The sequence below is a fragment of the Phyllostomus discolor genome, chromosome 4 (genome assembly GCF_004126475.2).
Source record: "Phyllostomus discolor isolate MPI-MPIP mPhyDis1 chromosome 4, mPhyDis1.pri.v3, whole genome shotgun sequence".
Lineage (NCBI taxonomy): Eukaryota > Metazoa > Chordata > Mammalia > Chiroptera > Phyllostomidae > Phyllostomus > Phyllostomus discolor.
Genome location: NC_040906.2, coordinates 124239926 through 124356875, shown reverse-complemented (window position 1 = coordinate 124356875; position 116950 = coordinate 124239926). Strand labels below are relative to the sequence as shown.

General features: G+C 42.9%; 4 protein-coding genes across 15 annotated transcripts in view; 3 read left to right on the top strand and 1 right to left on the bottom strand.

The window, feature by feature from the left end:
* LOC114494580 (glutathione S-transferase A4) overlaps positions 1 to 6372 on the top strand; it is a 15700-nt gene extending 9328 nt beyond the window's left edge. Inside the window, exons 6-8 of one of the 5 annotated variants that reach the window (XM_036024236.1) lie at positions 1502 to 1633; positions 4333 to 4471; positions 6249 to 6372. In XM_036024236.1, coding sequence (XP_035880129.1) covers positions 1502 to 1633; positions 4333 to 4455 — 255 coding nt within the window. In that variant the 3' untranslated portion in view covers positions 4456 to 4471; positions 6249 to 6372. Of the gene's footprint in view, positions 1 to 1501; positions 1634 to 4332 lie in introns of all 5 variants that reach the window. The other 4 variants (XM_028509811.2, XM_028509812.2, XM_028509810.2 and 1 more) reach the window with 4 other exon arrangements.
* A 3264-nt stretch (positions 6373 to 9636) lies between these two features.
* Positions 9637 to 26422, top strand: LOC114494581 (glutathione S-transferase alpha-4-like). 2 transcript variants are annotated; one of them, XM_028509813.2, is made up of 7 exons: positions 9637 to 9755; positions 15709 to 15815; positions 17017 to 17068; positions 19664 to 19796; positions 21901 to 22042; positions 24188 to 24319; positions 25807 to 26422. In XM_028509813.2, exons 2-7 carry the CDS (start codon positions 15729 to 15731, stop codon positions 25927 to 25929), a joined length of 669 nt encoding a protein of 222 aa, XP_028365614.1. In that variant the 5' UTR covers positions 9637 to 9755; positions 15709 to 15728; the 3' UTR covers positions 25930 to 26422. The 2 variants fall into 2 exon arrangements, with proteins under 2 accessions (XP_028365614.1, XP_035880131.1); XM_036024238.1 differs by lacking the exon at positions 9637 to 9755 and adding an exon at positions 9992 to 10290 and having other exon boundaries at positions 15706 to 15815.
* LOC114494628 (glutathione S-transferase A2-like) lies at positions 26160 to 68938 on the top strand. 4 transcript variants are annotated; one of them, XM_036024234.1, is made up of 8 exons: positions 26160 to 26169; positions 43850 to 43852; positions 44462 to 44549; positions 46980 to 47031; positions 47845 to 47977; positions 50520 to 50661; positions 52769 to 52900; positions 53739 to 54077. In XM_036024234.1, exons 3-8 carry the CDS (start codon positions 44463 to 44465, stop codon positions 53859 to 53861), a joined length of 669 nt encoding a protein of 222 aa, XP_035880127.1. In that variant the 5' UTR covers positions 26160 to 26169; positions 43850 to 43852; position 44462; the 3' UTR covers positions 53862 to 54077. The 4 variants fall into 4 exon arrangements, with proteins under 4 accessions (XP_035880127.1, XP_035880126.1, XP_028365696.2 ...); XM_036024233.1 differs by lacking the exons at positions 26160 to 26169; positions 43850 to 43852; positions 46980 to 47031; ... (2 more) ...; positions 52769 to 52900; positions 53739 to 54077 and adding exons at positions 39704 to 39852; positions 63066 to 63117; positions 63331 to 63463; ... (1 more) ...; positions 67726 to 67857; positions 68561 to 68938 and having other exon boundaries at positions 44456 to 44549; XM_028509895.2 differs by lacking the exons at positions 26160 to 26169; positions 43850 to 43852 and adding an exon at positions 39704 to 39852 and having other exon boundaries at positions 44456 to 44549.
* A 15923-nt stretch (positions 68939 to 84861) lies between these two features.
* On the bottom strand, positions 84862 to 95266 carry TMEM14A (transmembrane protein 14A). 4 transcript variants are annotated; one of them, XM_028509987.2, is made up of 5 exons: positions 95127 to 95265; positions 91139 to 91216; positions 88228 to 88329; positions 87540 to 87627; positions 84862 to 85432 (listed from the first exon to the last, which is right to left on the bottom strand). In XM_028509987.2, the coding sequence occupies exons 2-5, from the start codon at positions 91206 to 91208 to the stop codon at positions 85393 to 85395; spliced, it is 300 nt and encodes a 99-aa protein (XP_028365788.1). In that variant the 5' UTR covers positions 91209 to 91216; positions 95127 to 95265; the 3' UTR covers positions 84862 to 85392. The 4 variants fall into 4 exon arrangements, with proteins under 4 accessions (XP_028365788.1, XP_035880123.1, XP_035880124.1 ...); XM_036024230.1 differs by having other exon boundaries at positions 95032 to 95258; XM_036024231.1 differs by lacking the exon at positions 95127 to 95265 and adding an exon at positions 93027 to 93129.
* Positions 95267 to 116950: the final 21684 nt, after the last annotated feature.

The window sequence follows — 116950 nt, the reverse complement described above, 5'->3', positions numbered from 1 at the left end:
TGTTGGGCTAACCCGTGGGACTCCTGAGAGCTGACAGAAGCCATCAGCACAAGGCCAAGGTGTCTTGGAGCCTCTCAGACTCCACTAGGACCACATTATTCAGAAGTCTGGAAAAATATGGCTCGCCAGATGTGTGCATTATCATTGCTTACGTTCACCAGGTGCCCACCTTGTGCAAGGTACAGAAAAGCAGAAACTTCCCAGTTCATTCATTCTTTCGTCCCACAAACATTTGTGGAACAGTGTTGTGTATCAGACATTCTACTTAACAGTTTGATATGAAGAGAAGAAGCATTGCTCTTTATTTCTCTACCCTTTGCGCTTTTTTCTCTGTGGTGTTATTTATCTTGCCTTATTACTCTGCTTTTCTAGACTTTTAACTCCTCTTTTACTCAACTGAGAGGAATTGTTTTAAATGTTTCAATTAAAAAAAAAAGAAGACAGTGGTAAAATATAGAATTGGCAGACTTCCTCTGGCCATCTTCATGCAATTAGATTTCAGAAGGGGTGGTATTTCTTGGGTTTTTCTGCCACTCGGTTTCATGTTCTCTTGCCCACAGGCACTTTGTGAATGTAAAATATGATAATGCAGACATGTGGTGTGACAAGGGAGAAACAGGTGCCTTGGGGGAAAGGCCACCACTGGTTCTTATATCTCAATGGCCCAGATGATATCAGGGCTCTTCCCAACACATGATCTAAAAATAGTTACTCCTCTGTTATACATAATGAAACAGAATCACAGAGAGGTTGAGTGATGTGCCCACGGAGGAGAGCTGGGAATGGAACTCAGCCCTCAGACCACAAATTCTGGATTCATTGTACTCCCCCACTCTGGCTCCAGTGGCTGGGACAGGGTCCCTGTTCATCATACACGCCACGTGCACGTGTGTACACATGCCTTCACACTCATGAGCATCTGAGAGTTCACTGCCAAGGCGATCTCCCTCCTTCTACCACGGTTCATATGACTCTGCACCTACATGGTGCTCTCAAAATGGGGATCATGCTTTTAATTCTCTCTGGCTTAGAAGATGTGAAAGGAAGCCTACTTTTTTATAGTCAGGTCGAGTTTGTGACTATGAGTGTTGATGTTTGCAGAAACAACTGGCAAACAAGATTTGGCTCCTTGGCAAGGACCTATCACTTACTCCTTACATCACTTCCTGAATTCATCAGGGCTAGTTCATTTCTGTAAATGTATCCTCAATATTTACAGAACAGATACATCCTTTGAAAGTACTGGATGCTAAATCCAGAATTGATGTCTCTCCTATTCACAGTGTTCTATTCTGATGTAAGCAGGTACTTAAGGGTGCTTACATATCTATACATTTTGTACACACACAGTCTGATATAGGGAGCTTCATCTTAATTGATGTTAATAAAGAGATGAAAAGATAAGGCCATAGGGCCACCTTCTTCGGGCACTGCTCTGATTCAATAGCTTCATCAGTGTCTCCAGAGTTCTATAACTGATGCAAATCACTCACCCCTGCAGGTCCTAAGGGAGCATGGACAGAGGTTCCTCGTTGGTAATCAGCTGAGCCTTGCGGACGTGGTTCTCCTCCAGACCATTCTGGCCCTGGAGGAGAAAATTCCCAATATCCTGTCTTCATTTCCTCACCTGCAGGTAAATAAAACCACATGTTAGAAGACTGGTCCAGAACTTCTCGGCCTTCCTTCAGTGCCTGTTGATGGGTTGGGATGCATGTTTATGTGCATGACTTTTTAAGATTCTAGTTGGTAAAATGAAATGAAAGTACAGACTTGACATTGTTTTCCTGCTCCCCAGATCCTTAGAGCTGAAAGATCATTTACATGTGAGAGAAGTTTCATGTTGCCTTTATTCCATAACTCCACTCGTTGAACAAACTTCATACACAGCTTAGCTGACAGGCGCTTGCCATAGATGGAATCACGTGGGTGTGATGCATCTGTTCCTGTTGAATGTGCTGACTGGGAGGACATGAGCATCAGCGTCAGAAATGGTCTCATCCTTGGGGCATGGCTCCCGTTCTCAGAAATAATGTGGTCTCAAATTGGAAATGCCCAAGCCTGAGCTCCAAGAGCTAGTAGGAGGCACTGTAAACGTCATCCCAAGGAATTCCCACCATTCCCCTTCCCAGAAATTCCGAGGAAAGACTTGGGCGTGGCTCAGCTTATTCCTCACTATTATTCTGGCAGGATTGATGACACAGTTTGGAAGCAGGAAAGGGCTTTCAACAACTAATCTCATCCAGTGCCTTCAACATACATACGAGGAAATAGAGGCTCAAGGCAAAGAAGCCAGCAGTCAGCTGGCCCAGCTAGCAGGTCCCTGAGTTTTGCCTAGAACCTTCGCCTTTTACTTGCAGGTCCAATGGGCTTCCCTCTGTACTGGGGGTTGGCCAACTATACCTCCCCCATCCCGGCCAGGCCGCGTCAGGCCTGCCACCCAGTTTTGTACAGCTCTTAAGCTAAGAATGGCTTTCACATTTTTAAACAGTTGGGGGGAAATGTCAAAACAAAATAATATTTTATGACACATGAGATTACATGAAGTTCCAATTCCAGTGTCCATAGATAAGTTTTATTGGCACGAAGCCGCACCTATTCATTTGTGCCTTGTCTATGGCCACTTCTGTGCGACCGAGGCACAGGCGAGGAGTTCCGATAGGGATGACGCATGGCCTGCAGAGCCTAAAATATTTACTAATCGGTCCTTTGTGGATAGGCCATCAACCCCCGATGTAGACCACATTGATCAACTTTTGACAAACTTATCAAAGACCCAGCGAGACTCACACTTAATCTCCAAAGAGTAACACATATACTTTTTTAAAACAATAATTTTTCCAAGTCCAGTAAACATCATTTTGATATACTAATGGGTGCAACACTGCTGCTTAAATGCATACACCCAGAAAATGAGAATAAAAATCTTCAACAAGGCAAATAGCCATTATAAAGAAGACAGACATGAACATGGTTTTACTTGACTTTAATGCCAGTAGGCTCTTGAAATGGCCCAAGGACCGACTGGTATTTTTTATCCATGGTGTTATCAACTTGTTTTTAAACTGCAGGCACATTTGTGTAAATATAGTTTTAATCTCTGACCAGATCAAACATCCATATTAAAGAACTTCAGAATCTAACACCAGTTCTGAGTTTATTTAGAGGGTCATTCCTACATTAATTAAAGGGTTAAAGATTGTAAAGAGTCACAGAAGTTTATTATACATGATAAGTATAAGCCCCATGTAAATTTTGAAATGATAAATCCTATGGAAAAACTTCTAAATATTGGTATAATATTCAAAACTAGATAATACAAATAGTTCACATAATAAAAAGAAAGTTGTCATATTTATATAGCATTAATTGACATGACTAGTAGAGTTTTTGTTAGTTTTAGTGACAAATGTGATATTTATGTGTTTGTGTACATGCTTAAGTCTGCTTTGTTTATAATCAACATTTAATAAATAGTAGCTTTTAAATAAATGATCTCTTTGAAAGGTTTTTATTAGAGTAATTACATATAATGCATATATACTTCATATAACTCAAAATTTTTACTGGATCAAATAGACTTTTTTCTCAGTTACTGAGAATTGGGAAGATTTAACTCTATGGAAAACAATATGATTTTTTTCTTCCATGGTATTTTACATAAATACTTGATATCTGAGCCCTAGGCTACAAAAAAAATGCAACTGACCATCTCCCACTCATAGCCAGAAAGAAGATTCATTTACTACTAGAAGTGAAAAAGACCAATAAAGCGGAATCTTAAAACCTAAATTGTACCATCTGATGATTTTTTAAAGCACTTATTTAAATGACTTGTGCATTTTCTGTGAACAGATCAGTATATTAAAGGTACTTCCTAAGTCTTTTTTCCCCTTTTTCCCTCTTTAAGCAAGAATCATAATCCTAAGTACCTTTTTTTTAAAGATTTATTTATTTATTTTTAGAGAGGGAAGGGAGGGAGATAGAGAGAGAAAAACATCAATGTGCAGTTGCTGGGGGTTATGGCCTGCAACCCAGGCATGTGCCCTGGCTGGGAATCTAAGTACCTTTTTAATTTTGCCATTTCTGAAAAAAGAAATTTACATCTTTCTGTGAACTATGAGGTTTGCACAAAGCCTGGTCTAGATTCCAGCCATCGTTGGCAGAGATTGTAAATAACCATACCCAGAGGTCAGATCCTAGACAGATGCTGGATTATGGTTCTGGTTGGATCCCTATACCAAATATTTATTGAACAAATTTTGATGGCTGGACCATTTGGAACACATGTACCTATGTGGTTAACCTTGAACTTGCGTGTTTTTCCTTTTCCAGGAGTACACAGTGAAAATGAGTAATATCCCTACTATTAGAAAATTCCTTGAACCTGGCAGCAAGAAGAAGCCTCCTCCCGATGAGATCTACGTGAGAACCGTCTACAACATCTTTATGCCGTAAAACAACGCAGGCGTCTGTGAGTGAGAACTCGCCCCTAGAGATTGCCGTGTCCACAGTAGTATCTTAATCGATGCCAGGCTGCCGTGATCCCAGCTCTGTCTTGGTGCTCTGTATAGTTGTTCCTAAGTTGGGTCTTTCGTGTCAAGGAGGTCTCTTCTAGAAATATTGGCATTTTTTTTTTGTCCAGTGAATAATGTTATGTACCTGTTTCTGAAAAGCTTTTTGGAGAGGCTGGCATTTAAGTTAGATGTGATCTGAGCCCACTTCCTCATGACCGGGGTGGGCAGGACCTCTCGTTCTCTCCTGAGCTGCTTTTCTCCTCTCCTTATCCCATTCTAAACCCCGTCTGTTCTCTTCCTCCTTTTTAGTGTCTAGTAACAACAGAATATTTAGTGAATATCTCCCTCTGAGCTATTATAAATCCATGATAGTAATGAATGCAGTCGATATAAGCCAAAATAAAGATTTACAAATCACTGCCCTGTTGCTAGAATTTTTAAATTAAATTGTTTGAAATCTATAATACAGTTACATGGTTCAAAAATCAAAAAAGTATGAAAGGCTGTACAGTCAGAAGTAGTCTTTTCAGCCCTGCCCCCCAGCTCCCTGCTTCTTCCCACAGGCAAACATAGTTATCATGTGTATATCCTTCCAGTTAATTTTGATATACACATAAGAAAATATAAATATATATTACTTCTATCACCCAAATGTTCATTGGCAGGCTTAAATTTTTTGCATTTCAGACTAAAAAGAATTTTTTGCATTATTCATACCGCCTTACACATGTGGCTCAAATACTAACTGAGCATGCTACATGCCAAGCAGGGTTCCAGGAGGCAGAACCCTAGAACCAGCCCCTGCTCTAGAAAAACTGACCACACAGAAGGGGAGAGAGATGCGTAAACAGCGGAAGTAATTTGGGAAAAGGGAGAAATGCTGCTTTTGGAGTACCTAATACTCAGAAATTGAAAAACTAAGGAAAGCCGAGTTTTTGATGAGAGCTCACAGAGGAGACACATTCATCCCTTACCGCAGGAGGGGGTTTTGCTCAGATTTAAAAAAAACAAGCAAATAGTACCGAGGAGATCATTAATGCCTGTCCCAATCATTGCATGGGCCTTAGTGTCTCATTAGAGGAAATCAGCTGCAGACATCCAGGTTGCTGTCTTCACGCTCTCACAGTGGGAGCATTCTGCCATCACACTGACATTTAGGACTGTTGGGAGAGCAGGGGCTTGGTGGCACTCGGAACAGTGGGCCAGGCCCTGGGAGCAGTGGTGGCCCAGGCTGCTGCTGCTGCTGCTGCTGCTGCTGCTGCTGCTGCTGAGGTAGAGGCCCAGGCTCCGGCTAGGATCCGGAGAGCAAGAGCCAAGAAAAAGAGCAACTGGGGGAGTGTGTAGTGAAAGACTCACCCTTCCCAAAGGCCAGACCAGAGACGACAGGTCTGAACTTTGCTTCTGGGGGGTGATGTCTAAGCTCTTGGAATGTCATGTCTGATAGCAGTGTCTTTGTTTGCCTGCGGCCCTTGACCCAGCCAGATAGCAACAATGTGACTAGAGCCGTACCAATAAGGCCACATACATAGGGTGGGGGCTTTGGGCCCTGCCGTGTCAGCTGAACTCCGGAAGGGCTGGAGATGGGTCAGCCATGTGGGCAGTCAGGTAGGCCCACGTGATGGAGCCTGCAGTAAAAACTCTGGACTCAAAGCTTGGGTGGGCTTCCCAGGTTTACAACAATCCATTGTCACACATGGTTGCCAGGAGGAGTTAACGCCGTCCATGATTCCCCAGAGAGGACGTCTGGAAGCTGCGTGTCAGGAGCGCTCCCGGACTCTGCCCCATGCATCTCTTCCCCCAGCTGACCCCAGTCTGTATCCTTTCCCTGTAATAAACCATGGTCGTGAGTATAACAGCTTTCAGTGAGTCCTGTGAGTTTTTCTAGGGTTGTCAAACCCGAGGGTGTTGTTTTGGGCACCCCCTTGAACTTGCAGTTGGTGTCAGAGTGAGGGGTGGTCTTTTGGCCTGCTCCTAAACTCTTCAGGGGTGAGAAACATTTTACACTCATTTGAAGGTTGACTGACACATGGGAACCAGACATGGACTTGATAACACCCAAGGGTCTGTACTATTGAGTTTCGGGGCAGCAGCCAATTTGGGCTATTTTACAGTGCCACTGTCTGACAGTATTAATTGAGGGGCTGCTATACAGATCTTAAGGCCATACTGTAAACATTGCTCTTTGGGTTTTAATTCTCTTGGACACCAGGGGGCACTTGATGCTGGCTCTTTGAGGAAACAACCGGGGAGGAAGTTTGGCTTGTGTGCTGAATTAGAGGACTAGAGAAAATAAACACAAAAGGCCCAGCTTTTCCCAACCAACGAAGACAGATTCCCATGTCTTTCTTGCTCATGGTTACATGACCTCTAATCGTGTACTTCAGTTCCCACACTGGAAACAAGTTCCCGTCCTGCCTCAGGTGGCATTCCTCCAGTTGGGCCCAGACTCCTGCCCACCCAGACTCAAACCTCTACCCGCTCTGCCATTTTCGTGTGCCACCAGACTCCTGTGCTGGATAGAGTAGGAGGTCAGGCTCTGGGCCTTTCATCCTCAGGAATGTCGGGGCTGGACCCAAACACATGAGACAGGGAGCACGAGCAGAGGGGTGAACCGAAACACAACGACTAGAATCTGTAGCAGGTGAACTAATAGGGGTCAAGGGCACAGTCGTGTTTAAATGTGGCCATTACAGACGCCCCGGTGTCTGGGACAAAAGGGGAAAAGCTGGATGGTGTGTGGCTCTGGTGTCTGATGGAGGGGGAGGTCAGCACTTAATGAGCCCTGACCCAGAGAGAGCCCCACAGAGAGGCTTTGGCAGACTGGGTGCGGCAGGGAACCCCTGACTCTCCTGCTGCCTGGCTGGGGTGGTCTGGAGAGGCCAGCCTCCCGGGGACCCAATGGGGCAGAAAGTGAGTTCCACTGGACGGGGTCTGCAACAAACAAAACCAGCCTGGGCTCTTGTATCTGCTGATGTTCCCTCTTCATCGAATGTGTCTTCTGTTCCCTTAAGCAAACCGTCTGCCCAGAAGATAGCATGGCGAGGTCCTGTTCTGTTGGCACCAATGTCCCCCTACGGGAGTCCCTCTGACCAGGGGACCGGTCGCACTTCCCCCACACCTGCACACCTTTCTCATCATCCCATTTTGTTTTCTTCAGAGCCCCTGACACCCTCTGGCAATTTTATCTGTTTAATGAAACTCTGTCTTTATTAAAGTGGGTTCCTTTTAGGAAACATAGTTGGGTCTTGTTTTAGTCCACTCATAGTCTGTCTTTCATTTGGTGTGTTTATGACCACATTTAAAATCATGGTTGATGTAGCTGAATTAATATCTACCATGTTTGTAACTGTTTCCTATTTGTTTCCCTTGTTCTTTGTTTCTTTTCCCTTTTGTCTTCCCCTCTTTTTCTGCATTCTTTTAATTGAATATATTATATGATTCCATTTTCTCTTAGCATGTCAATTGTAGCTCTTTTTTTTAAAGTTTTATTCGTTGCCCTAAATTTTGTACCCCATAACCTCAGAACCCATACCCCAAAAGTTGGCTGGTTTGACCCCAGTCAGGGCACATACCCAGATTATGGGTTCTGAGACAAGAGATAGAATAGGAAACCCCAAGACACTGCAGCTGTCACCAGTCAGCACCCTGATTTTTGGGAATCGCTTTGTGACACCTGATAATAAGCATTGTGGTTTCCTTTCTTGAGTGGGCAATGAAGGAGGACTGTGGGAAATTGCATGTGTAGAAGCTTAAATAAAAACCGTGTAAAGCCTGTAACCATTCCGTAGAAGAGAGCCCTTCCCTGGCCAGAAATGGCCCACTCCCATATTTGGGATGACGAAGCCAAGAGAACCAAGGCTGAAGCTACTGTCCCTTCGGTTCCTGGAAGAAATGGGGGTTTTGTGAGTTGGGGTGATTTTGACTTTGGAATGTGTAAAATATGTGTTTACTCTGGAATTAAATATTTTAGGGTAACTTTCATTATGACTGCATTTCTGCACATAATCCTTAATTGGCACCATGCAATTCTTGATACTTTCTGTGTGATTGCAGTCCCTATTCCTTTTTTCTTTTATCTTCTGATGATTAGGCCAAGGGCTGGGAGTAGGGGAGGGATTAGCTACAAGGAGAAAAGAAAGAATTAACTTGGAATTTTTGAGATGATCCCTAATATACTGTCTTTCTGTCAAGTGGTTATTCCCCTTGGTTTGCTATGTTAAAACTGTAAATACAACAGATCATGGCATTCCTCTTCCACTGGATTGGGTTTTTCCTGTCTCTTTGCCTGACCACTTCAGTTGCAGGAAGGTATGGGCCGTTTCAGGAGTTGGTCTCTCTGTAAGTGGATCCTGATTGTCAGGCTTGCCACTGATTTCCCTGGACATTTTGATGGTTGGTATTGGCTCTGGTGGGTGTTCCTGGTTCAGGCTTTCTCCTGTTTCCCAGAATATTTATCAATGATGATACTGGAACCCTTCTCTTGCTTGCTTTGCTTACCTTTGTGTGGTCCATTCAATTGTTTGTTTGTGGCCACCGAGAGCCTGGACCCCTCTCCATCTGCAGCAGTTCCAGCCCCTGTCGGGGTGCGTGCAGGGGGTGACTGAGTGACGTTTCTCCCTCACGCCCAGGGTTCTCTCTCTCAATCTTTCCCTCTCCTTCCTGCTTTAAAATCAAAAAGCATCCTCAGGTGAGGATTAAAAAGAAAGACCACTTTCAAATACACTATACTGCTTCATAGGTAGTGTAGGTACATACTTGTATAACAGAGTATTCCCAGTTCCTCCCTTCTGTCCCTTATAACATTGCTGCCATAGATTTCCCTTATCCATAAGTTGTAATCATCTGCTATATTGTTGCTGTTATTACTTGGACAACACTGTATTTGTTTGTCTATTTATACCGTCTGTCGACTAAACTGTAAATGCCACAGGTGCAGGAATTGGGTCTGTCATGCCCCCCATTCTCGAGCCAGGACCTAGAGCAGTGCCTGGTGCAGAGTGGTCCTCAGGGAATGTGTGTTCCATGAGGCAGTGGAGTCCTACTTTCTTCTTCCTTGGGTGACCTGATGGGCTATGAAATACACTAACGATGGAGGTCAAGTGAAGCCCCAGGGTGTGTACAAACTGGAACACTCACTGGCTAATCCCCTGAGTGGGCAGAGCTTTCACCGGGAAAGATAAGGGTTATAAGCGCTCACTTCATGCCCCCACCACACCGGAGACAAGACCCAGAAGAGATAAGGTTAGTGGTAAAATTTTCATACACTCTTCTTGGGTTTGGTTGGATAGTTACATTCTGTGGCCAAATTAGCAGCTTATTGTCAATTTTTCTAACTCTATGGTTAATTTAATGCCTATATTTCTAAACTTGCCTGTATTGGATAAAAGGAACAGATATATATTTTTTCTGCAGAGTAGATTCGTAAATGATCATGAAATGGCAATTGTTTATCTAGACCAGCCTTTTCAAGACTCCCTGCCTATGCAGCTACACTTAATGTCAAACATGAACATCCTCCACACCCATATCACACACCAAATGTAACTTTAGAAATAAGTACCTGAGAGTGAGTGGTATTTTGGTCGGTGACAAAACAGGCTTTGCAGAACTTAAACATTTATTAATTTCGAGCCATTACATCTTTCTTTCTTAGGCAAATCTCATATTCCATACACAGCTGAAAACAGGCACCACCTGGCCTGTGCCGGGGTGCTGACGGGCAAACCAAGGCTCCTGCATCTAGGCGTCTGCTGCATTGTGCTTGGGAAGTCTAATCCTAGTGATCTGCCTCTGGGCCCTGCAGCCCCGGGCACTGCCGAGGGGAAAGGCAGGAGTCTCTCAGCGAAGTCCTGACACGGCTTTTTCCTAGGACTCGCCCCAGTCTTTAAACAGCAAGGGGTCATGGGGCAGCTCACTCTTTGCTTCTTCTCTGAAGAGCCTTGATGACCCAGGGAGGTGAAAGTCTCTTCTGTGGCTGTATTTTTCATTTAAGTAAGTTTGTAAACCTTGGAGGTATAAGTCAACCTCTGAGTCTGGGGAACATGAATCAATCCATTAGACCTTCATGGAAAGGAAACTTAGGTTCTGAAAGTGAAATATAAAACTCTCTGGAGAAGACACTTTTTGAGTGTGAGCTGGTGATAGAGCTCTCTCCCTGATATTCTGTTTCATTAGTAACCCACCCCACCCCACCGGGGAATATTGTTCAGCTGCGTTTATGTATGAAAAATTCCACATAAATACTGGTACTCTTTCAAAGGAGCTAGTCTCATGAAGACTTTCACTTTGATAAAGTCCAGGTAATTAATATTTTGAATCTAATGAAATGTTTGATGTTATATCACATATTAGCGAAACAGAGAAATAATTAATAATTGAGTAAAAACAGACAAACTTTAAAGCCAAACTGAGTCTTGGCTGTGCTCTGAAGCACTATATACTTAAAGCTAAAATAATGCTACCTCTTCCCAAACTAGCGAATTAAAATTCTGTGGGGAATACAGGGTTATCTGGGAGAGTGTTTTGTCTTGGTGACAAATTTTGACTTGCTGTTTGTAATGCATGTAGACCATTCTGATCCATTGGAGAAGCCAAAGTAAATGTTCAAGTCACTTCTACTGATAATAGATTTAGAATTGACATCTTGTACTCTGGCCTAAAACATCTGCTGAAACTGGCAGCCCCTTCCATCAACCCCTTAAATTTTTCATGATCAAGAAAAGGCAATAAAGTCCTGCTTTTTGCCTAACTGTTCCAATAAGTGAGAAAAATGTGTGTCGTTTTGCCTAAATTATCCAGAATGACTGTTAATATTGTCAGTAAAATTTCCCCCCAAAAAGGCTGGCTGCTTTCCTGATGCGTGCACACAACAGATAGGGGCAGGAGGCAAAGAATGACGACAAGGGGAGAGAAACAAGGTCAGAAGGACTGTTAAAGCCGGAAGAAACAAAGAAATGGTCTACTTCTGAAACAAAGCTTCCATTTATGGATGAGGAAACTGACCTGCCCTAGGGCAGCAACACCTTGTGCATATCTGGTACTTTGTTAAAACTGGGAATTGAAGGAGGTCTCACTTAAAGGGGGATCAGAAAAATGATCTCACATGGGAAATTCACTTACAATTCACCCCAGTCTCTCTGTCCTTCCCCGTCTCTAACTGTAGCCACCCACCACTTTGGGACACCACCACTTGCTTACCCTACCTGCCCACCCTACTTTATGAACACCGTGTCCTGCGACTTGTGCTCGCCAGCAGTCCCCGGGGAGAATAACCTAGCCAGCCACCCACTGGGCCCCAGGGGCAGTTTAGTTGGGTTTTTATTCTAGACTCAGCTTCTCAAACTTTATTTAAATATATAAGTCCATCACCCGGGGATGTTGTGCAAAGTGCAGACTCTGATTCAGTAGGTTGGGCCCAGGGAGTGAGACTGCATTTCTAACATGCTCCTGGGTGGAAGTGATGCCGCTGGTCCAACACATTTCTGGAGAATGCCTTCCCCTCCTTTTGGAAACATGTGAATGCTGCTGCAACCTGGAGATACAGATGTGTGTGCTTATGTGTACATGCATGCAGGGGTGCGTGTGTGTGTGCATCCATACCATGTTCAGCAATTTGGTGCACATCTTATTTGTGTCTCATAACTAACCAAATGAATTAGGAACTTTGAGCTTTGTGGTACAAATGAGGAAAGTGAGGCTCAGAGAGATTAAAATCTTGCTCAAGTGAGAGGCAGAGCTGAAATATGTTTTTACTGGTGGTTCGCAGGGACTAACTCAGATACACGTCCCCTTTTCTACAAGATTTGGGGCATATTTGTTACCCAAGGAGCACACTCTGGCTATGCAAAGGTTGTCATGCCATCATCACTGCTTTCTGCTCACCTGCCTTAGCTGTGGGTGCCTGGGGCTCTGGGTGGGGAAACGTACGCCACTGCTCATCTCAGGTGAAGCTGCACACAGGTGAAGTTTGTGAGCCCTGGCAGGTGAGTCTCAGTTCCCTACATCGTTGGATCCAGTGTCGATGCACCAGGTAGGTTTGAGTTCAGGACACACAGTGGGTCAACACCAGCAGCACAAGAAAGAGCTTTGAACGGATGGGGATGACTCTACATTCAGATCGAAGTCTCGGGTTCCGGGTCTTTCAACGGCCTTTTCTCAGAGCGTTTACATTCTGGGCGAGTTCCAAACAGCACGGCCCCTTTGCTTCCTGCCCCCTACCTTGCACAGGTGGAATGAGCACTCCATTGCACCTGTTCTTCTAAGCTTTGACACTGTATTTTTTTAAACAATGAGAACAATTAGGTTTTCCACTTGAAGCATAAACAAACTTCATCTTCCATATTGCCAAGCTGTAGTTTATCCTAGCCTTTGTTGAAATTGTTGAAATTCATTAGAGGTCAAGTATAAAGGATTAAAGGACTTGGTTTTGGTCCTTAACCCATAATGCCATGGGGCAGGGGGGAATAGGGCTCAGAGAAACAAACATTTATATACAGGCCATGGGCAAAAGTAGGTTTACAGTTGTGAGTATGTGGAACAAGTGTTTATCCTTATATTATTACATATTAATTATTGTATTATTTCCCATACAAACAACTGTGAACCTACTTTTGCACCACCTATATACCCATTCTGTGATGCTCTGTTTAATTCCTCTATACCATTTTGTGTTTCAACTAAACACTTAGTTGATTCTGACTTACCTCTGGTTAGTCTGGATGCTTCCATCCCTGAATACAGATGGGTTGGTAAGGGTTTTGATGGTAGGAACCACGTGTTATTTATTTTTTGTGCCTGGAGTACCTAACCTAGTAGTACATCCATAGCAGAAGTTCAACAAATATTTGATGTTGAAAGAATAAAAGATCAAAGACAGAAATTTAAGAAACTTATAGGTATCTCAAAGTGCACATTGAGGTAAGAGCTACCACGTGTGTGGGCTGGCTCTACAAGAGGTGGAAGAGCTATGCCATCACCCCTGCCTTCCGGGACATTGCCTCCTTGTTAGAATTTTGCAGTGAAGAATTTTCAGCTGGTTCTTGGGGTGTGAGATCAAGAGCAGGTAACCGGTCCCTTCTCTGAACTCAGTACTTTTAGCCAGAAACAGCCCCTCTTGGGAGGGGTCGGGGGTGGGGCCTGGAGTTCTGCTGAGCCTCTGAGGCAGCCCGGGCTCAGTTCTCCATCATCCCAGTACAGAAGCCACGGAGCCCGCCGAGGCTGAGAGAGGAGGAATGGTGGCTGGGTGGCCAGAGCCAGGTATTTCTGGGGCACACCAGCATTTGTGGGATTTTCCCAAGAGGTAGTGACTGGTTATCCACAACTGGAGAAAAAAGGTTTCCTTCATTTGGACCAGAAAGGGAGGGTTGCTAGCTTCAGTCCTGTTTAGCTGAGGTGGGGTCTCTATTCCAAGCCTGGGCTTTTAGGGCTCCCTCGGCACTGTGTGTGGCTTGGTGGGGAGGAGATGATCCTGTCCCTTGTGATCCAGCTCCAAGTTCCAAAGTTACAACTGTCCATCCCCCAGGTGCCCTGAGAATGTGCGAGGGGCAGGCTGAAGGGAAGTGTGGGAGGCTGTGGGCACAGAGCCATTATGTGAAATTCCAAAATACGCTTCCAGGTAACAGTGAACCACAAAAACAGTTGTTATGCTCACAATCACACAAAGAAGGCAAAAGCCACACCAGATAGCACTTTTTAAATATCTTGTACCATATGGAGTCAGGTTCACAGAAGTTTTAGCTCCCTTTTACAAACATCAACTGCATTCACAACAAATACTTATAAATCTCACATAAAACTAATAGACAAGCCTATCTTAGTGTAAGGAACTCTAAGAAATGCTCAATTCACTGGTAATTTGCTTTAAAGAAGCGAGAACTTCATTTGACACGGGTCAGATATTGTGGTACGTATTTTATCTATCACTTTTATTCAAGCTTCAGTCCTCACAATAGCCCTCTGAGGTGGGTGGTGCAACCACCATCCCGTTTTAAGGATTAGGAGACTGAGGCTTGAAGAGGCGGCTACGGTTGAACAATAGCGAGGACCACAGTAAGTGCTGCCTGGGGAAGCTGAGGCGGCCTCCCATCTCCGGGCTCACCCTGAAGCTTCCAGAGCAGCCTTGCACCTGGCAGCTGTGGAGCCTTGAGCACTGTGCCTTCAGGAGATATTTCTGCCATTTCCTTAAAGCCTGCATCAGTGCGTATGGCATCAGAGGAGAAAAGGTGGGGAAAGGAGATCCAACAATCCTGTAGCTTTGGGCAGCATTTTAATCTATTCAGAGCACTTTACCTTTACCTCACTCAGTCACCTCAGTCATCCTGTGACATGAAAAGGAGTCGCTAATATAACAGTCACTGTGGCTCTGTGACAATGAGGCAGAAGAGTGCTATCAGGTATGCTTGCATTACCACTATGCTCGCCTGTACATTTTTTTTAGCTCTTCCCAGAATTTTTATTCTACAAAATTTCATTATTCAACACTGTCCTTTAAAATGTGGCAGGCAACCTGGTATAATTCTCCTCAGTTACAGACGAGAACATGAAGGTAGACAAGGTTCTGCCCGTGTGGCTCACCCCGCTCCGTGTGGGCCAGGGAAGGACCAGAATCCTGGTCCTGTGCAGGTCTGCGTCTGCCCGTCCCAGCACTCAGGAAAGTCTGGGGCGGAAATGGAAGAGGTCCCAGTTCCTGTCCAACATGTCGATCTGAATAAGCCCAGCTCCATGCCACTGTTAGAAAAGATTATCTTTTGTAACATCATTCATGAAACCATCCTATTAACTCCTGGTTTCTTTCTCAAAATACCAGAGACAGTCTCTCAAATCTACAGAATACCTTGATATCTTGATTATGTATAGTTCGTTCTTTCTTTTTCCTTAAATTGTGAATAGAGCACATGTATATATAGGAGAATGCAAAAACATGTACATGCAGTGTAAAGATTTACTATAAAGGCTAATTACTATTTTTGTTTTAAGAAATAGAACATTATTAACTTCCCAGGATGCCCCATGCTCCCCCAAACACAACCTCCATCCTGCTTTTTTTCTAGCTTTTCTTCATAGTTTTACCCACTATGTATGCACCTGTAAAGGATAGTTTTGCTTTGCTTGTTTTGGAATGGTCATGAACAGAGGCACCTCATATGGTGTGTGTTAGTTTATTCTCTGACCGTGTTTTTCTGACTTGGCTCTTCAGGAACCCCTGAGCCAAGCATCATGGCGGCCAAGCCCAAGCTCTGGTACTTCCGAGGCAGGGGCAGGATGGAGTCGATCCGCTGGCTGCTGGCTGCCGCTGGAGTGGAGGTTGGTTCCTGATTGGGAAAAAGGAAGGAGGGTACTTGGGGTGAGACTGAAGTGAGCATCTTCTCTCTTCAAAATTCAGAATGGTGCCTCCAAGCCAAACTGACTCTTTCTCTTTCCCACTGTCTTCCTGTGTAAGAAGTGAGGAGAGGATCATAGTTCTCTGTTTAAGCAGGGATGGCAGGGTGGAGGCCAAGTGTCTGGAAGCTTTGTCGGGTGGGAAAGATCTTGGTGGATCATAAGATAAAGGTGAGAAAGGAGACCCACATCTGAATCATTTCTTTTATTGGGACCAGCTGACTTCCTGGGGTCATTTCGGCTCTGCCTAAGCATCTCAGTAACATTGACCCAACGGCTGCCAACTAGAATCCTAGGCCCAACTGCAGTCTGGTCTCTCCTGAATCCTCCTTTGAAGAGTCGCCCCACGGTGATCTTTCCTTAACTCTGAATTCCTCTCTGCTGACTTTTCCATAGCTTTTCACAAGTGGAATTGTCTGTTTTCTGACTTCTTCTTCCCTAGTTTAATGCCATCTCCTCTAGACTCATGACCTTCTTTGTTTTTTTCTTTTCCCTTTAAGAACTTCTCTCCTAACACTGCTCACCTTCTCCTACCCCCATCTCAGTGTCTGGGAGACAAAAATGTCAACTCTTTTTCACAAAAGCTTAGAAACTCATCAATAAGTAGTGATAACCCCATCTGAGTAATGATCTTTGGACCCTTTTCACTGAACATATGAGCATCAAAGAGAAATTTGATTTGATCTGATATGGAGGGAAAATGACACAGAAGAGAGAGGAAAAAGAAAAGAAAAAACTGAAGAGGAGAAATCATCAGGGAAATTGGAGGAAAAGACTAGAGTTTGGAGAGAAGGAAGAGCTAAGGTGAAGAAAAAAGTATGAACAGAGGCTGTGGGATGTGCCTTAAGCTGCCAGGACAAAAAGGGCTGCTAGTCCGAGCCAGTCTTAGGTGATCCACACACGCACACATACACACACTGTACCAGAATTTTCAGCTGTGCAGCAGTTGATAGCTTTGCATTCCTTTTCAACCTTTTCTTTCTGGAAGCCATTGGGCATTGTATACTCTGAGCATTTCTTCCTTCCTTCCTTCCTTCCTTCCTTTTTTCCTCCTTCCCTCCTGCCCTCCCTTCCTTCCTTTCTTTCTTGATCTTAAACTTATAACAATGTCTCTTCCTTTATCTAGTTTGAAGAAGAATTTCTGGAAACAAGAGAGCAATATGAGAAGTTGCAGAAGGGTGAGCCTAGATTCATTCAATGCATCTTATGGGAAGAAATAGAAAATTTGTTTCTGGAAATATTCATTTCATTCTAGAAACCAGCACTTTAGAATGACAACTATTGGGAAAGGCGTGCAGTGTGACTGCTAACACCAACTGCCTGTTCACTGTGTCCCTGGCACGGAGGTAAACTGGTCATCTGCATTGTCTCTTTAGCCTTCATAAAAGCTTATCAGGTAGGTTAGGACCCAGACCCTTATTAGGTAAGACAGAGGAGCATGTGTTGCCCAGTGCCAGTTGGTTCAAAACTCCCCATTGCGCTGAAGCATCCTTGCATTCTTAAATAATGATCCAAAAAGTAGAAGGGAAGGGAGAAAAAGGGAGAGGAATTTGGGCTAAGATGTTCTCTAGTTCTCATTGTTCGTATCCACTTGTTCTTGGCAGTTTTAACAGATTAACAGAAATCATTTTCTCAGGTCACAGTTTTAGAATAAAGTTAATAGAAAAGATCCAAAGTGTCTTTAATCGCTACAATCCTCAGAAAAATTTCTCACACTGAGAGAAAATACTAGCACTTTCAAATTTCTAACAGCCATAACGTTATTTTTCTTATCTAAGGAAACCTGGGTGTCTGTTGCCGATAAACAATCATGAAATTGACAAGTTATTTTTTAAGAGAAACATTCAACCAGTAGCCAGCAGTCCTGCCATTTACAAACTGTATGATTTTGGGCAAGGCCTTTAACTTCTCTGCATCCTGTCTCTTTAAAAAATATATATTTTTAAATTTAAGTATAGTTGACATAAGCATCCTCTTTCCCATAAAATGAAAATAATTTGTATGGTCGTAGATTGCAATGTGCCCATTGATCTTACTGAGCGGAGAAGGCCCAGTCACCCCTTCCCTAATTCTAGTCTAGGAACTTTATTATCTGGAATCCCCCTGAAGCTCCTCTTCTTTATTTCTGCCCACTTGACCACACACTAGGACAGTCACTGGTGCAGGATAGGGGTTCAATACTTACATACATATTGAATAGATGACTGTATCTCCATAATCTCCTCCATGACTACTCTGGCAGCAGTGCTCCCTAAGAGCCTCTGAAATCCTCCAGGCCTCTCTGAGACCGTGATGCTGCAATTGTGCTTGGGACACCCTCCTGGCTGTTGCTGGTACCTGTGAACAGAAGGCAGAGAGGGACAGCAGAAGGATCACTGGCCCAGGAGGCAGCAGGCCCACTTCTGCTGGCTTAGCTGTCCCTGACTCTGTGAGTTTGGGCAAGCCACACGTGCCTCCCTTGGTCTCTACCCAATCATCGTCTAATATATGAATGAATTAGACTAAATGATCTCGAATGTGCTTTTCTGTACTCTTGACCTGAGGTTTTTAGAAAAGTCCTTCAGGAGATCATTGGGTCCTGGTTCTAATGGACATTGTATCATTCATAAGCAGCACAGCCCAGCTCTAGAAGCTCCTTCAATATTGAAAAAATGTGTAACATTTAGAAAAATGAGGTTTTGCAGTGTTAATAAGAGTATTCATATTTACAAAGTATGGCTACCAGCATGATCTTATTCCTACTCAAAGAAACTCACTAAGATGGGCAGGACGGGTGGTGTTCCAGAGCAGAAAATAAGCTCAGGGAAGTTAAAGACTTGCCTAAAGCCATCCACCTAGACAGGGACACTGGTCCCCTGAAAGCTGCTACTGGTCCCTGCACTGGCGTTCTCCCCACCACCTTCTGCCTCTAACTAATCAATGAGCAAAGTAGTGAAATGGAAGAGATCAGCTGTGGCCTTTGCACTAGTGCCAATGCACTAGTGAAGTCTGGTTCCTACTCCGGGTCAGGTTCCTTAATCTTAGTAGTGTATGGGTGTAAATGGAATTTAAAGGCTATTCATTTCTTCAAGGCCTCATGAAAAGAGCAGTATTTGTAGTATATTTTTAAATATATTATTTATGTAGGTAGTCACTCACAAAGAAGAAAATTGGATTTTACTAAACATCGACTTGACAGTATTCAGTATTTTACTAATGTTATTTCATTTCATCCTTTCAAAATCCTGCTAGATGTATATTATGATGATTTTAGAGAAAAGGAAGCTGAAGCTGTAAGTCATTTACTTAAAGTCATATGGCTGGAAGGGGCCAAAGCGGGCATGCAGGCCCATGTCTGCCAGGGTTCTGACTGTCACATCCTCTGGATGCTGTGTGGACCCAGAGTGATGTGCTATGTGCTCTTTAAAGAACTCAGACTCCCAGACTCCACCCTGAATCAGAATATCTGGGAGGCGGGGTGAGTATTTTTAACAACCCACCTCCCCCAGGTGATTCTTATACACTCTAAACTTTGGGAACCAGCCATAATAAATGTAGAAAGTCCGAAATATAATAATGACTACCCAACACACAAAAATGCATGAAACCATCCAGCAAATCTCAAATTTTCCATTAAGCAGATGGAAGGCATTTTCTCAAACAGCTGTGCTCTTTAACTCACCACTTTGGATGGAAACTAGAAATCATCCAACAAAATTAGAAGTAGACACTTTTGCAGGTTTACCACAGCCATAGAAGGAGAGTATCGTAACCTTTCTTTGTTCACATCACAGATGGGTGCCTGCTCTTTGGCCAGGTGCCCCTGGTTGAAATTGATGGGATGATGCTGACACAGACTAGAGCCATCCTCAGCTACCTGGCTGCCAAGTACAACTTATACGGGAAGGACCTGAAGGACACAGTCAGGTACCATAGGGTTCATGCCTGTATTTCGTTCTTACCCAGGCCTCTGTAGGTGCCAACTGAAACCTGGTTCAGGTCTAGCCTTTCAGCCTGCACTAAGGGGAGAGGGCCAGGGGAACAAAGGGAGATGTACTCTTGCTATACCCAGCATGACTTACGCTTAACTCTGAGTAAATACTCTAGACTTCTCCTTTTACTACTCATAGCAGTCTGCATTCAACATTCTCAAGTTCTCTCCCCACTCCCAACAAAATATCTTCTCATCCAATGACCTGGTATTCTACATGAAGGTGGAAATTAATGACTTAGTAAATAAATATCAACCATTTGTAGCAATGACCTATTACCACAAACAATGCTGTGTAGCGTATCTTGAAGCCCAGTGACTTAATCAGCATTTATTATTCCTCACCAGTCTATGGGTCATCTGGGTGGTTGGCAAATCTGGGCCAGGACTGACTTATCTTGGCCACACTCACTCATATGTCTGTCACTCATATGTCACACTTACTCAACGAGTAGTCAGCCAGGAGGCTCTGGTGTGGGGTGGTGGCTGCCAATTGATTGGGAAGCATCCTGAACATGCCTCATGACAGCTAGGCATGGCTCTAAGAGGGACAGCGAAAGCACACAAGGCCTCTTAAGTTCTAGGTTCAAAACTACTACCTTATCAATTATATCTCATTCTAGAAGTAAAAGCAAGTCACAAGGGCAGCCCAGGAAACAGCCGTCATCTATTAATAGAAGAAACTGCCAAGTTTTATTACAAATACCAGAGGGTATTTGTGGCTATTTGGGTGATTAGTTTAATTTCATAGGAGCTATGTAAACAAGACAAAACAAAGACAACTATAAAATTTTATTTGAATTTGGGATCAAGGGGCATTTTCAGTGACCCCTTATACCTTGTCACCATAAACACAGCTGTGACACAGTGGTCCATAAATATAGAAGACATTGTAGAAGAAAGGCCCAAGTTCACTTGTTCAAAAAAAGGAGAGAACATTACATACAAATGAGCAAAATTCATAAGAAGAGGCAGCTCACCCCAACATTCCCAGAGCTCCACTTTTAAAACTGACTTCGTCATTCTAACCTGCAATCCCAAGGACATACACCAAGAGAAGCAATTTCAGACACACTGTAAGAATAGAATCCTTTTATAACAATGTAAAGAAGCACTAACATGCAAAAGCAGTCTGTTTCTCGTGGTTTCAATAAGTGCTTTTTATTGTTTTTTTAAAATACCCATGGCTTTTTCCCAAGATATGTGTCCTAAGCTATAGATAGCATCATTAACATTCTTTTCTCCAGGTTAGGCATAAACTTTAATGGACTAAAGTAAGCTGGTTAGATGGCAATCTAACAGGAAAGAAAAAGGATCTGTAACCCAGGACAAGGAAAGCAAATTATCCTTTTATACATGTTAAAGAGGAAAACAAAGACCAAGAAGGTGATTCCACTTGTTGGACAATTAGCACACAGCAGGGGATACAAAGACACACACATCCCCAATGAGTGTGCAAACTGGTTGCAGAGACAACTAGCACAGCACAGCATGACTGGACCAATAGGCCAACAAGTAAGGGCAATGTATCTACTATTATTAGTTTTTTAATAACCTTTTTAAAAAAGTGTTTGTCAATGACAGGAGAAGTGTAAAAAGAATAAAAGGAGCTGTTTATCTGACTGACTAGGAAAGTAAACTCCTTTCTCAGCTGGCAGGTCAACGGAAGACATGCTAAACTGCGTATGTGTCTTCCAAGTGAAAAGGTCCTGGTACGACTTGTTTTGCACTTTTAGTAAACTTCATTCAGTTCACTCTTTAAACTCCTAATAATCTAATTATTTGTTTATAGAAGATTTCCACTCAGAGGCACTCAATGCTTTCACATATCCCTTTATTCAATAAACATTTCCAGAGACCCTACTCTACCATGGTTACTTGGCTGGTTCTTATTTCAGAAATCATTCCTGAGCATGGAAAACAAGAGAGGGGAAATCGAAAGTCATTTGCTCCAATTTCTAGTTACACCATAGAAGTTGCTGATTAGGAAACCCACATTCAGGGCTGCTTCTGGGAATGAGTCACGCCGTGTTTTGTCAGGATCAACATGTATGCTGACGGCACTCTGGACCTCATGATGATGATTGTACAGGCTGCCTTCAAACCCCCAGAGGAAAAAGAGGAGAACATTGCTTTCATTGTGACCAAAGCTAAAACCCGTTACTTCCCGGTGTTTGAAAAGGTAGGCAACAGGGATGCGGTCTGGACAGCGTGAGGCCTTGCCCAGCAGGGACCAGCAGTGTGATGGGCCTCCTGATGCTCCTGCGACCCAGGGGATCCAGGTCCACGACAGCCGTGTGCTCAGATCTTGGGGACGTGGGGGACTGGGGGCGTGGAGCCGACTTTATGAGGACCTTCCAGTCTTCCTCTGGTCCCAGAGAGGAACTGGGGAAGGGAGGGGAGAGACTGGGAGGGGCGGTCTGGACACAGCAATTCCTACATCCCTTCCCAGGCTGCAGGGATCTAGGACTTTACTTTTCCAGTTGTTGATAAGAATATTTAGAAGAGTATCTGAGAACACAGAGACCATATTAGAGCTTTTCTGCATTTGGACTAAAGCTTTAATAAGGATTCTAAAATAAATGACATGTATAATTATGGAATGTCCAACAAAACCGAATTAAAATAAACCAAGTGCACCGAAAGGCATTTCTGTTTTGATTGAAACAAACAAAACTGATCAGCTCAAGATCCCGTCATCTCGACTTCACTGTGTCAGAAGCTTTTTAGGCTTAATACTATCAGCTAATCATGCCTCAATCAAAAGACAAAGCCTCCCTGGCTGGCGTAGCTCAGTGGATTGAGCGCGGGCTGGGAACCAAAGTGTCCCAGGTTCGATTCCCAGCCAGGGAACATTCCTGGGTTGCAGGCCATAACCCCCAGCAACCGTACATTGATGTTTCTCTCTCTCTCTCTCTCTCTATCTCCATTTCCCTCCCTTCCCTCTCTAAAAAATAAATAAATAAATAAATAAATAAAATCTTTAAAAAAAAAAAAAAAAAGACAAAGCCTCGTAAAGTCACAACTTTTCTGAAGTCATTTTGCAGTGAATACTAATTACAGAAGTCTTCTCAGTACCGGTGTGTCTGGTGAGGTTCCCCACCGAGAGGGCCCCGTGTGATGTGATAAAGACTTGCTAGCACAGGGTTCCCTAAATGCAGGTTTGCAGCACAAACTAATTCTGTGGCATAATTCAAAATAATTCCATCTTAGACTGAAAAAGAATCATTTAATTTTGACTGAACTATAATGAAGAGTTCTACCAGATCCTCGGAGTTCTAGACAAGCAAGTTCCTGTTTATTTGAGGATAATGTACAGTGGTGTTCCAATATTTGCCATTAAGAAAACCTAGTCTGATTATTTGAATTACAGCTTTATCATACTACAGATTTTTAAATCTGTGTGGCCTAATCCAGCAATTTAAAATATCTAAATTATTTAAAAATATTTAAAATAATTCATTTGCTCAAAGCAGCATCAAACTCAAATTCATTCATTGTAGTCAATTCATAGTATTTTAAGCCCCTTTTAATCGCAAGCTCCTTCTTCCCTCTCACTTTCTCTCCTCTTTCCTCTTGCATTCATCTTGCTGAATGTCTCACAGTCTGGATTTTACCAATCGCAACCAACTCCTTTATTCCCTAGATTTTCTGTCAATTGGAAGTTAGAATTAGAAGCTTGACAGGTTCAGATTCAATGTCCTTTCGTCAGACCACTTCACTGGTGGTGTCATGTAAGTCATTAGGAAGCACATATCTGGTTGTCATTCATCTTGTGACTAAATGTGATTGATGATCAATGCCTAGAGCCACTGATTTATTAGTAGATGCAAATGTTGACATCCCAATCCTGTCAGCCACTCTTCATTTGTCAGCTGGAATCCTTTTATAAAATGACTCTTCCCCTCATAATATATTTGGTTACTCTGGGGTATGGTTTTTGTGGGAAAGTAGGATAAATGCTACTTTCTTTTTATTCACCAGGTTTGGGCTTCTTGTATCTTGTTGGTGACTTATCTGTACTTGTGTCTCCCTACACCGATGGAGTACACTTTCACTTAACCAGCTCTAGTTTCGTAACAGGGTACCCCATTCTGGTACTTCACCACCCAAGATGTCTTGATAATCACCGAGAAATTTCCCCAGAGATGGTGCTGACTCACACCAATGTGTGGGAGTGTTGGTTTTATCCTGTCCTTGCCAGCATTCTGGAGGATTATCAAGAAAAAGATTCTTTAGCAAATTTGATCTGCATGTGCATTGTGTTTAGCCAGGCACAATAGTCTTTGCTTTTGTTTGATGTTTTTTATTATTTTTCATTTCGCAGATTTTGAAAGACCATGGAGAGGATTTCCTCGTTGGCAATGCATTCAGCTGGGCAGACATACAACTGCTAGAAGCCATTTTAATGGTGGAAGAACTCAGTGCTTCTGTTCTCTCGGACTTCCCTCTGCTAAAGGTCTGTGTGTTTCACTCACACAAAGCCCAGGGTGGGGGGAATGAATAAAAACAGAGACTGAGACAAAATGTGCCTCACAGGTCAATCTCAAAAGAAACTTAAGAAAACTGTTTTTAAAATACCATTATTTTATTCATTTTGGTAATTTTTCTCCTGCTCATGTTATAAGATGGTTAGGAAATAAAATCTTACAAAGGGAGAAAGAATAGATTGTTTTGATTTCTAGCATAAACATTTAGTGTGTTTTTCATTTTTGTGGTGCTTTCCATTGTTTGTTTGTTTGTTTACTACTTGGAAGGCCACCTCCCCCTCCCCAGGAAGTAAGGATAATGAGTCCATCTTTGTTGTTTCCTTCCCACCTACCGAACAACTCTGCTCCTTACAGACCCGCTGATGCCAGGGCCTGGGCGTCCCTGGGTTGCCCGCAGCTTCTGCGTGGGTGGCTCTGACCTCTCTCTGAATCCTGCCTGCTCTGTTCCAATTCCTTAGAAACATTTTCTCTAACACGTGACCACAGGTTTTATAAAAATAGCCTTTTTCCTTATTACAAAAAATTGCAAGTTTATGTAGCTACATTATACATTTGTATAAACCAAAAGGCAAAAATCTAATAATCTAAATGCGATTACATCCTATTATTTTACCTTTTATTCCTCAAATAGGATCATACTAAACATTTCCATGGCCTGCTTTTAATATTATTTCAATTATCAGAAATATATTTGATTTACATGCCAACAAATATTCTTCTGCAATATAGTTTTGTTTTCATTAGGCAATAGAGTCACATCTTTCTGAGAAATCAGAACCATGTAAAAAGGGAAAAAATCAAGAAATCTCATGCCCACCACTGCCCTCCCACCCTTCCGTTCCCACAGTCCTTTTACTGCCTTCCTGTGTACGTGTCCACTGTTCCTATTCATGCAGACAGAGCAAGAATGAGTACATGTTTATGCCCTGTTTTACTTAAACAGTGCCCTGAGCATTGTGTCCCCCTAAACAATACATTCCAGAAATTTTGTCCTCTCAGTACAAGGACCTTCCCCTTTCCTTTTATATATAACATCATTCTAAATCGCTGGCTTACAGTTTTTTCTCAGAAACCCAGGTTCTTTCTAATTTTTCACTGTGCTAACATTCTTGTAAACTATTCCTTTGATAGCATTCTTACTTGTTCCCTTATAACAAATTCCTAGAATGGGAATTGATAGGTTAAAGAATTTTTTTTTGAGTTTTAACATGCACTGCCTAATTGTGACAGTGGTTTTTTTAATTAAGATCATTTAACTCAGGCTATACATACCAACGATTGTATTACCCTTCCCAGGAGCACCAGCAAACATGCGTTGAGGCATTAACTCAGAGTCAACTCACTGGTCTCCGTACGCTGTTGGTCTAAGCACCCTCCTCTCCTAACAAAGTTTTGAATTTTCTTAAAGGTTGTGACCACTCTTGAAGCCCTGATTTTGCTGTTTCATTTGTTCCAGGCATTTAAAACAAGAATCAGCAGCATCCCTACAATCGAGAAGTTCCTGCAGCCTGGGAGTCAGCGGAAGCCACCCCCGGACAGCCACTACATTCAAGTGGTCAGGCACGTTCTGCAGTTCTGACGGCAGCGGGTCTTGAATGGAAAACGGTCGCGGTCCAGTTGCAGTAATGGCAGTGCCCGAGCTCACTGTGGATTCTAGGTGTAAAATGTTTGAAAAGAACAGAACCACATTGTCATCAACAGCAAATGTCCATTAAATGCAAAATGAAACCATCTGGATTTATGAATATTTTTAAGCTTGTCAATTGTGGACGGTGGTTGCAACTTATCTGAGACCAATGCGCAAGTAAACAGGAGGCTGGTACCTGTCAGGCAGTGGCCCACACGGGGCCCTGTTCTTGCTGTCTGTATCCAGATCACATCCACTGGTAGAAGGGTGAACAGAGCTTTGGGGGACAGGGTCTTTCCAACACCCATCCTGATGCCATACTTGGGACAGAAAAAAGTGACAAGTGACAGGTCATCAGGAAGGGGATGGGTGATGCTCGTAAATCCTAAGGGGAAGTGTGGCGGACAGAGACTGTCCTGGGAAGACCATTTTGAGAGTCTGGTTAAAACAACAACAACAACTGGCAATTAGACAACCCTATTCCACCTAACATAGCCACCAAGACTATGGTCTTGCTTTAGTGAAATCATTCCAAGTAACACTGAGATTAAGATATAACCAATGAATATTTATACAAATTGACCCAAAGATTCTCTTGATTTCACATGCTTTTTTAGAATACATTTGCTTTAAGGATGATACTTGTCTTCCTGAGTTGTGGAAGTTCAGCCGCACCTCAAGGCCCTGGTGAGGGATGGGGGAGCTGAAAGGGGGCGATGTTACAAGCACAGATGTGGGTCCTGGTGGCCAGTCGCTGGTCTGGAACACGGCTCCTGCCGGTGGCTTGGGGTGCAGATTCCACCAGCTCTAAACTGCTGCTGGATGTCCCGCCCAGACTTGATCAGATTTTGAATGTGTGCCCATGTACATTCTTACTTATGAGATGACCTAATATCTCACCAGCACTCGGGGCCACCACAGGACATGACCTGCTGACACCACACACTGCCCCACTCATTGAGATGATGGACTGACTCCTCAGCAGAGTTATGACAAACTGAGCCATTTACCATCCCCCACTCCAGCCCCCCCCCCCCCCGCCCCCCCAAGGTCCTGCTACCAGTGTGGTCAAATCCCAGCCTGGGGATTCCATTTAGCTAATCATCCATTGTCATTCCCACTTTAACAAAGCCAAGGCCAGCTAACACGTGATGAATAAGATGGAGGGATAGGAAGGGCTTTTCAGAGGAAACCCTGCCCCCCACCCTCACTGTGTGAGGTGATTATTTCCTCTGACTTCCATCAGATCCAAGAGTCTGATCTTGTAGAAATTAAGTGGAAAAAGAAAAATAAATTATTTTTTAATGATTCAAAATTCTAAGCCAATTTCTTGGTAAATAATTCATATAGTTTAGAAGGCTTATGTAGTGAAAAATAAAATCATTCCCCCACTCCACGCCCAGACAGTTCTTAAAAACAACCACTTCCCAGGTTTTCCCTCCTTGCCCAGCTGCCTGAACCCAAGCTGGCACGCGCTCCCCAAGCACACCACAGTGGCGCCTGGCAGGGGCACAGCCAGCCAGAGTTTAGAGTTTCCCCAGTCAAGCCAGCTCTCACCCCACTTTCCTGGCTTGGATTCTGTGTTCATCACAGCTTTTCTTGGAGATTTTTTTCCAGGGCTGAAGGTGTGTTGGCCCACCATCAGGAGCATTGTGATCCTCCTGGAAATTATTTTCTCCTTGCAGAATAACATATCTCTGGTCTGTATACATGTCTCGTGTGTGTGTGTTTTGTAGTAAAATATGCATAACATAAAATCTACCATTAACTCATTTTTAAGCCTGGCCCTGCTATTCATCTCAATAGCAGAGGAGGGTCAAGGGTTGGGATGAAGCCATGTTGCTACCAGACTGTACCGAACAGGGAAGCTGGCACAGTGGGCGTGGCATGGCACAGGGAGCTCTCCAGGCCTACTTTAGGCAGATTACTTATTCTCAGGGCTCTAACGTTCCTAGAAGTAGCTGCTATTTCCCAGTAGTCTAAATGTCCGCCCCCCCTCACCCCCCCGCCACACACATCTTCATCCCTCTACAAGTGCAAAAGAATCCAGTCATTTAGTCAATTCAATTGTTTTCCCTTTTGGGACTTGGCAGTCAAATTTAAAACTATAAATTAGTTGCATGTGTTACTTCCAGAAGGCATCACAGAGGATAGCTTCATGTAGTGATAAAGCATCCTGTCAAGTGTGAAACAAGACAGAAGAATCATAAGACTGGAAGAGATGCTGGAGTTGAATCGCATGACACTCCCAGAGACACATCCAGCCCCGGGGAGGGACAGCTCCAGAGTCTCTCAGTGTAGCCCCAGACCAGTAGCACCTGGGATGGTGTTAGAAATGCAGAGTCTCAGGCCCTGCCCCAGAACTACTGAATCAGAATCAGCATTTTAACAAGATTGCACTGTGATCTGTGTGCCTGTTGAAGTTTTCGACACAGCTTTGTATTATTATTCATCTTTCCAAGTCTTGGCTCCCCAGAGAGAAAGCCATTTTCCTGAGGTGTGGGAGTTTCCTATTTCCTTTTATCGCCTGCCTGCTGTCTACACTATAGACACCATCAGACATTTACTTTAAGGGCAGCTTCAGGGCCCTGCCTCCAGCTCAAACAAACCAGACACAAAAGGCACTCAGGAGTAGTGTTGCTAATTTTAGGGGGCAGGGGGTGGGGCAGGGGGAAGGCATCCAGTTAAATTTGCATTTCAGGTGAGCAATGAGTACTTTTTTAGTATAAGTATGTCCCAAATGCTGCATGTATCCTGTATTTTATCTGGCAATCTTACTCAGGAGTTGAAGTCCTGGGCTGCCCTCCCCACACTCCCCATCTCCTCCTGCTTTATGTTTGAGACACTCGCTTTCTTCCGGGGGTGGTGGCTTTGGTTCATGCCCTCTTCAAGTCCCATGTTACGGTTGGCTTTCTCTCTGCACTGTGAATGAGAGGCGCATGGTGAATACAGCAAAGGCTTTGACATCAGAAAAACTTGGAATCTGGTTGACTGGGTGAGTAGGAAAATTTATCTTTCAGAGCCTCTGTCTCTTTATCTGTAAAATAAAGGAACTGGTTTTCTCAATGCCATATAGATAGTGCCTGGCACAGAACACATCTGGTTGCCCAAACTCCCTGGCTGCCCTTGATTATCTCTTGATAACTGGATCCTTGCACAACCCTGGCAGGCACAGCCCGGGTGTCCTTGGGTTCAAATTCTCGTCCAGCATCAACTCCAGAGAACTGGATGTGAGCAGCACTAATGATGCAAACAAAAGCCGTCCTTCCATAGCATCTGTTACTGTTCGGCCATGAATTTCAGCTCAATTTTGGCAGTTCCTGAGTTGCAAATTTAAAATGAGATCCTTCATTCAAGTTGCTGCTAAAAAAACATGGTAATTATGTGGTGGTTATTTTTGCAACTACAGCAACATCTTACTTGAAAGGAAATAGTGTTTAGCCATCACCAAGCAACGAGTGTTCATTTTGGTGGTCTAAGTGGCATTTCCAACTAAAACACGTTTGGGGGATTGTAAATTCCATGCATTACCCAAAGAGCAGGTACTTTTTCTCCCTTTGCTCCTTTTAACCACTAGGGTGGACACCACTAGAGGTCAGCAGAGGCAAGAAGGCACATTCTATTCAGATGATAAGACATGGAATTTTCTGTAGTATTTTTTCCCTAAAGGGGAAAAAGCTGAAATTGATGTATAGGTTTAATCTTCATTTTCACTAGGCTTATTACACATAAGTTGCATGTATATTTGAATATTGAGGTGGATGTCTTCCGGGGGGGATTTTGGAATCAAGTCTTAAACCTAGAGGACTCGGATTCATTTTAAAATAAAAGAGTATTGATTAATAAGTGGAGTCTTAAAAAGAAACTAAGAAGTAAGAAGAGATTGAAAAGACAGACTGGTTACTTTGTTAATAAAGAAAAAAGGGGGGAATTAAGTAATAATAAAAGAACCCCCTGAAAGATGCAGGGTTGCAAACTCAAATAGCTGTAGGGGGCAGGTGGCCAGTGAGCGCAGTGGGCCAGTGGGGGAAGTGCCTCTGCTCGGGAAGTGTGTGGGAGTGATGGGCAGTGGGCAGGGCCCCGGGCCCTTGGCGGATGGTGCCCACTGCTCAGCTCCAGCCCACTACTGACATAGCTGAGCACGCCCAATTGCCCTGTTTCTGTTTTTTGAAGTTTTATTAAAGAAGCTAGATATCTGGATATTTATGTGAAATCACCCTATTTTCAGTATTGGCTTCAATGTCTAAGAAGGAATGGGCAAATTGAACAACCTGGGACAGACGTGTGCCCATCCATGAGTGACCATTCGGAGCCTCCCTCTTATCTTCCTTTACTAATGTTGGGAGGTAGATTAACGTGTTCGAGAGCAGGCTCCAATTCCCAATGTCCTTTCTGGCTCCCACCTTGTGAAAACCGTTCAAACTTCCTAAGCCCCAGATTTCTCATCTGTAGAGTGAGGATGATGATGGTGTCAGCATCAAAGGAGGATTGTAAGGATTAAATGAGATGATGAATAAAAAATCAATTAGCAAAAAAAAAGCAATTAGCATTGTCCCTGACACAAAATTAGTGACTTAATAAGTCTTAACTAGTATAAGTATTTTCAACATTGACTCATTCACTTAAGAAATAGTTTTTAAATGCCTTCTATTGTGCTGAATGCTGGGCTGGCGATACAGTGGAGACCGAGGTAGCTATGGTTCCTGACCTCATGGTGCTCACAGTTTAACACGGAGGATGGTCAAATCGTCAAGGATAATAACAGCCATAACTCTGGTGATGATGGCAACAGAACAGGTTCCTGCAGGTGCTCATGCCCGGAGCCGGCAGCCCAGACCAAGGGGGTCAGGGAGTCACAGCATCTAAGTCCTGTTTTGTTGATATAGTCAGGTTTTCAATGAGAGATTAACAGTTTTTTTTTTTTAATTAATAGCCAGTGGGTGATATTCTTTATTGTGAATCTTTTTTTACTTGTCTAAATTTAGCCTTCAGCTATCACAAAATTGGGCATTTCCTCTTTTAAAAAATGTTTTATTGATTATGCTATTACAGTTGTACCAATTTTCCCCCTTGCTCCTCCTACACCCAGCACCCCCCACGCCCTCAGGCAATCCTCACACAATTGTTCATGTCCATGGGTCATGTGTGTAAGTTCTTTGGCTACTACATTTTATTTATTTATTTTAGAGAGAGGGGAAAGTAGGGAGAAAGAGAGGGAGAGAAACATTGATCAGTTTCCCTGCCTCCGGCACGCGCCCAACCAGGTATCAGGCCTCCAACTCAGGCACGTGTTCTGATTGGGAATTGAACTGGCAACCTTTGGTTTTGTGGGATGATGCTCACCCAGCTGAGCCACAATGGTCAGTACTGACAGATTTTTTTTTAATGCTTTGTATTATCTCCTCTACACCCACGACTGTACCATCACTATAACTTCTCCCGGCTTCAGAGACAGATGGCGCATCTCATCTTGTAGCCCACCTAGCTGTACAGAAGAGTTAAGAACTAAAAGAAAGCCATGGGGAAAAAGATACAGGGAATAAGATGCATAAATGGTAGGTACAAAATAGAGGGAAGTTACAAACAGTACAGGAAATGGAGAAGCCAAAGAACTTATATGTATGACCCATGGATGTGAACTAAAGTGGGGGAATGACAGTGGGAGGGGGCATACAGGATGGAGGGGAATAAAGGGGAGAAAAAGTGGGACAACTGTAATAGCATGATCAATACGATATACTTTAAAAAAAGAACGAAAAGAAAGCTTATGTAATTACCTAAATATTTGCTAAGCCTAAATATTTGCTAAGTTTGGCTGATTGGCTGATTACAAATCTTGCCTAAGATGTTTTCTTCTAGGGCCAGAATATAAAGATTCAAAAGAACATCCAGACCCATTGAGGGGGTCTGTTGGCCTCTGTGTGAACTTTTCTCATTATACCCTCACTATAACACTAAAGTCTCCCCCAAACCAGGGTGTACCTGCCACTTCTGTGCATGTGATGCATGCACAGCCACGTCTGTTTACTGTGCACACTCACCCCCAGCATAATTCCACATGCTGTGATGTAGGCAACTGGCCCTGTAATACCATGCGGTCGTTTGTTCTTGGGAGGCACAGCTCAGGGAACGACCCCCATTGTAATTCTTGCTCATTGGTTTGCCATAAATTTCCTACTAAGAAAATAAACTCGGAGTGGTCTGTTGGCTGATGCCCACCAAGTGGCCAGGCCCCATTTGGGGTTGGTAACAATTGTATTACGACAGTCTTGCCATTGTCTAAAATTCCATATGACCAAATCTTGACCCCATAAAACCTTCATTCACACTCAGCTGGTTCTCCAGCCCAACTTTCTTCCTATCAGAAATATTTCACTCCTCAGCATCATCTTTGAATTCTTCCTCTCCTTTATACCCTTGCATGCAACTAGTTCATCAGTGATAATGTTTTAAGTTATTGAAAGGTCACTTTATGCCAGGCAACATCATGTAAGGCATGGGGATACACAGATTAATAAGATAATGCACATTATCTCAAGGAACTTATATTTAGTAGAGGAAAGACTCCTTACATTAAGAGATAACTACTAAGATAGACTGCAAGACTGTTACAAGAGTAGGGTGATGTAAAACACATTTAACAGTGGGGTTAGGAGAGGTAGGGACTAACAGAATGGACACCAAAACAATGAGAATGGAACTCAGCCCTACACAACCACAGAGGCGGTTTCTGCACTGGGTAAAATAGCCTGGAATGGGACTTTAATGAGGGGTATTTAGCTTAGTCTTGGGTGGAAGGGGAGGCTATGTCTCCCAGGTGAGCTGCAGTGTCAGTATTACCATGAGAATAAAGGAGTGAGAGTGCAGGCTTGGGACAGATAGATTCATAATCTTGCAAAAGTATTTTGAAGTTTTGTAGTTATCATGCTGTTACCACATGAACTAGGAGGCTTGAATCATGCAGAGCCCCTGAAAGGCTCTAATATGGAGTGTCACCAGGTCAGGTTTGCATTATAGGGGTGAATTTTGTGCAGAAGGGGCTTGGTGAGGAAGGTGAGGGATTTGGTTGCCCATCCTACAGCACTCCAACAGTTTCGTTGGGGCACCGCCTTCTCATGGGGTCAGGGAAACTGGCCCCTTCTCCGTTCCGTCAGTGAGTTTTCATTAATCGAAGACAATCATGGGCAAGTGTTCATACATCGGCATGCAACCTTGACTAAGGACCTGAAAGAGGAGTCAGCTGAGCGGCTAGGAGTTGAGGACTGTGGCCGTTATTGTGCAACCAAAGTCATGACCCCGATGAAGTAGCTGGCACACTTGCAGAATCCTTGATGATGCTGTTGTGTTGCCAAGGTAATCAAGCCATTTCTAGAGGTGCTTCCAGATTTCTTGCTGAGTTATATTTCTTATTGCTAAGATGATTTTGTTTGAATTTTCAATCTTGCTTGAGGATGAAAGCATCTTTTATGTGTAGACAGAAACAGAAGGCTAATCTGGTTAGGAGCTTCTGTGAGGACCCAGCTGAGTGATGATGGGGCCAGTACCATAGGCAGAGGGGTGTGAAGACAGAGACGAGGAGATAAACTCAAAGCATTGAAGAAAATCAGCAAACTTGGTGGATAATTGGGTGGGAGTTAGGAAGACAGGGGAAGCCCAGGACTGCCAGTCAACCACCAATTTCTTAGATTCTTCCAGCAAATTATTGATTGTGCTCAACTTTATCATGAGGAGGAGTCAGGGATGCTGGCAGCTTTCCACTTTTCACAAACTGGAACTCCCTAGATTGTTTTATAGGGTCATTGTTTTATCTCTGTTTTTATGACTTTTTGGATCATATCTAGGCATTATTTGATGCTGAGTCCTTAGTCAGGATTGAAGTGTACAAATGTAACACAGTTCCTGGAGGAAAATATGCTCTGATTTATAAAATGTGCTTTAGAACACAGTTTCTAGAACCATCTGCTAATGAAATACAGTACCTGTCCCCTTACAGCCCTGCGCCAGTGGCTGCATTTGTAACTTTAGCTTTAGGACTGACCTTCCCACCGCTGGACTTTTTATCAGCCCAAATGATCTCCAGTTTTTGTGTTTATATATTTTTCCTTTGGCCCAGAACTTTGGGTTACACTTCTGATAACTGAATCTTTGTCCTGGCCCAGACCCTCCTTTCGTGAAATTCCACCTGTGAAGACTCTCCCAGCATTGCAAACACTCCCCACCTATCGTCCACTCCCCGCCACCTCACTTCAGCCCCAAAGGATGAGATTCTTGCAGTTGGAGCCCAACTTGCCTATATAGCTCCTTTCTGTCCATACAAAACTGTGCCCACATGATGATGATGATGATGATGATGATGACTACAATTATGAGTAATTTTTTGTCAGTTATTTTATGCATATCTTATTTCAACTTCGCAGCAACCTAGTGAGGTAGGTATTACTGTTTCCATTTTCCTGATGAGGAATTAGGCTCAGAGATGCGAAGCAACTTCCCAAGTTTGCATATTTGGTAAGTGGTTAAGCTGGGTTTTGAGCCTAAATTCAAAAGCCCACATTCTTCATGTAGAGATACCATAACTGATGCGGTACCAGGAGATACTAGGCTAATACCCGGCAAGGCAAAGCAGACTGAAAGCCTCGGCCAGGCGAGGCCATGCAGACTCTGCTAAGTACTTGGTGCACTGCCAGTGTGATGTGATGCAGTGCTGGGCCACGTTGCGAAGCACTGGGCACTGTCAGGCTGGGCAAACCTGTGCCAACTTAAAGTGAATCCTGCTCACTGTCTGCTGTCCATGCCTGCCTCCCTCCTTCCTCATTGTAGGGAAGTTCCCTTTTGCTTCAGTTCTGCTCTCCAGATATGAATTAATTTAACTTATTAGAAAATGATATTATGCTAAAATCCCAGTTCATGTTAAAAGAAAACATGTTAACCATAATCTCAGAACTCCAATGGACATTATTTTTCTTATTCTGTGTTCCTTTCTGTTTTTTCCCATGTTCATATAAATCTATAAGTCCATATAAATCTATAAATCTATAAATCTTATAATCTTAAGTCCATATATCTATAACCATAGTGTAAACATAATTGAGTATTCTGATTCTTTTTTAACTGCCTAACTAAAATATTATATTGCATTTTCTAAATTCCTCACATAGTACAGGCTTAATGCACAAACCTTGTGAAAAAGACAAAACATGTGCTTGTACTTACATACACACACAAGTCACTCCTCGGTCCACAACACAAAGATAACTGCTCTTAATCATTAAAATGTTTGTGCTTCCACATTTCCCATATTCAACCTATAACCTAATGGGGTTGAGGGCAGCATTCAGGAAGCACTGTGGCAGGGACAGAAATGTCACAACTAAAATGTACGTGTACATATGGAGCCTTTTACTGTCAGGCCCTGACCTATGCACTTTATATTTAACCCTCCCAACAGACTTATGAGCTAGGTATTATAGTCCTGTTTTCTAGACGGGACACTAAAGTACAGAGAGAGGGAGTCATTCACCCCATGCCACACAGTACCAGCTGCCGGAGCCATGGCTGAACCCCAGCAGTCTGGCTCCAAAGTCTGGGCTTGTCCCCACCACACTGACACCACACCAAGCTCTTACCCAGCCCTGGTCTGTGGGACTGTGTCACAGAGAGCTTCCAGCAGGTGGTGACACTTCAGCAGGCCTAAAAGGGGAGGAGGAGCTAGTCAGAGGAAGCAGGGGCCTGAAGGCAGATGCAAAGAGAGAATTCTGTGAACAGACGCCTGCTGTGAAGGCAGGAGGGCAAAGAGGTGGGAAAGGTGTTCTAAAGGGAAAGTACTGGTTTAAGGGAGGGAGCCCACACAAGGCTGGACAGCAGTGGGGGCTAGTGGGGACTTGGTAACCTCTGTACAAGAGTCTGAATGTCACCCTACAGGCAAAAATGGCTCGCTGAAGAGATTTAAGCCAGAAAGTGACAGGATTAAATATGCTTCTTAGAAAGGCCCTTTTGAGGATTTTATGTTAAGTGAATTAAATGAGGCAGAAAGGAAAACACTGTAGATCTTATATGTAGAATCTAAAAACAAAACAAAAGAACAGATTGGTGGCTGCCAGAGGTAGAGGTTAGCAACATGGGTGAAGGGAATCAAAAGGTACAAACTTCTAGTTATAAATTAAATTAACCATGAGGATGTAATGTACAGCACGGTGACTACAGCTAATGACACTATATATTGTATTTGAAAATCACTAAGAGAGCAGATCGTAAAAATTCTCGTCACCACAAAAGTGTTTGTAACTATGTGTGATGACGGATGTTAAGCAGACACATCGTGGCAACCATGTCACAATACATACATGTACTGAATCATTACGTTGCACACCTGAAATGACTATAATGTTGAAGATCAATTATATCTCAAAAAAGAAAAGAAAAACCCCTTTGGCTGCTGCATGGAAGACGGTATAAAGGACCCCAGGGCCCAAGCTTGGACGCAGAGAGTCTGGTGTGCAGGATTGTACAGAACCTGTGCGAGAGGTGATGGCAGCCGGCACTGGAAGGTGGGGTGTTGCGAGAGAAGCATCTGGGTGGCGTGAGAGCTGGGAGGACGTGGGGGATTTGCAGGGGCAGGGCGGAGTCAGGGATGTTGGCAGGCTTCCCGCCTGGGCAACAGTGTGGATCAGCAGTGTCACGCTCAGATCCAAAACCCGATTTCTGCTTGGGGATTGGTTAGTTTGAGTGGCCAGAGAGTCAGCCAGGTAGGTGTGTCCAGAGGGCAGATGTACTGGGGTCACGTGCCCAAGAGAGAGGTCTAGGCAGAGAGCTCTCCCAGACACATGGCCCTGGAGTTCAGTGGCTGATTTTGTGGGACTCTTCTACTAAAGGAGTTGCCTGGTCTTTGTCTGCTTTGGGGAGAAGTGGACGGGGATGAGGCCCCAGGGAAGAAGGATGTGGGCTGCCTTCCAAGTTGGCAGGAACTTAGCACACCTGCTGGGTGAGACAGACCTGTATTACAGGATCTTTCCCTCTCCCCGCAGGAGATCCTCTGTGCTTCCACTCTCACAGGCTGACCTGACAGAAAGCAGCTCCCACCTCACCTGTGACTCTGGGCTTGGTGCCATTTCTTTAACTAATAAACCTTTTGTGTGTGATTGGGTTTTGATGCGCACAAGCAAATGAACCCCTTGAGTTCAGTACCAGTCTTCCTAAAATGCAAGTCTAAGTATCACCACCCTCTCTACCTCCTTCAGTGACTCCCGTGCCTGTGAGTAGGCCTCCTCATATCCCTCCTCACCCCAAATCTCCAGCCCATTTATACCTTTGGGCATGGACCAGGGCCTCTTGCCTTCCTCCTGGGCACACTGACCAGTCAGGACTGGGGCAGAAGAAATTTGAGATAAGTCTGGAACATCTTTGGTGCAAAAATATATGGAAATACTCATAAAGAGGGGGAACTTGTGATAAAGGACTCAGGACCCAACCTGAAGTACCTATCAAAGGTCAAAACTGAAAAATTTGAGCCAAAAAATATATATTGACAGTACTAGATCAAAACCTTTAGGATAAGCTATCTATAAGTCCATACTGATATAAGTAAACAATTGAATAAATAGCTAAGGGAGAAGAGATAGCTCTTACAACAGAATTCCAATTATTCAGTGTAGCAGGAATGAGTGACGCCACCATCCAGCAAGCACTGTGGTAACATTTGCTATAGGCAAGATCCACAATGGATGTTAAAGTTGGTGGGGGGAGCTCATTTAGAAACAGACTATTTGCATAGATACTATTTGCACAAAGTATCTCCCCATAAAATATTTATTACTTTTAAAGTCATAAATAGTAACATTACAGCTGACAAAACAGGCTGACACTACTTTAGTCAAAGGATCAAAGTTAACATCACATTAGTAAGACATATTTTGTTTTGGATATGACGTTATGTCTAGAAATGAGATACCAATGTGGGAACAGCATAACTTCTGTGGTTTCTTGCAAAAAAAAATGTATTAAGTTCAATCAAATTATGAGGAAATATCAGGCAGAGCCATATTGAGAGACATTCTACCAATACTCTTGCAAAGCACCAATGAGGCAGGAGGTAGATAGTCAGGAGGGAGGAAACTCAGGAAGTGCCCCAGGGCTAAGATAAGGGAATCAACCCAGGACTGCAACCTTGCTCTATGACCGGTTGTTCCCGCTTTCTGGAAAAGTGCTGAATCATGGTGAATCAGGAGTGCACCTGAGCAGAAGATGCTACATGACCTCTGCTTCATTATAATAGCATTATAATAAATTAACATTATGTGGCCCACTTCTCTGATAGCCAATCAAGGAAAATCATGGGAGACCACATGTGTAGTAGCTTTAAAGTAATATAACTACTTGTACACGTGCAATAAAAGCCCACCAACACTAGCCAGGAAATATCTGCCCTATAAGAATAGAACCCCTCCAGCCCCCCAGGTCAATTTCTGCTCAGAGTTGGCCCATTCGTGTGTTCTGTGGAGTGTGGTATCGCTCAATCAATCTGCGCTCTCTCTTTCTGCTGTATGGCCACAGAGCCACGTGTTTGGTTCAGTTCTTTGTCTGTGATCACCAAGAACCTGGTTACCTGTGCCCACCTGTGATGCCAAGATCCTGACAGGCAAGGAAAGACTGAGGAATTGTCATAGAATGAAGAGGACTATGGCAGCTAATCAGTGTGGGATCCTGGACTGGGAAAAAAAGAAACACTGGTCGAAAAACTGCTGAAACCCGAATCAAGTCTGGAGTTTGATTAATAGTATTGTTATCAATGTTAACTTTCTGGTTTTGATCACTGTACTATGGTTATGTAAGATATTCATATTAGAGGAAATTGGGTGAAGGGTGATTGGGAACTCTGTACCACATTTGCAATTTTTCTATAATGCAAATAATTTCACCCAAGTTTACAAGATACATGTTAAATTATTTATTGATGGAATATCATAAAAGCTGGGATTTGTTTTCAAAACATTGCTGATGATTATTGATGTACAGCGATGGGTACACCAAGGCACATTATACTCTTCCTTCTGCACTTATGTATGTTAGAAATTTTCCATTAGAAAAAGATGAGTTATACATACATAATTATAATTAAGTCTCTTCCACGTGCCAGGCACTATAGTTGGTCACAGGCCCTTGGCAGCCCTGTCCTTAAGGAGCTCACAGTGAATGGTGGGGTGGGGGTGACATATGTTAAACACGTAAGGTCATAGTTACAGGACAGAGGAGGCACAGGATGCCTGAGAGTAGGGAGGGGAGAATGTTCCCATCACAAGAAACAGTACATACAAGGGTCCTGGGGCTAGAGCAGAATGCTAAAGTGTCATTTGCTAAAGGAAGGGTCTACAAATGGCCCAGGTAAGGCACCTGAGTTCCCCCCATCTCAGCCAGATTCTTTGGGCCTAGAGAATTTAGGTTGCAACAGTATTCACCATTCTGTGCTTTTTACAAATTTAGATTGCTATCTCTCCACTTTCACCACCCTGTCCTCTTTTCTGACACTGCCTTTCATTGGCATATTTTCCCATGAAATTTTTCCATCTGCTATCAATTTCATCGCAAATGTCATGAAATCCTACAGAAGAAGCCTGGTTCCCACTGACCTGGTGGGCAGCCACATAAACCTGAAATCTCTTCTTTGTGCATTTTTATGGATGACCTTGAAATGAAACATTGTTGATATGTCCTTTGCTTTCCAGTCTAGTATTGAACTCTGTGGAACATGAAGAGCTGTGGGACTTTCCCCTACTGGACTCCACCCCTTCAGAGGATTGTCACAATATTAAAGCATGTGATACAGACACCAGGCCGTGACATTGAGAAGCTGAACAGAGAGACAGTGCGAACTTTAATCAGGTTGGTATTGACCTTATACCTCTTTATAAATTTTCTTGTGTCTGTTTCACTTGGAAAATATTTTTAAATGTGTTATTTTATGTGGGTTCTTTTTTTAAAAAAGATGTTATTTGTTAATTTTTAGAGAGAGGGGAAGGGTAAGAGAGAGAGAGAGAAACATTAATGTGTGAGAGAAACATCAATTGGTTGCCTCTTATATGCACCCCAACCGGGGACCAAACCCACAACCCAAGTATGTGCCCTGACCAGGAATCGAACCTGTGGCCTTTCACTTGGTGGGACCATGCTCGACCAACTGAGCTATACCTGTCAGGGCTATGTGGGTTCTTTATGTTCTTATAGCTCCTTCTTTGTGTGCTCAGGACATAATTCAAGTATTGTTAATTAGTTCCTCAAGGACATATCTTTAAAGGATAATAATAATCAAGAATTTAGAAAATGAGGGCCAAGAATTTGATGGTATGGGAAAAGCAAGAGTTATTATTACAAGCAGTGTGCAAATACAAAAATTCAGTGCCAAGGAGAGTGTGTGAGCTTACATTAACGTCACTTTTGCTATTATAAATGATGCATTCGTGTGTTCATATAGCAGTCAACACACAATTGTGCTGGGTTCAAACTTGATGGGCTCACCCACTGAGCAGTGAGAAGACAGTGCATGACAGCGGTTGCATGCCTCTTGAACTGGCACCTCCTGTTGGGAAACCAAGCAGAAACACCTGCTAAGCAGAATCTGAACTTACACCCCATGGCTGGTTTCACATACACGAGCATGTTGTTCATATGAGTTATTTTGTGGTGGAGAGCCAAGCAGCATGCTATCTTTCCTTCTCCTCTTTCCCTTCCCACTCCTTCTTCTCCTCCTTCTCACCCCCACCCCTTCTTCTTCCTCTCCTCCTCCTTCTCCTCTCCCTGGTTTAATGCTTTAGCACCAAAGAGCAGAAAAGGTTACTTATAAAGGGAAGACTCAAAATGACTAGTGAATCTAAATATATTGGGTTGACCAAAAAGTTTGTTTAGTTTTTTTCCCATATGATGCCTCTAATGGTGCATAGTTGTATTTAACTTCATTTGAAACAGTTGTGTTAGATTGTTTGTAGCAGCTGTCATATCAGCATGCATATTTTAAAAAAAATCAAAAGTTGTGAATTTTTATGCAGCCATTTTTAATATTGAAAATGGGAGAAGGTACATAATATTTTTGGTGTATTAAGCTTTATTATTTCAAGAAAGGTGAAACGCAACTGAAACACACACAAAAAAGATCTGTGCAGTGTATATGGAGAAGGTGCTGTGACAGATCAAATGTGTCAAAAGTGGTTTGCAAAGTTTCTTGGTGCTATTGACATTTTGCCCAAATAATTCTTTGCTGTGGGGCTGTCTTATGCATTGGAAAATGTTTAGCAGCACCCTGGCCTCTCTACCCGCTAGAAGTCAATAGCAGGATATGGCTGGCATACTCAAAATATCCAAATCAGTGAAGTTATTGGTGAAAATGAAAAAAAATGTATCTTCTATTTTATGGGAAAAAACTAAATGGATTTTTCAGCCAACCCAGTGTAGGGCTTTTAGGATCACAAAGCAAGGGTATCTGTGATTGCTTCTCAGGCATATTGAAGAAAATAATGTCCTCTTGAGCTGTGCTGTTTTCAGTCTGACAGAGTATTTGCAAATTCCTTCTATTTACCTAAATATTCCCCTAGGCTCCTTGCCAAAGCACTTAACCAAGTTGTTGTTTTTTTTCCTTGCTTTTTTGCATAGTCATTGTGTTTCTACTCCATGAAAATTTCTGCTTTGATAGTTTTGTTTAAATAGTACAGTGTTGGGTTTTATAATCTGGATTGGTTACTTCATTACCATGATCTAAGCTTATATTTACTCAGCTTTTATTTACTCTATACTGCTGTATTGTGAAATGACAAGCTCTCTGAGGGAAATGCTAAAAAATAAAAAGTGTGGCTCTTGAGATATCTAACCATGCCATGTCGCATGAGGGGTAAACTGAACTTTCAGCAAGCAGCCTATTGAGCGTTGAACTGTGCTCAGTGCATTGTCCTTTGTCCTACAACTTCTCCGGAAGCTCACCAGCTCAGTGGGAGACACAGAAGCTAATCTCTGTAGATTGTGAGAACTCAGTAGTAAAAAATAATAGAAAGAAACTAGTCTGAATGTCAGGAGATCTAGGATCTAACTCAGACTTCATCACTAACTAGCTAGCTGGCAAATCACACCCTGTCTGGTATGTACTGTATTCATTATGCTCTCGGAGGGCGACCCGATTTGGCATCTGGAAGTCTGGATGCCTTCTAGCTCTGAAACTCGGGAAGGCTTGACAGGAGAGCCAAGAACCTCTGTGGAGCACAGAATTAGTTCTTAGAAGGTCCATGAAGTCACCCGCAGGGTGCAACCTAATGAGAGGCAGTAGTGTGCCCTGGAAGAAATGCCAACATAAAAAGAATAAAATTGAGGTCTTATGCAGGAAAGCCTCAGAATCTCAGTTGTCTACAAGCCCATATTTCTGACTAGACTTACGCCTGCTTCGGGCAAGCAAATCAGGCTTGTGCTCTGTTCCCAACTGGCCGCTATTGCTTGAGACAGGAAGCTGCTCAGTGAGTGTTGGTTGAGAAAGTTTATGTGAAACTTCCAAAAAAGAGGAAATATATTACATGTCAGCCTGAAACACAGTTCTAAGAAGAAAATAAATAAATAAATAAATAAATAAATATCCTCTGGAACATTTAAACTCTTTGACACGTAAATATTCAAGTTTCATATAACTTTTCAAAAAATATAACTATTACATGAAGACAAATACATTTTTTGCTAAAAACAGTCAACAACCACAAAATCTTGCAAAAAATATTTAACAGTATTTTCTGACTAGGTGTCTGGTGACTACGTGTGATAGAAATTGTTCCACACTAAGTCTAGGCAATTGAATCTTTTCTTTTCAATGTCTCCTCTGCTTTCATCCTCACATCACTGATGGAACCTGCAGGAGGCCCTTGCTGAACTTGCCAGGTCTTTGTGTGAGGAGCTGTCTTTGGCTCCTCCCATCTATGTGCTGCTGTCCCCGCAGGGAAGAGAGCAGTGGTTCTCAGCCAGAGGTGACTTGGCCTCTTCTTGCTGGGAGGGTGGGGGCAGGGCACTGTGCTACTGGCATTTCATGGGTGTAGGTCAGGGATGCTACTAAGTAAATATCCTCCAATGCTCCCCCACAACAAAAAGGTATTTGTCAGTGGTGCAGAGAAACCTCAGAACAGAGCAAGAGCTGTCAGACTTCTTTAGTTGGCCCCTGCCAAATGTTATGTCTTAAATTTTACAGCAAACCAGAGCACGCAATCACATATGTACACTCACACACAACATAAGTGTAACTAAAATTAAAATTTTATCCAAAAATACTTAGCCTGCCCTAGCTAGTGTGGTTCAGTGGCTTGAGTGCTGGCCTGTGGACCAAAAGGTTGTTGGTTCTACTCCTGGTCAGGGCACATGCTTGAGTTTCAGGCTAGGTTCCCCAGTTGGGGGCATGTGAGAGGCAAACAATTGATGTATCTCTCACATAATGACGTTTCCTTCTCTTCCTCCCTCCCTCCCCCTCTCCCTAAAAGCAAATAAATAAAATCTTTTTAAAAATGCTTAACCTTAATACATACAATACTCTGATATTTACTATTATATTGCAAGCGAAATGCTAGTCAGAATCCACTGTGCTGATTTAGACTGAGGATCACAATCCATAGTTAATACACACTGACATAGAGAAGTTCCAAGACTTTGGTGTCCAATAAAACTGTTTGTTTTTACGTGTGCTTAAATGATAGGTGTTCCACTTATTTTTGGCTAGTTGCTTAACCTCTGTAGACATCAGAACCCCCAACTGTAAACTTAATAATAATAATAACAAGAATAATAACAAGATCTACCTCAAGTCATTTTTATGAAGATGAAATGAGGATAAAAACAAGAAAATGCCCATTATGTGGTAGACACTTAGCATATTCGTTCCTTTCCATATACTATAAAGGTAATGTTTAACATTTTTTCTTCTTCTAAAATCCATTCTTCTAAAAGGAAAATAAAATTCATCCAGCAGGGGAAAAATAAAGCATTCTACTAGAGAAGAGGAATGAGCATCCTCTTCTGTGCAGAGAATGTAAAAGGTTTTGGTGATAGTCAGGTTAGGGCTAAGCCCCAGTTCAAGCCTGAACAAGCGCAGCATGGCAGTCAGAGTGAGGGGTGACTCTGCTCCCTGCTCCTCCTCCCTGTCATGACCTGACATCCTCTGGTTTCAAGGCCCCTCACAGACCCCCTGGACCTGTGTGGGGTCCAGGCTGCTCTATTTTATCCTCAGAGTGAGGAAAATGGCAGGCTGGGACTCACCTGGTGCAATCTCACACAGATGGCCACTATTGGGTGAGAATACGGAGCACGAAGACCTCCGTGGGACTTTGCCAACCCAGCCGTGAAGAAGGCAGATGCTTCATTCTTCTGTTTGAATGAACGTCATAAAATACACTTTGGTTCTGTGGTCTTGTTAGTTTGTTCATTCATTCATTCATTCATTCATTCATCCATTCATCCATCCATTTATTCATTTTACAGAAACCATGGCGGGAAAGCCCACACTGCACTACTTCAAGGGACGAGGCCGTATGGAGCCCATCCGCTGGCTCCTGGCTGCAGTTGGAGTCGAGGTAAGTCCTGGGTTCTGCCAGTTTAAGCTGGATCTGAAATTGTATCAAAGTACTTTCTCACATAAGCTGGGAGACTTCCATACTAGATGGTCTGTAAATGGTTTTGCCTTAAATAGCAACATTATGTATATAAAAGAATTGGACTATTTTATCAATAAAGATTAAAAATAAATCCTGCCCATGTAAGAGTACAGAAAAATTAAAAGAAATTTTTAAAGGAAACAAAAGAAACAGCAGCTAATCATAATTCATAAACCTTATTTTGATTTGAATTTCAATAAACAATAAAATATTTATGACTTTTATACAATTAGCTGATTATTGATTGAATATTAGATGATATTAAAATTATTGTTAATTTTTTAGTTGTCACTTTAGTGTGATATTATGGTTTTATTTATTTATTTATTAAGGATTTTATTTATTTCTTTTCAGAGAGAGGGGAAGGGAGGCAGAAAGAGAGGGAGAGAAACATTGATTGGTTGCCTCTCACACGCCCCCAACTGGGCACCTGGCTGGAAACCCAGGCCTGTGTCCTGACTGGGAATCAAACTGGTGAAACCACAGGCCAGCACTCAACCCAATGAAACACACCAACCAGGCCTTGTGGTTATTTTTAAAAATAATTCTTATGTTATAGAAATACACATTGAAGCATTTAAGTATAAAATGATATTTTATATGGGATTTATTTCAAATTTTCACAAGATGGGGAGAGTGGGTGGGCATACAGAAGACACAAGATTGGCTTGAGTGATAATTATTGAAGCTGGGTGATGGATACAAAGAGGATCTTTGTACTTCTATTTTTTGTACAAGCTAGAAATTCCCGTAATAAAAAGATAAAAATACACAATATAGAATACAATGTAATTAAAATTCAGATACAACAGCAAATATGGGGAGGAGCAGACTGTAAGAAACTGCCTGTTAAAGATTCAATACACACACTCAGCAGCAAATCCTTTGGGCAGCCTCAAGTTCCAGGTTCTATGGTAGGTCCTGGGGACCCAGGGGTGAGTGAGACAGACAAGGCCCCTGCACTCAGGAAGCTTACATTCCAGGAAGGATGCAGACAAGTACATGGGTGATTCAAAGGAGGGATGGCAGCACCTAGGACCACACCTCCACCCTCTAGAGGAGTCAATGAGAAAATCCTCCCAGTCCAGAACAGAGAGACCCAGCATCTCTGAGGAGCATCTTCCTGGGGAGGGAGTCATGGATGAACTCAAGAGAACTTGTCTGTCACAGTAGAGCAGTACAAGAGGGTCTCAGGTGAGGTGGTCTTGAGTGAAGGGTGCTTCCAGTGCGCTCCTTCATGTGCTGTCCCTCCGGAATCACGTGTGTGCCTAAGCCTTGGATTATATGTGCTTTCTGGATTGCTTAGTGAGTGCATAGGACTTCATCCGGCCCTTTAGTAATTTCATGAAGAAATGAGCACACACACACAAATACAAATAGTGCCATCCAGCTTGTCTTCTCTTCATAAACCAATAACCCACAGTTTCGCTATAGTGCAGACTTCAGCTTTGGGGTTTGGGGACGTGTTCAGGGCCTCTGGGCAGGATGAGTTCAGCACAGGAGGGTGGGTCAGAGTGAGGTGGAGAGCACCCCAGGCTGCCTCTCCCGTGTCCCAGCTCGACTGGGGAGGGTGTGGGGCTATGACTTATCAGAAGCTCTCCGTCAGGACTTCTGGGTTATCTGTGCCAAAAGCTGATCTTTCCATTCCTATTTTTCCATCTCCATCAGCCTCACAAGCAACATCGCACCAGCCAACCCTTCCTACCTTGGCCACCCTCCCTAGTGACCACCCATCATTCCTTGTTTATCTTGAACTAGGAGCTTTATAAATTGCTGCACAAGTAACTCATTCTCTATATGGTTTCTCGCTATGGAATTATGTGGATCCATAAGACAGTGTTCCTCTGAGAAAGTTAGAAACCAAAAATTCCAAAACTTTTACCATAAAGTACCTCTTTCAAACTACAAAATAAAATGGCAGCAGAGGCCCCTGGTGGCAGCATCTCAGATGGTCATTGCCCCATGCTGGGGCGCACACACTGTCCTGTCTCACGTGGAGACAAAGGCTTTCCCGAGATGTTAAAACTCCATAACTAGCAGAACTTTGCAGTCCCTTCCTTCGAATAACACTCTCCTCCCGAATCATGACCTCATGATTGACAGAGAGAAGGGCAGGGTGGAGGTGAATGGAACCTCCAAAGAGGAGCAGTTATGTGCTGCGACCCACACTCTGTTCCTGGTGGCTCTTACCCAGATTCACAAATGGCCAGGATCGCACTGCTCTGAGTGCCTGTCAAACTCTGAGAGCTTACCTCCTCCATGTTCTGTACCAGACAGAGGTCATTCAAGGCTGAGAATCCTATAATGCTAAAGAGTAACAAGAACTCCTTTACTGTTTCTGCTTTCCAGTTTGAAGAGAAATTCATAGAAACTCCAGAAGACTTGGAAAAGTTAAGGAATGGTAAGAGGAAGTGTCTAAACTGCTCTGATGAGGGTGTCTGTAAAGTCCATAATGAGGTTTGAACACCAGGCATTGCCTATGTGTGTGCACAGTGGAGCCAGGTAGGGTGTGTGGAGAGGACGAAAAGTGGTTCCAAGTGTAAGGAGTAGGGCTCTTTGAGCAGGTCTTACAACTTACTCAGGGCTAGGGCTTGGTCTCTGAGTGTTTGCTAGATGAACCATCTCCAGTCCTGGAATGCCCCTTCTTTGCTTCTCCCACTTTTCTACACTGTGAGTGAACTGCACCAGTTCAGGACCCCACACAGTCTGCCTGTCCACGGGCACTCAGACATGCATCAGGGTGACAGGAGCAGACACAGGCACAGCAGTACCTTGAGCCCTTTATCTGACAGGTTTGACAAGGTAATATCCCAGCAGTATTGCAAATGTCAAAGTACAGGGAAATAAACTGCATAAAAATAGCTCCCAAACCCACCTTAAATGCCATGAACACTGTGAGAGTTACTTCGGGAACTCCCCATTTGAAATGTCATCTGGCTGGCAGCCTGCTGCAGTCTGTCTCCAACTTCTTCCTAAATTACCCATGAGAAAAATCGACATGAAATAACAAGGGATCTACTAGATATGTGATGGGAAATGATAAGTTAAAAAGTAAAAGGCAGATTGATAAGAAAAAGAAGGACTATAAAAAACTAAAAACAAAATGCCATCCTGTTAAAGTGGTACCAGATAATTTCAACAAACATATTTTCATCCTACAAGAGTGTGTGCTCTATGAAGCATTTCACTCTACTTTTTCTTTTTCTTTCAAAAGATGGGTACCTGCTGTTCCAGCAAGTGCCGATGGTTGAAATCGATGGGATGAAGCTGGTGCAGACCAGAACCATCCTCAACTACATTGCCGCCAAATACAACCTCCATGGGAAAGACATGAAGGAGAGAGCTCTGTACGGTACTTTTTCTGTTTCCCCCTCAACAATGAATAGGAACCGTTCAGATTCTTCTGTGAATGAGCAGGTTGTGTCAGGGATCATGACCAGCAGCAGCATGGGCCTTGGAGGCACAGACTGAGGTCCAGTCCAGCAGGGAGCATGAGGATGAGGGATCCGCCTGAGGCGGAGTCAGGCAAGTGAGAGCATGGCAGAAGCCTCAGTCCACGGCACAGCTCAGGGAGTGACAGAGGTTTCCAAACACTGATGAACTAGGAAGCCAGGAGGATGGTGCAGCCTGGATTCCAGCAGGTGCTCAGGCCTTTAGGATGATAAGGCTGGGGAAGGGAAGATCCAAAGGAATGAATTTCAACTTCCAGAAATTACTAGAATAATTACTGGGAGTCTAACCTATCAGCTAGTTGTGTGGCCTGGCCCCTTGACAAGGGGGAGCAGAAGCTGGTCCTCCAGAGGCTGGGGTCACCTTGCACATTTGGAGACAGAATTGAAGCAGCCAGATTCATTCCATACAACCACATCTGGGGTGGGGTGGGGGTTCTCCTTCCCATGGTGATGGGACCACATGATTGAAACTAAAGTCTCATGAGGAACTGTTGGCCATTACTCAGGAGGTTAAACATAGAGTTACCATATGTTAGCACCTCCACTAGTAGGAATGTGCCCAAGAGAATCAAAAACACATCCACACTAAAACTGGTACCGTTGCTTCACAAACCTCCTCAGGAGCCCTCACATGAGATCTGACACTGGCCCTCGTACCTGGAGGGCAGGAAGAGGCTGAAGAGCAAGGCAGACCAGTCCGTATTGGTTGGTGGTGAGTTTAGTAAACAAGGGAACTTAGTTATGAGGCCTGCCTGGGGTGACCCACAAGATGACTAGCTTTCTGAACCCACTTTCCAGAATCTTAAGAGGTTATAGAGAGGCCTTAACTATGTCACATACCCAGTCCAGATGATCTTGTCACTATATTCCTTTTCCAAGGCTGGGTCCTTGGCCAGCTTCTAGCTGGAAAAGACATGTGGAGAGCACATTCCAAGCCCAGGGGAGGGAGTGGGCACCTCCAGTTGCCCCAGTTCAGCTTGCGGGTCAAATGACATCTACATCTTGATGCCTTGCCCCAATATGCACACAAACGTTCATGGCAGCATTGCTCATGATATTCAAAAAGTGGAAGCAGCAAACAATAGTCATCAACTGATGAGTGGGTGAACAAAGGGTGCTATACATAATCACATATAATTCAGGCATAGAGAGGAATAAAACCCTGATGCATGTGACAACATGAATGAACTTTGAAGATATTATCCAAAATGAAAGAAACCTCACACAAAAGGCCATGTAGAATGATTCCACACCTATGAAATGTCCAGATATTTAAACCCGTATAAACATTGAGTGGCTGTGTAACTGCTGGGGCAGGAGTTTGAGGGACATGGGGAATGACAGCCAAGGGCACAGGATCTCCTTTGTGTGTGATAGAAGGGTTTTGGAATTGGAATGTGGTGATTTCAGAATGTACTAAAAGCTACTGAACACTACATTTTAAAGAGTGATAATCATGGTTTGTGAATATAGTATTTCAATAAAGTTGACATATTTATAAGTATTGCGGAAAACCCAATTTGGAACAAAAGTAAGTAAAGGTTCTCTATAATAGGCATTGATTGGAGTTATATAAAGAATTGCACCAGCTCTGGCCAGTGTGACTCAGTGGGTGCAGTGTTGTCCCATAACCAAAATGTTGCGAGTTTGATTCCCAGTCAGGGCATATACATAAGTTGTGGGTTCATCCCTTGTTCTAATCCAGATCCTCAGTCTGGGTGTATATGGAAGCAACCAACTGATGCTTCTCTTGCATCCATGTTTCTCCCTCTCCCTGTCTCTCTTTCTCTTTAAAAAAGCAAATGAAAATGTCCTCACATGAGGATATTAAAAAAAAAAAGAATTGCACCAGTTCAGTGCAATTTTAGGGGGAATCTGGAGCAGTGCAAACACCGCCAGAGCTCGGAACCAGTACACGGGGAGGGCTGTGGAACGGTGTTCTGGGGGAGGTAGTGGGAAGAACTGCTAACACTGGGCATATAAATGGCCTGGTGATGCAACAGGATGAGAGAGGGAGAGAGACATGACGGAGGTGGCTCTGCCAGGGACTCTCTGGAGATTACTCAGCTGGCAGGTCTTTAGCATTGAGTCACACTGAGTGAGTCCCAGAAGAAACCACAGCGGGCATGGCAAACCCTAGGTCCAGTCTCAGTAGTTACTTGCAGTGATCCCACCAGTTTCTCTGTGCCCGTGACTCTGGACACCTCACTGCTGTCCTCTGGCCCTATATCTGCGCATGTGTATAACAAAAGGTTTAGATGTGTATACCTACCTTGATATGAAATGTTAAAGTTAAGTGAAAATTGTAGTTGAATGAGTGGCATGTGAAAATGCACCCAATGGAGGTGGTTTACCTTGCACCTCCTGATGCCCCTGACTTAAAGAGTAATTTGTAAGTTGGGCGACAATTGACAATTGGGTCATTTTTGTCTTTCAGAGTTGATATGTATTCAGAAGGTGTAGCTGATTTGTATGAAATGATCTTGCTTCTTCCACTGTGCCCGCCTGATCAAAAGGGTGCCAAGATGACCCAGATCAAAGAGAAAACAACAAACCGTTATTTCCCTGCCTTTGAAAAAGTAGGTGGGCTGTTCAGCATTTGGTGCACTGAGATGAGAGGGGACAAAGAGAACTCATGCCTGGGCAGGCCTGGGGCGTTGACCTTGGCTTCCCAAGAGCCCTCCTGAACACTGATGTAGCATCCTGGCCCCCTGGGCATGTTACAGAAATCAGAAATCAGCTGTGTGGGGGGGTGTGTGTTTATTACACCTAAGCGATAATCTTCCAGGAAAATTTCCATTGGCTGGGACCCAGTTTAGAGCTCTGTATGTGATGGCATTCCATGTCATGGTCAGAGTGTGGGCCGTGGGAGGCTGTGAGAGCCACACCAGCAATGGAGGAGACCCCGCAGAGACCCACTGCACAGGGGCTTTTCATCCAAATCCAAGAGGAGTGCAATGAAAGCCATTGGTCAGAAAGTGTTCTGACAGCACGTGAGGGAGACAGGAGACCAGCTGCCCAGCAGGAGAACAGGCTAGTGTTTCAGAGAAGGGAGAGATGCATGTCAACAAGGTGGGGGTTGGGAGGGTTGGCCAGGAGGAGACAGCTGGAGAGATGCTAAGGAACAAATTATGTACAAATTTTGTGGACATGGATGTCAGTTTTTTGAGGAAAGTCATGCAAAGCTAAGAAAAGATTCTTATCATTATATGTATTACATCTTAGTTAATGCTTCTCTTTGAAGATAAAAGGAAAATATTTCAAGATCAAAACACTCTGAAATCATGCTAAATAAAAGTCATGAAAATAGTTGTAAGAGGTACAGGAAGCTTACATGTAAATAAAAAATTAATACTGACACCCTCATTTTTTAAAGCACTAAATCATTCATTCACTGAGCAAATGTTTGATTCTACTCAACAAGCAACGAATTTTATACTTATCAGAAAATATACTGTCCTGGCCATTGTGGTGCTAAGAGTTTAGGTGCATTTCACATGATGGAGAGCTAAAGAGACATAGCAATTTAGGCCCATCTATACTTTGAAAACTATACTATACTATACTATAATAACATTACTATACTGTACTATACTATACTATAGTAACTATAATACTACACTATACTTTGTTACTATACTATAGTACCATGGGCTCTTTGTAAAGAATGTAAAATGCACATGACAATATAGCATTTGATGTTTAATTATATTCATTAATTATATATCCATTCTGCTGTATGCATATATAATCTGAAAACATATTTGCCCAAATGTTATTATCTTTAGTTGGTGGTGCCATATGTGTTTTTTCTCTATGATTTGCATTTTGCTGCAGTAATTTTTAATCAGCATCACATATTTCTCTAATATTTAAGCATGAGAACCTCAAACACAAAAGTATTGAAAAAGATTTACAATAAACTCATGTATACCAACACCTTGTTTAAAAATTAACATTTTATAATTATTATGTTTGACTAATCATATATATCTCCCAATCCCTTGCTTTTCTAATTGAACATTATGTTTTGATGCATTTAAAAGTAGTTCCAGACCAGTGCAGTCACCCCTATGCAGTTCTGCATATGGTTTATTACGTATTCCACAACTGTTATTGACAGACACAAGTGGGTTAGCAGTCAGAGACAATGCTGTAAGGGAGATGGTGAGTTCAAGTTGACCCAGGTTTACATCACGTCCCAGAGAGAGAGACCAGAAAATGAGGGGAGGAGACAGAGGAGAAATGCAGACTCTGAAATAGTCCGCTCAGGATTAAAGAAGGATGTCAAGGAGATGGTGACTTTGCCCAAGGGAGGGAGAGACAGGACAGTGTGGAGAGCCACCCATGTCCTGATATTGCAGAGTGTCTGGGTCGCCAGGGCGTGTAGCACAGAGAGACATGGTGCAGCCACAGCTAGCCCCGGGCCAGTAGAAGATGCACATGGGAGCCCAGTGACGTGGGAATGGGAATAACCAGTAGCTTGTGCCTTATGTGAAGAGAGGAAAGAACAGCAGAGCCCTGCTTCTCTCTGTCTCACTGAACCAGGGCCAGTGAATGTGCTCTCATGCCCCCACCAGCCCAGTGAGGTAGCAGAGGCAAGAAGTTGGGCTGGAGGACCTGGGTAGGAGCAGGGACCCATGTGATTGTGCCTGTGTTCATAATCTGATCCCCCCAATTCACCAGGTGCTCAAGAGCCATGGACAAGACTACCTGGTAGGGAACAGGCTGAGCAAGGCTGACATTCACCTGGTTGAACTGATCTACGCTGTTGAAGAGATTGACCCCAGCCTTCTGGCCAACTTCCCTCTGCTGAAGGTATCTCCCATCTTGGAGTCTAGGATTTGGACTCTTGGGCTGGTGATGTTATGACCCACATCACTGCCTGCAGGTCTCCAAAATTTGCTCATAGGCCCAGGTCTGAGTCATGAAAAGAATCTTGTTTTGCCAAGGGAACTGGAGGTGCACGCTACCCCAAGGAGAACAGTTTGTCTTTCACAATGAGACGGACCCAGGACTTGGCATTTCTGTCCTCGGCTCCTGTCCCATTGCAGCATCTGTCCTCATTTCCTCTGGATTCTCTTTCTCCCAGATGTGTCCTGTCTATGTCACCTGAGTCTGTGTGAGCAGGTGTCCCTCCTCTGAGTTCCTTCCCTCAGCTCCTCCTGCTTCTCTCAGACACTGTGTTTCTCTCTGCACTGCCCTCTCTCTCCCTGTCTCTCTCTCAGAGGGCAAGCTAGTTTTGACCATCCCTGTGGTTTTCCTTTTATATTTCCTTTTATATATATAAAATATGGCTTTTTTATTTTATATCTCCAGTACTGCCTAACTTTCTTATATCTTCATTTATCTGTGTTGCTCTTCCTTGTATGAACAAGAGCAATGAATCCACAGGATTTCCCTGTAGGGAGGGAGATGGGGAAGACTGAGAACTGAATAAAGTCTTCACCGTGTCTCCGGGGAGAGTGCTGTTGAGCTGTGTTCTCTTCCTCTCATCCTCCTGTCTTGCTGGCTGTCTGTTTGCCAGCCTCCTGATGGTGCTGAGGGAGGCGACTCAGATGGTGGTGGTGTAGGAGGGTCTGGGATTCCCTGGCTTGTGCTGATGGAGGGCGGGTGTTTTGTCTGCACTCTGAGACTGTGCTCTTGTGCATCGCAGGCCCTGAAAACCAGGATCAGCAACCTCCCTACGGTGAAGAAGTTTCTGCAGCCTGGCGGTCAGAGGAAGGCTCCCTTAGATGAGAAAGCATTGGAACAAGTCAGGAAGATTTTCAAGATTTAAATAAAGCAGACGTGGACACCGGGCATGCGCAGGATCAATCTTCTGAAAATTTCAACAGTGAAGCGCTCTACTGAAATTTAAACCTTGGCTGTCATGAGAATAATAAGCTTTTTCCAAGTAATTAAATAATAAATGCCTATGAGCAGATTTAGTTACAATTTATTCTTGTTCATTAAGATCCAATATGAAATCAGATTTTCAATCTTCTGTTGTGTCCCTTTTGGGATTAAAAATTAAATTAAAGAGGGAATCAAATTATGAAGTCTGTGTAATCTTTTCCAGAAATTGTCACATAACATCTGTCACAGAGCCTATCAATGAGTCAAGTGTAAATATTTATATCTGACACTCTCAGATATTAACGGGAAATTGCTAACTTTTGGGGTAATGGCATAGAGAAATTTTTTTTCTTCAGGAGCCATTTTCCTTCTGACAATAAAAATGTTTTTGTTATTAATTTTTCTCCTGTGCAGTACAACAGCTGTATGCCTACTCTGAACTCTTTGGTGTTCTAGGACTCAAGGAAGCAACAAAGAGTAAAACAGGCCCAAGCTCTGCTCTCTGGTCACCCACCGTCCCTTACGGTCCATGATGGACCTGGCACCTCGTTGCTCTGCTGCTTAATGCCCTGGGGCGCTCTGGTTGAACTTCCCCTCGGTTTATTCAATGTTGTTTAGAACTGGACTTTCAAGATACAGATTATACATATAAATTATATGTAAATGATTATATATCAAATCATGTTTCTCTGGCCTGTCACTGGGCAGAGTGGCTGGATTAGGAGTGATTTCTAGCATTAGCCATATTTGGGGCTAATAATTAACACCCTCCCAGAAAGTCTGGACTTTGGCCTATTGATTTCTTATTCCTTAGAGTGAGCTTCCCCATGGTATAGGGTGGGGAGCTGACAAACACTCAGGGCTCCCTGGCTGCAGCGTCACCTCTATCTGGCCTGCTGTTTACTTGCAACCAGAATGGTTTTCCTAAAATGCACACTCCTAGAAGGAGTATCACCACCTTCTTTAACTCCTTCAGCTACTAGACTACCATGCCGGCTGGGGTGCCTCCTCACGTAGCTCTTCACAGCTCCTACCCACCTGCCTGTGCTTCACTCCTTACCTCAGTTGCTCCCTGGGGAGAGTTGGGCTCTCCTCTGTGCCTCCCCTGGAGCCCTGTAAACCACTAATAAAGCTGAATGCCTCCCCCACCGTCCTGTGAGGTCATAGTGTGTGGGCAGGGCCCCTAGCCATCTCCACTGTTCCACCACAAATGGTAATAATGTTGCTAGACAGGGACCAGCCCAGAAAGAGGTCCGCCTTGAGCCAGCCTGTAGTGTGCGAGTTCTTGACTTTGTGCAGGAAAGATTTCACAACAGGAGTCCATGTTCCTTTACTTGATTACATCTGCAGAGACCCTTTCTTGAAGTATGGTCACATTTATAGGTTCCAGGCATTTGGACGTGGATCTATGTTTTCAGGAGGCCACCGTATCACCCCTACAGCATAGAGACACAAAGAGATTGTTGGCAATTGCTGAAACAGGGGCATTGTTATATTGGCCTTTCTCTACTTTCTACTATTCTCTCTCTGTTTGTATTTGCTGGAAATTTTCCATTTAATTATTTTTTAAACTATTTATTTATGTATGTATTATTTATTGAGTTCTGATTATGTGTCAGGCTTTGTGCCAGACAATGGAGACATGACTGAGAACAAAATGAAAACCTGTCCCCAGGACTTCACAGACTATGGGGAAAATAGACATTAAACATATAATGTAAAAAACACAGTCGTAGCTCAAAAGAGACAGTATTCCAAACAGAACAAATCGCATATGCAAAGGCTCAGAGGATAGCAAGGCTGGTGGCTTGAGTGTGGCACAGAGGGAAATGTATACTGATTGGGTTGCCAGACTTGGCAGAGAAAACACAGGATGCTCATTTAAATGTGAATTTCAGATACACAATAAATAATTTTTTGTATAAATATGTCCCATGTCTGCAGCTTCTGTTTACTTGGGTGTCCTGTATTTTATCTGCAATCCAACATAAAAAATGTTCCATGATCGGCTTGCCTTCACTGACATCAGCGCCCTGTGCTGCTCACAGTGGAGGTTTGTTACTACCGCAGTCCTTGCATCCAATTCATGAAAACCTCACCGTGAGCTTCTTCCAAAAGCCATGTCCACCTTCCTGGCAGACAGCCCAACAATATGAAATCCTTTGCTTAATCTTTTACTTGCGGACCTTGACAAGGAACATATTAGCCAGTTGTTTGATGATATGAGGAAAGATGACTTGCCATTTTTTTTTCTAATTTGGCATGGGACCTCCTGACCCTGACCACTACGGGAGTGGATTTTCCCTATCTGGAAGTTATGCTTTTCAGAGAGGAGGAGTCATTCGGTTATAAAAACAGCCGTTAAACACATGAGGACTTGGCATTGTGTTGCTGAGCAACTGGGAGACAGGCTTTAGTAAGGTAAGTTCTGATTTTATAAACCTTCATACAATGCCTCACATTCTCACATCTTAGTCACCAAAAAAAAAGGAAATTTTTCAAAATATGTCCTTAGCACAAGTAAATGTTTGTTTTCTACTCACACTGTATGTCTTCTGTGTGCTTATGGGACAGCTCACGAGTTGCCATCGATATGTCTGTATGAAAAAGTAAAAGTGAAGAATTTAGCAAACTAGGGCACCAGCATTGTGATGTGAGGAAAATTAATATGAGGAGAAAATGTTATTATTATTTTAGGTAGTCTGAGAATGTGACCAGAGCAAGCTAGAGTGGAGGTGTTCATGCTGAAGTTACTTTCTCTACAGAAGAAGTCAAAACACACAGTTGTGAGTGGTAACACTGTAATCCGATAGAGAGAGGCTGTGAAAACTCAAAATTGAAATTTATTATAACAGGATGAAATCACTCTAAATGTCAGGGGAACCAGATTGTATTCATTCTCAGCCGTGCTCAGCTAACTGAGCAGTCCCGCTCTCTCTCCAGGGCTCACGGCAGGTCCAGCAAATGGCCGGAGCGGGGTTTCTCACTGGCGCTGTTGGCGAGTTGGGCTGGGCAATTTGTTCCAGTGGGGAGCTGTCCTGTCCACTGGCTGTCTATCTGTCTGTCTGTCTGTTAAAAATATTTGTTATAGTAATGTGCATTTAATTGGTTTTAAGGGCTATACTGGACAATAGTGTTAACATATATTTCCTCAAGTTTTAAAATTTTACAGCTTTCAGATATTGACAATAATTATTTGTTTACAAGTTTTACAAGAAATAATCCCTTCACCCATTCTGTGGATAGAGTTTCCCATCACTTTACTCTGCACTTGTAGGAAGAACACAGAGTAGGGAAAAGTTCCATTCTGGTGCTATTTATAGTCTGTGGAGTTGAATGACAGGTGTGAATGGATAGAGAAGTAGTGTCTTTTCAAAACGACTTTATCCTGGAAAGATTACATAGATCTAATAGCCAGGTGCAATCAACTATATGGTGTCTCCAACTAAATAGCCAAAAAATGTGTCTGTTAGGACAACATGGTTGATGAATAAAAGCTAGTTAACATGCAGAATGATTAGAGGTGGATAAAATCTTATTTGTGCTGGAGCTTTAAGTCGAGAGATAGAGAGGTGACAGACAGATAGATGGATGGATTGACAGACAGAAGAAAGAAGACACATGTGCTACCCAATGTGTTCAGAGCCTTACCTGACTCCCAGAAACTGGGAACAGGAGGGGACATGCATTTGCTAATTCCTGTGATGACTTTTATGTAGAACATAACTGTCTAACTGTCTCAAAATCCTTCAAGTTACATACACCTATCTCCATTTTTAGAAGAGAAAATTGGGGTGCAAATATTAAACAATCCGGCCACGTTTATGAACCTCATAAGGAGCTGGGCTCTGCCTCTAAGTCTCTCATCTCTCTGCTAAGAAACACCGTGATGAGGACCACCCCCAGAGGCTTAACTCCTTAAGTTTATGATGGAACTATCATATGATATATTCCTTTCAAGGAATATAAACCTACTTCATTAGTAAGGTAAAATATAGTTATGCTAGTTCTCAATTTACTCACAGGTTTTTAGGGTATCAACGTAAAGCTAGGCATGCACTTACTAATATTTCTTCTTGTCAAGCCACTAAAAATCAGGTAACAGAAAGGAACTTGTGAATTCAATGTCTCTCTCTCCCTCCCCTTTAACCATTGGTTGGCTAATGGATTCTAAATGGGGCAGTGAACAAGGGCCTCAGAGAGAAGCACAGAGCCTGCTGACGTGTTCCATGGTGGAGTGAAAGGCCCTAGACCTGAAACCAGATGAGCTCAAACTAACCTAATGTTCGCAAAACATAAGCACATAGGAGAGGCGCTTTATCTCTCCGAAATTCAGTTTCCACATCTTTAAAGTAGGGTATTAAAAGCTGTTTCCCAGGGTTGTTGCAGAGGCAGACACACTTGCTAGACACTCAGTGAGAATCAGAAGCAAACATGTGACCTCTGGCACATTGTCCCATCTCTCGGGTTCTCATTTTTTGTTGACCAAAGCTTCATGATAGCATCTGGCCCAGTCTTGACCAGGACATTGGGGACCTCCTACTTGGAAGGTGAAGAAAGTTGCCTTTGAGGAGGAGCTTAATGATAAAATGTTACATAAGGTAGAAATTATTTCCCTTTGTAACTTGATCCTCTATCAACAGAGTAAGGGAGCTCAATGACAGGATTTGTTTGAGTCACTAAGCTCTGTAAATTCTAGCCCATAACAAACACGTTTCAGAGCTAGTGCAAACTTTATTCCCCTTTCCATTCTGCTGAATCATAGCATCTCCATTTCCCATGATAAGAAAGTATAATATACAAAATCTCCACTTACAAAACAGGGTAAGTGTGTTTCTAAAAGATTCTTTATTTTCTTCTTTTTTAAAATCCTCATTCAAGGACATGCTTATTGATTTTAGAGAGCGGGAAAAGAAGGGCAAAGAGAGGGAAAGCAACATCAATCAGTTGCCTCTTGTACATGCCCTGCCTAGGGACTGAACCGACGGCCTAGGCATGTGCTCAGACTAGTGACCTTTCCGTTGTGGTATGATGCTCCAACCAACTGAGCCACAACAGTCAGGGCAAAGACTCTTTACTTTCAAAAGCTTAGACTGTTGAATCTCATGTTAACAATGTGGACATTGAAAACATTTTGATACCTAAAATTCAAGTCACACTCATGTTTTCAGAGATATATCCATTTAGGTAAAGGGAAGTATATTTTTGTCCCAAACTCCACCATAGCAATTTCTCAGGAGAATTAATATTTTCTAAGCAGAGTTTGAGATTTAGATAGAAAATGTAATCTTCTAACTAAAGATCGTTCCTCTCTGAGTCCTGGCTTTAGATCCATGCTTTCAATGAGTTCTGTGTGCTTCCATTCACACAGTGACAGAACTATTGAGTTTCAATATCTGGTTCCAGGCTACGTCTATTAGCTCTGCAGGCTGAGATAGACCAAGGGCTTTCAAAGTTTGTTGACCAGACCCAAATAAAGCACCTCATATTATTACAATAACCAGAAGCACGTGCATGCAGTCACACACCTATACATGTAACAAATATAACTGAAACTGAAACCTCATGAAATAATGCTTACCTAGACTATGTATAATGCACTCTGATATCTTCTATTTTTAATTTTATTTTTTAAATAGGTGGATATCACAATTCACTTTAGAGCTGTCATGCATATCTTAAAAAAACTAAGACACAAAATAAAGCCAAGATTTTGATTTTTAATAGAAGTGGGTTTGAGTTCCACCACTTACTTTGAGTAAGTTACTCTGGAAACCTCAGTATCCCCAACTATAAAGTCAAAGTACTAACAGAATCCATCTCGGGTGATTTTTGTAGGATTGAGTGAACATGAACAGGCAAGAGAAAGCCCATTGTGTGCCAGACATTGAACAAATCTTGGTTCCACTCTGTAGACTGTGAAGGCAGTGCAGTTTCACTTACTTTTCTAGGTTATAAAAGGTACCAAGTATAGGTAGAATGTAGAATTCCAAGAAAGGTAAGGAATTAGCACCCTGTGTTTATGGGAAAAATCAAGGTCTTTTGAGCTACAATTAGGTGAGTCTCAGCTCTAATTTCAGTGTTTGAACAAATGCAGCATAGCCACCAAGATGCTGAGGCCTGACTCTCCTCCCTCTCCCACCTCCCCGTCAGTGAAGCCCTCTGGGTTCCAGGCCCCTCGCAGGCTCCTGGGGCCTACACCTGGGTGGTTCCCAGCCCTGCCCTTTTTTAGAGCTTGATGTGGATTTCCATGTCCCTTCTTAACTGCTGTGGACATGGTTTCATGAACTGAATAATGGGTGTATAACAACTAGTTCACAGGGCTGTTGTGAGGATTAAAAATATAATGTGTCCACGGCAAGTAGTCCTGGGTCAGGATCATTAGGTTTTCAGTAGATATTAATTGTCTAATCCTTCCCTTCCCCCTAATATGCACATATACACCCTTACCACAGACTTCCCCCATAGCCTGCCAAGTCAATCAGATTTTATCCAAAAGAGACATGAGAATGGTTTGTAGCCATTTCCTAGCATTGGCTAGTGATGGGTGAGAATCTGGGCCAAAAGGGACATTTCAGAGGCTCATTCAATTCTGCCACGAAGAGGGCAGATACTCCTTCAGCTCTAGCACCACACATCATAAGGTGAATTTTTGCTTTTGTGGTTTCATTCATTCATTCCATCATTCATTCACCCCATGTTTAGAGAAAACAGGAGGTTGCACCATGGCGGGGAAGCCCAAGCTGCACTACTGCAATGAACGAGGTCGCATGGAGTCCATCCGCTGGCTCCTGGCTGGAGCTGGAGTCGAGGTCAGTCCCGAGTTCTGCCAGTTTAAGCTGGATCTGAAGTTGACTGTATTGAACTACTTTCTTACTAAGTTAAAAGCTTTTCATAGCTCATCATGAGTTTTTCATTAAAAGGAAAACTGCTAGTTATTAAGAGATGAACAGATTTGGTCTAATAAAATCTCTTTTCATCGTAGAACATAAACAATCAAAATAACTTTAACAAACTAGTCACAATGAGGACCTGATTTGGATTTGAATGTAAACACACCGCAAAATGTCATGTGTAACATTCATGCAACATTAGAAACATGTATGTCTACTGAATGTCGGAGGGAGGTAAAGAATTGTTTTTTGTGTTAGGTGTGATCATGTATTTTGGTTATTTAAAAAATAATCCTCATGTTTCAGAAGTACAGATGGAGGTATTTAAAGATGAAAAATATATGTCTAGAATGGGCTTTAAATTATTACGAGAGTGGGTGGGCAGAAACACAACACGGGGTTGGTTGGAGTTGGTAATAATTGAAACTGGGTGATGGGTATAAGGGGGGTCATTCTCTGTCTTTTGTGCATGCTAGAAATTTCCATAATAAAAAGATTAATTAATGGAAATTAATATAATTGAAGTTAAAGCATTAGCCAGAAAAATGGGGAGGAGCAGATGTAAGAAACTGCCTGTTAAAGATTCAATACACACACTCAGCAGCAAATCCGTTGGGCAGCCTCAAGTTCCAGGTTCTATGGTAGGTCCTGGGGACCCAGGGGTGAATGAGACAGACAAGGCCCCTGCACTCAGGAAGCTTACATTCCAAGAAGGATGCAGACAAGTACATGGGTGATTCAAAGGAGGGATGGCAGCACCTAGGACCACACCTCCACCCTCTAGAGGAGTCAATGAGAAAATCCTCCCAGTCCAGAACAGAGAGACCCAGCATCTCTGAGGAGCATCTTCCTGGGGAGGGAGTCATGGATGAACTCAAGAGAACTTGTCTGTCACAGTAGAGCAGTACAAGAGGGTCTCAGGTGAGGTGGTCTTGAGTGAAGGGTGCTTCCAGTGAGCTCCCTTCATGTGCTGTCCCTCCGGAATTCCGTGTGCGCCTAAGCCTTGGATTATATGTACTTTCTGGATTGCTTAGTGAGTGCATAGGACTTCATCCAGCCCTTTAGTAATTTCATGAAGAAATGAGCACACACACACAAATACAAATAGTGCCATCCAGCTTGTCTTCTCTTCATAAACCAATAACCCACAGTTTCGCTATAGTGCAGACTTCAGCTTTGGGGTTTGGGGACGTGTTCAGGGCCTCTGGGCAGGATGAGTTCAGCACAGGAGGGTGGGTCGGAGTGAGGTGGAGAGCGCCCCAGGCTGCCTCTCCTGTGTCCCAGCTCAACTGGAGAGGGTGTGCGGGGCAAGGACGACAGATCAGGAACAGAGGGCATTTTCACCAGTGTTAGATTTCTGTAAATTAAAAGGAGAAATGGTGGATGATATTATGAGATAGTAGCCATCTTTAAACATCTACAGACACTTCATATTTATGAAGCACTTAGCCTCCACCTGGCATTGTCCAAAGGCCTTGGCACACTTAGTTGATTTAATCCTCGCATCAACCTGTAACACAGGCACCATAATGGTACACATTTTATAGATGGAGACTGAGACACAGATTCACTAATGTGCTTAAGTAAAAGAAATAAGTACGTGAAACAGGTGATATTCACATCCAGGCAGTCATATCAGAAACTAGGGGATTTTTTTTTTTTGGTTAACATTTAAAAACTAATTTGGAAACCCTTTTTTCTTCCTTACTGGGAATTCCAGCCTAGTGTATCATACTTTCCAAAAGGGGAAATTCTAAATAGAAAGAGTTTAAGCTGTACAGCAAGGAGGACCCATTTCACCTTAGTGTGGCCCCATAATGTGGGCTGAGGCCCCTGGTGGCAGTGTCTCAGATGGTCATTGCCCCACGCTGGGGCGCACACACTGTCCTGTCTCACGTGGAGACAAAGGCTTTCCCGAGATGTTAAAACTCCATAACTAGCAGAACTTCGCAGCCCCTTCCTTCGAATAACGCTCTCCTCCTGAATCACGACCTCATCATTGACAGAGAGAAGGGCAGGGTGGAGGTGAATGGAACCTCCAAAGAGGAGCAGTTATGTGCTGCGACCCACACTCTGTTCCTGGTGGCTCTTACCCAGATTCACAAATGGCCAGGATCGCAGTGCTCTGAGTGCCTGTCAAACTCTGAGAGCTTACCTCCTCCATGTTCTGTACCAGACAGAGGTCATTCAAGGCTGAGAATCCTATTATGCTAAAGAGTAACAAGAACTCCTTTACTGTTTCTGCTTTCCAGTTTGAAGAGAAGTTTTTGGAAACTTCGGAAGACTTGGAAAAGTTAAGGAATGGTAAGAGGAAGTGTCTAAACTGCTCTGATGAGGGTGTCTGTAAAGTCCATAATGAGGTTTGAACACCAGGCAATAATTTTTTATATTTATATAAAAATAATTTATTTATATTTATTTTCATATCTTGAGTCATTTCAACAAATATATTTTCATCCTACAAGAGTGTGTGCTCTATGAAGCATTTCACTCTACTTTTTCTTTTTCTTTCAAAAGATGGGTATCTGCTGTTCCAGCAAGTGCCGATGGTTGAAATCGATGGGATGAAGCTGGTGCAGACCAGGGCCATCCTCAACTACATTGCCGCCAAATACAACCTCCATGGGAAAGACATGAAGGAGAGAGCCCTGTACGGTACTTTTTCTGTTTCCCCCTCAACAATGAATAGGAACCATTCAGATTCTTCTGTGAATGAGCAGGTTGTGTCAGGGATCATGACCAGCAGCAGCATGGGCCTTGGAGGCACAGACTGAGGTCCAGTCCAGCAGGGAGCATGAGGATGAGGGATCCGCCTGAGGCGGAGTCAGGCAAGTGGGAGCATGGGAGAAGCCTCAGTCCACGGCACAGCTCAGGGAGTGACAGAGGTTTCCAAACACTGATGAACTAGGAAGCCAGGAGGATGGTGCAGCCTGGATTCCAGCAGGTGCTCAGGCCTTTAGGATGATAAGGCTGGGGAAGGGAAAATCCAAAGGAGTGAATTTTCAGGTTCCAGAAATTACTAGAATACTTACCGGGAGTCTAACCTATCAGCTAGTTGTGTGGCCTGGCCCCTTGACAAGGGGGAGCAGAGGCTGGTCCTCCAGAGGCTGGGTCACCTTGCACATTTGGAGACAGAATTGAAGCAGCCAGATTCATTCCATACAACCACATCTGGGGTGGGGTGGGGGTTCTCCTTCCCATGGTGATGGGACCACATGATTGAAACTAAAGTCTTGTGAGGAACTGTTGGCCGTTACTCAGGAGGTTAAACATAGAGTTACCATATGTTAGCACCTCCACTAGTAGGAATGTACCCAAGAGAATCAAAAACACATCCACACTAAAACTAGTAAAATAATGTTCAAGCCCTGGCCAGATAGCTCAGTTGGTTAGAGTATCATTCTGATATGCCAAGGTTGTGGGTTTGATCCCCTGTCAGGGCACATACAAAAATCAACCAATGAATGTGTCAATAGTGAGACAACAAATGGATGTCTCTCTCTCTCTCTCTCTCTCTCTCTCTCTCTCTCTCTCTTTCCCCCCGCTTCCTCTCCATCTCTCTAAATCAACAAATAAAAATTAAAGAGATTGATAACAGCATTATTCACAATATTCAATTAGTGGAAACAACAGAAATGTCCATCAACTGACATTAATGAACAAAGTTTTGTGTATTTGTCAATTTGGCCATGAAAAGCAATGAACATGGATAAACCTTGAAACCATTGTGTTGCTTAAACAAACCAGACACCAAAGGCTCATATTGTATGATATCATTGAGATGAAATGTCTAGAACATTTATATTCATAGAAACAGAAAGTAATTTTGTTCCCAGAACTTGGGGGTGGGGACAGAAAGAAATGTGGAATGTTACAACAACATGCAGTAATTCTTTAGGGAGAATGAAAATATTCTGACATTAGAGCGTGATGATGGTACAGAAATCTGTAACTTTATAAAAAACTACAAAATTGTACATTTAAAAAGAGTGATATTATGGTGTTGGAATTATATGTCAATAAGGCTTTTATTTTTTTTAAAGAAACCACTTATAAGAAGCCTGGCTAGGAACAGTAATAAACATATCTCCTGGAATATGCACTGCTTGGAATTATATAAACAATTGCACCAGTTCAGGGCAATTTTAGGGGGAATCTGGAGCAGTGCAAACACCGCCAGAGCTCGGAACCAGTACACGGGGAGGGCTGTGGAACGGTGTTCTGGGGGAGGTAGTGGGAAGAACTGCTAACACTGGGCATATAAATGGCCTGGTGATGCAACAGGATGAGAGAGGGAGAGAGACATGACGGAGGTGGCTCTGCCAGGGACTCTCTGGAGATTACTCAGCTGGCAGGTCTTTAGCATTGAGTCACACTGAGTGAGTCCCAGAAGAAACCACAGCAGGCGTGGCAAACCCTAGGTCCAGTCTCAGTAGTTACTTGCAGTGATCCCACCAGTTTCTCTGTGCCCGTGACTCTGGACACCTCACTGCTGTCCTCTGGCCCTATATCTGGGCATGTGTATAAAGAAAGTTTTAGACGTGTATATTTACCTTGATATGAAATGTTAAAGTTAAGTGAAAATTGTAGTTGAATGAGTGGCATGCGAAAATGCACCCAGTGGAGGTGGTTTACCTTGCACCTCCTGATGCCCCTGACTTAAAGAGTAATTTGTAAGTTGGGCGACAATTGACAATTGGGTCATTTTTGTCTTTCAGGATTGATATGTATTCAGAAGGTATAGCTGATTTGTATGAAATGATCTTGCTTCTTCCACTGTGCCCGCCTGATCAAAAGGGTGCCAAGATGACCCAGATCAAAGAGAAAACAACAAACCGTTATTTCCCTGCCTTTGAAAAAGTAGGTGGGCTGTTCAGCATTTGGCGCACTGAGATGAGAGAGAACAAAGAGAACTCATGCCTGGGCAGGCCTGGGGCATTGACCTTGGCTTCCCAAGAGCCCTCCTGAACACTGATGTAGCATCCTGGCCCCCTGGGCATGTTACAGAAATCAGAAATCAGCTGTGTGTGTGTGTGGGGGGGGGTGTCTATTACACCCAAGCGATAATCTTCCAGGAACATTTCCATTGGCTGGGATCCAGTTTAGAGCTCTGTATGTGATGGCATTCCATGTCATGGTCAGAGTGTGGGCCGTGGGAGGCTGTGAGAGCCACACCAGCAATGGAGGAGACCCCGCAGAGACCCACTGCACAGGGGCTTTTCATCCAAATCCAAGAGGAGTGCAATGAAAGCCATTGGTCAGAAAGTGTTCTGACAGCACGTGAGGGAGACAGGAGACCAGCTGCCCAGCAGGAGAACAGGCTAGTGTTTCAGAGAAGGGAGAGATGCATGTCAACAAGGTGGGGGTTGGGAGGGTTGGCCAGGAGGAGACAGCTGGAGAGATGCTAAGGAACAAATAATGTACGAAATGTTGGGTCATCAGACTTTAGAGGAAAGCCTCTCAGACTAAGGAATCAGGGTTCATCATTATGTATGTAGCACATACTATAGTTTTAACTTTGAACAGAAAAGAACACATCAGATGAAAACTTCCTGAAATCAAGCTAAATAAAAATTATGGACTGAAATAATGATCATCAGAGATAAAGGAGGATTACATATAAATACAAGGTTTAACATCAACCCCATCATCTCTGTAAAGCATTAAAAAACATTTATATGGCATTCTTTCATTCATCCTACAAATGTTAATTCATTACTTGTGTGTCCATCCATATTCACAAAACAAAGAATTTAATACTAACCTGAAAATGCACTGTCCTGGACCTTGTGGTGCTGGGCGTTTAGGGGACACCCTTGTGATAACAAGCTCACTAGTCACTGCAGTTTGAGAATCAACACTTTGATATCAAAGTAACATGAAAACACAAATCTTACAAAATATGTTTTGATGTTATTATAATCTTTATTAAATAATTACCTATTCTTTTATATGTATTCGTGATCTGAAAGTGTATTTGCCAAAATGTTATCTTTAATTGGTGGCGCTATGTGTTTATTCTCCTAATACTTTATGATTTCCATATTGCTGGATTATTTTAATAAATATCAGATATTTCCCCAACATTTTGTTATGAAAACTTTCATACATTTGGAAAAATTGAAATAAATTTACAATGAACACATATGCACCCACCACAACAATACAACTATTAACCTTTCACTATGTTTGCTTTATCATGAATTTCTAACTTTCAACCCCTTTCTCTATCAATCAAACTATTAGTTTTGGAAATATCACAAAGTGAAAGTGAATTTCAAGCATTTCTAGACATTAACACATAGACATTCCAGGCCTAGACACACCTAGACATTTCTGTAGCAGATCACAACACAGTGCAAGTTAGTCAGAGACAATGCTGTAAGGGAGATGGTGAGTTCAAGTTGACCCAGGTTTACATCACGTCCCAGAGAGAGAGACCAGGAAATGAGGGGAGGAGACAGAGGAGAAATGCAGACTCTGAAATAGTCCGCTTAGGATTAAAGAAGGATATCATGGAGATGGCGACTTTGCCCAAGGGAGGGAGAGACAGGACAGTGTGGAGAGCCACCCATGTCCTGATATTGCAGAGCGTCTGGGTCGCCAGGGCGTGTAGCACAGAGAGACATGGTGCAGCCACAGCTAGCCCTGGGCCAGTAGAAGATGCACATGGGAGCCCAGTGACGTGGGAATGGGAATAACCAGTAGCTTGTGCTTTAAGTGAAGAGAGGAAAGAACAGCACAGCCCTGCTTCTCTCTGTCTCACTGAACCAGGGCCAGTGAATGTGCTCTCATGCCCCCACTAGCCCAGTGAGGTAGCAGAGGCAAGAAGTTGGGCTAGAGGACCTGGGTAGGAGCAGGGACCCATGTGATTGTGCCTGTGTTCATAATCTGATCCCCCCAATTCACCAGGTGCTCAAGAGCCATGGACAAGACTACCTGGTAGGGAACAGGCTGAGCAAGGCTGACATTCACCTGGTTGAACTGATCTATGCTGTTGAAGAGATTGACCCCAGCCTTCTGGCCAACTTCCCTCTGCTGAAGGTATCTCCCATCTTGGAGTCTAGGATTTGGACTCTTGGGCTGGTGATGTTATGACCCACATCACTGCCTGCAGGTCTCCAAAATTTGCTCATAGGCCCAGGTCTGAGTCATGAAAAGAATCTTGTTTTGCCAAGGGAACTGGAGGTGCACGCTACCCCAAGGAGAACAGTTTGTTTTTCACAATGAGACGGACCCAGGACTTGGCATTTCTGTCCTTGGCTCCTGTCCCACTGCAGCATCTGTCCTCATTTCCTCTGGATTCTCTTTCTCCCAGATGTGTCCTGTCTATGTCACCTGAGTCTGTGTGAGCAGGTGTCCTTCCTCTGGGTTCCTTCCTTATATCTCCAGTACTGCCTAACTTTCTTATATCTTCATTTTTCCAGTTTGGAGCCTTTATCTGTGTTGCTCTTCCTTGTATGAACAAGAGCAATGAATCCACAGGATTTCCCTGTAGGGAGGGAGATGGGGAAGACTGAGAACTGAATAAAGTCTTCACCGTGTCTCCGGGGAGAGTGCTGTTGAGCTGTGTTCTCTTCCTCTCATCCTCCTGTCTTGCTGGCTGTCTGTTTGCCAGCCTCCTGATGGTGCTGAGGGAGGTGACTCAGATGGTGGTGGTGTCGGAGGGTCTGGGATTCCCTGGCTTGTGCTGATGGAGGGCGGGTGTTTTGTCTGCACTCTGAGACTGTGCTCTTGTGCATCGCAGGCCCTGAAAACCAGGATCAGCAACCTCCCTACGGTGAAGAAGTTTCTGCAGCCTGGCGGTCAGAGGAAGGCTCCCTTAGATGAGAAAGCATTGGAACAAGTCAGGAAGATTTTCAAGATTTAAATAAAGCAGACGTGGACACCGGGCATGCGCAGGATCAATCTTCTGAACTTTTTCAACAATGAGGTGCTCTACTGAAATGTTAATCCTGCTATTTGTGAAACTAAGAATCTTTTCTGAAGTATAAGTGCTAATTTAATTATAAATCAACTCTGCAGATTTACTTGCCCAGCAATCTATTTTGTTTTGGTCAAATGTGAAATCACGATCACTTTCTAGGATGTGTCTTCAGCTTAAATAAATGGAGAAAAGCTTTCATGGACTCTGTGATCTATTTGAAAGGTTGCCATAGAACAGTTATCATATATGTCATCAGAAGAGTTAAGGAGAAATATTCATTTGACACTCAGTCCACACAAATAGTCTTTTGCTTTCTGATGCACAACCTAAACACTTTCTTCTCTCTGTCTCTCTTGAAAACCATTTTCTTCAGGTAAACAATGTTTGTTTTGTTCAATTATGAAACTACCATTTATTTTACATGTAATATGTAATCGTCAGTGTTCTGGGAGCTGGGAAATAATGATGGCAAAGCCAGATATTGTCTCTGGGGGTTACTCTATGGAGAGAAACCAAAAATAGGTAATTCTAACCCCAAACCATGTATATCAATTCCCTAGGGTTGCTGTAGCACAGTCCTACAAATTTAGTGGCTTAAAACATTAGAAATTTATTCTCTCACAGTTCTGGAGTCTTTTAGTGTGAATGAAGCTGCGAGCAGGGCCACGCTCTCTCTCTGAAGGCTTTTGGAAAGGCTCCTTCCTAGTCTGTTCTTAGTTTCTGAATGTTACGGGCAATCCTTGAATTGCTTGGCTTATGGTTGCACAACTCCAATCTCTGCCTCTATTGTCATGTGGCAGACTTCCCATGTCTGTGTCTGTCTCTATCCAGATTCCCCTCTTTTTGTATAGATACCAGTCATCAGAGTGGTGCCCACCCTAATTCAATATGATTTTGTCTTGATTTGATTACACCTGTGAAGACGGAATTGCCAGATAGTCACCTTCATAGATACCCATGGTTAGAGCTTCCACATACACTTTTGGGGGAACACAACTTAATCTACAATGCCATGCTCAGGGTTTCAACAATGTTGGGCATGAACCTAAAAGGACGCATGTGTGGGAATCTGTGGGTAAGTCATGATTTCTCAAGGAGGGGAGTCGTGTCTGACATGAGATCTGAAGGAATGAAAATCGTAGTTAGGAAAGCAAGTGGGTAGAACTTCATTTAAGCAACAGAGATGGAATTCAGGTCAGCAGGGTCGATGGCTGGAGAGAGTCTGAGTTGTGTATTTGAAGAAAGAGAAGTTGTGAGGTCTGAGGGGAACATTCCTCAGGTGGGGCGGGGAGATGATGAGCTGAGATTGGGGGACAAGGCATAGAGTCCTGAGGTCTTTGAAGGCCATGGCAAGAAGTTTGGGTTTTATCCTAAGGAAAATAGGGAGCCATTGAAGTACAGCCATATATCCTGCTTTACCAGCCAAATATACATATAGAATAATATCATTTTTTAAAACAAAAGCACTTGTGAGCATTTAATGAACTCTCTGCATGGCTTCAAGCTACCCCTGCCAACACCTCTGCCAACACCCTTAACCTTCCCCTCAGCTTTTCTTCTGAAGAACCTGGCCTTCATGATGACAGGCTGCTTTAGGAGCTTTCCCTTCCCCAGAACTTTGCAGCAGCCCAATAGCACCACGTCAGGGATTGGAGCAGCTCCAGTCTTGTTTTTTGGCAACATTTACCCCTATTTGCTTGTTGACGAAAGGCCACAGTTTCTAACAGCTGACAATTGGGCAGAAGCTCTGGTTTCTCTGTAGTGTCAATGCTTCATACCAACTTTCCTAAAGTAACCTGGGTGATGTTTGTTGAAATTGATCCTGTGGTGATGCAAGCCACCAGTGTTACCTCGGCCTCCCGGGTGCTTCCTGTGCTTGCCGAGGTGGCGGTGGCCATAGCTCACGTGGCCCCACAGTTTCTGGGCCTTCCTCAGGCTAGCTGCTATGTTGGTGGCCAAGATGCCAATCACATCGTATCTCTTAAATATTCAATCTAAGTCACTCAAGCATCCATCTCAGAATAGCAAGAACATTCTTCCCCCACCCTGGGAGTCTTTGTTTCATGTTCAATCTAATCACTAGGGGTGGTTACTCTACTCAAGGACTCAAGTAGTCTTGAGTTGAACAGAACATTCAGTCCTCTGCTGCAACCCCTGTTTTTGCTGCCCTTTGTGCCTGTTGCCCCATAGACTCCCTGATTTGATGAGGTTTAGTCAAAACACTAGCCACCATTAGTCCACCTAAGCAGCAGCATCCTCATTCTCTGTTTCTGCAGAGGGAAGAAAAGGAGGTCTCCCTCCTTACTGTCACTCAGGCTTGGGTTCTCAGACTACAGATTGAGATGCACATTTCCCCCTGGCATATCTCTGTGTCACTGTGCAGGAGAGGCTGGGATAAAGTCATTCTTAGCTTCAGCCACATGCTGAGCCTGCAATTTGGGCTCCCCCAGGAAATCTAGGACTTATGGGGTTGAGCTTAGAGCCCTTGTCTTTTCATAGTGTGAACCTGCCCCAAGCTGAGTGGGGTTAGGCAGACATAGTCACAGGACACATGACTCGTGCCTGTATGTTATAGTCCAACTCAGCCCACCCAAGGTGTCCCAAGATGTCTTCCCAGGAGACTTCTGGGAAGAGAGAACACTTGCCTGTTCTCTCTGGCTCTAGACTCAAGAGACTGATGAGGAGGAGAGGCCTTTGTTATATGTCCCTCCAACAACATCCTTGTAACCCCTTGCTCTAGAGCAGAGGCTCTCAACCCTATCACACCTAGCCCTCCTCAGCTGATAACATACATTTTATAACCCCTTTTATTATTCTGAAGTAAACTTTATAAGATTTGCTTCATTGTGGCTGGTGCTATAAAAACAAGAAGAGTAAGATATCACCTTGACTCAAAAACAGTGACTGAGGAGAGTTTAATGAAATGTCTATTTACCAAGATTGGGGTAGGGCTAAGATACTCGAAAGATGGTGAAGCCCTCTGGGCCTCGCCACATGGGAGGCCTCTACCTTCCCTCCCCTCAGTCAGTGGGACAAGGGTAGAAAGCAGCAGAGAGACCCAAGAATTCACCGGGAGTCACATATGCAGGAAAGGGCCACCACAACCAGAACTGATGGCCTTCACAGAGGAAGGTACCCACTGCCAACCCAAAGAGCCCAGGACCCATGGACAATTTATAAAAGTCACAAATGACTAGAAAAGATCACAATAATTTGTGAGTGGTTTGTACAGCTTTATACGTTTTTATGCTATACATAATTTAGATAAAAATAATTGGGAATATAAATGGAACTATGTTTTTAATTTTTGGTATATATACTGATTTATATCTTAATTTATATTTACTATACCAAATGTTAAATATTTTGAATACTGCTTCTAGGTAGTCTGTGGTATAAAAACATAAAGATGTTTGTCATAACATAATTAACATTTGGTATTTGATCTTTATACCATCTACCATTTTTATGGAGAGATGTTATATATATAATTGAAATGAAAGTAGATATTAATTTCTCTGACTGCACTGGGGGAATTGGAGCAAGATTTGAGTCACCATTATATATGGTAACTTCCCAATTTTCCAAAATCTTCTTGAAGAACAAATATGTTTAGAAACATTCTGCCAACCACAGCTGCTTGGTCTGAGGCAGCCCTGAGGCAGCACAACTTTACTCTGTGTTGACTTCCATCCATCTTGCCTCCTACCTTTCTTCCACAATCTTTGCTCACCTTTGTTTAAACATAGTTGTCCTTTGAAACTTTTTAATGTAGTTGCGACATTCTAAGCCAACAAGCCAGCTGAACAGACCCAGCAGAAAGAGTATTTAGACTCTGGCCTTAGGAATTGATGAAATTTTCTTAAGGGTTATGACTCCAATAAAAAACATCAGAATGATTTTATTCATTGTTTTTTCAATAAGTGTTTAGTGAGCATGTTTTGTTCCCTACATTTTTCTAGGCTTGCCATGGTACCTATAACAGCATTTTCCAGCTCAGATAGAGTAGATAAACAAATCAAAGAAAAAAATTAATCCTGATTAGTGATGAACACTATGAGGGAAATAAAACAGAGCAGTGTGATGGAGACTTTGTGGGATGGTGATAGGGAGGTGGTTAACTCAGAATAAGTGGTCACAGAAGACTAAGTCCTGAACAACAGGAAGATGCCAGGCAAGGAAAATCCAGGATAACAGAATCTTAACCAGAGGGACCAATGAGGGCAAGGGCCTCTGGCGTGTTTCAGGCACAGCAGGCAGGCAGATGTGGTGGGAGCACGGGGAAGGGTGAGGTCAGAGAGATAGACATAGGTATACCAGCTCCCTATTGTTGCATCCCAGAGTTTACCCCAGAGTTTAGTGACATGAGGCAACAAACACTTATTATCTAACAATTTCTGAGGGTCAGGAGCCTGGAAGCAACTTAGTTGGTGGTTCTGGGTCAGGATCTCCCAAAAGGTTGCAGTCAAGCCATTAGCAGGGACTGTACTCATCTGAAAGCTTGACTGGGGATCAGGGATCCACTTTCAAGATGGTTCACCCCCACGACACTGTCAGAGGCCTCAGGTCTGCTCTGGCAGTAGGCCTGCTCTGGCAGTTGGCAGTAGGCCTCCGTTCCTTGTCACGTCTGCTCCTCTGTAGGGCTGCTTGAGTGTCACCGTGACAGATCAGCTAACTTCCCCAGAGCAAGCAATCCAAAAGAGCCAGACAGAAACGAGCATTGGAAGTCACTCCTCTGATGATAGTTTTAGACTGAGGAGGTCGCCTAGGGTGTGGGAGCAGTGAGAGAGGAGAAGGGAAGCGAAATGGGCAACAGCCAGGGAATTGGCAGTGGGGTGTCTGTCGGTGAAGTAGGGGGAGAGCCAGGAAACTGTGGCGTCAAGAAGGAAGGAAGAAGGAAGGTCCGAAGAGTGCACGTAGAGTTTCGTATTAAGAGGCCACTGCTCCCCATAAGGTCAGGTGCAGTGGAGTGGGGCACAGACGCCTGACTAGAGGGGGTTGAGGGGAAAATGGGAAGTGAGAAGTAGAAAGAGCAGCTACTAACTGCTCTCTTGACAATTTTTCTCTCCTAAAGGGCAAGGAGAATGGGACAGTACACATTATCTAGAAAAGAAAAGGAAGGTTTAGTAGGTTACATTCAGTTTCATTTGGAGCTGAGAAGTCACCTAAGAATGGCCAAGGCTGTATGCTAAAGTGACAAAGGCTCCTGAAGGCATTGAAGTTGTTGATTACAGAGAGGTCCCATTGCTCCAGAAAGTGCGCCACCTAGTGGCCCATCACGACATCAGCGTGAGACTAACTTTCAGAGCACATGGGGCGTCTTCTGATCAGAGCAATCCCTTTGCTGGAACAGAGAAATGTTTCTTTTAAATCTTGAATGTATGTTGGAGTAAAACACCAAGTGAGGACAAAAAACTGATAACTGAAAGGCTGAGGCAGATCTCCACATTTTCCCTCACACCTTCCAGTTCATTCTACTTCCTTCTTAGTTCCTCAGTCCCTCTTTTCAGTGTCCCTTCCATTGTCCATTTCTATGTAGAGACTGAGGGATGCCTCCACCAGCCAAGGCACGCCAAGAATCGCTGGCAGCTGTCCCCCGCCCCCACTGCGGTCCATGGAGGTTGGACAGAGGCATGGAACACACTCTCTCTCAGGGCCATCTGAAGGAACCAGTTTTGATGGTACTTTGCTTTCAGGCTTCTAGAATGATGTGAGAATACATTTCTGTTGTTTCAGCTACCCAGTTTATGGTAATTGTTACAGTGGCCACAAGAAACGAGTATAATTACTTCACAACAACCAAGAATGGATACATCCAATGACATAGATGAAGCTCAAAATAATTATGCTGAGTGGAAGAAACCAGACAAAAAAGAGCACTTACTGTGTGTTTCTATTTATACAAAATTCTAGAAAATGCAAACTAGTTTATAGTGACAAGAAGCAGACCAGTGGTATGGGGAGGGGCAGGAGGAAGGGACTCCAAAGGGCATGAAGACATGCTATCTTCATTGTATTGATTGTGGTGATGTTTTCATGGGTGCATACATACCTGTGTCAAAACTTATCTAATTGCACAACCAAATTATGTGCACTTTATTATATGTCAATTATACCCCCAATTATGGCAATAAAACTAACGGAGACAAATAATGCCCAGAAATCTATCCTCTAGCATGCTGCCCTCTCATGACAAACAGGCTAAGGTCTCTCTTGTCCTAACCCCCTTAGCCCCCTACACACCTACTTTTCATTAAAAAATAAAAATAAACACTCCAAAACAAGTCAAAATATGATTTCAGCCTAAGATGGTGGCTCTTTCTACATTGGTTTGACTTGGAGAGGGGTCACAGCCTGGAACCAAGCTGTTTACAAGGCCTGGTGAGGCCTGGTGGGTACAGGGAGGCAGGCTAGAGATGCACATGGGGCGGGAAGATGCCGAGTCAGTCTGAGGCAGAAGGCTGTGGGAGGCCAAGAGGTGGGTGGGGGTTTGTCCCTGGCTGGTTTTTGCTGTTTCCTTCCTTCTTCTGTCACTTCCCAAAATCCAGTAGTCTGTACTCTGACTCTACTTCCTCTTCCCAAAGTCTGGAACTTTTTCTAAACCAATGAACAAATTGTCACATTAGTCCTATTGGTTCAAAGGTGTTTTCTCAGTTCTCTCTTCTTTGACATCTTTATTGTAAATCCAAGCCCAACCTCCTTTTCTGTCAGCAAATTTCTGCCAGAGCCCTCCTCCCCCACCAAGCTCCAGTGCTCATATAATCCTGGGGCTCCCTTGCCTTGGTTTAGTGATTTCTATGATTTTCTTGCCCACATGCTGTCACACTCATTCCACCCAATCCCGCGTCATCTCAAAAGGTCAAAATGTTCACAAAATAAATAACAAGTTATCAACGATAGCCCCCCTCCTCCAGAGCTCAGGCTCATCAAGAATGCTATGAAAAGTTTGCAGAGTCTGACATCTAGCAGAGAAAGCGGCATGTGGCAGGGCAATTGGGATGAGGCTTCAACCAACTGAGCAACACAGCCAGGGCCCTAAAACTGTGTTGTAGAAATTAATATCTTTATGCCAATCTGTTTGAAATGAAGCTTCCAGTACAATAATGTACCTGTGTACTCACATATAAGTTCCACACACAGACACGTATGTGAAGAAAACAAGCTGAACTGCACTTAGTTGCAAAGTTCTGTGTTTCAAATTGTTTGACAATTTAAGAATATTAGATTAAAATATAATAGGCCATTGAGATGTCTTAAAGGCGATTGATTTTGCTTAATTTTTTCCAATATAGTTAAAATAAATTAACTTATTTGCTTATCTAGCTATCACCTGATTATTGTACAAAGCCTCCTTTTTTGACTGTTAGCAATAATTCAGTTCCTAGTGTCAAGTGAGCCTCCTGCAAGGAGACTGAAGCACAAACCCTCCCAGGTCAGACCAGAAGTGCCAGGACAGCATCCTTATGGGAGCAAAGCAACCTCACTTTGTCATAAGCAGAGCGTAAAGATTGTCATAAACCAGAAAATACATATTCAGTGACCAAGGACACGTGAAATGTACTGTGTGCTAGGTTACTAGACTGACTTCTATCAAGGGGAAAATTCTTATCCTTTATCTTAAATGATCCACAAATCCACATCATGAAAACCCAGTTTCACTAGACAAAGCAGAATGGAGGCATGGTACCAGCATGCTGGAGATAAAACTCCAGACCGCTTGGCTGAAACTAAAAAATCGGGGGCGGGGGGGGGGGGGGGTGGGAGGAGCAGGCATGTGTGGTTACTGTTGTATTTAATTCCTTTTATTCATACACACTTTAAACAATGGATTGTAAATTATTTTAACTTTAGAGGCACACTTGAAAGCTATGAAATTAACCACTTAGCAGAAAGCTATGAAGTTCTTCTAACTAGAATGAGGTAAGTGCACAGGAATTGCTTCCATCCCTCCTTTCCTGCAAATAGGTGGGGAGAATTGCCATCAGTGTTTTCGGGGTCTACTGGGCCACCTTCTTAAACTTCCCCTTGACTTCAGTAAAAGGCAGATTTGGAAGTAATTACAAAAGGAAAGAGTGCTGGAAAAAGCTCACGGAAGATGATATTCCATGAAGACTTTTTGCTCAGATTGCTGTTTGATATCATTTGCCTGAGGAGGCCAGTACTTTCTCTTAAGCAAATAAGTTCAGTTGTTAAAATCCAGAAATTATTCTAGAATGTGTTTACTATATTCTAACACGAAATCACTGATATTAAAAATATTAAATAATTTTTCTAGTGTATAAGATAGCTTTAATGAAAGCCGAAATTGTAAACAGTTTAAAATGAATAACCCATACTGATTCACTTATATTTGTCAAATACTCTTGTTACTCTCCCACCTCAAATTCATATGCTTAACTTGGCCAGACCAGGGATTTACCATTATCTGCTACAGATATGGATATCTTATTTTAAATACAGATATATGAACACATAATACCAAGAGTGTATTTCTAAATTGGCAACATGTTTTCCATATTTGAAATTTTCATTTTGAGTTTACTTGAATTCTCACAGTTCTTTTTTGGTTAATTGTTGAATTGAGGTCAAGTTTCCTATAAATTACAGTACCACAGTTTTTACCTGTACTTTAAATTGTGAGTTCTTCAAATTATTACAGAATGATGATATATCTTTTCAGAGGTGGCCCACCTATAAGATAGCTTCATTGTCTTTCAGGAGATAAACACCTCAAGAAAATAAAAAGGCAACACATTTTGACTTGAAATATTGCCATTCAGAATACACTTTCACTTTTAAGAAATGTTAAAAGATTGCCAGTCTTGCTATTCAGAATAAATCCTATCCAGTCCATCTTTCTGGGATTCTAAAACTTTGAGTTCTATCAGAACATTAGAAATTATTGTGAAGAACAGAACTTTGAATAGAAAACAAGATAATATTCCCTCTATTTTTGTGTAATCTGCTGTGTAAAAGTATCTGCTGTATGATCTATTTTGATAATTATTAGTTCACTGATTGCTAAAATTGATTCTAAGCCACTTACTCTGAAAAGGGAACTTCATGTTATATAAGATGGGGTGAATCAGTTTGCCAACTCAAGAGAAGAATTTCTTCGTATTTCTGTAGCTGTATTTAATTTCTATTTGTGCCCCACTCCATGAGGGGCATAAACTAAATCACAGAGAGTTTCAGTCTCCTCCCCCAAAACACCCCCCCTCCTCATGTTTTCTCCAGGTTTGTATCTGAGTCCCAGGCACCAGGGACAGGGCCATCCTGTCCCTTAACAGACTTCTGTCCACACGGGAGACTGCCGGGATGTCCTCATTCCTATCACGTCCTGGTGACAGTCTTGCAGAAAACTGTCACACCCTTCACAAGCACCGCATGGTCTTCTGAATTTGTAACTGTGTGTTGGAAACACCCGGCTCTTAAGTGGAGAACTCTCAGGCTATCTCAAGTCCACCTGCCTAGGCACAGCACATAGACATTTCTACTCAATGCTTTTGAGTCACTCTGAGTTTGCAAGAAGTAAGGAAAATGTTCCCCAGGTTTGTGGATACTCCAAGTCCTACTGGGATTCTGGCACTTCCTGGCTTGCCTTCTCTAGCATTGACTGGGCTGATATGAGGAAAGAGAGCAGTTTCCTCTCATGGATACTAATTTCTCTTCTGTATTTCTCCAACTTGCTTCCTCTACCTCAATTCCAGAGGGTAACTGGGCTCTTTCTCAATCTTTCTAAATCATTTATCTCTGGCATACGTTGTATTAAAGATGGTGGCTTTTCTCCCAGAGAGAAGTGGGCTGTAATTCCCCTTCCCATGGATCTGGGCTGACCTCTGTGACTAACTTGAAACCTATAGAATATGACAATAATACGGTGTGACTTTTGAAGCTAGAACAGAGGAAGGCTTGCAGGTTCTGCTTTGGTCTCAGAACATTCACTCTCCAGATGCCAGAACGTGCCCTCTCAGAACCAGTCACCATGCTGTGAGAAACCCAAGCGACATAGAGAGGCCATGGGTAGGTACTTTAGTCAAGAGCCCAGCCATGCTCTGAGCCATGTGGGGGAGCCACCGTGTACTATCAGTCTGGTAGATTCTTTAGCTGACTCCTGCCCAGCCAGCATCTTTATGAAAGACCCCCCCCCCAAGAACCACTCAGCTGAACCCTTCCCAATTCCTAAACCACAGAATTGTGAGCACAATTAAATGATTGCTTTAAGCTGTTAAATTTTGGGGTAATCTATTATACAGCAATAGATAATCAAACATGGCATATACTTTAGGCTTTTTTAAATTCAAATCCAAGGTTTTGCAACTCCAAAGTGTCAGCATTCTTCTTTGTTTCTCTGCCATCCACTGAATTCAGAATTAATTTGGAGATAATAAGTAGAAGAAAATAGAGTAGAGATACAATGTACAGAATCCTTGGTAGCCTGAAAATATTATCCCACCCCTAAGGATATGACATGTTATATATGAGTGAGGGTTTTTGTTGTTGGTTCTCTTTCAATTCTCAAAAGAGAAGAACATTGATTAAAATACTGTTTTGAAAAATAATATAATTTTCATACTTTAGATAATCTTGGGGCTTGGAGCATGCTGGGACTGTGTAACAATACAGGAGCGGTAGCTGAGTGGGGAGAGGAATCCATCCAGATGGCATGCACACCCGTTTTGCCAAACACAGCTTAGGGAGCAGGTACTTAGGAAGGGAAATCATGCAGAGAGCAGCACAGCAGTTCAATTGGTGGTGGAATGGGATCTGTCCATTTCTCACTTGCAGGTGCTGGCAGATACCAGGACGAACACCATGCTTTCCTGTTCGGAGGAAGAGTTGATTCATCAGGCTTTTACCAATTCAACAAAATAACATACAGAAAAAACATTTCTTGGTACAGCAGGTCCTCAAATGACATAATTTCATTTAACATTGTTTGATTATAATGATGTTGTAGGAACCTAACTCTTGTTTATATTCATTAGCCTCAAGTAAAATAAATTTTGTTGTACCTTGTTTTCATCAGTTCCAAGAAACTATTGACATTAAGTGTGGACTTACTGTACTCTTTCAATCCCTTCACTTCTCTCCATCCACTGGCTTTGTTTTGCTTTCTTTCCCAATTACCTTTCTCTGTTCTTCATTCTGTGACAAAACATGGTTGCCCCACAGTTTCTGAGATGTTTCAGTTCTGGTCACACAGAGCAGCCTCAGAGTCTCAATGCTAAAATCCTAGGTTGGAAAGTGGGTGTCAGTTGAGTCCAGTGACTCAAGGAACCTGGTCAAATTAGTCACAGGTGGATGGTAGAGTTCTGTAGTGCAGCCGAGGCTGGAGGAGCCCATCACCCCTGTGCAGGAGGTGACAGAGATGGAGCAGTTCTCAGAGAGGGGGAATCACTATAAACAGGGCAAGCACTCCAAAGTTGCTTACTTGGTAAAGTGTCTTCTATGTAACAAATGCCTAATAAAGCAAAGCAATTATGAGAAAAGCATTGAGTGACATTATCATTCTTTTTTTTAAAAAAAAAAGATTTTATTTATTTTTAGAGAGGGAAGGGAGGGAGGGAGAGAGAGAAAGAGAGAGAGACATCAATGTGCAGTTGCTGGGGGTTATGGCCTGCAACCCAGGAATGTACCCTGGCTGGGAATCGAACCTGGGACACTTTGGTTCCCAGTCCGTGCTCAATCCACTGAGCTACACCAGCCAGGGCTGACATTATCATTCTTAATTACCAGAAAGGCTCTGTATGGCGGAGAACACCTCAAAGACATTTACTGGGATAAAATTTAAGAACGTCTTTCCTCCATGGCCCAGACTTATCTCGTGATCACACTTGACCTGGGTCTCTTTTTTTTATTTTATTTATTTATTTTTAGAGAGGGAAGGGAGGGAGACAGAGAGAGAGAGAGAAACATCAATGTGTGGTTGCTGGGGGTCACGGCCTGCAACCCAGGCATGTACCCTGGCTGGGAATTGAACCTGCAACACTTTGGTTTGCAGCCCACACTCAATCCACTGAGCTACACCAGCCAGGGCTGACCTGGGTCTTTACTGAGAACACCATCAAAGCTGATGCATCATCATTACTCACTTCCACCACCCTTGGGGAAAAGTTCAGGATATGGCGTAGCTTCCAACTAGCTTCAGTGTCGTAATCGTGGTTTGAGTACAAGTTGTTGGCAATGTGAACATGAAGGTCCTCTTCAATTACCTCCAACAGCCAGCAAGTGCGGGGAGTGGCCCAGTGACAGCTGCTTTTCCACACTTGCTTGTGGCAACAACCTCTTTGACACCATTAGGATTACTGGGTGGTTGTTTTTTTTTAGGTAGCATATTCTTAAAGTTTATCAAAGAAATTTGTGTTGGATTCCTACTTGGTTAGTTTTTTTTCTTTCATTCCCTTAATTGAATTACTTATCACTGAAGGTTTAATAACCACCTTGAAAGTCAGTTGAGAAAGGCACCATATTTTTCAGACTATAAGACACACCCCCCAAATTTGGGAGGAAAAGGGGGGGTGCAACTTAATAGTCCAAATGTAGATTTACATTTGCATTGGTGAAATATTATGTTATTTGTTATTAAATATTTTACCACATTTTTTGCTTCAAATTTTTTCCTATTTTCCTCCTCTAAAACCTAGGTGTATCTTATGGTCCAAAAAATATGGTAACTGAATCCAATCATGCCAACTTTGCTGTTGTCAGCTGGGATCTCTACCCATCATTTCCTTTGAAGAAGGGGTTTGAGTGCATTTTGCTAAGTGAAATAAGTCAGATGGAAAAGAACAAAAACTGTATGATTTCACTTATATGTGGACTTATAAAACAAAAAAATAAATGACAAACAAAAATGTATTCATCAATACAGACCACAGATTGCTGGTACCAGAGGGAAAGAGAATGAGGTGGGGGGAGGTGAAATGGATAAAGAGAAGCAAACATGTGGTGATGGGTGGAAACCAGACTTTTGATCGTGAGTACACTATAGCATACAGATATCGAATGATAGTGTTGTATACCTTAAACTTACATGTTATTAACCAATGTTACCTCAATTAAAAAAAAATAAGGGGACTTGACTTCTGGTCAAGATGGGGGCGTAGGTAGACACATTTCTTCTCCTCATGTAACCACAGAAAGAATTACAATATCTCAAAGCAAATAACACCCACAACTGTCAGAATATTGAGCTGTATGGAAGTCTGACAACCAAGGATTTAAAGAAGCCATATTCACCCGGACAAGTGGGAGAAACAGAGTTGCAGAGATAGGCAGAGAGGCAGAGAGAGGCAGCAGCAGCAGCAGTGGCAGAACAGTTGGCCCCTCATTCACGTGTAATAGGTAAAAATTGGGAGGGATACCTTCGTAGTGATCGATCCTAGCTCCAGGCCTGACTGCACAGCCCAGGGTTCCAGCACCAGGAAAATACATCCTCATAATTTCTGGCTGTAAAAATCATTAGGGCAGTGGAATAAACTGCTGGATTTTCAGGAGATTCTGTTTAGAAGACCCACATAAACTTAGAACATAGGCAAACCCACCCACCACTGGAACAGCTGGAAGGGTGCCAGCTGCATACCAGAAGTGGGTGAAGTGACTGGAAACATAGTGAGTGCCATGCAAACCTCCAGAAGCCAGGCAATGGCATTGTTCCCTTTATGAGCCCTCCTCCTACACAGAGCCATAACGTGGTGAAACAGGTTGTCCTGTCCTGGCAATTACTGAAAGCTCTGCCCCACACAATTTATATGTGCTTTTTCGACAATATGCCATGCTACTAAGACAGGAAGTCAAAGCAGCACTACTTAATACATAGAAACAAACACAGGGAGGCTGCCAAATTGAGGAGACAAAGAAATATGGCCCACATGAAAGAAGAGCACAAACCCCAGGAAAAAAACTAAATGGAGATAACCAATCTATCAGATGCAGAATTCAAAACACTGGTAATCAGGATGCTCAAAGAATTCATTGAGTATGGCAACAACATAAAGGAAAAAATGACGTTTCTGCTAAGTGAAATAAAGAAAAATCTACAGGGAACCATCAGTGGAGCGAAGGAAGCTAGAATTCAAATCAATGATATGGAACATAAGGAAGAAATAAGCATTCAACCAGAATAGCGAGAAGGAAAAAGAATAAAAAAAAATAAGGATAGTATAGAGACCCTCTGGGACATCTCCAAACATACCAACATCAGAATCATAGGGATGCCAGAAGAAGAGGAAGAGAAAACTTATTGAAATAAGTTTTCAAGAAATTGAAAACTTATTTGAAAAAATAATGAAAGAAAACTTCCCTAATTTGGTGAAGGAAAAAGACATACAAGTCTAGGAAGCACAGAGTCCCAAACAAGTTGGACCGAAAAAAAATCACACCAAGACACATAATAATTAAAATGCCAAAGGTTAATGATAAAGAGAGAATCTTAAAAGCTGCAAGAGAAAAGCAGAGTTACCTACAAAGAAGTTTCCATAAGACTGACAGCTGATTTCTCAAAAGAAAATTTGCAGGCAAGAAGAGACTGACAAGAAGTATTCGAAGTGGTGAAAAGCAAGGACCTACAACCTAGATTACTCTATCCAGCAAAACTATCATTTAGAATGGAAGGGCAGATAAAGTGCTTCCCAGACAAGGTAAAACTAAAGGAGTTCATCATCACTAAGCCCTTATTACATGAAATGTTAAAGGGGCTTATTTAAGAAAAAGATTGAAACTATGAACATTAAAATGGCAACAAATTTGCAACTATCAACAACTGAATCTGAAAAAACAAACAAAGCAAACAACCAGAACAGGAATAGAATCATACATATGGAGATCATTTGGAGGGTTATCAGTTAGGAGGGAGAAGGGAAAGAATAGGGGAAAAGGTGCCGGGATGAAAAAGCATAACTGGTAGGTATAACATAGACAAGGGAATGTTAAGAACAGTATAGGAGCCTTTGCTGGTGTGGCTCAGTGGATTGAGTGCCAGCCTGTGAGCTGAAAAGTTGCTGGTTCAATTCCAGGTCAGGGTACAAGTGTGGGTTGTGGGCTAGGTCCCCAGTAGGGAACATGTGAGAGGCAGCTGATTGACATACCTCTCCGACATTGCTGTTTCTCTCCCTCCCTTTCTCCCTCCCTTCCCCTGTCTATAAAAGTTAAAAAAAAAAAAAGAAAAATATAGGAAATGGAAAAGCCAAGGAACTTACATGCACAACCCATGGACATGAACTAAAGGGGGTGGGACTGCTGGAGGGAAGGGCAGGTACCAGGCAGAGGGGGACAAAGGGGGAAAAACTGGGACAACTGTAATCACATAATCAATAAAATATATTTTTAAAAATAAGGGGACTAAATGGTGATGGAAAAATATAATAAAGATTAAATAAAAATAATAATAATAACAATAATAAAGAAGGGTTTGAAATCTGATACCATGACACAGAGCCAACAGGGCAAAAACTGCACATTTTTAAAGCTCTAATGGGTCTTGTCAATTATTTGGTCCAAATTCCTCCTTAAGGATGAGAAGCTGAGTCTCAGAGAGAAGAAATGACCTTCCTAAGAGCATACCACCATCAGTGGGAGAACTGGGCTGGTATTCAGGTCTCTTGATATTCAGCCTAAGGCCTGGAAGTAAGTGCCTTGGACCTTAAAAGTCGTAACTATGCCACTCTGACTGGTGTGGCCAGTGGATTGGGTGCCGTCCTGCATGACCAGTCAAGACACATGCCTGGATCGGAGGCCTGGACCCCAGCTGCAGCTTATGCGAGAGGCAACCAATCGGTGTTTCTCTCTCACATTGATGCTTCTCTCACTCTCTTTCTCCCTTCCTTTCTCTCTCTATAAACAAACAAAATCTTTTTAAAAAAGTCATAACTATGCCTAAAAATAAAGTGGTGATTTGAGACAAAATCATTTTTGTTTCAGAATTATTGCTGTGGCAGAGAGCGAGAGAGAGAGAGAGGGGTGTCAGGGCAGGGAGAGAGAATGAATATCTGCTCCCGAGGAGGAGTTTTGGCTTAAATAACCCTCCTTCCCAACCTCTTTCATTAATAATTGAGCATTTAAATGTCAAAGATGATTTGAGTATATAGAGAAGATAGTAAAATGAAAAAAAAAAGAACAGATTTAACACAGAACATCTTTTATTTGAATACTGAATACATTCTTTTAGTACAGAGTGTTTGAAAATGAGTTTTTTAAAAGAAAAATAACATTGGCAGCAATACAATGAAAATGGAAAAACATAATTTCTAATATAGTAGAAATGACATATAGATATATTGGCATTCTGTGAAGTCCAATTAGGGCATTCCATTATCTGATATGCTGTGGTTTCATTTACACTTACTTCAGAAGGTACTGGAAATTGTTAAAAAATACCACACACATAAAACTAAACATAGCAACTTAATGAATGTATCACAATTTATTAAATATCTTTAATGAAAACAGTACCTGACAACTATAAAACAGTTTTGTTAAAAACAAAACAAACCTTAGACTAGTGTTCATATTAGAAGTAACAGTTTCTTTTGTTTCTAATATTAAATACGATACTTAATATTCCATATCGAAATTTATCTTCTGAGTTCCAAGAGTATGTTCTGTCCATTAGTGTAGAATGACATGAATTTAGCTTTTGGTTCCCCGGATTCTCAGAGCATCAGTAAGACAAGTCTCAGAATCATCATGAGGCTGGATGCAAAGAAAAAGGCAAAGGGAGGACGCCTTTTACAAGGGTGAGACAGAAAGGGCCGCCTCCCCTCACCAGGGGGCGCCCACACGCTGGCTCCCAGGCTTCTCTCTCCCTGACTTCCACTGCTTGGAGCCAGTGCTGTGGGGGTGGGGGTTGGGGGTGGGGGTGGAATCTCATCATCCCTGTACTCATACTTTCCAGACACGAGTTAAAAATGTTCACTCAATGAATGAGAAAAATCAGAACTCGCTGTTCTTAAGATCTCGGATGAAGCTTTATGAGAGAAAGGTTTCAAAAGAAATACAAAACCTTTAAAAGCTTGTCAAGTAAAGCAAGTTGCAAAAACAATCATGGAACAATTCTGAGGGGTTATTATTATCACCTCAGCTACTTTTCATTCATTGGGGACTTGACTTTTTTTTTCTTTTTAATAAACATGTTTCATTTGTTTTCCTTATACCATCAGAACTGAAAATACTGACTGTCATTTTCCTAAAATAGGGAAATTAATCTAAAACACACAGTGTTGCTTTTCAGAAGATAGCAATTTAAAAGGCATTTGATATCTTTGGGGTCTTGTCTTCTTGATCCACAAACCCTACTTCTGATTCTTTCCACCACAATTATCATTTTTAGACAGGCCTAAAACTGGAAAGCAGTCTCTGTAATCACATTTTTCCTCCCCAAATCACAAGTATAAACATAGCCACACTAGAAAATTCTATAGAGCAGAAAGAGAAAATTACTCATTATGCCACCACCCAGAAACAAACTGGAACCATTTGAGGTATTTCCCTTCCTAACTTGGTTTTTTATATACACGCTTTTAAAAATTGAGATTACACTATATTTGGTTGTTTTTTATCCTTTAAAAAAAACTCTTTTCTTATGTTATTAAGGTTTTCCAGTGCCACTAAATAGTTTCTGAAACCATGACCTGTAATGCCTGCTCAATATTCCATTAGGTGGACAAAACATTTACTGAAACATTTCCTTACTGGTGAATTTTTTAGGTTTTTAATTTTTTAGTTTATCATGTTTTGCATTAGGAATAAAATTGCAATAAACATCAGTCATTGGATACATCTCATTATTTCCTCAGAATAAATTCCAAAAAGCTGAAAATGTTTATCAAAGGAAATGAACATGTTTACGGCTTTCAGTATATAAAGGCAGCTTTCAGGAAGAATTAAAGTGTAACCTATAAACCTTTTCTTGGTAACATGATTAATGTCATGGATAGAATGATAGAATTAAATTAAGAGAAACTTGAGGCTCCTTATTTATCTATTTTAAAAATAGTGTTTTTTTCCCTAAAAACTCAAAGTAACCATCAGACTGTCACTCTGTCCTACTCCCTAAGAGAGAATGAGTTTCAGATTTAAATGAATACATTCACTGCCTCAGTAGGGTAACTGTTGAGGAACAATGAGGTTTAACTTAGTTCTTTATTTTGAAAAAGGTAAAATGTACATGTGATCACACACTACAGCAACACTAGGTGGACACAATAAAAATGTCCATGTGGCCCTGGCTGGTGTGACTCAGTGGACTGAGCACAGGCCTGTGAACCAAAGGGTCGCCAGTTCGATTCCCAGTCAGGGCACATGCCTGGGTTGCAGGCCAGGTCCCCAACAGGGGGTGTGCAAGAGGCAACCACACATTGATGCTCCTCTCCCTCTCTCCTTCCCTTCCCCTCTAAAAATAAATAAATAAAATATTTTTTAAAAAGTCCATGTGCACATCAATACCAAAGACTGGCTGAGTACAGATATTTTAAGGTTTCCCAGTCATACTTATTGTAATAAAAAATACCTTGATATTTTAAATTAAAACTGACTTTTGCCAAAAATTCAGCACTTCAAAATGATGGCAGAAGAAAATATAAATCAAAATAGTTTTTCTTGTCCTGCATGGTATGGCTCAGCGGATTGAGTGCTGGCCTGAGAACTGAAGGGCCAATGGTTTGATTCTGGGTCAGGGCACATGCCTGGGTTGCAGGTTGGATCCCTGGTTGGGAATGTGTGAGAAGCGGCCAACTGATCTTTCTCTCTCACATCACTGTTTCTCTCCCTCTTCCTCTCCCTCTCTTCCCCTCTTACTTACCTTAAGCCTGCAACTAGCCCAGCTGGCATTATCTTCTTGGATCTCTTAAACCTCACACCCATTATGGTGGCCAGAAAGAAAGCTGTAACTGAAAAACAAACCAATGCATGAACTGGAGTTTCAAACACATTATCAGTGTTTGCTTGTGGGAAAAGGGGTGTCATTTCAGCTTTCTAATGTAACAACTATTATGCAAAAGTATTGAGTTGCTATTTTCTTCAAATGATGAAGTGCTCTATGAAAACACTTAAACAAGCTCATCACAAAGGTTTGAGTAAATGAGCATGTTAAAATCCATTCCTGAAATATCTTTTAAAAGGAAGTCTCTTCTAACTTAAATTTTTATTTACAGAATACTCCTGGAAGACTAGGACTGCTGTCTAATCCAACTTTCCTCAGGAACACCAGGCAGTACACCTAAACCCACAGGAGACACTCAATAAGTGTTCAGGTAACTGGATGTGAAGAAAATAATTAGCATCTTTTTAAAAACTGAGACCTAATTAATAATACTATTTTAGTATTTGGAAGAAGGTTGACAGTTTTTATTTTTTAGCATTCCACTTTGGGCAATTTGATGCCTGGAGACTAAATAACAACAGATAAGTAATAATATCAAATTTAGAAGCATTGTATCAGCCACCCCCCAGGTTCGGTTCTCCATAGCTGGGAAAAATACCTTACTTACACAAAGATACTTTAACATCTCGTCTGTCATTGGAGACACGGTAAGCTCCATAGCCAGCCAAAAGTCCAATGGAAAGACCAGCAATCAAAGATGGAACACCACCTTGGGGGGGAAAAAAGTATGGGCTCAGAAGAGAATCACAAAATGAAAGGAATTACTTAGAGTATAACACATGCACATTTAAATGTATTTGTACTTGGGCACTGCAACTATAATAAGAGTAGTCTTGGCAGTTTGTAAGAAATGACTGCTTCATGCTGAACCCCAGATGCAAGGCAGAGAAACCCTGAATGCATAGCAATGCAGTGTTAGGTATTGCTTCAGGGAATAAGAAAGTCTCCCTAATAGTAATGGTTCTGACATTGATGGCATGACCTTGGGCAATGAGTTGACTTCTTAGGTCCCTCTCTGTTTTCTTCCTATTCTCCTTGCCTCCATCTTTTTATTGTAGAGTTGTGATGATAAAAGTAGGATGCAGGGTATTTTTAGCTTGTAGGGTTGGAGACAGAAGTGCTATGTGAACCAAGCACTGGTTCTACCCTGAACAGTTAACAAACCTTCCAGCCTCAAGACGTCAGGACTCAGGAATGGCAGCTACACTGAGAAACGGGGAGAACCAGGGCATTGACGCAGTCAGCCAGCCCAACCCACCTACCCACGACACCAGGGCACCAGGACCAACTCCAAGCACCCTCTGTGCACTGGGCTACTTGTCAGTGATGCTGAACATGACACACACGCTCCTTGCTGCATGGGATTCACTCTGTTTACAATCTGCTGGATTGGAATCTCCAGGAGTACGGTCATGGTAGCTTTATTTTTAAAATATCTAGGAATTCACATTGCAACCAGGGTTAAGAACCAGTGCAGAAACACATACACACACACGCACACGTGCGCACATGCACACCAACGGCAGCAGTAGCAGCATCCTGAAGGAGAAGCCAAATGCCCTAGATTCTAGATCAAATTATTTTACTTATTGCCAGAAGGTCTTTGGCTAAGTAACTTGGCCTCTCTAAGTTTTATCAGTTGCAAAACTGAGTTAATAATATCATCCATGTCAAATATATAAAGGCTTAGAATGTTACAGTTAGAAATTACATTAAATTTCTCATTGCTCCCCCATACCCCCCAAATCTATTCTCTAAACACAGTAATATGATCTTTTAAAAACATACATCTAGACAGATCACCCGACCTAATTAAAAACCCTCAGTACTTCCCACTGCCCTTAGGAAAACCCCAAGTTTGCTCTATTATTAGAGCTCTGGCCTCCTTACATTCCCTGAATATGCCAAACTTTTTATTCCTTATGGCTTCTACACATGCTGTTCCTTGCCTGGACTGCTCTTCCCTGCAGTGTTCACTGGGTCAACTGCAGCTCACCTTCGGATGTTAAGTGTTGGCTCCTCAGAGATGCCTTCTCTGACCCACTATTCTGAACGAGGGGCCCCAGTACAGTCTGCTATTGTTCATCATCAGATATGTAACGTCAGTCTTCCCCTGACCTTCAGTGGCTAATTTACAAATGAGGAACTGAGGCCCAGTAGTTAAAACAACTCACAAGAGCATCACAGCTAGTAAGTGGTAGTGTCAAGAGCAGAATTTAGGAATGCATGATTCTGTGGCCTATGCTCTTCACGATGTGCTACAGGGGTGGGCTTCTTTGTGAACGTATGATACCCTGGGGGGCTTCCCGGGTCACTTAGAGGGGGGTTTTTGCAGGAAGCCAAGGAACTACATTGTACAGCTGGGCACAGCTAATGGGATTTCATATGTTCCTGAAGAGATTTGGGCGAGAATAGTAAAGCAATTCCCTCCCCCTCTCTCTTTCACCAGCAATACACACACACACAGGTATATACACACCCACATATGTATCTACACACACATACACACTTCCTTCTTTCCACCCCTCTTCAAGTCAGGAAGAAATATCTAGATGTTCTTTCCCGTCCAGTAGTAAGGGTTATTTAGACATGTCTTTGACAATGAAAAAAAATTTTTATAACAATCCTATCAGGATTTTACACTGAGTCCACTTTGATGTAGACTATGAAATATCAGCTTTTATGTAGTTGTTTACAGGTCTTAATTTGGTGTCATCATTTCCCCCCGTCAAATATATCTCCACGATGCTACACATATTGGGAGAAAAAATAAGAACAGAAGTCTAAGGTGAATTACAGGCTCTCAGGAATCACAGCAGAGAACCTATCCTAACCTGCCAGCCCCTCACACCCTGGGCAAAAGTGTTCTTGGCCTTGGACTTCTCAGCAATCTCTAAGGAAGGAAGGAACTCTGGTAACTGTGTAGACCTCGCTTTTCCCTAGAACTCAGTCCACCAATGCCACAAAGATAACACTCTTTAAAATATACTTCATCTTTAAAATTTCATAAAAATATGAGCAATATGAGACATCGTGACTACAAATGCTTCTACCTTAAACAAAGTGAAATATAAAATCTGACCTTTCATTTTTCTTCATGAAAGGTAACTGGAGAGATAACTTCAGATATGATATTTAAGCATTCAACAAATTTTTCTTTGCAGCACATAATATCAACATAATTCAGTTTTTTGACACTATGACTATGTAAACAAAAAGGTTTCCTCATTTGATAAGTGAGTGGCCCTGAGGAAGTTAAATCAATTAATTATGTAATTGATAATGACAGGTGAGATTAGAACTCTATAGTGGAGGGAGACCCAGAACCCCCAGGCTGGAATGCTCTTTATACCCAGCCCCGCGTAACCCTCTTCCTTCCATGAATCCCTTCCACTTCTGGTCCTCAGCTACCTCCAGGACATCTTTAGCTTCATGTCCTACTTACAGACCCTCAGCTGATCCTGGCACAATCATCAACCCCCACCATGTCATCCTGATAAAAACTTGTTTGGGCTTACCTCTCCGTTTATATCCCCAAATACTTCCGAACGTCACAAGGGCCGCGTAACCAAAACCAACAAGATCCATTGGCAAGGCTGCAAGTGTAAAGCAAGGGGGAAGGGATAAATTTTACAAAATAAAATGAGTTTGGGGGAGCAAATGCATGTAAAAATGACATACATTACCCAGGATAAAAATGAATTCCTCTACTAAAAAAGGGAAGCTAGATCTTTACCTGTGTACCACTCAACCGCTATGCTACCATGCTCACCATGCTCAAGCACGCTCAGGGGACACCCATTTTGATTCTCCTTTCCTTGTCTTCCAGACCTGCTATCTGGTCAGCTGCTTAGTTCCCTTCCACCTCCCCAAGTAAGATTTCTGCTCACTGGAGACAACACCACAATCTTCACTTTTCACTTTGTGCCTGGAATGTCCCCCTCTCTCCCAACTACAAACCCCACCCACCCTCCACACCTCACCCCACTTTTGACTACCTCCCAGCCTCCTTAACCACTCTAGCCTGCACCATCCAACTGGTCTGGAGCAAACCACTCTGCTTCCTCTAAATTCCTTGACTGCAAAACCCCATCTTATAATTCTTTCATATTTGTGTGCATATTTGTCCCTCCATCCTCCTCACAATGAAGAACAGGACAGGGATGATCTGGACATTTGCTGACTGAACCACAGATTCACTTTAACATCCGCTTTGTCACTGGCTTTGTTATGAAATGGCTCTTCCCTAGTGGCAGAGGCATGGATGCTCACTCAGTGGTAAATCACTAGAGAATATGACGAAGCCCACGCACCAAGTTCATTGAACGACAATGATACTCTATTGTGCACCACTGCAGCAACTGAAACATACACCCAGGGGTGAGAGGTTCCACTGAAGTCCAGCCCCAGGTCTCTGAGCTGCAGAACAAAGCATACTGGCTACAGGCTGGAGACAGGACCCTGGCCACTAGCTGGCTGTTGGTCCTTGCATCCCACCCCATCCTTACCACCAGCTCCTGTAAGAGACCCTGTGGTACTTTTGTAACTTAGCTTTTTAACAGCTGTATTTCCTCCACAGGGAAAATAATTATCTTTGTACATACAAGGAATGATGTATGAGATTTCATTGCATTTTTGGTTTTCTCACTGCTAGTCATTTGGGTTAACCCGATCTTTTATTTCCTGTAACAGCTGGTAATGAATTGACCCAGAAGAATGGAAAAAGGATCCTGAGCTTATTTCAGAGTAAACTAGAACTTATAATGTGAGCAAGGGCCTTGGGGTAGGGGTCTCAGGCACAGGAAGAGATGACTGTACTGAAAACAAGACTACACTGAAAAATCTTCAACATCTGTAGGAAGAAGAATTAAAATAAGGGAGCTCATCTATGCCCAAGAAGTGGTACAGTGGGACTAAATGTGTAGGAAGGACCTGCATTCAAAAACCATTGTTAACTAAATGATAGAAAACAAATAATAATGAGGATAATTTATGAGCAATTACCATGTGCTAGGCACCATTCTAAGGCCTTACATGTATCACCTCATTTAATTATGACCAAAATGCCTATGAAGTAAGTACTACTATTACTATCCCCATTTTCCAGATGAGACTGAGGCACAGAGAAGGCAAGTAACACCTCTGGGGTCACACAGCAGAATCATGATTTCAGACTTAAGAGACGTTTCATTCCAAACCACTAGCAATAGACCTCTCATAACTGAGTTTGCTGGCTGAAAAAAAGTGAATATGTAAGTGAAACTGATGTTCTTCAGAGTTTTAAATTCTGAATTAATCACTTTTAATCAGCTCTATAGCTTAAAGTTGTGAGCATACTGCCCAGGCTTCCATTTGGAGCCTTGTCATCTTCAGCCCTATGAGCATCTCCTGTTCAATCCTACTTACTGTCTTTCTGAAAGAGTTAATCATATTCCACAATGTACATTTGGCTTCGCATCTGATGACACCACTTATTAGCTGTGTAACATTAGGCATGTTCTTTAATGTCTGTGTAATTCAGTACCTCCATCTGTAAAACAGGAATAATATAAATATCTACCTCATAGAGTTGTGATAATTAAATGAATTAAAACTGAAAAACACAACAGTGCTTGGCACATACCAAGCACTCAACAAATATAAGCTGCTCTAATAATGACTGTTCTTCTTATTCACCCTTACATCCACTTTTAAGCTTGATGTGTATAAGGCCACTGAGAAAACAGCCGGGGAAGGATGAATTCAGGCATTCAATGAATCAAACCATAATATTACAACTTACATTTAGCCACTTTATTGAGCATCTTCTTTGTGCAAGGCAGTGGGAAGCAATGAAAAGCCCCTGGACAGGACCCTGGTCTTCCAGGACTCACAGTACAGCTCAGCAGAGGAGGCAGATACGTGAATGAGCCCTGAGCAGCACGGGCACCTAATGAGACCTGGGGGTCTAAGGAAGGATTCCTAGAGGAAGCAGGGTTCAGCTGGGACCTCAGGGAGAATATGAGTAAGCTAAGTGAGAAGATAGCAAAAAGGGGCATGTTGTAGGCAGAAGGGAGAACGTATACAAAGGCCTAGTGGCATGAAAAAGCATACATTTTCAAAAGGGAAATAATTGCAAGGAGGCTGTGAAAAAAAACGGGGCTGCTGAGAAAGACAGGGCCTGAGCAGCCATGTGAAGGAGTCTGGTTTCTGTCCCAAGGGCAGCGAGGAATGAACAAAGGGAGTCTTTCCATCAAATTCAATTCCCGCAAGCATTTTGTGGCTGCAGACGTGGGAGATGTGTTGAAGTGCAGGAAAATAAGCTGAGAGGCTGTTGCAGTAAGGAAAACACCTGTATAGTTCTGACACTTATGAGAGAGATCACTCATCATCAGACAGTGATTTCGGGACCTTATTTTCTTCTTAAGCCAACCACCTGGTGTGAAAGGCTGCTTCTTCTCCAAGCCTCCCATTTCTTCCTGACATAGAGTTAGTTATAAGAGCTTATCTCTCCTTTCAGCCAGTCAAGCTCCTTGAAGGTAAAGCTTGGGTTAAATTCATCTTTGTCTTTCTCACAGGATCAAGCTCATTGCCATGGAGAGGCAGGTGCTTAGTAAATACTTGCTGAATGAATGAGTGATGAGTGAACCTAATAACTCCCATCTGAAGACTTGTTATACTGACCTAAGTCAAGAAACAGCCACTGCCTTAATCTCTCCTTAAGTGAACTGAGCGTTGTTCTTAGGAGGTAAAATAAATATATTCCCAATCCTTGCAAGAAGTTTCTGGACACATACAGAAAATTCAGACAAAAAGCAATCACCTCTCTTGCTCCTTTGCTATGGCAGGAACATTTGAGCAACCCAGAAGCACACATGAAAAGTCACAGGATGAGTTACGACGAAAGGGATGCGGGTGGGGACGATGTGGGACACACCACAGACTTCCATCACCAACCAGATACTCAGCACTTAGAAAGGCCAGAAGGCATCTTGGATGCAATGCAGCAAAAAGACTTACTACACCGTACACGAAACCAGGTGGCAGGGCCCTGCCTTGTCCCTAGCCCTCCAAAACTTGGGGAACCCACTAACATTTTCCGTAAGCTACTATATAAAAAGCATCTTTATACGTTGAGTATCAATAATTACCTACCCACCTTTGCACTCCTTGGGGCTCGAAAGACACATTTTTGAGTGAAGTCTGGGTGGTGTAGGAAGATAAAGCCCTGACAAGCATTTTTTTTTCCAATGATCCACAGGCCCCACTATCCCACCCCTTAATAGCTCCAAAAAGACAGTAGGGGGCGGGGGGTGGGGGTGGGACAGGTGGAAGATTCAGGACCGTGAGAAGGAAGAAATGTGGGGAAGTCCAAGGAGGATGAGAGAAGCGATCCCTAGGAGAGCAGACCTCATCTCCTGAAAACACCTACCAAAGTTCTCTGTATGATGGGTTCTCTGCTTATTTCTGCACCTTTGCTGGAAAATTCAGGGCAGGGAGTGCTCAACTGCAAGATGTACAACTCACCTGCAGCCCTGAGCCCTCCTCGCAGGAGCCAGCTGCGGGCAAAGTTCTACCTGAAGTCCGGAAGTGGTGCGGCTTGCTAGCGCCCCACCTTCCAGGCACACTGCCGCTGCGGTGGGTTCCGGGCGGCGCCGTCCCTGCAGTGCGCATGCGCAGCGTCCTCCGCCGCTCCGTCAAGAAGAGCTGCCCCGCCTAGACCCGCCCCGCTATGAGGAGGCAGACAGGCGGGTAGGCCCAGTTGATAGTTGGCGGTGCGGCTTCCAGGGAAGCGGATGGATCTGGCCTCTTGTTCCGTCTGCCCGGCTTTTGGCTCTGGCCCTGAGCTAGGGGCTGGGGGCTGGGGGCTGGGGGCTGCTGCCTCCTGCCGGACAGATCGGAACTAAGAAGCATTCACAGGGTGTGGGTCTGGGTGTAGCAGGAATCCCACAAAGATTTTTAATCCTGAAGTTTATTCATCATTCCAGGGTCATTTGTGTCTGCAACAGCTCAGGTCTTTTACAGTCTCCAGCATATTATTTCTGTTTTCAGTAGAGGGAGCTCCATCCTCCGTGGGCTGCTAAGGTAGAGCCCATGTTCAACAGGTTTCAAAGCTCAAGCCCCGTTCATGGACACACTCTGTATGGGGTCATGTAGATGTGGAGGGAAGGTCAGGCCTAGCCGAGTTTAGTATCGGAAGGGAAAGGTATGTATTGAGTGCCAGAATTGGAAGGCACTTAAAATCTGTCTAATCCCTGGATAATCCATTCCCAGAAAGAACCTTGACTTTGGAAACAACTCATCTCACTCCACTGTTGCCTTCTAGACCACTTTCTTACATAATAGCCCTTCGTGTAGGAGTCAACAAGCAGCTCTAGGGATCCTGTGGAACTGGGAATAATAGAATTTCTTTTTTTTTTAAAGAGCTAGTAATATACATTAAGTCCTGTGAAATTTGTTGAATCCATTCCATGTGCTTCAAAGTGCGTCTGAGCAGTAATGTGACTAAGTTATGAGAAATTTAAGTTGGTCCTAGGAAGTTAAGATTCCTGAAAATTCACAGGAGAGTTGATGGCAGGCTCTGGAATGTATATTGGAAGAAGTATCCTGAAATCCGGCTCTGAGTTCTCCCAGAGCTCCTTTCCATCCCTTCTGTTCTCATCTTCTCTCCCTGCCTCTCCCTCCCCTGCCCCTTTCCTCTGCAGACTCCCAGGACACTTACCCTATTCAGAATAAAATTAAAACCCTCTTGGAATGCACCATTATCTTTAACTGATGTGTACCCTGGTAAATAACTTCCCTCTGAACCTCAGTGCCTGGATTTAAGATGCTGCTCAGACTAGATGCTCTCTGAGACCCCTTCCACCCCTGTCACAAAGGCATTTGAAGGTAAAAACTGCTTCATGATATTGCTACTGAGTGCATTTTCACCTAACATAGAACAACTCTTTGCATATTATGTAAATAGTATGGAAATTCCATACTATTGGAAACAGGAAGGTCCCTAGGCAAAGGGCCCATTGTCCTGTCAATTCATATGCCACCAGCTACCACGTACTCCAGATAATGGTAAGGTTAGAGCACGAGGCAGGGGTACAGCAAAGTCTACTGACCTGGACCTGTCTGTAGAGCTTTCTATTCCTGATTCACATCAGACACTCTAACTCCCAATGTGCCATCAACCCCTTTGGCAGTCTGGAGAAAGGCACAGGACAAAATACATAGGATTGCCAAGGAAGCCAATTTTATTGAAATATAGTTGTCAAATTATTAAGCATTAAATCTGTGACATAATAGATGTGCTTCTTTGTTACATTACAAGATCTGGGAGTGGGTTTAATAATTACCATAATTGCCAAGTAGTGGGATACATAGAAATAGTTTGAGGTATCTGTAACATGTGACTATCTGTATTCCTAGTGATGACAGAGTCACAGGTACTAATATTGCTGTGGTTTACTGCCTATTTTCCTAACGAAAAGAAATGCTAAGTTTTTAATTAGAAGTTAATGAAAATAGGAATTTCTTTTTCCTATCCAAATTCTTAGATCTCCTGACTTCCATTCCTAGGCTCCTCTGGATTTGGAGCATTCCCAAACTATAGCAATGCAGGTTTTCATAAGTTGTACATATGTGGAACTGGAGAAAGGGAGAGCAAGGCTGAGAGGCTGACTGACTGACAGACAGACCTGCTGCTCAGACAGGACCTCACAGGATGTTTACACCCGAGAGAGTGCCCTGTGGTCTTAAGCCTGGTCCTCAGTTTTAAATGTTCAGACACTCAGTTTGTACCGGATCTTCCAGGGGCACCCTGGCTTTGGGAGATTGATTCATAAAAACCAAAGTCACAGGAAACTTACTGATTTTTAAACAAACATAAAAGCCGGCTTCAGGTCCTGGATTCTTCTCTTCTTTCAGATACATCCCATATGGCTACTTATTATTTAGGTCTATGCTCATCAGTAAAAGAAATTTTGAATAAGCATCCCAATATATGTATACTGTTTATATTTGTAAAGATCTTATTTATTTATTTCTAGAGAGAGGGGAAGGGAGGGAGAAAGAAAGGGAGAGAAACACCAATGTGCAGTCGTCTCCCACATGCCCCCACTGGGGACCTGGCCCACAACCCAGGCATGCGCCCTGACCGGGAATCAAACCACCGAACCCCTGCTCCACAGTCCAGCGCTCAATCCACTGAGCCACACCAGTCAGGGCCATAATATTTATTTCTAAATCAGACACATACTGCAGTGTTAATATGCTATGGATATTTTAAATACAAGTATATAAATCAAAATAAGATGCTTAAGACTTTAAAAGGGGAATATAAAAATAATAGGACTAAATAGATACTTCCTGTATTGAATAAAAAATGGCATATTTCTGTCCCACATAGAAGAATATTTTTATTCTTTCTGTCCCCTTTTCCAATAATACTTTTCTGAACTGTCTGCAGACTTTAGGACATCCTTCTTTTCCTTTACGTAGTGGTAAAACTGAACAGAGTCAAACGTAAAATTCACTGCAATCTGCAGCTCTGCTCTTCTCATGCCCACATCACACTGATTCCTAGCGTCAGTCTAATCTGATGACACAGTATCTTCTCAACAAAAATGTTCAAGCGTGGACTACTTAGGAATTTACTTACCTACAACAGCAGGTTTTTAGATTTGTAGAAATTCATTTCCATTTTTCCAAAAATGTTCACCCACTTTGAACCCACAGGCTTGTTTGGAAAGCCCAGCTGTTTGTCAGTCAGGCCCTTTGCATCCATAAACTCATCATGCAGATTACCCACGTCTAAAATAGCTGTCAGTTTCAAATGCTTTGAAGCACACCAGATGTCATCATAATTTAAACATCTCCTTCTTAGGGAAAATGGCCCTAAGCACAGAGATAATAATTTGAACAGTGCTTGAAGTTAGGTTTCAAATAAGTTACAGTTCTAGTAAAGAAATTAAAAAAGTCTTTAACTTGGCTGCCCTTAACTGTTGACACTTTTTTTGAGTTCAGAAGCAGTCTTACTTCCAAAAAATGAGTCATTTTCCCACCGTATCAGTTCTTGACTCAACCTATAGATAATACGAAACAGCTCAGGTGCAGTCAGTCCAACTTTTCTAAGCTCTTTCTCACCTCTAAAGACCATCAGACAGTTTGGGAGAAACAGCATATACACCTCTTTTTCACTGTAGCCCTTTTCTCCATTCTCATCCTCAACATATTTCCACATCAAAGAGGGACATTCCTCTCGTTCCACACTTGGAAAATATGGTGTTATGGCAGGCCAACATTTTAGTACCGTCTCCATGGCTGGGAGCAATGACACTCATCCCACAGGCACGTGTGTAAAGAGGCTCTCTCCTTCCACTTCTGTTAAGCCAAAGAACTCAATGAGTGCTTCTGTACATTTTGAGGAGACTAAAAAGTGACCCAAAGCTTTCATTATGAAAGTCTCAATGTCATGGTTAAGCAAGTCACAACTCTTTTTAGCAGTGCTGTATACAAGAAGTGCAGGACATTGGGCAGGTAAGATTTTTTCATTATCTTTGTTAAAGAGTTTATAGACAGAATGGAATTTGTCATAATTTTCATTTGCACTGTCTGACGAATAAGCAGATAGATGAATAAGTCTACTTTGTATTTGGAGAAAATATCAACAATCTTTTGCTTTATTATTTCAGTAGTTTCATTAAAATTCCTCATAGATATCAAGAAGACGATTTGAAACTCCATTTCTCAAGTCAAAGTGCCTAAGAGCTAGAGGGAACATTTTTTTGCTGCCATGATCCAGCGCATTGCTTGAAGCTGATGTGCTACAGAACACATGACTGTTGGTAGTACATGACAAAATCAGCTCTCTACTGTGAGGGGCCAACACAGCTGTTATCAAGATTTCTCCTTTTGTTTGCCCACAGGGTGTTTCAGTTTCAGCCTCTGAATCAGGAAATGTTCCTTGACTTGGTTTCACAGCACAGTCAAGGGAACGACATGACGACGCATGTTCGTCTGTGTGGAATGCCCCAGCTAATTCAGCAGCTGCTATTTTTGACTGAAAACTGGCATCTTTATGAAAACACCTTTGATTGGTTTAGAGGCACGTGCCTGTCTCATCCTGGCCTTGTGAGATATAGTCTCCACACGTGCTTCTACGTCCCTTTTTCCACTGTTCCCAGTTCCAAAGTTTTTCTGCATGTTGTTCAGTGTGCTCTGTTTGGGTTATTTGCCTCTCTAATCCAGTTGTAGGTATCCTTCCTCTTGTCATTAACATAACAGTCGTTTAGCCTTCTTTTCCACTGAGGGGTCATGCTTGCTTTGATATTATAATTGTTCTCATCTTCATTACCTGACCATTTAGAAAACATGGTCACGACACTCACAATGTTCAAAAATTAAACTAGCGCTATCCTGATACAAAGCATGACAGTTAATACACAGGCAAAGTCAAAGATGACCTGTTAATTTTCATAATTACAGCACACCTAAGTCACATCACTCTGAGTGGGGCAACAATGAACAAGTAAACCACAACTGTGGCCGCCAACATCAGTGGTGGGTGACAGCAACAACAGAAGGTGCACAATCTATGTCACATCCATTTGACACTAAAGACAGCATTGCTTTCAGCCCCTTTGTTAGACCCCTGTATGGGACCCCTGAACTTTTCTTCCAACCTTCCACTCATTGCCAAAAACTAGGACCTTTTTCACATTCCAGGGGAGGGTTTACTTGGATATTTTCAATGCTAAAATCGGGATGACTGGTTACTCTACTGGGTTCCCCACTAACCCCAGGGCTAGGTCTCCAGAGGCAGGAGGACAGGCACATGGAACTGGAGATGCCTTACCTTGCTACCACTGATGGTACAGAACTCCTTCAGGATATTTCTTGTTGGGAACCACTTTGTGTGGTATTGGAGACTGTAGCCTCACACAAGCTAGGCCTTGAGAGAGGCCTGTAAGACTTGACCAGAAAGCCAGGAATACAGGAGGCACTCATGACCCAATGCTAGTACTGAGGGTTCCCCTGAGAAATCAGGCCTGAAGAGTGCATTGTACCCTTTGAAGCTTGCTTTGCTTTTTATAGCCCAGTTGGTATAAACCAGATGTTTAAATTCAAAGCATAAGGGAATGAAATCCTAATCTCATGAACCATGCCTGAACAACCCTCAGCATGTCTAACAGACAGTGACCTGAGGCAGATCTCTGTGTTCCTTCAAATGTTATCTATAAATGATATCTGTCTTCTGTAACTATAGCCCTTTGACATTGATGGATGAGCTATGCATGCTATACAACCCAGCACATACCAATCTCAGTAAAAGCCATTTCAGAGAAGGGCTCAGGGCATTCTCCACTAGAGGGATTTGCCAGCCCCTTTTCTCCCAGACAGACTGTGTCTAGGCAAACTCATTTCATCCGAGACCAGGAGAACTCTGAGAAACAGGAGTCCCCTCAATTTCTCATGGGTTTCTGCCCTTTAAAGGTGACAAAAACAGAACTTTGCCTTTTTATTAGACTCTGGATCCAATGAAAACTCAATGGCCTCAAACTGGAAACACAGGCAAAGCTCAGGGCTGGTACCTCCCCTTGACTCAGGACCTAAGGGGAACTCACCAGAGAGAAAGAGCATTCAAAAGTCAGAAAGCAGGAGGAAGAAGCCCAGCTAAGAACAGTAGCTAGGCAAGGACAGATGGGAAAAGCAGCCCTAGGCAGCTGGTGGAGAGCATAAACCACTCCCTGCAGAGATACTCACTGCCCCAAACTTGTCAAAGTACTCTCTTATCACCTCATCAGTGGCCTTGGGGTTCAGACCCCTCATAAAGATTTTCTTCAGACTCCTTCATGGCTATGGCCTTTTTGAGGTTCATGCTACAGCCACTCAGTCTGTGTTCCTTCTGGCCTAGAACCTGTCCCAAGAGAAGAATAAGTTTACCAGCCAACAGATTTGCTCAGGACCAAGGGGTCTGGAGACTTCCAGTGCTAAAACCAGAAGTGAGGGATTTCCTGGGAAGCAGCACTATCATTGCTACAATCAGAACAAAGGGATTTCCCAGTTCAAGTGATTTACTCTAAAACTGGGACTGTGGAGTTTCCCAGGAATTGTACTTTTAGCACTAAAATGGGGACGATTCCTTCTGAGAAAGGGGTCAGGCAGGCTCTGGTGCTAATTCTCACTGGTACTTCTTAGCAGCAGTATCCAGGGCTAGTCCCTTCTCTTTGAGCCAGAGGACTCCCCCCCCCCCCCCCCCCGCCCCCAGGTACACAAAATAGTTCGTCCCCTTCAAAGTCACCACACTCTTTCTGAACCTGACTTCCCAATTTTCTCTAAACCTGAAATTGGGCTGGTTTACCTACACACACATAAATCATTCTCTACTCCCTGTTCTGGCAGTCCCAATCTAAGACTTGTTTCCTCCAGAAGGAAGCACATCTTAATCCTCCAGCGGAGATTAAGAATTTAGGCTGGAGCTGGGCTGTTGGGGTTGGAATCCTCACTGTCCCCCCTCACCTCCCTGCCAACTGTGTGATCTCCTCTAGTTACTGAATCTTCTCTGAGTCTTAGTGCCTTCCTCTGTGAAATGAGACCTAGATAATACCTATCTCATTGCATTCTTGGATGTTTTTCTGATCCTCACATGTGAAGTCTGTTTAGCGCAGTGCCCAAAACAGACACAAGAAACAGGCAATAAATGTCTACTGTCCTCTACCCGCAGCACTCCAACCCATACACTTCTTACTCCTCACTTAAATTTTTGCAAGTCCCTAAACTCTGCTTCTACGCAGTACACTTGGCCACATGCAGCCCAGGCAAACTGATGGTGAGCATGCTGTTATTTTAGAAAATCAATCCTCTTCACAAGGGCCCTTGACGGAGTACATGGCTTACCATTTCCACACTGGCTGCCTTTTTAAGGAGGATAAACCCCAACCCTATTGATCTTCCAATGTTGGTATCCATTTTTAGAGTATGGTCAACGACCTCTCCAAATTTGCTAAAATAGTCCTTTGGGTCCTTTTTGTTTGTTTCCCAGCTCAGGCCACCAATTTTCTGAAAAGGTAGGATGAGACACAAAAGGTAGGATGAGACAAGAAATCTCAGAAAGAAGTGGTGACTTGAGAATGTCTTAGAAGAAATCCACGAGTTAAAGAAGAGCTAGATCTCCCAAATCTTTCAATGGAAAAATTACAAATAAAGTTACCATCCCCAGCTAAGGCCTACACCCACCCACTCTAGTCTGCAAAGACTGCCTTAGAAAGACATGAACAAATCTACATTAACTCCTTACTGAAATCTCATCTCCATATGCGCCCTAACAAAACTTAAGCCCACAGCACCCCCAGGCTGGGAAAGGGCAAGGCCAGGAAACCAGGTGCTGGGCACTCCTCACAATAAGAAGCTCTTTTGATTCTGTTTTTTTAACCCAAAGACCAAAAATCAACCCTCTTGCCAAAATGTTATGGTCTATCTCTGCCTTACCCTGAACCCAGATGTCACTCTGAAGGCACTTGGTCTTCCTGAGGTGGAGACTGCGGTCGGTCGTACAGCGAATCCATCCCCAGCTAGGGGGGAGGAAGGAAGGAGGGTGAGAAGAGGCTGGACACCCCAACTCCGACTTGGCTTGTACCCAGTCCAAGAGCACACCTTCCTCTCCGCCACTGTCACTCTCTGCCAGGACGACACAGAGGTCCACCCAGCAACTCCCACCAACACCACAGCACCCGCCCTGCGCCCTCCTGGTTCTTGCCGCAGGTCACCTGCCTCAGCCTCCTTGGCCTCCTGGCTCCAGGTTGAGGACTCCCTTGTGCAGGCAGATCATCTGCCTTCAGTGGCTGCCTCACGTCATCTCTTGGCGGTGTCTGTGGTCTCTATATGCAGCTTTCCCTCTCCTGCTTCTGACCTACTGGGCAGACCTGGCTGCGCTGCTCACCACGGAGGATGCGGTGGACATGGGGGACGCCGCAGAGCCGGGTTCATTACTAAACCGTCTCACCACTCACTATCTTGGTTTAGTGGAGCAGTGAGCCCAATTTATGGGGCCCACATTGGGGGCGGATCCCTCCAGGCGAAGTTCATGTTCATTGGCTGAGCCTACCTCACACTCAGCCCTGCGCCGGCGTCCCATTGGCCTGAACGCCGAGAGCTCTAAATCCGAGGGAAATTGCCCTTGGAGAATGCAGCCGGGCCAGGGCGCTGCAGAGGATGCCCGAGGTGCCACCGTGAGACCGCAGGTTCCAGCCGGCGGGAAGGCCAGGTTGCCCCTCTTGGGCCCCTGATTCAGTAGCCTCTCGATCCCACGTGCCCATCTCAGGTCTTCATGGAAGTGAAAGAGAGCCAAAAATAAGGTAAAGCCAGTTCAAATCTCTAAAGTCAAACAGCCAAAAGCAAATTCAAGGAGAGCATATATAAACGAGAATAGTATAGGTAAGCAAAAGTGGGTTTTTGCAAAGGCAAAGCAAACAACCGAAATTCAAGGAGGTGAATTTAAGAAAAGATAAAACGTGAATCTAATCTCAAATTTAGGCTATACCGATTTCTGTTTAGACCTAGAGAAGTAAACATTAAGTCAATAAATCAAGCTTTTCTTATTTGATTGCCTTTCATCTGAAAAGACAGCAGGGGGCAGTAGATACTCTGGTTTCGTACAGGTAGGCGAGGAGTTTTAGCCCTGTCAAAATTTTCAAACATCAAATAGTTTTGCAATTAGGGGGATGGTTAAAAAACTTAACAGTCAATGCGAAAACAGGGCGATTATCTACATAGACTGTTTACATGAAAAAAGGTAACATTTTGTGTAGTCCAACCTGTTGACCAAGGAGTTTCCTGAAATATTGCCTGTGTTGGGGGTAGGGTGGCAATTACAGGACATAAAGGGAATTTTGAGATGGGCTCTGAAAGAGGCAGAGCAGTAAAGAGTGACTAAAGGACAGCAGCTGACACCCTGTCCTCGACCTTCCCTCTGGGCCCGTTTTGAACTTTTGTCAAGGGTGTGGGACTTTCCATGCTAAAATTGGGACTGAGGGATTTCCTAGGACTGGGGACTTTCCTATAAACAATAACAATTAACATTTAATGAGTACCTATTATATGCCACCCACCTTCTAAGCATTTTACACGTATCAACTTCTTTCATCTTCACAACCTCTTAGGTAGATACTATGGCATGCCCATTTTACAGAGAAAGAAACTGAAGCAATTTGCCAAAGGCCACGCAAACAGCTGAGAAGTGTCAGATCCAGGTTTAAGGAAAGCGTGTGCCAGGCTCTGAGGTCGTTCTGCCTGGGTTCAAATCATGGCTCTATTGTGTATCCAATATTATTAATACAGCAAAGCACATGACATTATGGCTGACACATGGGAAATAACCAATACTGTTTGCAATTATTATTGAAAGAGTGGTCCTTGTTTTCTGAGAGCTTAAAATCTATTTCAAGAGGTTGCTTTGATTCATAAAGCATTAGAGGTACCTACTGAATGGATCATTGGACAGATAACAAATTCAGGTAAGTGTTCAGAGGAAGGACCACCTGTGAGGTGGATCTGTGTCACAGGTTGCTCAGTGTGGGCTCTGCTTAAAATGCTACATGGGCAACTGGCGTTAGCCTCTGATCCTGAGTGGCTTGAGCTATAATTACTTGTGTCTTACTATCATATGGGTCTGTGTGTATGTGTTTAACTAAATTTATAGTAAATTTTCATTAGTCACTAAAATTCTCTTAAGGAATGGTGTGGTATCTACTTTTTTGGCTGGAGGGTGCATTTATTTTTTGGAGGAAGTACTTACTAATTTCATGAACAGATATCTGTAAGACGTCAAGCTCTAGAACATAACCCAGAAATAGCCATGGTGCTGAGTCAAAGACTTAGCTGGAATGAGGAGGTTGGGAAGGGATGTTATTTTAATGGAACATGAAGTCTGAGAGGGAGACAGCAGGCAAGGAACCACACTGAAGGCAGCAGGAGTGGCCTGAGAAAAGGCCATTGGTGGGAAAACGACTCATGCCTTGTGAGAACCAAATGAGGGTGTTTGGTCGGGATTACAGAACTGTGAGTTAGAGGCAGAGTGAACTGGCTCAGCAACAAGCTGTGTTCACAAAGAGCCAGGGCCAAGAGTGGTTTCTTGCCTCTGTGTTTTCTGTGTAAATCATCGGGACTGTGCAGCCTCCAGATGTTGCTGCATGGAAACTTGACATCATAGGGTGAGAGGTAATCTTTGTGCTCGGCTTGTTTTTCACGCTTGTCCTTAACTGAGTTTAATGCTGTGTGTCTGTGTCTACTTACAACTAGAAGAGCCTCTGTCTTGAGTGAAGTGACTCATCACTCTTCTATTTTGCTTAACAGTAAAAGAAGCACATTGTTTTCTATCCTAAAATGGGTTTATATACCTTCACTAGCATACATATCTAATTTCTCTAACCCAAATAGATTTCTTGGAAATAAAAAACAAAAACAAATATTAAAGGTAGCTCGATCTTTCCTATTGTATAAGTCACCACGGAGCCATTACTGTACTTGTGATACTCCGAGTGCAAAATCAAACAGAAAAATGATTTGGTGAGGAAGAGGACTTGATGTCCAGGGTCAATCCATGTGACTTCTTCAGATCACTTTGAGAAAATAACCCTTAATGCAATAAAAATGGCATATTTGAGGAAAAACAGGTTATCTTGTCTGATAAGGCTGCCTTTACTCATTACATTAATGTTGTTCTGATAGTGCATTTTAGACGATTGTTTTTAATTTAAAAGAGAACGTCCCAAGAGAACACATAGGCTGAAAAATAGGTCATGATAATACTTGAAAACATACATTTGAGGCACATTTTTAAAAGCCCCTAAACAGTGCAGTGAGATTCTCTGTAAAGGTGAAATTGGGTCCAGGTTTAGTGAGAGGAATGCTTCAGTCCCTTTCTCTCTCCTTTCTTCTTATAGTTTGATTTAAGAGGCTAATTGTTATAGCAAGTTTAAGTGGTATCTCCAACAAATTTCTTGGAAAGAAGGCAGTGAACATGAAAGGAGCTGAAATTCAAGTCAGGTGTGGGTGGAGTGTTAATTTCAAAACAGGACAGCACACCTGTACCTGTGCAGGCTCTGGAAAACCTAGCAGCATTTGTACCACTCACCTTCTCAGGCTAGTTTTAGTAAAGATTTTTGGGATGAAGATGGAGAGGAAGAAATTGCATCATCTATGAAATGACTCAATTTTTTTTGATAAATTATTCCAATTAACAAAATGGTTGGCTTTTAGGCTTTAGTTCAGTTAGTGAAGCTTCAAGGCTAGGAGCCTGCCAGGTCAATAACACATGGCCAAGGTCTCTCCCTTGTAATTAATGACTGGGGCCATGGCCAAAATGTAATAGGATGCTTTTTGTCATTCCCTTTTGCAAAGATGTCTTTATAGACACAGAGCTTCAGGAATTTTTTTCCTTCCTCTTTTTAAGTATTTCCTTGGAGGCTTCTGAAATGCCTAATTCAGTGGTTCCCAAACTTGCTGCCCATTGGAACCACTTGGGCATCTTTAAAAACTCCTGATGCCTGGTTGGCTCCTATCTACAGACATTGTAATTTACTTCATGTGGTCTGCAACCTAGTGCAGGGAGTGTTCTTAGAATTAATCTTTTTATACTGAAATCATTATAGATTAGTATGATGTTGTAAGAAATAATGCAGAGGGGGAAAAAAAGAAATAACACAGAGAGATGCCTTATGTCTTTCACTCAACTTCCCCTTATGGTAACGTTTTCCAAAACTAATACAACATCACAACCAGGATACTGACACTGGTCAATATGCAGAACAGTCAAGATCCAGAACATTTCATCACTACAAGGATCCCTCCTTTTATAATCACACTCGCTTTCCCACACACTCCAGTCCCCTCATTTACTTCTGGCAACCACCAATCTGTTCTCCATTTCTACAATTTTGTCATCTCAATAATATTCTAAAAATGGAATCATCCAGCATGTAACCTCTGGGGATTAGCTTTTTTCACTCAGCATAATGCTCGGGAGAGTCAACCAGGCTGTTGCATGTATCAGTAGTTATATCCTTTTTATTATAGAATAATAGTCCACGGTATGGGTGTACCATAGTTTGTTTAACCGTCTTGATTGTATTCAAGGTTTTGCCATTAGGGATCAACTGCTATAAGCATTCATGTGAATTTTTGTGTGTGTGAACATACCTTGTCATTTCTCTAAGATAAATGCCCAGGAGTAGAATTATTGGGTTGTATGGTAGGTGCATAGTTTTAATAAAAATGCTGATCTATTTTTTAGAGTGGGTAGTGGAAGAAAAAACAAAATGGAGTTGATATTTTTAAGAGAGCAATCTAAAGTGGAGCCAAGAGGCCTCCTGGAAGCTCAACTAACACACCCCCTCCATGTGAAACTGAACTTTTTAACTGGGCTAAACCACAAACAGATAACCCTGATACTGTTCCTGGAACTGGCTCTCCATCAGTGACCTCTGTATTAAGAAACAAAATTTCACCTAGCAGTAGACATAAAACGATCAATAATGTACAGCACAATGTAAATCTGTCTGACAGTAGCAATGACACTTTTGGAACAACTTGTGGAATCCCTTAGGAAGCCCCCCTTTTTTCTGTCTTCATAAACTCATTTATTTAGCTTTCCTGTTTAGAACACAATTTAGGTTTTCCACCCACATCTGTATGTCCTCAACTGCAATTCCTAAGATCTTCAAATAAAGCTTTCGTTTACCTTGCTGTTCTTGGTCAAAATGGATTGAGGTTCTATGGTGTCAGAAGTGGGATCCAGAGTGACGTCTGTCCTCCTCTAGTGCCTTCATGGATTTGAGTAAAGTGCCACCTCGAGTCCACTACACTCTCTCGTCTCCTCCTCGACCCTGGACCACTGTGGCAAGTCCTCCTGGACCCTACCCACCCCCTCGGTTGAGGTTCAGGCTCTATTGGGTGTTCTCTATTAGTGGCCTTTTATCTACGGGACTTAAAATGCCCATCTGGTGAGTAATTACTCTTTGAAAAATGGGAAGTTTACTTTCTAAAGGACTAGTTTCTGGACAGCCACTTCCTAGAACTGCTGCTGGATTTATGTACGAAAATTACAGGCCCTTATCGTGCATATTTCTGTCTCATTTGCTCATAATTACCTGGGACGGTTTACAGTTAACTGTTCACCATGGGCTCTTTAGAACTCCCCAAGTTAGTCTATCTGCACAGTCAATTGGAAAAAGACTGCAAAACTAAGCAACCTGAATGGGAAGTATATTTTTATTGGCATTTTGAGGCCTTCAACCATGTGATTCAAAAATTGCTTCCTCCCAAAGCACAATTCCTAAATTAACCAAAGCAATTTCTGAGTTGTCTCAGAGACTTCTTACACTTAAGGAGACTTCTAAATGTTGATGCCTCCTTCTCTGCACCTTCTGCTCCTTTGCTTCCTGCCCGTCCACCCTCTCTTTACCCTTCACTTGCTGAACTTCCCTTTCCAAATGGAGCTGCTCCTGCTGCTCCACTTGAAGCTAAACTGTCGGTGGCCCAACCCTATGAGAGACTTTTCTGTTGAGGTTGAGAAGCCATGAACAGAGCCTCAAAGCTGCCTAAATGGCTTCATGGAAAAAAACCCCGAGGCTTTTCCTTGAGTTACTGATTGCAAGAAAATTCAAAATGTGTTAAAAAAAAAAAAAAAAACCCAAATGAAACTGTTTTTGATTAGCATGAGAGATTTTAAAAAGTTTTTAAACAGTACTTCAGCGCAGATGAAGTTGACGTTGACGCCTCTGCCCCTGTTCATCTCCTAGGAGGAGGCATTCTGGAAAGTTCACGCAGCCCATATTTCCTTCTTTCAGAAGGTAGAAAGAAATATTCTTACACCTTGAACTTCTAACTCATGACTTGTTCATAGCTATTCCAGCTTTTTTCCAATCATCTTAACTGACTCAAGTTCTCCGTTATATTCCCTTCCAAATAAACTTTGGTCAAAAAATGCCCCTAACATTAGTCACATTCATTCTGTACCAAAATTGAAATGAAAATTCAGATTGACCAAAAGAAACCTCTGCCCACCATTTGTCAACACCCTTTAAATGCCGAGGGCATTGAAGGACGCAAACCTGCCATTGAGGAATATCTCACACAAGGCCTCATCATTCCTTCAAGGAGTGCTTGCAATACCCCTCTCCTCCCTGTTAAAAAATCTTATTAAAGATGTGTTCAAGATCTGGGAGCCATAAATCACATAGCCATACCTGGACACCCAGTCCAGCCTAATCCTCACACCTTACCCTTAGCCGTTCCACTGGAAAGTAAGTTCCTTTCCGTTACAGATCTTCGCGGCACTTTCTTCAGCATCCCCGTCAGTCCTGAAAGCCAGTTCTGCACGTTTGCACAGGAAGGGCAGCGATGCCTCGGGGCCACATCGAAAGTCCCACTTTCTTTCCTCAAATTTTAAAAGCAGATATTGGCAGCAGATTTATCTACTGTCCACCCTTTTACAACCTGTGGATGACTTCCTTCTCCACTCACCTTCTGAGGAAGCACCCCTGGGAGAAAGCCTCCACCTCCTTGGAGAACTAGCAGAAGGGGGGGGGGGGGCAAAGATTATCTAAAGAGAAACTTCAGTCAGTAAAAAATTAAATATCTTGGACATTTAGTTATTGATAAAGGTCTCTTCTTAAATTCTGACAGGATCCAGGGCATTTTGACTTCTCCTACCCCCAAGACTAAAAGACAACTTGGGGGATTCTTAGGTTTGGTCAGATATTGTAGAAATTGGATTTCACATTTTTCTGTCATAGCTCAACCTTTATGCTCTCTTCCCAAGGATGCCCAGGAAGAGCCCCTCACATGGACAGAGGAATCCCGTGTCCTCTTCAGTGAAATAGGAGGCAGTCTTTATGAGCTGCCTGCTTTAGAACATCCTAATTATCAATTGCCCTTTTCCTTTGTTGTCCATGAAAGAGAGGGAAATGCCTTCCTTAGCTGTCTTGACCCAGCGACATGAAAGCCAGTATAGACCTATTGGATACTGTAGTGAGCAATTAGATCTGGTGTCTAAAGGTCTCCCCCCGTTTGGCAGGAGCCATTGTGGCCCCTGCCAATCTACTGCCGCATGTCGAAGATTTAATAATGGGCCCCCACTGGCTCTTTATGTGCCTCGTTCAATGGAAGCCTTACTTAACTCTCATCATACTCAGCACCTCTCTGTTAGCAGACTGACCTCCTAGGAAATTCTTTATTATCTTTATCTAATGTGACTACTGCTCATTGTAATACTGCACTACTCTTCTTCCTGTGCCCTCCCATGAAACCTCTCACAGCATTAACAGACTACTAACTCCTCAAATTGATGTACAGAAAACACCTCTTAAAAATACTGAATTACTCCAGTTTACTGATGGTTCTTCCCTAAAATATGAAATAAGTCACTGATAAGCAGGCTATGCAATTGTCTCTATAAATGAAACTATTAAGGCCAGTCCCAGGCCTGGGGCAACTTCTGCTCAACAAGCAGAACTCTCTGCATTAATTCAAGCTTGCAGTTTGGCCAGAGGTAAAAGGGTTTACATTTATACTGACAGTGGGTACGCCTTTGATGTTGCCTATGACTTTGGTATACTCTGGAAATGGGATTCTTGACTTCTTCCAGACAAGAGATAAAAAATAGTTCTTATGCTTTAAAACGTTTAAAGGCTATTCAATTACCTCAATCTTTAGCAATCAGAAGAATCCTTGGACATTGACTGGCAAACATGGAGGGAAGTAAAGGTAATCATTTGGCCAATACTGCTGCAAGTTGGTAGCATTAAAACAACCTGAGCTCCTAAGGGAAGTACCTGTGCTACCAGCTGAAGCACTTGGGGATTTAAAAGCTAACATTATGGTGGGTGATCATTTCAAAAGTTATGTAAATGTCTAATCATTATGTCATGCACCGGAACTAATACAGTATTGTATGTCAGTTATTGAAATGTAAAAAATTATTTAAAAATTACTAAAAGACAAAATAAAAACACAGGTGTAGCCTTCAGATTCTCTCGTTAAGCTTTTCCCAGTTGAATACACTCTCTTGGCAATAATGCCCAAACTTCATAAAATGTGTGTATCTCTCAAAATAATGTTTCCTGGCCCTTATTATACAGGAAAAGTTTATATTTACAGCAAGCTAAAAAAAAAGAGTTTAAATAAAACTATAGAAAAAGTGTCCCAAGTGATAACAAAAAAACAAATAAATAAAAGTAAAACATAACATTATGGAAGCAGAGCATTCAGCTCTTCAACACATTAGCAAGAAATGGTTAGAACAATGGCTGGAAGTTTGACCTGAGAAGAAACTTACAAGCAGGTCCAAATGACCAACTACTTCTCCCTGATTGCATGCAATATCATATATTACAATGTGTGTATGATGTAACTTACCAGAACACTGACGAAATCATTTTACAGGGAAAACAATACTACTGGAAACTCTCTCCAAAGATAGCTTCCCAGGTACACCCAAAATGCCAAATCTGCCCAAAGCACAAACCTGGAAGGCCCATTCACACCTCTATGGGGCATTTCCTTGGCCTTTAGTCCCTTTTGAGGTCTGGCAAATGGACTTCATTCAGTGGCCTCCTTCTCAAGGATACAGATACGGATTGGTAATGATTTGGGGGGAAGCATTCCAATGCCACAGAGCCATAGCTTCAGCAGTAAGTAAAAGACTCATAGATAAGATCTTCCCTACTTGGAGAATCTCCTCAGAGCTCCACAGTGACCGGGGAACTCATTTCACAGGACAAATTATACAATCTGTTTGCAAGATCCAGTCAATATTGCAACATTTCCATTGTGCTTATCATCCCCTGTCCTCCCATCTTGTAAAGTGAGCTAATGGGGTGTTTGAAATTCAGTTTGCAAAATTGATACAGGCTTTTAAAAAAATTATTTTATTGTTTAATTACAGTTGTCTGCATTTACCCCCACCACTTTTAATCTGCCTTGGCCTCAGACTCTTCCTTGGTATTTCTCACCCTAAGATCTACTCCCTCCAAGTGATGACTCTGTGGTCCAGGTCTCTTCCATCTTGTTGCATGGCCCTTCAACACATGGCCTCTGAGGTCAATGAGGCCTCTTTGCAAGGGGCAAAGAGTTCAGGAAAGGCACCTGGATACTTTAGACTTCTGAGCCCTGAGTGTTTCATGTATCACTTTCACATCCATCAGGCAGAATTGATCACAAAGCCAACAGAGTTTCAAGGGAGGCTGGGAAACAAGAGCAGACAGACATCAGCGCAGCCAATAGTTTCTGCGGCAAGAAGCCAAGACTCAAAGGGGTACTGTGATCTCATCACTCATTATGAACATCGTGTTAATGTTGACATAACTAAGACCAGAGTCCAGATAGGATGACCCACTGGGTTAAATGTGGTCTGTGATGGTATTTGATGCCTTTCATGGCCTGGGCGTTCCGCCATCCTTTTCTGCTGTCCCCATGGGGCAGTGACTGCCCCAACAAAACAGAACTGTTTATAGCTCCCCACACCCACTTAGCTTCACATCGTTGCTCTTGCTGCCTCTTACTTAGGCATTAATTTCTTCTTCTTCTTCACCTAACTCTTTTTGTCTATTTTTTTCAGGTTTAACTAACACACCTGTACTTCCAGGAAGCCAATCCCGATTTCTTGATCCCCTACCCCCCAAACTGGGTCAGGCACCCTCTGCGCTCTCACATTGTCCTACCCATAACCCTAACACTGTAGGCACTAAAGGGTATATCATTATTCATTCATGATTCTATCCTCCACTAACTGTGTTTTTCTTGTAAGCAAATAACATTATTTACATTTTTTAAAATTAACATATAATAAATCTGACTTTTTTGTGTAGAGTTAATGAAGTTTAACAATTATATATTTATATTAGAGTTGAGATTTTCCTTCTTGGAATGCTGAATAATTTTGGATTGTATCCTGGACATTGTAGGCTTGTGTTATGATATTCTGGGTCTTGTTTAAATCCTGTGGAATGTTGACATTTTTTGCTTTAGCAAGCAGTTGACCCAGTTGGTTTCAGGGTGCAAATTCTGACCAGCTTTCTGTGGGCTGTGGTTTCAGTATCATGTCTGTTTTCAAAGCCTTTGCAGGGCTATTCAGATCTGTCTCATGTGTGTGCCACCTAGTGGCCAGTCTGATGCATGGGCAGTGATCTTTCCCCTGGTTCATTCCTCAAAGTCTATGACAGCACTCTTTAGGGTCAGATCCATGCATGCACAGCTTGGGAGTTAGCCCGAGTTCTTCCATAATTTTAGTAGCGTCCTAGCTGCCCCCTCTCTGAGAGCTCTCTGGTGACTTTTGTTTCCCTGAAGGGTCTCTTTTGGTGCTCGTATGTTTCGAATTTCCCACAAATACACCCATGCCTGGGCTGTTCAGGTCACTCAGCAGAAATGGGATGGACGTCCACTCACCCAAAATTCAGTTCGGATATTAAGATCAATGATGGCACACACACAGCAAGACAACATGAAAAGTTTTATTCCTTGCCTGATGAAACTCCCTGGAGAGAGCAGGGAGGGCTCCCAAGCTGATCTGAAAATGGGCTGAGAGAGCCAGGAAAGGAGGCTGGTGCGGTGTTTATGATGGCGAGGGGCTGGGAGTCCATGCATGTGGGCTGAAGCTCTATGGTTTGGACTTTCTGACAGTTACAAAGGAGTATTTGAGCTTTCTTATCAGCTTTGTCCAGATGTGGGCAGAAAGAGAAGGGGGAGTGGTGAGGCTTAAAAGCTATCAGCGCTCCAACATCAAAAATAGAACCAGAATTTTCATTACAGGGCCAAGCGGCAGGAAGACAGAAAAAAGCAACAGGCGTTTGGACCACTCTGGGCCACAGTTCTGCCAGCCCGGGAGGAGGTTCTCTCCCGCAGAGTGTTAGGCGCCTGTGGGCCATCACAGGCTGGGTTGTGGGAGAGAGTAAGAAAAGGAAAAAGAGAGGAGGGGAATTTTTCTCATTCTCTCTAAATGTTACAAGAGACCCCTTTTCTGTTCCTCATGTCAGAACTAAAGGGCTTCTCCCGGAGCATTTTGTGTCCTTGCCAATGCTCATTTGTAAGTTTGGGGCTGCCTTGAATACAGGCCAGCGGATCCCAGAGGGCAAAAAGTGGTAGGCTCACCACCAGTTTAGTGATTCTTATAAATCTGGTCTATTTCCCAATCCACATGTTACTAGTTACCTTTCATGGTAAATACCTGCTCCATGTATTCTGTCCAGGTGTTATAGCTACATTCAGTGGGAGAAACAAGGTTACTTATTCCATTTTACTTGGAAACAGTATCTATCTTATTTGATTGTATTTACCCTGTGCCTAACACAATCTGGTACATGGAAGGGACTGAAGAGGTATTCATTGACTAAATAAATGACTGACTGAATGAATGAATGAATGAACAAACGAATGAAGGAGTGAACAAACCAGTCATATGATTTATTACAAATAACACAGGAATAAATACTCATGTTACTAAAGAACAAATTTCTGATAACCATGGCATGGTTACTTCTTCTCTTCTCTTCCTGAAAGAGCAGAGGATGCTCTACAGAGAGGATCTAATTTAAATTAATAAAAAATAATTTTTCTTGTTGAGTCTTTTAAATCAGATAAGCATCTTCAATACCCACAGCTGCTATGTCTCTGGAGAGGGTTTGAATGGCACAGGTTTGAACCGACTTTCTTAGACTCCATTCCTCCCTTGCTTGTCCTAGGGCTAAAATAAAATAAAACAAAATTGACAAAGTACTTCCTTTAGTTGCACATGTTTACAGTCTAGTTACCACCCAAACAGGCTGAATTGTACGTTGAAAAAGAACACTGTAGAGCTCTGTTGTCCATTCATCTCCTTCTAAATAGTCTGCATGTAAATTATTGGATCCGTTTACAACCAGAATGCTAGAAACCCCCACACGTTTGAATAGCATGCTCTTTGATTTCTACCTCTTTAATCCTAAACTGCTATGACCCCTGCCTGCAGCAGAACTTAGCTGATGAGTCCGACTTGAAATTGACTCCAGCTCATTTTTTCCACTCTTGAATTTGGCTTTGACAGGGACCACAGGAGTCAAAGGGACCTCTGTATGTGGATGGGATTCCCAGGAGAGTCAGGAAGGGACTGATGATTCATGATATAAAACATCCCACAGGGACTCTGCTTCCCTTTTAATTTTGTAGCCGTGTGAGGAATTTTGAAAACTGATGCTGATGAGGACAGAATTCCCATCAAGAGCTAAACAAGATCCCTGACACAGAGGAAACACGAGCTTCTGAGAACCAGGATGCTGTTCTCTTTACATGGAGGCCACACCAGTGGAGAAGGGCTCCCAGCCAAGTAGAATGCGCGCTCTTTTGAATGTGTCAGGGACCTGACCCCCCTCCTGAAGAAACTTTTTCACTCGGTCTGATTCCATAAGAACAAATCAGCTGTCTGCGCTGAGTTATCAAATGCCATTTCTCTCTAAGTCTGCCTTTCTCTGCTTCCTTTTTGTTCTCTCTGGGTGCTTTGGCTTTTTGAATGGCTTTTTCTGTCCTGGTTTATCACAGGTATGAATTGCACTCATATCAGGAGTTCTCTCTTACGGCAGGTTGGGCACCAAATGGAGAAGTTAAAACCCTCTATAAGTCAAATCCAGGTCCAGGGAGCTCCAGGGAACCATTCAGGCACTTTTGATGTCGTGGTTTTGGTTTTACCTGAGCTTTGCATTATTTACTACCACCTGGAATGTATGTGGGTGTACAGGAATTGTTATTGACACGGGACTGGCCTGGCCACAGAATCCACTCCCTGCATGTACCCATGCAGTCCCAAACCCCAGTAACCTGCTGTGTATGGCCCTGAGGTTGGCTGTTACTTAGTGTGGGGTGTTCCTGGAGGAGGGCTCTGTGGGGCACTCTGGTCCTCTAAAGACCTGGCCTCCTGTGGGCACCTCCTGCCTTCATTTCATCCCGATTGCTCTCTGGGGACACTTGTTCCTTCATTTGCATCTGAGTTCAGCTACTGGGAGAGAGAAGGAAATGGCCTATGTTCATTTTCCCCCTTTATTCCTTCTCTGCTCCCCAGTGCAGAGAAAGGCAGATGAGAATCATAAATGCATCTTCACTGCAAGTATTGTGAGTCCTGAAATGTTCTTTCATGTTCCAGGTGTTTCTCCTTGTAAAAACTGCAAAAAAAAAAAAAAAAAAACTGTAGGAAAATTAGAATAGGTAGATAAAAAGAAAAAAAGCATCAAAACAATGTTTCCTGATTTTAAAAAATCAGGTTCCTCAGTCACTTCCCTCATTCAGCCTTTCTGAGCCCCGTTCCTGCTGACAACTGCCGTCAAGTATTGTCCTTTCCC

Coding starts and splice junctions, on each gene's coding strand:
- TMEM14A (XM_028509987.2), bottom strand. CDS start 91,208: ATGGATCTTGTTGGTTTTGGTTACGCGGCCCTTGTGACGTTCGGAAGT. Junction 87,628..88,227: donor AGATGTTAAAGTATCTTTGT/GTAAGTAAGGTA, acceptor TTTGTTTTTCAG/TTACAGCTTTCTTTCTGGCC. Junction 85,433..87,539: donor GGGCTAGTTGCAGGCTTAAG/GTAAGTAAGAGG, acceptor CTTTGCATCCAG/CCTCATGATGATTCTGAGAC.
- LOC114494628 (XM_036024233.1), top strand. CDS start 39,719: ATGAAGAGCTGTGGGACTTTCCCCTACTGGACTCCACCCCTTCAGAGG. Junction 44,550..63,065: donor TGGCTGCAGTTGGAGTCGAG/GTAAGTCCTGGG, acceptor TCTGCTTTCCAG/TTTGAAGAGAAGTTTTTGGA. Junction 63,118..63,330: donor CTTGGAAAAGTTAAGGAATG/GTAAGAGGAAGT, acceptor TTCTTTCAAAAG/ATGGGTATCTGCTGTTCCAG.
- LOC114494581 (XM_028509813.2), top strand. CDS start 15,729: ATGGCGGCCAAGCCCAAGCTCTGGTACTTCCGAGGCAGGGGCAGGATG. Junction 22,043..24,187: donor ACTTCCCGGTGTTTGAAAAG/GTAGGCAACAGG, acceptor TTCATTTCGCAG/ATTTTGAAAGACCATGGAGA. Junction 24,320..25,806: donor CGGACTTCCCTCTGCTAAAG/GTCTGTGTGTTT, acceptor CATTTGTTCCAG/GCATTTAAAACAAGAATCAG.